Genomic DNA, 139,870 nt, shown 5'->3' on the forward strand with positions numbered 1-139,870 from the left:
AAATGAAATAGCAAAGCATAAATAAGTTCAACACAAGAATCGAATACTCTCAATCACACCAATACCTTGACAATGCGTTTGTCAAATCCCTGAACTTCACATCATCAAGCTAACCTGTGCATACTGCTCCCCAATAATACAAGTGTAATAATTGGATCATCACAGGGTCATTGAAAGGCGAAGGCCATGACCAAAGGAAACACACACAAAAGCACGCAATCAGCAAAGCTGAGTACATACAAGCTACAACGTACAAAACCTAGCATGCTCAATTAATTAAAGTAAATAAACATACAACACGAATTCATTAATCAAGACTCCACACTTAGACAATTCTATTGACTCAATATACTTACTAATTAATTCCAAACACTTGACTCTATATTTAATCCAATTAATTTAATTTGGAGTAAGCAATAGACCAGGTTGTCCAATCCACCAAATCATTTTGGTCCCAAATGACCATTTGAAATAAAAGTTTAGCGCGATGCAAGAATGGGCGCGACTCCATTCTCACAAAGTTAGTCTAGGATCCCATCTAACTTTCATTATAAAATAAAATGTAAATACCAAAAGAGAAGAGGACATGTTGATCAAACAAGCCTCGAAAAGCCACGGGCTACCACCGTGTACCCCAACCCATAATTGTCAATACTCTAGAAGTGCACGCTTTCCAGAGTTTTATTCCTCATCCATGTTTCACTTTACGTGATTACAATTTTAATTAATAGCCGACTCAATCCAGAAGACCATACATAACAATCATACATCAATTCATTTTTAATCTTATTTAGGACAATGGTGATCACATCACAAATTGACCTTTAATTCCATTAAACTTCCAAATTATTCAAAATTGTTGAACATAGTCAACTCACCTAGCCATTTCGGCTTAATCCACCTTTACTCAACATACTAGAAAGTTATGATGAGTAATAAATAAATAATAATAAACTTGTGGAATAATTAATAAATTCATTCCACTTAAACCATTCAATTCCAATCCTTTAATAATCCAAATGTGGTTAACAAACCAATCCAATAAAATATGTTTGTATCAACATTCCATACAAACAATTAATCCAATATAATTCAACATGTTTGCATCCTTAATTCCATACAAACATAATCAATTCACCAAAACATATCTCATAAACATAAACGCATGAATTAAATCAATGTGAACCAAACAATTTCCATCCAAGTGTTCCCTAATCATGAAACTAAGTTCTTTCCTTTTGGTACCTAAACATGATACTACTTATAACGAAGTAGACATGTACGTACCTCGTACAAACAATCCTTTGAGCCACTTTTAATCACTTAAAATTCTCCTAGGGAATAATCACTTCCTAGAAAACAACTAACAATTAATATTACTAACCCAAGTAATTTCCAACAATATAATATGATGAAAAACTTATTAAAACAAAAATAAACATATTTATATGCTTAATTAACTTTAAACATAATTAATTTTATTAATCAAACTCAAGGATAAAATTTTAAGCATAAAAAAAACTTCGTTAAAAATGAAAAACTGCCCGAAAATCATATTCAGGGGAAAATTTGGCCACGAAAGGGTGGTGATCACTACCAAAGGTAGTGTGGCTTTCTTAAAACATCGTTTCCACATGGAAAACACTACTTTTTTGTCAAAATCGGATGAATTCAGAACCTAACCGGGATTAAAACGGGATTAATATTAACGAACCGAAATCTAAACATTAAAACACGAATTTACGTGTTCAAAATAATCTGGAAACTAATTAGTAATTATAATCACCAAAATTTCAAAACATCATTACTATAAAAGCCCTAAATCAATTGTTCATAAAAACCCTAAAATCATGATTTTCAATAATTAAAAACCCTAGGTTATTAAATTTACAAAATCTGAAAATTATAGCATTTATAAAATCTGAAATTATAAAGTTTAATCATCAAAATACAATTTGATATTAATTAAATTGATTTCAAACAATAAAATCAAAACCCATAATCTATAATTATAATTACACAAATTAATAAAACAAAAGAGAAAGAAAATAAGACTAACCTTTTGTGTGGGGAAATTTTGGGGATGTATGGGGTATTTATAGGAGAGAGAGTGGTGTAGAGTTAGTTTTAAGATTGAGCCTCATAAAATTAATGGGCCAATTAAGAAAGTAAAGTGGGTTTGGTTTGTTTGTTGGACATAAATTATTGAAGAAAGGTTCATAAAAAGTTCTTTGTAATAAAATCGTTCATCAAACCCAAAAATAATTTGAAACTTTTAAAATTAAATCCGAAAAAATACAAATAAATATTATGAATAAAATATAATTTCATTAAAAATATATTTTAAAATACGGGGGATTACAATAAGGGACCATGGTAAACGTCTCGACAACTTATATTTTCAGGCGAAATAAGGTCAAAAAATTACAAAATTGAAGGCTATAATCCACGCTTTTTGAGAAAAATTTTAGGTTTCGAGGCCAGGTGGTGATAGCCTTGAGACCCTAAGTGATACATCTCGAGGTCATATAACACTGTTTGAAACCACATATAATCATTATATGTTGTCATAAACGTCCGTGGTAGACTTGAGTTTACAAAATCACTACAAGTTGTGAACGGGTAAAATCACCGTTTAAGGGCATTGGATAGTTCCACCGACCCAATTGTACTCCTGGAGGGTATTAGGGACCATGGTTAACATCTCGGCAATTTTTATTTTCGGGTGAAAAAAGGTCAAAAAAATTTACAAAATTGAAGGCTATAATCCACGCTTTTTGAGGAAATTTTGAGGTTTCGGGGCCCTGTGGCGAAAATCTTTGAGACCCTAAGGAATGCATCTCGGGGTCATACAATACCGTTTGAAACCACATATGATCATTATACGTTGTCATAAACGTCCATGGTAGACTTGAGTTTACAAAATCAATACAAGTTGTGAACGGGTAAAATGATCGTTTAAGGGCATATTGGATGGTTCCACCGACCCGATGTACTCCTGGAGGGTATTAGGGACCATGGTTAACATCTCGGCAATTTTTATTTTCGGGCGAAAAAAGGTCAAAAAATTACAAAATTGAAGGCTTAATCCGCGCTTTTTTAGGAAATTTTGAGGTTTCGGGGCCCGGTGGCGAAAATCCTTGAGACCCTAAGGGATACATCTCTGGGTCATATAATGCTGTTTGAAACCACATATAATCATTATACGTTGTCATAAACGTCCGTCATAGGCTTGAGTTTACAAAATCATTATAAATTGTGAACGGGTAAAATGACCGTTTAAGGGCATATCGGATGGTTTTACTTACGAATTGGACTCCTTGAGGGTGTTAGGAATCATGGTAAACATCTCGGTAATTTTTATTTTCGGGCGAAAAAAAGTCAAAAAATTACAACATTAAAGGCTATAATCCACACTTTTTTTGGAAATTTTGAGATTTCGAGGTCTGGTAGCGAAAAGCCTTGATACCTTAAGGGATATATCTCGGGGTCATTTTATATCGTTTGAAACCACATATGATCATTGTGTGTTGTCATAAACGTCCGTGGTAGGCTTGAGTTTACAAAATCAGTACAAGTTGTGAACGGGTAAAATGATTGTTTAAGGGTATATTGGATGGTTCCATCGACTCAATTGTACTCCTGGAGGATATTAGGGACCATGGTTAACTTCTCGGCAATTTTTCTTTTTGGGCGAGTAAAGGTCAAAAAATTACAAAACTGAAGGCTATAATTCACGTTTTTTAAGGAAATTTTGAATTTTAGGGGTCCGGTAGCGAAAAGCCTTGATACCCTAGGGGATACATCTCCTGGTCATATAATTCCGTTTGAAACCATATATGATCATTATATGTTGTCATAAACGTACGTAGTAGTCTTGAATTTACGAAATCTCTGTAAGTTGTGAACGGGTAAAACTTCACATCTGAAAAGTGTAGATCAGTTACAAGCTGAAATAATATTGTTGTATCAAGAAATGTTAATGTATCTATACAAGATTATTTAGTTTCATAAGCAATTTTTCCCCCTTTTGCTCTAGAAATGGTGCATTGCTTTTCAACCATTACCTTATTGTAAACTTGTTTTTTTAATCATATTATGAAACAGCGATAACATTCCTTAGCTGTCTTATACACTTCCACCGTTTCTATTAACTTGACTAACATTCCCTAAATGGAAATGTCATATTACTTAACCCATACTATATGTGGTAAGCTTTTGGTGAATAAATTCTCTAAATTGCCCTCAAAAAGTGCACATGGGGGCAACTATCAGGGATAATAATGCAAAGTTATGTGCAACAAGGGCCACAAAACTACAATTTCTCTCCTCTCATTAGATAGTGTGCCAAGGTTATAGATTAAGTAAATAGAAACAGAGGAAGTATATGACTTATCTCTGTCATTCTCTTAACTCCTCATTGATATGTTTGATGCTTTTTTTTTTTTTTAGTGTGTTCAAATTACCAGATTGATGGTGATGTACTTTGCATTTACAAAGAGCGCTTTCAATGTTGAAGGGATGAATGTGTTTAACGTCATTGGCTGGATTACATAAATGTCAGGAAAATACTGTTTTGAACATAATTTTGAAGGAAAAGCTTACGGAACTTGGTTAAGGTCATAGATTGCCTACTTTTGGCTTGTACACATTAGTAGGTGTGACAGTGGGTTGGTCTGGAGATGTTCAGAGTATGTAGTTCATTTGTGAGTCTAAGCTGGGCTACATCACAGCAGATGATGATTAATCGGCTGACTTTTGTATAGTAGTATTACAGTGAGCCATTCTGTCTTGTTTATAGAAATAAAATTGTTGGTATTAATTCCTAAAACATTTCCTAGTCGTACCATAGGGCCATAGCAGCAGGGACTGGTGGATGACGTTTTGCCAAGAAAACAACCTAAGATGCTTCGTGAAAGTAATCTTTTATTCTAAAGCAAATAGTTATTCGAAAACAGCAGCAAATATCATAATATGTAAATTTCGCATAAACACAACCCCCCAACCCTACACTCTATCAAGAAAATTGCAAAAGATTAAAAAATACAAGGCAAATGCCTCAGGTATTGATCAGAGTTATCTGTTCCTGTCTGGATGCCAATAAGGACGTCAATCAGTTCCCAGCATCTAGCTCCTTTAGCTTTTGATGTAGTAAAGATTAAACGACTGTCAGCAAGCAATACAGTTGAAAAAAGGGTGACAAAACTCCAATGACAGCGAGCATATCTCCAGCCATTAATAAAAATGGGAAGAGAACCTGAGTTGGTATCCAACAATCAACTTTGTACTTCAAGTTGAAACTTCAGCTCCATGTAAGACTCGCTTATCTACACAAAAATGCCGGAATAGTACAGGAGCAGCAATGGAGGCTTACTGTATCTTAAACAGATTCTTCAATTTAACAAGCAATCTCCAATTCTCATTAGGCATAGACTCATCTTTCTGCAAAAGATGATTTCAGTTAGCATCAGCATGCATGTTGGTACCGATGAATGCGTAACAAATGAAGATATTTACTCGCCTTATAATTAGCTTTGAGCACATCAATAGATTTTCTGGAAATATGGCTAACAAGCTCATCATCAATATCAAAGTGTCTTCCAAACATCTTTTGCTGTTCTTCAGGATTGGTACCCACAATCTGTAGATCACAAAGCATATAATCTTAAGAAACCATAACATAGAAACAACTACCATTTACTTAAGTTCCACCTCTTCTGGCATTCCTTATGCCATTGTTTTTTCAATCATCAAGTTAGCCAAAACCATTTCTGGAGCAGAGTTCTCATGCTAACAATTGTTATTCTGTCCTTTCAAACATCCTGCTTTGAAATCATATTTTGTTTTTTCTTTCCAAGAATCCAAACTTCTACGCCTCTCAATGAGGCAAACCAGAAGAAAAAAAACCTACCTTCACGAGAATCAATATTAAGTAACAAGACAAATCCTCCGTCCCCCCACCACCCCCGCCCCCACCCCCACCCCATCCCCCAAAAAAAAAGAATAAAAAAGTCTTAAATAAATAAACAGTAAAAGGTAAAGGGAAAACAAAAACAGACCTTAATGGCAACTTGTTGGCCTTTCTTCGCTGACTCAATTGGTTTTTTATTAATTTCAATGGAAGCAATACGCCCAATGTCTATAAAGTCCTTTGAAGGAACACAGATCGGAGTTCCCATCTGCAATCCAAACCCACAATCAGTACAAGAGCCTGATAAAAGATTGAAACAACTAGAAGACAAAAACTTACATGGCATGATGTGTAATTTAATGAATAAAATAAACGAGCTCCCTTCAATATAATGATAAAACAACTCAATAATTAAGATCATTCTCAATAATAATGACAAAATCATTCTCCCTTCAATATACAGCCCTAGCCTATATTTACTTATTTAAAACTAACATTGCCTTCTCCCTAGTCCAAGATGAAAATGAAGCTAAGAAACTATAATAACCTATTAAAAAAAATATCATGCTAAAAAATTTGGTAATGAGCTAAAATAACCCAAGTTTGGAACCTACTTATAAGCCCAAAACACCTAAAATAAGTCCAATAAAGCTACAAAGATAAGAGTCTAATTCACATTATGATGTGACACTGTTTTTGATATAATTTACCTATACAATAAATCTAACAGAAAAAAAAAAAAACCAACTCCTAATTGATATGTGTGAAGATAAATGAAAGACAGGCTGTTCAGGCTCAAGTTATGCAAAGTTATTGAACGAATAATTCGACAACGATCTACAACTAATGCTCCAGGTAGAGAATTTACCTCTAAAATCAATTTTAAAACCTCTTCCAATTGTAATCAAAAAGCTAAATCACACCTTAATTCACAGTCATAAATTTCACTATAATATTTAGCAGCCACAACTTGGAACATTGATCACAAGAAACTAATCATATCTCTGAAGAACAATATAATTCAAGCGGCAGCACATATAGAAGAAAAAAAGTATCCTAACAGCAGGATTCCAACTCAAAAAGGACAAAATCGAGATTCATAGTGTACAAAGCTTAAGTATCAAAAACCAAACGAAGGCAGTTTTACCAAGAAAACATAGCTTTATAATGAAGTTTCTGATAAATCCTACAGAAACCTGATTACCTTATGCACAAAAAATGCTTAACACTCAAAATACAACATGTTCAATAACCTTAGCTTGACACAAGATAAAAAAAGAGCGATAAATTTTACTTTTGCCATGTTCAACATTCTCAGCTTCTGAAAATCTTATTGAAACCTACACTACCAAATGCACCAATATCGCTTTACACTAAAAATAAAACATGTACAATGACCTAAGCTCAACACAAAATAAAATGACAAAACTAGAAATCCCAGAAGTATGAGTTTTTTCTTCCTATAATTCTTAAAAGAAATCGGCAATAAAACATACCTTTAGAACCCCTTCAATAACATCCACCCCCAAGACAATAGGATCTTTTTTGTTGAATACGCAATCACGCATAATCTTGAGTACGCAAGGAAAGACTGCCTCCTCAGCAGCTTCCTTTTTCTTCTCCTCCTTGATACCATCAATGTATGCTTTGAATTGATCAAACAAATGATATATGATATCAGCCTTAAAAATCTTAACACCAGTATCTTCTGCAAATTCCTCTACCTCGGTTGTGACCTTTACATCAAATGCCAAAATTGTCGCATACTCTTTCTTCTTCTCAAGCATGACACTTGCCCTCATAACATCCTTCTTGTGCACAGGGCCTATACTTATGCCACTAACAGGAATGCTTACAGCTGGTGATTTCAAAAATTCCAACAATGCTTCTAGTGATCCGAGGGTAGATGCTTGCACACAGACCCCCTCTCCAGTCTTCTCTATCCGGTTCAATACAGACTCCATGTCTTCCATGGCTGATCTTTTTATCTCCTCAAGGTCATCATCAGGTCCCACAACATACAAGCCAGTCCCAGCAATAGCATGCTCAAGACCCTGTGTGGAGGAGTACCAAATGAAAAGTTCATAATTTGACATGCTAATGACATTCACAATGTAGCTTATGCCTTGAAGCAATTCAAGTTGCGTTTCAATTCCAAAAAACTAACAAAAATCACCTGTGCAGAAATTTTGATCCCCTGTGCCGCCTTGATTTGTTTATGATGCAGATATGTTCCCTGTGTCATACAAGCAGCAGAAGGATTGAGTAAAATAACTCATCCAACCATCCAAAAAGAAAACGGAAAGCATGAAACCATATGCTGTAAGATCCAAACAGAAGGGGATTTAGTTGCCCTTGTCTCATTGATACAGATTGCAAACTGGACGATTAAACATATATATTCAATCAATATCCTGGGAAAGGAAGAGAGAGTGGGCTACATGGCCTACACCATGAATTTAATCTACCAGATTTATGACAGAGTTACCTAGCTAATATTGAACTTGAACAACCCTAAATGAATTTCTGTAGTTGTAGCCTTCATCTCCTAGTTAGAAATTGATTTTTACCTTATTGTTGGGTTCCAGGAGAATATCGAAGTTACAATAGTCATTGCATGATTAAAAAAGTCATCAATCACATAAAAGTTTTTCTGCGACGGTCTAAAATTTGCTATTCTGTGATTTATGTTAAATCATATCACGATATTAGTTGTAGACCAAAAATAATCTTTATTATATAGCACTAGCTGAGAGCGGTGAGTTACCATATGAAGGTCAACAGTCAAGAAGCGGCAACTGATGAGAAGGGGACAGCAAAAGCAAAGAAAAGGAAAGCTTGAGTCAACAAGCAACAAAGAGCAAAGTGACAAAACTCATTAAGGAGAAGTTAGGGAAAGCAAGCAACAAGCAGTAGCAATGTCTTAGGTTGGTTTAGCTATTTTGGTTAAGTAGTCACATGAAGGCTAATTGTTCCTTAGAAGCTTGAGTATAAATGCAGTAGAAGCTTAGTAGTTGTTTTATCCAGAAATTAAGTGAGTTCAGTGAGTTCTTCATGAGAGTAGTAGCCTCAAGCTACCTTGAGATTTATAGCCTAAAGCTATAAATCCTTCTTAGTTTGTATTCCAAAATAATTAGCGATTAATTACTCAAGCTTTTAGCCTTAAATTACTGTTTTTGTGTTAATCTTGGAGTCAGAAATCTGGTCTATTAGTGTCCAATGAAAAGTCCATTTTGCCAACAGATAAGAAAAATTACACCAAAAACTTTTTAAACCTACTCTCAACAGATAATTGTAACACTCGCAAGAATCTGCATCCTAACTTCACAATACCAACTGCTAGCAACCGTGATTATTTTTATACTATGTAAACATGGATTTTAGCTCTTCCAACTCTCATAAGAAACATCCACATCCTGAAAGTGCTTATGACTAATGTATCATAAGTTCTACAAGCCTATGCTAGCACAACAGTGGCTCAATTAGCGGCTTAGCACCGTAGCACAAAGAAAAACCAACTTTAATAAGTAGGACCTCTCTAAAATGGTCCCACTTTTTAAGGTGTGTAGAAGGACTCAGAGCAACAGATGTGAGGAACTCAATACTTAAAATTATTATGGAAAAAAATCTCAAATGTTTGACACTGAAAGACCACCTAACCCCCAGTCAATGCATTTTCTATCCCTTCTTATTGACTAATAGAGCAACATTCGATAAATAGTAAATCTGTCAAAAATAAGACATACCTTGACTCTAAGCTCCTTCATTGGATGAGGTGTCAGCAGAGCACGGATGGTTGTAACAATAGGGCCCTGCAAAACAGGCAAAAGTCACATATAATGGTTGCAGGAATTACAAGAATGTAAGCTCAAATCGAATGCAACAACAGTCTACCTGCATGCCACAAACAACAATTTGGTCTCCTTCATGAAGTACACCATTGACCAATACAACATCAATGGTTGTTCCGTGACCTTCAACAACCTTAACCTCCAGCACAGTACACTGCAAAATTTCATGCTCAACAATTCAACTCAATGTCCAAGTCAACTATATATATATATCCAAAAACAAAACCTCAACATATATAAACCAAAAAGAATACCTCAAGTTCATTTTTGAAGGTAAGCTTCTCAATCATAGTCTTTTGTGACCGTTGTACTAATAGCAATAGCAAATCAGGAACACCTTCCCCACTGTTATGCATCAAAAAGAAGACCATCACAATAGTAATTTTAAAGGAAAATAGGCATGTTAGTATTATCATTTCTCAAAAATAGCCCATGATTGTGGAACAGCGTGAAGTTAAATCAAGAACACATCCAACCTTATTGCGCTGGTTGGAACAATGTTGAATGTTTCACCCATATCTTTGTTTTTATAGTACAGTTCAGTATTTAAACCCTGTTCCTTAAACTGGGTAATTACCTGCAGAGTATCCACAGAAAAGCAGTCACAACAAAAGAATTTAGCTATATATCAGCAAAATGTATAGAAGTTTGATTACCGATGTGACCCTCATATTAAACTCATTTAGCACATCTTTGGTTTGTTGTTTCAGAGCCTTCCCAATAGGTGCATTGCGCAATGTTTTCCACCCATAAAGCCGGTCCACCTGCAAATTGGAAGAGAAAGCAAACCATCTTCAATTAAATAGATAACGGAAATGACGAGTGTCTATGAAAAAAGGGCTGTGTAAATCAGCTAACCTTGTTCAAGGCCACAATAAACTCTGTATTTCTCATCCTCAAAAGGTTAAGTGACTCAATTGTCTGCGGTTCCAAGCCATGCATGATGTCCACAACCAAGACAGCAATATCACACATCCCAGAACCCCGTGACCGCAAGTTGGTGAAAGATTCATGTCCTGGGGTGTCAATAACAAGAAGACCTGGGACGTTCAGCTTTGCATCAGCCTTCAGTTCCCTGGTCCTTTCTCGAATGTTTTCAGCAGGGAAGTATGTTGCTCCAATTTGTTGTGTGATACCACCAGCTTCACCTTCCTGAACATTAGTATGTCTGATACAATCAAGCAACTTGGTTTTACCAGTGTCAACATGACCCATTATACAACATATTGGAGACCTAAGATTTCCTTCACCGTTATTAGCCTGAGTATCTGAACTTGATTTCTTTCCTGCAGAGTCAGTATGTTTCTGCTTAATGTGAGCAGTCTGGCCTTTAGTTGGCTGAGATGATATAACCTCACTAGCTGCTACAGCAGGTTTAGAAGTATCACAAACAGATTTGGCGGCTGCCTGTTTAACTTCCTTTTTGACTACTGAATGAGCTGCTGAATCAGCTTCCTCATCTTCAAATGCCCTCTTAACAGGTAAAGAAAGGTTATTGTCATCCCAACTTTTTGCATCCCAGTCCTCATCATCATCTTCTTCTTCTTCCTCCTCTTCAGCCACAACATCTGCTTCTACATCATTAGCAACTTCAGCCTTCTCCTCTACATCCATTGTGCAAACCTCATCCAGCTTCTCTGTTTCAACAGATTCAATATCGCCAACAGCTTCCTGTTTAATCTCTGTATCATCAATAGTTTGAGTCTTCACACCATTAGTTTGTCGGTTTGACTTTGACTTCTTTGTTGTGTAAATAGGACGCTTTGTTGGAGCGCCATTGTCAGAGGCAGGTAGCTTGATTCCAGCAGAAGCAAGAAACTGACTTCTCATTGCATCTCTCCGACGTTGTTCTTCCTTTTGCTTTGCAGTAAGCAGCAGACCAGCCTCCTTCTTCAATCGAAGCTTTTCCCTATCCTTCTCCTTTTTCCTAAGTCTGGCTTCCTCAGCCTGCCTTAACAGCTCCTCTTGCTTGAGGCGTTCCTCTTCTTCCTTCCTTATCCTTTCCTCCTCTTCTTTCTTTTGCCTTTCTTCGGCCTCCTGACGCCTAGCTAGCTTCTCTTGCATTTCCCTGACATGCTTGGGAACTTTCTTGTCCACTGCTTTACTTTTTGTTTCTTTCTCTTGCTCCTCTGCAGCAGCAGCAGCTGCTGCTTTTTTCTCCTTCTCCTTCTCTTTCTTCTTTTTCTTCTTCTTTGCTGCCGCTGATGACTCTGCGATTCCTTCATCTTCACCCTCTTTTTCACCTGTTGCCTCAGTCGACTCAACAGGTTCCAATTGTGTATCAACTTTCTCGGCTTGAGATGATTGCGCTGGAGCTGGGGATGGCTCTGGCATTGAACCCGAAGGCCCTTCACCTAGCTCTGCCAAAATCTTATCCAAATCTTCCTGTTCTTCAGTTGTCCTTCCACCCTTTTTTTTCTTTTTCTTATTCTTTGAAGTTTCAGGCATCGCCACACTGACCTTTTCTTGAGACACGGAATCATCCACTTCTGCATTATTATTATTATTGGAGGTATCATCTCCTAAAGCAGCCAATGCATTGCTACCTTTCTTTTTGGATGACTTCTTTTTACCAGTAAATGCAACAACGTCAGCTTCTTCGTCAATTACTCCATCTTCTTCACCATCTTCTTCCAACAACGCAGCACTGAACAAACTCCCACCCTTCTTAGAACTTTTAGATGATTTCTTCTTCCCTACAAAGCTCACTGCCGGAGCTTCATCCTCCTCACTCAGCACACTCTCATCTTTAGCATTCTCCTCATCATCCAACATTGCAAAACTTGGCTTCAAACCACCTTTCTTCGAACCTTTTGATGGCTTCTTCTTCCCTGTAAAGCTCACAGAAGGTACATCCTCCTCATCCTCACTCTGACTCTTCCCCATACTACCATCATCATCATCATTCTCATCCCCTAATAGCTCAAAACTAGACATACCGCCACCCTTCTTTGAACCCTTCGACGACTTTTTCTTCCCCGCAAAGCTCACAATAGAAACATCCTCAACATCACTCTCATCCTTCCCCTGATCATCATTATCCTCATCCCCTAACAACTCAAAACTCACCTTACCACCACCTTTCTTCGACGACTTCTTCTTCCCAACAAACACTACTTCCGGAACTTCCTCATCTTCCTCATCTCTATTCTGTACCCCCTTAGAATTTCCCTTCTTTCCCTTCTTCTTCTTCCCACCAGCAGTAGGCACTACCTTCTCCTCCGTAACCTGGGACTCCTCAGACACCTCAGTCCCAAGTGAATACTCATCATCATCTATCACTATATTCTTTTTCTTCCCCATTTATAATCCTTCCAATTAAAACAACTCTGCAAAAAATCCACATAAACCCTAGAAATCAAATCTTTAATCAAACAAAACCCCTTAAATTGATTCTATCCACAACAATCACAATCCAAAAACAAAAAATAAACAACAATATCAACAAAACACGAACTAAAATTCAAACAATCAATCAAGAATCATAGAAACCACAATGTAAAATATACTGCTACGAAATCAAACACTTGCGAATTCAAAGAAGTGGAGTAAAAACTTACGATTGAAAAATTTTCCAAAAGTGTGCCCTAAATTGCGAAAATTCTCTCTGATTTTGGCTTCTCCCTTCGATTTTTACAATCGTGTAAAACGTCAAAATTAGGTTTGAGAAATTGAGGTTTGCAACAATGGCTGCTGAAGAGAGAGAATCTGGAAAATATTAAGGAGTTATTTCTGGTTTCTACCGGAGGCGCTGAAATATGAGAAAATAAGGTCGGTTTTTTTCTCAACATGCCTTTATATAATTATATCAAGGGATGCTCTTAATAATACGAGTAATAATCAAGAAAAAGATAGAATTTGATCTCGGAGAATTCTAAACAACTACGATAATTGACATCTATTATAACTCTTTTATAGCGGTATTGTTTAGGCCGTGTGAGGTGGTAGTTATCGCTTTTTAATAGGTCAAAACCCTAATTGGAAAAAATAGGAGTATTTGGTTGTATGACAGTTTTAGAGGTTATTACCATAATTGGAAAAATATAGGAGTGCTCGGCAAGGTTTCATTAAAAAAGAAAGAAAGAGTGGTCGGCAAGGTTTCTTTAAAGAAATGAAAAAAAGGAGTGATCGGCAAGATAATCGTTGTAAATTCTCTCAAAATAAAAAGATAACAGTTTTAAATAGGTCAAAAGCTCAAAACCCTAATTGAAAAAAAAAAAAAAAAAAAAAAGAGTATTTGGTTGTATGACGGTTATGTTAGAGGTAGTGTTATTGTGTTAGGGTTGCAAACATGTAAACATCCAAAATTCAATCCTCAACCCTAACACAATGACACAAGTAACTACCCGAAACCCAACATTTCTCCAACAGCTATCAAACATATATACTCCATACATTTTTTTTTTTCGTGCATTAATACGATTATATAATATTAGTAATTAGAAAATAGATGTCCATTTGTGAAATTATAATTACCTTTTGAAATATATGTCTCTTGGCGAAACCAACCCCTACTTTATAACCGGTTCATCAATTAAAAGTTACGGACTAGATTGTCATTGCTACTTTTGCCGAACAAGGCCTAATCACTCTTGGTGTGGATAATGTATAACCAAAGTGCAACATCAATTACTAGCTTAAGTCAAAACAAACGAAGTTGACCTATCACAAATTCACTATTTATTTGTAGTAAAAAATTGCATATTGTATTGTATTGTATTATACGGAGTATTTTCCTAAAAAAAGGTGCAGCATTTATGTGTAGTACTTATAATCTATTGAAATCTACTCCATATGCATTCAATGACAAATTTAACATCCTAAGATACATCCAACTTGAGCTTGATAAATAAAGTTAAAGAAAAATATGAAAGCAACAATCCAGCCAACCACTATATTGAGTAATTGAACTATAGACCACTTCAAATTTTTGCCCTAGATGTCCAGCAATTACTGAGTCCTCGTTTTCTGGGCTACTATAATCAAGCCCAAACTACAAAGTGAAACACTTTGAACCAAAAATGACAAGAATCCAAGTTGGAGTACAAATATGACCTGAGTTTTCCAAATTCTTCAGTCACTTTACATAAAACTTAGATCCATAGTTAACTATCTCATTTATATCGAAATTCAAAATTTGCTATAAATATAACAAAGTATGATCGAATCAAAACTATGACCAATGTGCTAGTCTATATCTATTCTATTTACAGATAACAACTACAAACCCTTGAGACTTTCTACCTGAAGCGTCAGATCCTTAACCCCAGCATCCTGAAGTGTGTGCGTGACATGAGCTTTTGTTGCGGTTTTGTCAATTTCTGATGAAACACGAAGATGTAAAGTGCCAATGACATCTGTGTTCGTCAAACTCCAGACATGCAGGTTTTGGATGCCTGAAACCCCCTTAATCTTCATAACATCATTTACAGCAGCTCTAATATCCTGTTCATGAGCTCGAGGGACCCTCTGCAACAAAATTTCAGCAGAGTTCCTCAATAATGGTATCACAGATGATACAATTAAGACGGATATGAATATGGAGCAAGCTGGATCTGCAACAAGCCATCCCTTGTATTTGATTAACAGGGTTGAGATCACAACTCCAACACTCCCCAGAGTGTCAGCTAGAACATGTAGGAAGATGCCTTCCATGTTGTGGTCAATATGTTGGTGATGGTGCTTCTTATTTTGGGAGGATTCAGTCTTTAAGTCTAGATGGTGATTATGACTGCATGAGTCCGCTCCAGGAAGATTGGTGCTGCTCTTGCATACATCACTATCATCGTGATGATGGTGAATATGATGACCCTGTTCGTGATGTTGATCATGGTGTCCACAAGAATGATCATGGTCATGACTATGACTGTGGCCGTGGTGTGCATGACTATGATCATGATCGTGGTGTGCATGACTGTGATCATGGTCGTGGTGTGCATGACTATGATCATGGTCATGGTGTGCATGACCATGACTATGATCATGGTTATGGTGCGCATGACCATGAGAATGAGTATGATCATTGTGTCCATGAGAGTGAATATGGAGCCCATGACTATGACTGTGATCATGATCTTCATGAGAGTGAACATGGTCATGCTGATGCTTAACCTCAGTAACAAGATCATGGTGGGTATGACTCGTATGAGAGTGGGAGTGAGAATGTGAATGAGAGCAAGACCCTCCTCCATGAGCATGATGATGCTCCTCATGAAAGAAGATTAAACCCACAACATTAACAAGTAGCCCTCCAACAGAAACAACCAGTAAACTATTAGTTGAAATCTCTTGAGGATCCAGAATTCTTTCCAATGATTCTAACACAATGAGAGCTCCAACCAAAACCAAAAGAACTGCATTAACATACCCTGAAAGCACCTCAAACCTACCACGGCCATAGTTAAACTGGCTATTGGCTGGCAAACGAGAGATATAACTAGCATACAGTCCAATAGCCAGTGCAGCACAATCAAACAACATATGACAAGCATCAGATATCAATCCAAGACTATTGCTCATAAAACCAGCAACAAATTCTACCACCATATAGCCAGTGTTGATCATAAGGAAAAGTGCAATTTTGCGAGATTTACGTTCACTCAATACGTGGCGAATTGGCCTCATTACCATTGAAGAGAATGTTTCTGAAGATTCAGCCCCCAATTCCACATATCTAGCATGGTTCCAGTTCAACTGCTGAATGGCTACCCAAAGCAATGATCCACAGATCAACAATCCCCAAAGTGAGAGCTCTGGAAAGTAAACAAGCTCCAAAACAAGTGTACTCACAAAGGTGATGAAAAATTCCTTTTCAGAGTCTCTAGGATTCACCCACTTCTCATCATTATTCCACTCATTCAACAGGACACCAAACAAAACTGTGTTTGCCAGCAACCAACCCAGATTCACAACGGAAACACTTCCACCCTCTACTTCAAAAACAACCATATTAATGATAGCAGGAAAAAAAAGCATAGAAGTGGTGAAGAACAACGAAATCAATTGAACCCGCTTTCGACCCAACTGCCTAATAGTCCCTCGGTTCATCAAATCCTTTTCATAACACCCCAAAAACCCAGATAAGAAAGGGAGTAGCATAGGCACAATTCTCAGACAATTACCACCAACAACCACCATAAATGAACTTCGAATTTTATCAAGATTACTATAAGAAAGAGGGAAACAATCCATCCGATCCCAACTGACAGATAAAAGGAATAGACCAGTAAATAAGGCAAAGAATCCACGAACCCGTGAGTGTCTATCTCGATCCCAGTCCTGAACCTTCCAGAATCGGAAGGCAATATTTCCAGACAATTCAGCCAATATCAGGGCTGCAGTCCCACAATAACGGAGGGCTTGGAATCGGAGGAGGAAGACAATAGCCAAGATAAGGGACTTGAAGAGAAGATGCCTAACTTGGGATTGGGAAAGGGAGGAGAGAGAAAAAAGAGGAATGCGAGGGTGTTTGGAGTAGAGGGAGAAGATGAGAGTGAGGAGGAAGGAGAGCAGAGAGACAAGGAAGGAGAATGGGAATAGAGAGAAGGAAGGGGATGAGCGGAGGAAAGGAAGGAGGGGGTAGAGAGATCGTAGGGAGAAAAGGACCAGGAATAGGGATGAGATTGAAGATTTGTTGCTGATGCCACTGGTAGATTGAGACAGTCGGGTTTTAGATGGAGTGGGAGTCGGGGTTAAAGGATAGGGAGTAGGGTTGCGCACGCCTGTGAGCACAGCAGGACGTGACGGGACTGATAGGCGGTGTGGCCGGTGATGATGATGGTGGCTGTCTGCCATCTTTGTGATTTATAAGTAATCTTCAGGAGAAAAAAATAGAACAGCTATAAAGTGGTCAAAGGTCTTCCTGTCATTGGTACACCATTTTCAGAATGTACAACAGTACCTAGAAAGCAAAAAACATGCAATCATTATATGTATATTTTGTCTATAGATTGTCTACAAATTTACAAACTGTCAAATGTTTATCTATCTTGACAAAAACATCCATAATCCAAGTATATATTCATGTGAAAGATTTTATCCTGCATACTTCAATTAGTACTGATCCTATATTCCCTATTAAAAGTACTCTTTTCCCTCTTCCTCCACAAGCCCCCATTCTCCCACCATGGCTTGCAAGCTGCCTCCCCTAGTCCCCTATTTTTACCGCAACCCACCTCTAACCCATTCCGGCATTCACTATTCTTTCACTTGAAAATATTTAAGGTCAATCGAATTATCTTCAAAAGCCCATGTTTCATAATGCACATCTGAGAGAACGAGGGGGGGAAAAAAGAAAATAACTTTGTGTCTTAATAGAAAGGATGATCAGATATCATCCGGTTAGCTGATGCATATATACCACTACTATTTAGTGAGCCAAATTAAGTTCAAAGATCATTTTCCACTGACTTTTCTCTCATCCTATAAATTGAGATTCTCGCTGTAAATACCTACCAATCCACATGATAAAGAAACACAATGAATCTATTGCAATCATCAAAGAGCTGCAATATGTTCTACCACAAAATTTGCCAAGGACACTGATATCTCACACCTTAATACTCCGTATTTGTTTTAAATGTTGGAAGCCTTACTTTCAACACAACAGTGCCACATTCGCTTCCCTCTCTTCCCTTCCTCCCCGGCCCAAACCAAACCACCACATTCATCTATTTCCTGCTTATCCCTTCTTCTCCCGAACTTCAAACCACCTTATAGAAATTCAATTAGGCAATTGAAAAATTGACGGTGAAAAAAGGACAAACTTGCAAAGCAATTTGCTAGTGATGATCTTTAAGATTGAAGATGTGTCTATTATCTGTATAAGCTCATTCTCTCTGCCTAAACTCTAAAGCAAGTTCAAAGAAACCTCAATTGAATGTAAAAATCACAGCTTGGGTACAAACATGATCAAGATTAGTTCTACAAAAAGAAGAAAATCACAACCCTAATTAAATTAAGCTAAAAATTTCAACATCCATCAAAACAAAACCAAATTTTAATCAATTGAACAACATAGATTTTAAAACAGCAAATGAAAGCGCAATCCCAGAAAATTAATCATTTGCTCAATAATCAATAACATATAAAAGAACCCATAAAATTTACAATAAAAAAATAAAAAAAAAAATAAATAAAAAAAAAAAAGCCCAGATTTTGAAACATATTGCTAGTTTGGGTACAAATATGAACAAGATCGTCAAAATCCCAATTCAATACCCATTACCAATGCCCCATTAAATGAATTTTTTTTAAAGAAATTCATTGATTCAAACCTCAAATTATGCAAATGCGACGATAAATCGGTAATATACCTGAGATTTCGACGGTTTCTGAGCTGGTATTGGTGATTTGAAAGCTCAGGGAAATCTAGTGAGAAGCACAAAAGTTGGAACAAAAATGTTAGTATGTAGTTGTTGAATGTTGACTGACTTGAAATTAGAGATCAGGCAGCTTGGAGTAATTAGGGTGGGGAGGGATGAAAATTTGATTTACATTAATGCGCTAAAGCCGAAGTTGAACGGTTAATGGATCCTACTCGAATTATCTTATACAGAGTACATAAACTCGATCTGACTCAAGTTGAAATCAAATATTGCTAAAAGTGATTCCTTTTGTACAATAAGACGAATGACAATATATTAAACTACTCCGTATTTACTAATGTTTAGACTAATAATGATGTACAAAGTTAAAAAAAAATTTAAATCGTAGTGAGCATCTCATTTTATAAACCATAACATATTCTCATGATTATATATTGTTTACATGAGAATAGCTATTGATTAATCTCCGTGCATGTATGAGGTATCATCCTTTTTCATTAGATGTGTTTTTATTTATTATTGTTGATTAATCTAATCTCCGCGCATGTATGATGTATCATCCTTGATGAATTTAAGCTACTATTTCACTATAAGTGCATTGTATTAGTACAACTAAGCATGTTAGTGCAGAAATTCATAGATGAGCAGCAGTATGACATTGGCATGTTGCTCTTTTTCATTGAGGTATTGCTTCCCAAGGCCAAAGAGAAGAATCTCACTTGGCTTTCATAAGGATGTTTGAATTAAGTAGGAGTATTTACTTAGGAATCTAATAATTTGCATCAACAACCTCGCTCCTCTTTCTTGTTTGAAGAATTAGATGAGCCTTTTCACATTTGTACTTCTCTGAGCTTGATCACCTGATACGAGATTCAGGCATTGTGACTGCTCAGAGATTTCCAAAGGCAACACATCCAAAGGCATACGAGGTTCAGGCATGGTGACTCGTGTTTGATGAATATTGTTATTATCAAATGAATAATATTCCTGTAAAACAGGAAACTGATTCAAAACTGATATCCCTGAATCACGTCTAATCTTTAGTGGCAAGTTGTTTATGCTTGCGTCTGCGTTGTGCTTCTCAACTGTAAACTTGGAATAGGTAAGAAATAGTATTACCGTAAGCAGCTGAATTTGCAGACTACCACTAATTAAATAGAAAATTATGCAGCACTTTGGTAAATATAAGAAACCATACTGAACAGTTTAAGGTTTAACCTCCGTAGAGGTTATCAGCTAAAGAAATTGACGATAGTGTACAAGTAATCTACAATGCACTAAACCAGTAATTGACGATTGACACAAATTTGAGGTACATAAGAAAAAATTTCAGAGATTTCTCCCTGTCCTGTCATAGTTAATTTTGTATGAAACGGACTCCTGTAACAATGTAACAATCTAATCAGAGAAGGTGTATTTCCTTCATACATTACTTTCTTTATGACACCTCCTCTAGTAAGTCCCAATCATCGTCTGCTTTGTTTGATTGACGGGGTATATACTCGAAGTAAATTAATTGAGACTGCCCCAGTGGATTCAGATGCTTCACCGGACGAATCTTTTCCTACAGATCCTGTTCTGCTCCAAATGATTTGGTCTTACAGACCATACCTACAAATACAAGTTATCTCCTAAAATGGATTGAATATTTTGAACTTCAGATCAACTTAATCAAGAGAAAACGGAGATACAAGACTCTCCACATAATCAATAGCTGCAAATACTGATCCACGGCAAACCATGATACATGAAGGTGGATCGCAACTTGGATCAATGAGTTTCAGTCCATTTTTTTCTCGAATGCAAAAATTGCCATTGTAGGTGAAGCCTAAAAATCCGATGTAGTTCCTGGCAATATCCTTCTTCAAGTCAATTCTATACAACTTTTTCCAAGAATCCCATTTGTTATATTCCTCCAACATCCACAACTCGAACATCCACTCCTCTTGCTCAGAATGATGTACCAACATAGCACATAAACAATTTTTTTCTCCAATGACACCAAGCTTAATCTGATGGGGTTTCGGAAGATCAGGCTTGATCAACAAGGGCACCTTTTCAAAGGTTTCCGTAACCAAATCGAATTTATGTATACATTTCTGACCAAGACAATGCAAAGCTTCATTCAAGAAAACCGAGTTAGAAACTGATGCAAACGACGATCCTGCATCAGTAACATCCAATTCTCTCCATTTAGGATCACGTAACGAGTACATATACATCCTCTTCACAAAACCCGGCTTATCCCTAATACTTGTATTCACTAATATGATCTTATAGTCTTTTAAAGACGGTACATAACCGAACCAAGCAGATCCAACATGAAGGTAAGTTAAACCCTTAACCCCAAACAATGAAATTTGTTTGTCTTCATTAGTAACAGGGTTCCAAAGATGCAACAAATCTTCACCAAACTTAATCTTACTTTTAATGTAAAGACACAAAATTCCATCACATGATCCAACAATAAAACATCGACCCTCATCAAAAACATCAACAAATTGTCGGTCCACTGTAATATCAGTACAACTTTTATACTTAAACAAGGATATTACATTGTTTTCTTGTAAAGTAAGGATTAATGGTGGATTATTAGTAGGGGTAAGATTTGAAAATTGGAGATGTAATTTGGCAAATTCAGGGTTTGAAATTAGGGAAAACCATGATTTGCTAACTGATTTGAATCTTCCTAATGATTTTAAGGGCAGTCGGAGTAAGATTTCATGGATTAAATCATCGGATAACTCGATTGTCAATGGGGTTTTTACATATTTGGTGGGTTTCATCTCGATAACTGTTTCGGGATGTCAACGAGGCGAGGCGGATATACTACTACTAACAGATAGAATAGTTAAGTTTATGCCAGAAACATAAAATTACTAATGGGCAGTGAAATACCTGAAGAGCTAGCAGAAATTGAATTGTGGAATGTTGGGGCTTCTGAGATTGTGGCTGTGACTGGGTGAGCAGTTTGTGATTGTTGAATGTTGAGGAAGAGATCAAGAGATGTGGAAGAGAAAAATGGCGGCTCTTTTGTGGAGGTCCTCCAAGGCTCCAAGTATACATTCGGTATAAAATAATGAAGGTGGGCATGGGCCGTTCATATAGGCCCATTCGCTGTGTCAGCGTCCTTCGTATTTTTTAGTGAATTGTGATTCAAATGGGTTAAGAAATAGTGGTGTCAACCCTCAAAAAAAAGAAATAGTGGTGTCATGTTAGGCTTGTACCGATCTTACATAAATGGAGCTGGAGCTTAGGCGTGATAGTACGAAGTAATTTTCATTTTTTTTTGTTTGATTAGTCAAATAAGCGAGCTGAGAAGCAAGCTAACACATCCTTTTATATCTTTGATATCAAGTTATATTCATGTCATGCCTAATAAATCTCGTTTTGGCCTAGTCCAAAGAAACTTGTTATTTGATCTTAAGATCCCATAAAAAACATATACTTTGACCTTAAGTTTAGTGGAGCTTTCAAGGAGGGCCAATGGTTAACATTAATGGTAAATATTACTTCATGTATGTACGTATTTAAGATTTATGATTGTAGATATTAAATCAATCAATGTTATACTTATTATGTTGTAAACTTGTAATATATCCCTTGAAAGCGGAAGGAAAGCTCCAGCCAAGCTACCCCTCACTCTCAACTTATGTGATCTCTAATTGTTATAAAATTGTATTCATATCTTGGTCAATGCAAAGTGTAATGTAACAATTATGATCGTATGCAATTTTGAGATTGATGCTAGCTGTTTCTTTGTCAACGCAAAACGTAAAGTAACAGTGTTATGAAAATAATTGTGAGTACTTTTGTTTAAAAGGAAATTGTGATTACTAATTTAGGTTAAAGAAAGGGCTAAGAAGGTTGGGAGGGAAATGATTGCCTTTAAATCTATTACGAGTGTAAAAAGAGGAATAAAATTATACAAATATAAATTACAAATCAAATATAATTTCAATAAAATGGCAATTGCTACAATTCTGTCAGAAATTTATCCCTGCAAAATGCATATATAGATGTTCAGTGCAATACTGTTTTAATATCAAACATTGAAGCTCTACATTGTTGAATAACACTTGGATTAGTAACTGTTTCTTCCACAAAAAAGTAACTCTGTATAAGGGCTAATTTAACCCCTTTTACCTATATACTCCTATACTAAATAAATAATCACATTGCCTCGACTATTCATAATCTAAAACTCATTATGATTTCAAAACAACTCTAGATAATGACTCCATCCCAATTAGGCTTTGTTCTCTTCAAATCAGTAAAAAATTATCAATTGAAATCAGTTTTGATTCATACAAAAAACAATTTTAAATTAGCATTTCAAATCTAATCAGTAACTTTGTATATCTAAAAACATTAGTAAATTTTTCAAAATCGTGTAGTTTCAATAAAAAAAAAAATCAATTTTAATCAGAGAAAATACTTTCTTCAACAAAAATGAAGTGAAGAGAACAAGACCAACCCAGTCTCACTCTCAAGGAATGGAGAGAACCAAGAGAAACTTAAGGGGAACTTCAACTCTAAAGGCATGGAATAAGAGTAAAGAGACTTCTGAGCTGAGCAATCCTAGTTTCCAGGTACAGTGTTACTCATAGCTCCTCCACTATGAGCTCATGAACTTCTTCACCGTCTCCAGTTGGCTGCCATTGAAAGAATAAAAATCGTCAGGCATTCAACAGAATGTAACCATAATTATATAAAAAAATGTGCCTGTGCCATGACAAACACACACAAAAAAGATAAATTACTATAACTGAGACCTAAGTGAACCTTGCTAACACAGAAGCACCACTCACTCATCATAATAGTCTTCATAAATTGGGCTTTTTTGGAAGGTAAAAATAAGTCTTGTGTTTAAGTCTTGTTTTTCTAGGTTTTATAGGCCATGTTTAAGAAATTTGGCAAAAACCACTTTAAAAAAACCTCAAAAAAAAAGGCAATAATCTTGCAAAAATATATACTCTACTACAGACACAACTACAAAAATTATGTAGGCACCATTGGTAATTCAGACAAAAAATAGGCAGATGCGTAGAATCAGAAAGTAAAAATAGATGCCCTCTTTGTCTGGACTCTGGAATAAACTAGTATCATCATCCCATCTCCATCAAATAAAAGTTCACCAAGAATTCATTAAAATACTTTGTACCCTTTATAGTTGCCTGTTTGCCATCATCCCATCTGTTTCTTTTTTTAGAAAAATTGTGAACATATATCCAGAAATTACAGAATACTACACAGTATGCATGACTAAAATTCTTGTGGAATGAAATATAAGAACCCATTGTAAAAGCCCTAGAAGTGAACTGTACCTATTTGGAAATGAAGACATGACTTCACGAACTGCTTGAACAATGATTGAACTACTCCCATCACGGTCATTTGAGCCAACAGCTGGTTTTAGAAAACAAGAGCACAAGTCAACTAAAAAAAAACCGAGTGAATGTAATTTGAACATTTAAACATTAACAAGAAAGAAATTTGTATACATTATTTTACTTGCAAAGCTCTAAAACATAAAAAAGGAGGATGGTAGACAATTTCATTTACTACGCTCACAATCACATGGAAATACAATGACAGCAAAAGTTTTATAACATCAGAAATTGATACCAACTTGTATTATTAGAATAAGCCCAGTGAAATCAACTAGATGTCAATAAAAAAACAATCGCCATACAAGACTCTGCCTTTACAAATAATCAATCGTAACTTCCATTTTGATCAATCACAAAGAGCAAGTACAAAAGCAGATTCATTAGGTTCTGAGCTTCTAGCTACACCACTCTCAGCAGAAATAAGTGTAGAGATGCTATTGAGACTGGACAGCCCCTAACACTCAAATATTCACCGTGAACTATGTGACAGGAGTCCATTTCCTATGTTAAACTTTAGCCATCAATACTAATTCTAACTGGACGAAGAATATGTAATCAAGGTTATATATTATTCAACAGACTTTGCTTTACACATGCACAAAAACAAAGCAATCCCTAAACTCTGCAATCAGCACCATAATTTATCAATGCTTAAGCAAATTAAGTCTGTGGGACAACAATATTCCTTTTGCACTCCACAATCAAAAGTGTTGTCTTGCTCCAATGTCAACAATATGATAAAAGGAAGGAAAAGGCATTGCTGAAAGGAGAAGAAGCAGAAAAGCTGGTGGGGAGTTGGAGAAAAAACCTCATATATATGGAGACATGAACAAAAAAGGACTGCAGTAGCAGGAAAGCACAGCATATATGTTCATAGTTTTCTAGTTGTAGGCTTGTATATATTGTAAAAGAAATACCTTGACTTTGTTCTGACATTGTATACTCGCCTCTAAGATATGTTTCATCCTCCCAATTTAAACCCAATGCCTCCATCTGTCCAAAGTCTGCCAATATACGTCCAATAAGCTGGTATGCGACTAAACTTGCCTGGTCACAAACTTCTTGAATGGCTACATAACAGTTTATCTGGTCTTCAGGCACTGGATTTTTCTTTGAGCATTTACCAGCAAGATTTACAGAATCCACTGAAGCATAATGTGGAGGGTCCTTTTTCCCAGTAATATTACTTTTCCCATGTAAGGTAGGTGAAACAAGAGGGGATACAACATCACCACCAGCATTAGAGTGCATTTCACCTTCATTAATCTCTGTCTGATCCCAGCATTCATCTTTAACAGTAAAGCTTTCAGCCTTAAAACATGATCTGGAAGCAGAATTATCTTTGTATGTAGATGTTGCTGAACTAAAAGTGCAATGATATGCATCTCCGGTACTAGCAACCTCTTCACTGAAGTCATTAAACCTAATCTGAATTTCATCCAAGGAATTTGGATGCAGCTGCTGGTCATCATCATCAAAAATATCTCCATCGTCACTTTCTTCAAGTTCCTCCATGTATGCATCCGCAAAATCTTGGTCAAGTCTATCAACAGGAGCACAATTCCACAAAAGCTGCTTTATATGAGCACCCACATTCAATATACATTCCACCTCATCCTCAATAACCACCTTTGAAGAAAACCTACATGATTTACATGACTTCTTATTAATAAGAGACAGAGCATCTAATAAAGAGTTTGGAACTGCTTCCATATCACTGCATTCAAAGAGACAGTCAATCAACATGTTCCTAATTGCTTTTCTTAGGCCATTAACGTCCACATTAGATTCAGGGTCCAATAGAAGCTGCAATTTCTTCAATTCTTCTTTCTTGTATCTCTTATCAAGAGAACAAATAGCATTTACTATCTCATTCTGTAATGCTTCCATTTCTGGCGGCACATGTATAAATTTGACCATGGAAAAATCTTGATAGTCTGATGCAATTCTTGAATATAAACCAGGAACTGCCATTGCTTTGACTAAAGGGTCCTGTAGCTTATCTGTCTCATCAAGTTGATCAATCATCCTACGCCACAATTTCTCCATTTGCTCGATCAAACTTTTTCTGTTCCATCCAGACCAACGAGGGCGCAATTGCGGCATGACCCCTTGTGTCCCTTTCAACCTCCTATACATTGCAGACAGGATCCGTACAGGAATATTTTGAAGCCGAACCTTCTCAAAAGTACTAATAAGAGACTTCCTAGTCAATTTTATGTGTCTCCTACGATTCCGGCGAAAATTCTTTGGATTCTTCAGCAACTGAGATAGCTGATTCTGCATTTGGACTTGATTACAGCTATCTAACCGATTGCTATGTAATTCTTGTAAGCTGTATTTAATAACTCTTTCCATTTGCGGACGAGTTTTATTAAAAACAGCTGAACCTCTTGTCACTATCTTGGCTAGACGGCACAGCCCATTGTTTGACAAGTCATCAAGCATGGTCAAAATAAGTCTTGACATGTTGGGTGCCTCACAGAATTCCTCCTCATCAATTATACTCTGCCACTCTTCAGTATCAGATGTTTGAAGACAGCCCCTCTCAACAAAAATTTTGACATCTTCATAGAAGACCTGCAATTGTTAAACAATGAAACCCATTTAAATGAAATGCTACCATAATTAATCAAACCAAACACCCATGTGTGCCTCATAGTGGAATAATCAACCATATATCAGTCATTATAAAATTCATAATGTGTTCATTAAGTTTTAAAGGCTGGGCCTGTAATTGGCTTATCGCTACATACAAAGCATATATCTATCCACAACAGCAGCAACAACCAAATAAAACCCAAATGGTTTAATACTAAAATAATTTGGAGTACACTACATGTCTGCATATTGTAGTCAAAGACTCAAAGGTCAATTTCATAAAGTTTGAAGAGCTAGCAAACTTTAATAATGAAATCGACTCTACCACAATATTTCCACATAATAGAAAAATAATAATAACAACTATTATTATTATTATTATAAAATATAATTTTATATATAACCTGGCAATGGACAAAGCTTGTCTAGATGTCTAGCATACACAACCATCTGACTTGTCAGTTGTCACTTAAACAATTTAAGCAAAAGGAAGCCAAAAGACTTACATCGTCTTTCCTCAACAATGACTCTGGCAATACCAACCTGCATATGGAAAAAAAATGAAGAAGAGAGAAATAAGCCAAAGACATCTAAATCACAGCTGGGCAAAATCAAACTCCTCAGACATTTTACAGTTGTCAAGGTATAAATAGACTTTTTGGGTCTGGCCGTTTGGGTACTTGGGCAGTTAGAAAGCTTGTGTTGATATACTCCGTATAACACTTCAAGATAATAAGTAAAAAATGTACATTGTGGCAAAATCATAGTAAAATAGCTCCAGGGTTCAAACAATATAGTCATACTCACTGTTTTCCAGCATGTGAACTCCCATTCTGGTCATTATAGTCCATATCTGACAAGCCCATTAAGAACCTGCACAAGCCATAAGTAGGTCAAAGATCATTGCATTGCATAACAAATCAGGAAAACTAACTAATACCAATAGTAGCATTTTTTAATTATCCCTCTATCTAAGTTTGGATGGTAAGCCTTATTTCCTATCCCAGGGCAACAATAAAAATTTCTCTATAAACCTATTGTCAGGATATCTAACTCTTAATTCCCCGTAATGTATTCAGAATTAAAATAATACTGCTTTCTAGAACCAAAGTGAGTGAGTGCTCTATAGCAACATACAACAATCTTGAAATCAGTTTCTCTCTCTATCTTCTCTAACACTAATCATCAAAAAATTTCCCTTCAACTCATGCAATCTTTAGAAGCATGTAATTACCTGACTTTGAGAGAGTACTTGGGAGCAATTGGATGGTGGAGGCATGTGCATAGTGCTCAATGTGCATACGTTGAACATCAAGTCTAATTTCAAAGAACATAAAGACTAACTCCAATAAACATGAACACCAATAAACATCAACTCTAATGAACCTAAGATCATCTTATAGCTTTTATGTTCATTGGAGTTAGTCTTCGACGTATGCACAATGAGCTGAGTGCATACTGCATACCCCTCCACCATCATATTTGTAACGAAAGGACATAATGTAGGTCCAAACAACAACATCCCATATAACAATTAGTAGCTCTTCTAATTGTAACATATTCTGTTTTAGGAAAGTCGTAGTCTCTCCTCATCACATCGGTCCCTCTCTCCATCTCTCACTACCCTTCTCCTCTCTCTAAACGGGCGCATCCCCTTACAATGCGATTAAAAGAAAACGACGGAAAACATACAACTTCATCCCTACTCAATGGGCACCAACTATAAATTGCAATCATGCAAATTCAAAAGTATAACGCAATTATTTACAAACAAATTCATAATCATTCCCACAAATAGCATAGTAAAAGGAAGTAGGAGAGAAATTACTAACTTTCTCTTATGCCAAAGTTCTTGCTCATGTTTTTGCATATTCTTCCATATTGCCATTGCGTCAACACTAAAGGGCTCTCGCTCCATTACAATTTACAAACCCAATATTTCAACAATCAATCAACCATAGAAGAACCCTAAATTGAATTAAAATTGACGATTAACACTCGATTATAAATTAATTGTCAAGGATTAAAGATAAAAAGTAAAAATTATTACCTCAGAATCTGCGATTTTCTGAGGGTTCAGCTGCTCCGGTGATGATGGTGTTGCTTGCTAGATTTTTTTTTTCGTATGAAACTTACGAATTCCCTTGAATTAACTCTAGTGGAAGAAAATTTGTCGAAGAAATTCTGGAATTGTGTTAGAATTGAGCTCTCAAAGTGACGTTTAGCATGGTTATAAACGACGTTTATTGGGGTTGGAATCCTTTCACATAACGGCCGGCTGGTACATTTAGGTTATCGAGTCACGAGCAAATTTTCTCAATTACCCTGGCACGGCATGGATAGCTTAAGTGGTTCGAGTTTCCCTCCCGATTTTAAGAGATCCTAGAATCGTTTTTCTCCTCCTTTCTTGCGGTTATATAAATTGATAAATACCCTTGGAATATACTTCGGGAAAATACATCTTAAGAGGGTATAATGGGTTTTCCTCTCAATAAATTAGGGATATTTTTGTCAGTTCAAATGATAAATATCTCAGCTACTCTTGTGACTCCAAACGGCGTTAATTTTGCGGTGAACACTCTCCCTTCTCAACTATAGAAGTTGTGGTATCCTCAATTCTGCAACAATTGAGATAAAAAATCAATGGAGGATGAAAAACTCACAAAGGAATGATAAAATCCTCTCCTCTCCTTTAGGTTAACCCTGCTCTTAATTCGTATTTTTTTTTTTAGGGTTTTCATTGTTTCGTCGTCGGAATGGTGGTGATGCAACGAGGTTTGTTTTGATGTTGATGGTGTTTGATGTGGCACTAGGTCGTAATAGTCATTGTTATTGAGATATGAAGCGGGAGGAAGAAGGAACAAGGACAAAGAAAACGAAGAAATTGACGGCAAGAGGAGCGTTAAATGTCATTGAGTCAACAAACACAAAAAAAACATAAAATATTAATAGTTTTCCTACTATACAATTTTTGCCATTTGATTAACACCTCCTTCATATTGAGAAACCGAGGCTTCCTCGTATACTTCAAGACGTTCCCATGTTTATGGTTTATCAGGGTTATAAACTTGATTTTTTTTCTCGAATATTAATAACTTTTAGCGAAGGATGTCCAATTTGACAATGGCACTACACTTGTTGACTTGTCCAACCACGACAGTTTGATTTGCCTTAATATATGTTTCATAAGCTTGAATTAATATACTTTGTCACTTCAATTGCTCCAAGTAGGTCCTTAAATTGCGATTCTGCATGACACATAACTGTCAGATAGTATAATGTACAATAGAATGGAGCGGGTAATTGTAAAACAAATATAATACATTAATGTTCAAATCAAGAGCATATAAGAAATTCACTCAAAATAAAAACGATGTCAATAATCATTGATTGGAGCCACACTTTCCATCAAATTTGCTAGTAGCACCATTGTTCTCTGAAAACTTTAGCTTATCCAACAATTATTGTCCTTGTGCACAACAATTGTGAAACCCCACTATAAGCCTCTTCAATAAGATGCCTAGATAAATTGCCACTATCAAATGTATTTCCGTTAGACCATTAGTATTAGTGACATTATTTTAGCAGCCAATCAGCCATCACCCTTGCCACCGTAGGTTGACTTGCTACTTCCTACGGAGTATTATTCTACAAACCACTCGTTTAGAAACCTCAAAGGTTGGAAGCAATAGTGCATGAGTAAGTGTTGCAAGGCCTTCACTCACCTAGTCACCTTGTCACAATATCACGTGTAGAATAATTGTGAATACATGTCCCGTGTAGTGTTTTATAATTATACTATAAAATCAACTGCCTTCGCTTTCCTATATTCTTGTCTAACAATGAAGTGATATTTTACTTAACCAATACCTTATACTTCGTATTAGGTTTGTGACTTTGTGTTTAGTCACTTTAGTGGCTAGTTTTTATAACTAAGGCAACCTTTGAACCACAAATGCACCCACAAGTATTTCCTTATGCAACACAACTTTCTAATTCAGCCAAATTATCCTCATCCCTCTTTATCTTTTTAATTCACCATCTTTTTAATTCACCTTGAGCAACAGGTAGTAACTCTAAACATCATGGGACTCACACTCCCTACCCCATTCCTTTATCTTTATGGCTTCATATGCATGAAATTTTGGGTAAATACATATAGGAGTAATGTGATAAGCAAATTAAGACGGATGAAGTAATAATGATATTTAAAGATGATCAAAATATAAATTACAAATAATGTAAACTCAAAAAGTTATATGTCTGTTTTTTTCGAGCTCGTTTTGTATAGTTAGAGATTAGAGTGTAAATTATGTATTTGATCGGAAAGTATTCCACGATTATAAAAAATGACATAGCTGTTTTATTTTTATTTTTATTTTTATTTTTTAATTTTTTTTTTGCTTTTTGTGAAGGAGAGGGGCAAGCCCCTATGACATAAATGTAAAACAAAGGAAGTATTTGAATAAACTATGAATCTCAAACTAAATGCAACTAGCTTTAACGTCAAATAATACAACAAAGAATGTACATATCAGTATTTTACTTATTTTAAAATTTAAAAAAACTTATCATCAAACACACACGTACAATAATTGGAACCACAAGTTACTTTATAGTTAGTCATTCTCATAATCTTGATAATGCACTAAACAATTGAATAATGCTAATACATGTGTGCAACAACATCAACGTGGAAAATTGCATAAGGAAATATATGGGTGGATATATACTTTGGTTAAAGGTTCTTCCACCTTTTGCGCACCTTTTATTTTCTTTTCTCCTTTAATTCTTTTCTTTGCTGCTAAGCCAGAATTTGGTTAACACAATAATGGTACAATTCAAACATAGGGGATTATTGTGTGATTGGGAGTACATTTTAAATAAACTAAATATGGCTTAAAGAGTCAAGGCTTAACAACTTTTATAAGTTTACCAACCAAACAACTTTATCCTATTGCTTTCAATTATAAATTAATTTTTATTTATTTATGTATTACGTACTATGTATTTTTTTTTTAATGTCAACCAAATAAACATGATCTACGTTTTTTTTAACAGCAACAGAAAAGGGAATTAATCCCTAGAATTTTTGTAAGTTACAGAAACACAATGGAAATATGGTAGTAGATCATTGATTTTTTTCTTTTATCATTCTATCCCCTTGAATGCTGGTATGGTCATCTTGCATCCAAACACGATCTACGTTGAACTTGGTCTCTATTTGCTATTTTGGTATACTATTGAATGAACTAGCTCAAAGACAATCAAATTTAAACACAAATCTTTCTTAAGTAATGACACTTTTATGAAAATAAGTATTGCTCGTGTAAGTGAAAACTGGGTCATATCCAATCATGAAATATATCAGTTTTTTTCCATCTATGTAAACATTGCTCTATAAGTCAAATTAAATTTCCAAAGATGGACAAAATTGGTTTTTGAATGTAGACATAAATTATATATTATCAACCGAGTCATACTCTACATATCAACGCGACAATATCTTTAGAGATATTTTAGCTCAAAGTAGACCACAATCAATCATAAACCTAAATTAAAAAGAGCTTAAATAAAGTTAGCTCATCTTAATCCACTATTAACACTTTAACATACTAAAATGCAAAGTACTCCTACCATATTACTTGTGCACTAATTCTCACAAAGAACTTTTCCCTACCTTCCAAAAAACACAAAAAGCCTATTCTACACATATTAATAATGGAAGTGAAAAAAGCAAGATAATAAAGAAAAGTAAACAAACAGTCAAATGTGTTAGCCAGCTTTTGGTGGGCGAGTCCCTTTTCCCTTTCATTTCCATTCACCTATTGACCTAATTAATTATCAATACAAGTACAAACTTATATTGATTTAAATACCAATGATATATAAATTAAAAAATCCAATCCTTATGTTTGATTTGGTTTGTTCAATTTGACTTTTTACACCAGTTTCCATGCACATAATACCTTATACGAATAACAAAAATTACGTGTAATACTTAATAACCGAATCCAATAACATTTCAAATGGTCAAAATCTCTATAATACATAGTATTTAAAATGGGACAAATAAAAAGGAATGAAACGGGAGAAACAAGGGTGACATCAATTGTGACAAAATCATCTAATATTCTAATTACTGTATTTTTTTTTAAATAAAAACAATACAAAAATAATTAATTAAAGTTAAAAAAAGAAAGATAGAAAATACGGCACAACTCAATGACTAGTGACACCATTACACTTTCTCTCTCCAAATATCCCCAAAACCATTCTCTTTCTTCTCCTTCTATTCCACTCTTCAATTTTCTCTCTCCTCTTTTTCTTCTCTCACTCTTCAACCCTAAATCAATTCACTCTTTTTTCTTTTTTTCATTTTTAATCCTCCATTTTTCTACCACATTTATCATCGTTTGTTCAATTCAATTAATTTTTTTTTTGAATTTTTGTTCATCAGATTTCGATCAATTTTCTATTTTTATTTTTGGGAAATTACTGTTTGTGTTTTAGGTAGGCAGCTCAGAGGTGTGATCTAAGGGTATTTGAGGTAAGATCTTGATCAATTTTTTGTATTTTACTTTAATTTTGTTCATTTTTTTGAATTGTATGTTTTTTGTGTGCATTAATTCTGGTAATTGATGGAAATTTTGAAATTTGGGTTTTTTTTTTTCTTTCTGTTTTGTGTTTGGTGTTTGATTGATTTTGTAGGTTTTTTAGAATTTGGGGATTGTTATTTTAGTAAGTTGAATTTTGGTGGATTGCAGGTGATTAGTTTGTTTGGAAATAAGCTGTGTTTTATAGTGAATTGCAGGTGGGGAGGAGGTTTAGGTTTTATCTTAGTATTTACAGGATGTAGATGAGAAAAGTTCGGGTACCGGAACGATTATAGGTAGTCAAAAGATGTAGCGAGAGCTAAAGCTAATACCTATAGCAAGTATAAATGTAGGGAGAGCTAGAGATAGACTTTGGTTTGAGGGTTGAGGATTGAGTATTGCAGCGAGCTTAATCTATATCTACCTATCTTAATTTTGCAAAATTGGAGTCGCGAACTTGTTATTATGCTTAATTGATTTTGATTAATAGAGTTGATCAATGGACATTTCTGCCTTTTCCACTCTTTTTTCAAACTACCTTGAAAAAATGAGAAATGGTAAGCTGGTTTGAATGTGTCTTTGTTTACCCTGCCAGCCGTGCCAGAAACTAGAGTTTAACTATTTTTTAAAATAATGAATGTCACATGGTTAATTGCTGTAAAATTCCATAGAATTGGCGGAGTATGGATGTTAGCTAAATTAGTTGCTAAATTCTTCAGGGGGAGGGCTGTTGTCTGTCCCACCGTGATTATACTGCACTATGTGGTTCCTTTGTCCTCAAGAGGAGAAACTTGAAAATGCTGAGAGAGTTACTTGGTGAAAGTATCTATTGGTTTAGCAGGTAGCCAGTTTGCCAATATTTGAATTTCTATCTAGGCTAGTAGATGATTTACAAATCACAAGTATAATTTCTGTGAATTCTGTCCGTTTTGCAATTTTAAGTATTGTTTCTGTCCATCCAAGACTCTAGCCGATTCCTCATTTACATCTGCATTTGCTGAGCTGTCTGGTTTCAGCTCTTCATTTTCCTCTTCAGTTTTCATTAATCTCAAACACTCAATGTTAGGCCTCTTACTCGTGGGCTTCAAAATCCAACTCCTTGAAAGGGGGGTGGGTTAGTAAAGTTTCGCATATTTGTAGTAATTACGGAGAGTCTCATCGTTAGGAAGTTTATGGGCTGTTTGTAGCCGTTCATATTGTAGACACCAAATTGTGTCTACCCAAATAAAGCCCAATGCTTGAAATGTGCATCATCACCTAATATGGTCTAGGTTGCCTAATGGATCCAATGATTGTTTACTTTTCCAATTATCCTAGCCCAAAGACCCAATCACAAAGCCTTTTTTAATTTAACCTAAATCTCTTTGTTTAGCCCAAAATCCTTAAACCTTAGCGCAATTTCTTTTCTCATTACCTTAGCCCCAAACTGAGCTCACTTTATTTCCAGACCTCAGAATTTTTCTATATGAGCTCACTCATCGACGCCTACACATCAATTTATATATGAAGCTAGGATAGTTGCTCTTGTTCAAAAATAAAATCTAGTAGGATTTGTAGTTCTAGTAATTCTTGTTGCAAATGCTTTGTCTTTGGATTAGTTCGTACACATCTTTTTGAAGTGTGAGGAATCAGAGACTTTGAGTAAGATTACTGTGTTGATATCTTTCATGACACTAGTTTTCAAAATTGATGTATTTTTTTTGTGTAGCATGCTCTAGAACAACAGCGTTAGACTCTGGCCAATAGCCATATTAAGTCTTTCAATTTTCTGTAGAAATATGTGATTTGCCAGGCTGTGTCTCTGCCCTTATTTTGTCAGACTATTGAGATCTACTAGAGAGTGACATATTTAAGATGGATTTTGGGACATGCAACCTTATAAAATAAATTTAAGATGATTACCAAGATTACACATGCATGTTTGTCATGAAATATTAAGATTTAAGTTATGAAAAGAATTAGACACCAGTCAGCCATTTGAATTGCGAGTGTCAAGAAAGGAATTTGTATAGTGAACTGTGAACCCATGTATGACAAGTTAAGATGACGCGATACCATATAGGCTAAATGCTTATGTTAATGAAACTCAGAGCAGAAATATATCAGCCTCAGTGTGGTAGGCTGGTAGCATTATAGTGCATAAGTTTCATTCGCCTGTTTTGACGATCTATTGACCTAATTGATTGGAGATTTGATGTACATAAGGAACAAGCTGCAATAATGTTGTCTTTTGCAATTTATCCTATGGCGCTCCACCTCTTTTCTTCCCTTTTTTCTTGTTAATGCAATTATGATTGGTTTTTAATTTTACATTCTAATTACTGCTTCTTGTACATTGCTTTTACTTTGTGGTCATGTCCAAATCTGTGTTTTGTGACATATGTATACACCTGGACTCAATTCTTGCTTAGTTCTCTCATTTTAACCCTTTCCTTACAGTGTTTACCAGCGATTTTGAGCTGATGTACACGGGTTTTCTGCTTGATGCGAATGTATGTGGTGAGGGTCTGATATTGGTATCTGATTACTCAAATTGAAGGTCACTGCAGCCTTCTATGTGAGGGGATATTTTCTTCCCATAAAAAAATGCAGAATACTGGAGTTATTCCAAAGAATCCGTTAAGAGTGACAACCCAGCAGTCTGGTCGTCGCTTGAGCTTCTGTTCAAATATAGCCACTGGACAGCACTGCTCTCCAGTTGTGTTTCCTGAAAAACGCAGCAAAGGAAAGGCTTCACGTCGAAATGACGTCCTTGCTACTAGCAATGATCCACAAACAGCAAAGAGGGATGAGCACAGAATTGACATTGGGGATGAACAATCTGACTTGTTAGGATATGATGTATTTACTGGAAAGTTAATTTTGGATAAGAGGAAGACTAAGAAAAGTACTGATGCACAGACTTCAACAGAATCAATAAAGCAGGATGCTATTGATGCCAAGCTTACTAGCAAGGCACTAGTTTGGGGATCAAATACATTGTACTTGGAAGATGTGATTTCGGTGAGCTAATTTTAATATGTTCTTTAGTAAATCTTGTAGTAGATTGGAGCTACATAATCCCTATTGATATTTTTTTCTTCCTTTTTGTTCACAGTTATCATATAATTCTGGACTAAGACATTTTACTGTGCACTCCTATCCGATAAAGAACCATGCACTTGTCCCATCTTGCTTTATGAAACCTAGAAGATGTCGGAAGGATTATCGTTTTTTGGCTTCGAACCCAGATGAGGCACTTCAATGGGTTAATGCCTTTGCAGATCAACAATGTTATATTAATTGTTTGCCGCATCCACTTGTATCCTCAAAGAAACAATCTTCAGAGTCTGGTGATTTATTTTTTGAACCATTTGAACCATATATCAAATGTAAGAGTCCGCCTAGAATGCTTGTAATTTTGAACCCACGGTCTGGACGTGGCCGGTCAAGTAAAGTTTTTCACCGAATGGTTGAACCGATATTTAAGGTATGCTAATATTCCATTGACACATTTATGAGCACCAGGGCATTGATTATCAAACGTTCTTGCATCAAATTCTATGAAACGACTACAATTGAAAAATATATGGAAAGGGCTGTTAGGATTTAGGAGTACATTAATTGCAGATGGTATGGTAATTAAATTTACCTTCTGTATATGAATTTTATGGTGACTATCATTTGGTTTTGTGTCTATCTTTTTTCATCTGGAATATATATGGATTGAGTAATGTGTCATTGGGTTTTAATCCCTTGCAATAAAATAATGCGATGCTTTAAAGTTTCTTCCAAATGAAATTGTTGATAACCATGGATTAGTATATTTGATATCATTGTTTGGATGTGTATGCAGAGTACTTGATCTGCTCATGGCTGTCATTATTTCAGCTTGCAGGTTTTAAGTTGGAGGTTGTTAAAACAACTTGTGCTGGACATGCTAAGAAACTTGCCTCCACTGTTGACTTTAGCACATGTCCTGATGGTATTTGTTAAAATTTGGACATTTTGTTTACATTTCACATCTTTTATTTCTTTTATTTCATTATCCTTCTTTCTGTTGATAGGGATCGTTTGTGTTGGAGGTGATGGAATTGTTAACGAGGTATACCTTCAATCTTCTTCTCTTTGGTGTCCTGACTATCACTTATCAATTATCACACGGCCTATATGATGCTACTTTAGCTTATGTTTGAGGCTTTTTTTTTTTTTTGGATAAAGTTCCATTTGGTCATGATTTTAATGCACAATATTAGCTCAATAACACATATTTTGTATGCTTTCAAGATATTTTGATGATTCATATGGGTGCATGGGAATTTTGAATCCTTATTGACTGTGCAGGTTTTAAATGGTTTACTCAGTAGGAATGATCAAAAAGAGGCCATTTCGATCCCAATTGGAATAATACCGGCTGGTTCTGATAATTCTCTTGTTTGGACTGTTTTGGGGGTTAGAGATCCTGTTTCTGCTGCAATATCAATCGTGAAGGTTGGTTGTAACTTCATATTAAGCTTCATTAGCTTCTTAAGGGTTTTGCTACTTCTTTGCCTCCTGATGTGAAAAAATTTGCACGTGTTTTTGTATTAACCTTGATTGTTATTATCTTTTTCTTTCTTTCTTTTTAAAGTTCTTTTTTCTTTGGGGTGGTTGTGATTTCAGATTTAACAAATTTTTTTTTTTTTTTTATTTATGTCTCTTAATTCCTGTAAGTTAAGGTCACTGTATAGATTCTGCCTTTCATTTCTTCTATGCTATATATTGAGACATGTTATGCTGTGTCACTAAAGTAAGAAGCTGGCATGAGTTCATTTTTGTGATTCGGATTATTCTTTTCATCATTCTTTTCTTTTGACAAGATTCTGGGGTTTTGTTGCTTCCTATAGATTAGACACACTTTTTTGAGATTCGAGAGGCTCTCTTTTCACCTGCACTTTATGTTGGTTGTTGAACCAAAGGTATAAGTTGGCTGTTTGGATGTCTCTTGAAAGGGCTGAGGTTAACGTTGCTTAGCTTTGGTAAACGAGTGAGTCACTGAATTACTGTCACATTCTAGTAGTTAGCCTTCTATATGCCATATCACCAAAGGTCATCATGAATTCGTGATACCTCTCGAGGCATGACAAAAGTAATGAACGTTGTACATTTGAAGTTTGAACTGTATAATTTAAACTTGCGTGTTTGTATTGAAACATATGGTCTGAGAGATGTTGATTATTAGCAAATTGAAGATATCTTCCCAATTATAACATTGCAACTGCAGTCTTAAAATACAACCAGAATAGCTGTGCAAGACAGTGCCATATATTATCTCACCTGGTTATTTTTTTGTTTTATATTTTCTGAGTAAATAATTTCTTGGAAGTCCTGCTTTCATTTTTGTTTTTAGCTGTGAAATTGAGGGGAGTTAGCATGAAGGCCATGTACAGCATTCCACTGTCATTATGAGTGTCAGCTTTCCCCTCCCCCCCTTCTTGTTGAGCAACTGACTTACTGTAATCAACATGGGTGCTACTTTAGACCTGCTACAGTTACTAATATAAGGCCCAAATCTGTCTTGTTCTTGTCAAATAGGTTTGCTGAACTATTAATGTAGAGCTTTGTCATTTATTTATATTTATGTTTCTTCCCCATTTTGCTTGTCTACAGGGAGGCCTTACCGCGACAGATGTGTTTGCCGTTGAATGGATACAGACTGGATTAATTCACTTTGGGTCAACTGTCACATATTTCGGGTTTGTCAGTGATGGTAATTAATTATATGTGCAAGTTCTGTGTTTTCAATTTTATTGTTGAACCAGTGAAGCGGCTCTTTCTCCCCCTCTCTCTGAAATCCTTATTTAGAAAAAGTGACTGTAATCTGTATTTTTTCACAATTTAAGTGGATGAGGTATTTATTTAGGTATATATCTTGGAAAGCTATTGTCTGCACGTTTTTGTTCTTTCACTGTAAGCTAAAGAATTATTTTGGGATGTGGTCTTTCTGAATGATGTACTTATTTTGATTAAATGTATGCCATCATGTTGTCACAGGATAGTAATTATAGTATGCAAATTAATCCTTATTGTAACCCCAAAAGAAGAGCTAGGGTGTTTATATACTTCATAGATTGTATTGTTTGTAAATTGCTCTGCATGTGATCAGTGATTCCCTTATTTGCTTCTGTGCCATGTCACCCATGAACCTGCCTTTCCTTCAGAAGAGGATGTTATATACTTCATAAAATCCTGCCTTTTGTGCTAATATTATTCTTCAAGTGTTGGCCCAATTTATGTTGCTCATTTTGATATCTATGCCTAATAGGGAGTAGTTGGCAAACTGCATAACCCCATTTGTCTTTGGCAAGTGCCAATATGTTTACATGCAAATTGTCCTTGCTGCTTCAAATTGCTCTTATTCTCATAAAATATTTTTTGTTATACTTTATATGTAGGCGGATAATTGCTGGTATAGTGATATCTTTCAATGTGTGTTAGATTGAATGTTCATATTAAACGGGAAGATGCAGCTTGAAGCATAAAGCACAAATCCTCTCTTCTTTACAGTTATCTGGTATCATATGTTGTGCTTTAATTGAAAGATTTTCATATCTTAATTTTATCTTGTTTCAGTGCTGGAGCTCTCTGAGAAATACCAAAAGCGATTTGGTCCATTGCGTTACTTTGTAGCCGGTTTTCTAAAGTTTTTATGCTTACCGAAATACAACTTCGAAGTAGAATACCTTCCAGCATCAACTGGGACACCTGAGGATGGAAAATTTCTAGCTGATCAAGAGGTAGTTGATATGTCTGATCTGTACACTGACATTATGAGAAAATCTAATACAGATCGTCTTCCCAGAGCTTCCAGTTTATCAAGTATTGATTCAATAATGAGCCCTAGTAGGATGTCAGGTGTGGATATGGACACAACTGGCAGTAGCACACGTGCCAGCACTGAGCCATCTGATTATGTGCGTGGCTTAGATCCTAAAACAAAACGTCTCTCTTCCGGGAGGAGGAATGAAATGGCGGAACCTGAAGTTATCCACCCCCAACTTCCACTTTCAACTACTCCGAATTGGCCAAGGACTAGGTCTAAGTCACGGGCAGATAAAGGATGGACTGGAATGACCACCACACATGATGCAACTAGAAGCTCCTGGGGAAATACCGGACCAGATAAGGAGGATATTTCTTCCACAATGTCTGACCCAGGTCCAATCTGGGATTCTGAACCTAAGTGGGACTCTGAGCCGAATTGGAATGAAGAAAATCGCATTGAATTGCCTGGACCACCACCGGAAGAAGATGAAGAGGAAAGAAGGATTGAAGTAACTCCTAGGTTTGAAGATAAATGGGTGGTTAAGAAGGGACAATTTCTTGGTGTTCTAGTATGCAACCATTCATGCAAAACTGTTCAAGGTTTAAGTACTCAGGTGGTGGCACCGAATGCTGAACCTGATGACAATGCCTTAGATCTATTACTGGTACATGGAAGTGGTAGGCTAAGGCTGTTGAGGTTTTTCTTACGTCTACAATTTGGTCAACATTTGTCCCTGCCGTATGTTGAGTATGTGAAGGTATGTTGGAAGTCCCTTCCTTATCAAGGTCTTTACTTTTTGAAGCTTTTGGTAAATGATATGTCCATCCATCAAGTAATAACAAAAAAAAATAAAATACATATGTACATATAGAAGGATGATGTTTAATTTATATATTTCTAAAAAAATGCACAAAGGCTGTTTAACTAATGTTTTCTTAAAGTCATTGATGAAATATGTTTCTTACTCCTTTTTAATGTTTATGTCAGTTATGTAATGTTTTCTTTAAGTTATCCATGGAAGTTGTCTTTTACTCCAATCTGGTGGAGGACAGGATTTGTTGGAGGGGCATCTTGACATTATAAGTTCATAAATTATATGCCTGTTATGGCTTAGTAGTTGAGACTATTTGACGTGAGGGTTAAAACTCTTCTATGATGAAATGGATGTCATTTCTCAAGATGCTGTATCTTTGAATCAACATATCTCACATGTTAACAAAAATATAAGCTTATGGCCTTACAGTTGTGATTCCCTCATAAAAAATATATGCTCTAGTTAGCAATGATTGTGCCTGCAGTTTGGTGGTTCTAAAACGCCCTGTTGGAATGCAGGTCAAATCTGCCAGGATCAAACCAGGAAAGCATTCTCATAATGGATGTGGGATTGACGGGGAGCTTTTTCCAGTCCATGAACAAGTCATAACTTCATTGCTCCCTGAACAATGTCGGCTTATTGGTCGACCTCCAAGCCGACAGATATGAAGCCATTGACAAGTGTAGATCATTTTTCTTCATTTTGCAGTTGGGGTGCATGGATTCTCCCTCAGCTTCTGTGTGGTAATAGAATGTGCAGAACATAGATAACATATAAACCTTTTAGTTTTTTATTATATTTTTATTTTTTTTTTCTTGTGATCCCACCTCCTGCTGTTTTGTCTTTGCAATGTAAGAGCTGCTTGTAAATTTTGTCAGATAATGCCCTGCTGGCTGCTGTTGCTTCCATTCTTTTTTTGATCTGCTCCTTGTCGACACTTTGTTCATTGCTGCGTGCAGGCTGTAATATTTATCGGGAATTCTGTATTCACCTTGTTCCCTGAGATATATATATATGTACTATAAGTCTATAACCATTTCTTCTATATTTACTGATCACTATACATTATCTGATTTCAGCTTTTGTTGTATGTTTCATCACGTAGCATTATTGGTTCTGGGCATGAAAGTGAAATTATCTTTTCTTCGTTGTTCCTCTGCAGTAATGATCATTGGAAGGTTTATTTGATGTTTGAGGTTCTCGCAGTCTTCCAACCATGTACCAGCCTTAACTATCATTTTAATTGTAACAGCTTTCTTTTATCAGCATCTGCCTGAGTTTTGGCTGTTTACACTAGGAAAGTAACTTATACTTCGTTAAATTAGTTTTCTAACTAACCTTTTGGTGAGTGGAAGCATTCAAATTGGAATGTGTAGATATTTTTTTAATGATTCCAGTGCATTATCTAATACTTGAAATGGAACTCAGCCTTGAATTCACAAGTAAAAATCATGGATTACCTGCATTGTGCTAGAGCATGAGTTATACCCACCTGTAGGATTAGACACCAAGGGCCACTACCGACAGGAGACAGCGTACCGTCAGATGGCATAACAGTGAAAATGGGTAGTTGGGTATCATACCTCCCTTATGCTATGGGAAGAATAAAATTTATATGGGGCTTTAATTAGGCTACATATTTTAGGAAACCCTCCTTACGAGGGAATTCCAAATGTGATAGGGCTACATAATCGCCAGAGCATTGGCTACGAGTGAAGGATTTACAATAGGAAGGGGAAGGGAAGTGAAAGTTCATGCCACAAGACCCACCTGTTTATTCCAAGCTAGACCTCGGGTTTGTCGAGGTCTAGCTTGGAAAGGAGATGTCATTCTTGCAAATGAAGATGCTGGTGCAGGTATCTAGGGAAGGTATCGGGTTGTTCCAATGATGGAAGCCGGTTTTGAGCCGGTTAATGTCTTCGATCTCACTGAGAAGATGCAGGGTGGTTAACCAGTGAGGATTGAAGAAAGGTGATGTGCTTGTGAGGCTCTATTAATAAAATGGTGATGCTTAAGAATCCTTAATTTGTAACACAGCAGGAATGATAACATATCCCAGAATTGCATAACATATACCAAGTATTTTGCAACACAGCATAATAAACAGGTGAGAGCGAGGCAAAAATGACATTGTTGCATGAGTTACAAAATATATCCAGGCAAGAGTGATAAATGTAATGCTTGAGAAGGCGCAACACCTAGAAATGAATGCCAAGCTTTTCAATAAGATGACCATCCCCCTTTAACTACTTCAGCTTCAATCACAGACATACTACCAGAAGAAGAAGAATCAAACACTTCAAAATTCTTAAGAAGCATGTTTGCTAGATCCCCTGCTATATATCCAGGTCCAGCAACCATGATACCAAGACTGATGTAGGACAAAACGGTCTTCATATACGCCTTTGGAGGCCTTTGGACATATGCCTTTCCTGTGGACAGCAGTGTGATGCAGACGAGAGAAACAGCTGCAAGTGCTGCGAGCTTGAGGTACTTGTTATCGCTTTTGTAGAAAGAAAACCCGTAAATGATTGGAGACATTAGGCCAAACACAAGATAAGACATGATGGCAATTGTTGCATGGAGCAGAAAGTGCCCTGGTCTCCCAAGTTGTTGTTCATAATGTTCCGTGTTTTGCTCCTGTTTTAGAGCTCTAAGCTGCAAGATCAGATGCAAACATCAATTATGTCGAATGTTTCTGTAGAATTACTATATAATTACAGGTTTCAAATTCAATCCAGGTTCAAGCATTAGTGGCCCGATTTATGCATTTTTTAGTACATGTTATTGATCAGAAGTCGGAAAACTACTAATGTCAGATGCTGTTTTAAAAAGAAGTAACTTACATTATGAGCTAGAACAATAAGTCCTCCAAACACGTTTGCGAGTGCCAAAGCTACTATGTTCACTGCAACACAACATCATAATAATATAAAACCCTGAATGTAAGTGGCTTCTAATCTAGTTTAACACAATAACAAGTATGCAGAGTTTTTGGCAAAATTGATGAGAAAACTCACATGTATAAGTATAGTATAAAACCGAAAACATCACAGAAGCCAATCTAAGTAAAACTGACTAATACATAGCAGGAGTTTAGGCAGAATTGATGAGAAAACTCACATGTGGAAGCATCTCCACCTGCTGCAGAAACTACAACACTTAAGCTAGTTATGGATTCTACGAGGCCACCATACACAACGGCTTTGATTATGTCCAACCGAGACACTTCAGGGGTAGAGGCTTCAAGTGAATTATGCTCTATAACATCAGGCATTTGCACAATCATTTGTCCTGCATTATTGTAGAAATTTGGGTCAAAGATCTTAAATTAAAAAGGTTGTTTACTTTTGTAGGTGTTATTTCACTGTCAAATATTCTATTCTTTTTATGTGTTTCTTGATTGGAAAAAAATTACTTTACAAAAGGAGAAATAATTAAATATCAAACAATTATTAAGGGAAAATTGTATTTAATTTTCAAAAAGATTTATATGTGACAGCTTCTTTATATTTACTGTTGATTGTTCATATCAATTATATATCAACGTCTTATGACCAAATCTTCCATTTTATAAGATTTCTGAAAAGCTAGTTTCTAAGTGCTGGACATGTCCTAGTTTGTCATTGGAACAGAACAATGGCTTCGACGTTTTATTTCACTAGCAAAGACTGAGTCAGGGTTAAAATGAACCTCTTAACAGTTCTTGATTACTGTTCTGAAAACTACTTTAGAAATGATAGTCATGTAGATATCCGAAAAAATTGTCATATTTCCTAAAATAATATAGATTATGCTTTCGAACACACACTTACATAAGGAAGGGAAAGAACATGGTAAGGAAACATTTTAGCAATATCAAAGGTGAAACATGTAGCCATTAATTTCGGACAGAGGGAGTTAAAAGAAAATTTAGCTGCAGCAAAAACCTCAGAGGAAGTGAATGCATTATACCTAGTCTTACAAACTTTATCAACATAAATACTAGTAAAAACATTTCAATGATGTATAAGTTACCTGGTTGTGGACTGATAGCCTTTTCATCAGGAACTATAACTCTTCTGTGCAAGATGATTTTCTTAGCAATATATGAATTACAACTAGAACAGCACAAATCATGAATTTCCTCCTCATTTATCACCTTCTTCTCATAAAATCGCGCTACTTCTGGTTCTTTGGAAATTACTCTTCCATGTGAAGGGACCCTTTTCGTAATATATGAGTTACATGTTGCACAGCTCATACAGTCATGTATCTTCTGTTTCTTTATCACCCCATTTACGTCGAATTTTGTTGCTAACACATTATTCTGATTCTGATTTGAGAATTCTCTGATATCTGCCAGTCCAAAAAAAAAAAAAAAAAAATCAAAAAATATTTTTTCTAATCTGTTTTCCTGAAACAAAATGTAAAAGCTACATATGATATGTTAACTTTAATATTTAACATTTGGTAATATGATCATGTTACAGTTTTAAATCAGTAATGTTACATTCATTTGTGTAAGGCAGTCCATTCTAATTTCTTCTTTTTATTGACGTAACCAGATGGTCTAGTAACCGGAGAGAATCCTCACGTGTATATCACACATGCTTTTTATAGCCTTGATACACACAACATAATGTATGAAACATTGAATGAACTAGAGTTAGAATTTAGAAGGAAATGTGAGTCTACCTGTATTTTGAGCTGCATTTGTGTATGTTTCTTCCATCTTGTGTTCCTTAAAGCTTCCTCCTTTAACATTAGGAGGGATGATAGATTCTTCATTAGCTAACCCACCCTCGAAAATTCGAGATTTTTCACCATTACTAATAATATTGGTTTTGGTATTCATGCTTGCAACAAACTCACTTGATTGACATTTGTGATACTTATTAATAATGGAATTTGAGTTCTGTATTGTTAGACCAATTAAATCACCTTTTTTTTTTTTTTTTTTCTTTTTTTAAATGAGAAAGTCCTCTCCCTTCTACCTAATATAAGTTCGATTTTCTTAGATAGTCAAACGTATTATAATACCATGGTAAGTAAATGTCAATTAGTTTAGTTGGTTAAATATCCTGGTCAGGAAGTGATATCCATAGGAATATAGGATCGAATCCAAATACTATCCATATCAACAATATCTCTACCCTTTGTGCCTCTCTCTACACACTGCACGAAGAAAAAAAAATGATATAACATCCTGCATTAATTAATTTACTCGAATATATTGTAAGCAACAACCAATATACTTCTCTTTTTCTAACTCAATGCATGTCAAACCAGTAACAATGTTTTTTTTTTTTTTTTTTTTTTTTTTTTTTTTTTTTTTGGGTGCACGATTTTTTATTCCAAGAAATATATAGAATATTATCATAATGATGCAATTAGCTGGCATAATGTGGATTGATAGATGGTTGCTAATGCGTTGGCTAACTCAAAAAACATATTCTTTTGTCATTGCTGCCTTTACTTGGACTATTTCTCAATGATGTATTCAAATTCTATTTCTCACAAGTTGTATACCATAGAAATTGGACCACATATGATCTTTGTACAGATAATATTACTGTCCTAAATTGTTAATGTCTTAGGTAGGTATATAAAAGGTTGATGATAGTGATATATCTTAGAAAATGTATGTAGATATGTACTACGTATATTGTACTCCCTTTGGCGCTATTCCTTTTTATTGTTACTATTTCACAAAAAGGTTTGGATCGCGTATAATTTTGACAATTAATGAGAGAAGTAACGGTAATCACATTCCATCAAAACTTTATTATATTACGTCTGTCCCATTGGAATCGCTCCATATTACTATTTTAGATGTATCATTAAGTTTTTCACCATACTAATGCATGCGGAGAGCCACATTACTTTGCTCTCACATACACTACTTTGGTTTTGCCAATTTTCTCTTTCGTCAACTTTACCTTACCAAAACTTAAAAAAGTATCAATTCTCCTATGGGACGACTCTAGTGGAACTAGAGAGTACTTTACAATCTCTTTGACAGGAATACTAGATGCAGCATTTCAAAAATCATTTAAAAAGAAGTACAAAGTATAACCCACAGAAGCTCAAGAAAAGAAAGACTATTTATTACCATTATTATGCTCTCTACAAGGGTAGAAGCCTAGGCGTTACAAAGAATATAGAATTACAAATGCAGAGATCAAGCATCATCCCTCAGTCACCCACTTTTGATTTCTAGTAAATCAACAAATAAGAAATACTCGGATACGAATAGTGATCAATAAGATGACCATGCCCCCTTCATAGCTCCTGCTTCAAACACAGACATTGCAACAGGAGCCCTAGGGTCAAAAATACCGAGCTTCTTCAGCAGTTCGTTTATGAGATGACCAGAAGCATATCCAGCCCCAGAGACCGAAAATCCAACACCAATGTAATAGAAGATAGTTTGCATGTATGCCTTTGGAGGACTTCGGGCATATGCTTTTGCTATAGAAAGAATGGCGATGCAAACAAGTGCAGCAGCTGCAAGTGAAGCGAGTTTGTAGTCCCTGTTGTCACTCAAGCGGAAGGCAAATCCATAGATGATAGGAGACAGAAGGCCAAAAACAAGGTAAGATAATACAGCAATAACTGCATGCACCTTAAAGTGCCCTGGTGACCCCAATTGATCTATATAGCGTTCCGTTGCATGCTCATGTCTCAGCACTCTTAGCTGCATAGTGAAGTCACAAAGGAGGAATTATGTTATCATAGTGTCATCAATAGAGGAGGATCATTATATATTTTCTACAATGAAAACCTTTTTATTATTTACTTCAGCTAATATACTACCGTGTTTTATTTTACTTAAAGATTCACCCCTGCATTATGATGATTAATTCTCTGGCTTTGATTAATTTTTCTTTTAGCAAATCCGTACTAACAATTTCTTTGGCATATTCAGCCTAAAGCATCTTTTGGCCAGCATACAAGACACACTAGTATAGACAAGAAAATGGTAAATGATAAAAAAATATGGTAAAGGATTTACTAAGGATTCGGGATCAAATGAGAATTTACAACTACCTGAAAAGCCAAACTTTTGGCGTAAAGTGGTGGCCAGAATAATATATGTTGATTTAGTTGTATATTAAAAGTCGAAATACCATTGATAATAGACTGGCATTAAGCTGAAATGGCACTTACATTATGAAGAAGAAGAACAAGTCCTCCAAAGACGTTTGCGAGTCCCAAAGCTACAATATTCACTGCAAACATATAGGGCAAGGTCATAAATTCATGATGATGAAGCAGCATCTGACTCTAAATATATGTCCGGGTTGAATAAATGGATGAAATAAACAGAAAATATGATACTTTCAAGTTTGAACTGAAAAGGAGCCAAGGTAGCATCACTTTAGAATATACTTTAAAAAACAGTGAATATGTCAATTTTGAAAGGAAATTTATAACGGAATATACAATAAAAGGCTTTTGAGCTTCTGATTAGGGGGGGGGGGGGTGAGAGGGGTATAGTTTGTCTAAGATCAGAATATATGGTGCATGATATCATAAAACTATTAACTAACGATATCTACTTTGCTTTATTTAAATATAATTAAAGGCACGATGTGAATATGTGATGTGAAATACCAAATAATTGCATATAGCTTCTACACTCTACACATGTAGATCGCATGCAACCACTGTATTTCTGAAGCTGTTTTATGCATATGAGAATAAAATGGAATAGTAAGCAGCTTTGAGGCAGAAGACTCACATGTGGTGGCATCACCACCTGCGGCAGAACTTACGACACTTAGGCTAGTGATGCATTCCAAGAGACCACCATAGACAATGGCTTTAATTATATCTATCCCAGAAAATCCAGGTCTAGGATGTTCAGGTTGACGTATAACGAGAGGTTCCTCGATGCATACTATAGGCCTTGTTCCAGATTCATCGACCGGTGAGGGTTGAGGAACAATTGGCACGATCACATACTCTGCGTTATTGTGAATTTGAGTCTATGATATTAGGAATAGTCTTTCAACCAGAGTTGTGAAGGTAAAGACAAAATATGGCACATTAAACATATTCAAGTAATACTTATTAAAATTCTCCACAATAGTGGAATGATACAGCATGGTACTAGGATTCCTGGGATACGATCACATAAGCAGAATCATGGTAAAACAGGAGCTTTCTTTCATACCTTAGCTTTAAGAAAAGAAACACATGTAACACGTGCTGAGAGTGAGATAGAGAGAGAAGTACCTTGCTTTGAAGTATCAGGGTCCTCTAGATCTGGTGGTGACAGGAGACCTGCATCATCACAGAAGGAATATAACAATAAGCTTCACAAAAGTTTAAAGAAGAAATTGAATATTTACATTTATTGACTAGAGAGAAGAGATGTACCATCATCGGGTTGTATGTGAGGTACAGGCTTAGCTACTATTGGTAACCCTTCATCTATACAAGCGAAAATCACAATAAGTGAGTAGTGTGATTTATAATTTGTAACTCGAAACTAAGTTACACTATTAACTAATTGGAGACACAAGACAGGGAGAATAAGGCCCTTTACCGGGTTTTGGTTTGAGAGGCACTGGTGTATCTACATTATCACAAGAAGTACCTGCTTCAGGTGCTACAATAGGTTGTCTGACAGCTATTACAGGGGTTCCTGCACAGCAAAGAAATCACAATAAGCCTGTTATGTTAAATATTGAAGATATGGATAAAACTACTGATTGGATAGAGAGGGGCTAGATGAGTTCCGGTGACAGGTGTTAATTGTTAAGAGAGTCAAGGGTTTAGATGATAATACTGTTTCTGCTTTATCATATAAAAGATATCAATAAGCCTCCTAGTAACTTGTAACTCGATATTACATCATGCTACTAATTGATGATAGAGAAGGGGATGGGAAAAGGGTGTATCATGATCGGGTATTGTATAAGGTTGAGTTGAGGCTTAAGCATCAATGGTGCGGTTGATATTATGTAATTGATCACCATACAGCCCAACCTATCTAAGCGTACACCCGTAGGCCCAAGGTTGAGAAACCGTAGGTCAACAGTCAAGAAGAGGCAACCGATGAAGGGACGGCAAAAGCAAAGAAAAAGGAAAACAAGCAACAATCCTTAACAATTTCTAATTATGGTTTTGCCATTTTAGCTAAGGAGTCACATGTATCCATCCTTAGTCTTAGATGTCTTGAGTATAAATAGGGTAGTAAACTTAGTAGTTAGGATATGCAGAAATTAAGTGAGGAAACTCTAGAGAGTTGCAACCTCAAGTTGCTAAGGAGATTTGTAGCCTCAAGCTACTAGCTTTGTAACCCTTCTATCGTTAGTAATTAAAATACTCAAGCTTTTGACCTTAATTTATTATCGAATTGTGCTTAATTTTAGTGAGGGAACCTGGTCCATAACATATTATAGTTTCAGATGTAAGCTTCTTACTTTTTTTTTTTAAGCCTGTAAAAGTTTACTGCTGGTAATTACGCATGCTACAGGGATAAGGGAGTTACCATCATCAGGGTGTATAGGAGTGAGGGGCTTAAACACCAATGGAGTGTCTGCATCATCATAAAAACAAATGGCAGTCAGCTTTGTAGAGCTTATAGTCTGAAATTCGACTGGGGAAGCTAGACTTGACAAAATTAATAAATAGTCCACTATGGTTTTTAAAAAAAACTGGAAACCTATTAAGTGAGTAGGATTAGGAAGAAGAGGAAACTCTCTCAAACAAATCAATGGGAAGAAATTTACCATCAGCTGGAGCAGGAGAATTACTCTCGTGTAGTGGAACTTTTGTATCTGCACAGTTGAAACATTCAACAATCAGGCTAGGAAGGATTTATTTCTGCAATCTACTCAACATGGCTATGCTTAATTAGAAATGAAAAGGGCATGATTTCAGCCAAAGTATACTGTACTAAAAGATTATTGACAATGAGCATCTTTTCAAATTCACTTTTAAATTGTTAGCCATATACGCTACCCACATATTAAAATAATACTGGCATAATGTACTTGTATATCTCTTTTTTGATGAAATAAAAGGATTGAAGTATATGATGTACCTGGAATTGCTGCATGGTCTGGCTTTGAACCATCAGTGGAAGGTTGACAACAGGTCATAAACCAGAGTGAAAAGTCTTTACCTGCAAAGAAAGATCAAAATTTGATACAGTCAACAACATTACACCTTCAACTTCAAAAGATGCAAAACAGAAGGCGAGCAAGTGAGTGAGTGTGAAAGACGGAGAGTGAGAGCCACCTCTGCCAGATGTTACTGGAGATTCAGGTGCGGGTAGTGGCTGGGTTTCTGCACGGAAAAGAAATAATGCTTTACATCCTATCAATTATAGCTGGTAATTAGTTGCGGAACTAACTGACAAGAGAAAGTTACCTTCAGGTACTTCACCAGGTTTGTTAGAAACTGGTAATTCTGCAGTATTACAGAATGAAAAATCTATAAGTCTCAGCTTATTCCACAAAATATGAAACAAGATCATGATACAGAATAACTGAAGAAAGAGGATGAGAGGAAGAATGTATCTAGCATGTACTGATGTATCTGCACAGCATCATCTGAGAGAGACTCGTTTACTAGTCTAACTGTGGAATGGAAATTACGTACTGCTAATTGGGAATTTGACTGTCACAACTTGAGGACCAAAACAAATTTTGTCTGTACAGAGCAATGAGATTTCTGTCGTTAAGAGAGATGGAGTTTACCTTGAGATGGCTGTGGTGATGGAAGTTCGCTTGGAACTTTTTTACCTGAACAGAAAAAACATGTCACAATCAACACTAGTTATTAAGAACTGGTAATTAACTGAGTATGGAGAAGAAATGTACCATTTTCTGAAGTTGGTGAAGGTTTTGGTTCAGGCTTCCCTATTGTCACGAATGCATCAGATAGAAATGTCAGAAAAGAAAAGAGAAATAGAAAGTCCTTACAACTATGAACCGAACTATAAGCTTGATATTAAATTCTTCGCGTCGAAGAATGCAACACTAAGCTTAGGAGGTATCAATCATGCATGTGCCTCTAATAGCTAAAGGTTGTAAATTCAAACCTGTCCTCTCTGAGTGAGATGGTTGACAACAAGTCAGGATCCACATAGGAAATACTCTTCCTGCCATTAGAAAGGGATGATTAGAAGTTAGAGCACAATATTTGAAGTTGTTCAAGAAAAGAGTGATATAATAAGTTTGGACTGAAAGCAGAAAATTTGATCTAGAAGAAGAAAAGAACACATTTCTTTGATTTCATCTATCATTTATACCTGTCTCATCCTCTTCTAGTTGAGCTGCTGAATCCATGGAGCCGGCTGATAGGTCAACAGATTGGCCTGTAATCCCATTGAACAATATGATACTCAGTTCATCAATTATTATAGTATCTAATTGCCACTTCTATCCCAATTTCCTAGTCTTTAGTCTAGATGTTTTGTTTTCCTGAAGGTATGGCTTCATTAAGGTATAGTGTCAAGTGATATCGTCAGGATACCAGACTCTTCTTCAGCTCACATTGCAGAAATGCAGATTGTATTGTTTTTCCTTGATAGATTTCTCAAAATATAGGGAATTCAACCCAAAAAGTACTTTATTAGTGAAAAGATTCCATGGGGAACTTGCATGCCTTAAACTTGGACTTGGGCATTAATTTGTTAAGACAACAAACAGCGTGATTGTGTAAGAAGGTAATAGTGATTCAAGGAAAATGGTAAACAATTAAGGCAATGATCAACTCCCACTTAATTCGCCAAGGAATTTGAGAAAAAGTGTACCTGGCTGCAGAGTAACAGTTGGCTTAGGCTTGAATCTCCAGCATAGAAATCCATCTCCTGTTAAGTTAAAGGCAGTGGTTAGAATTGAGTCAGTTTGACAGTGAGAACAAATGAATTTCTTAGTTAAAAGTTGTGGGTTACATGTCTGATAATGGTGGTCAGATAGAGTTGAGACTAGAATATGGACCCTACTTCACAAAAGGCCAATGTGTACTTGGAAATTAAAGGGGAAATATCTCACTAATTGATGTCTCAACTTTAGTCCACAATTAGCTTATTAATTCATTCAGTTACTATAAGACAGGAACTTCAATCAACAGAAATAGAAGCAGAACAAAGAAATGCTGCCAGAAGCATCAAAGTAGCTAAAAAAAGAGTTTCTGTTAGGAGAGTAAGAAATTCTACCTTTCGGAACAAAAATGCTGAAGCATGAAAAGCACGAAACAGCATCAATACTGTCACTAGCCTGTCCACCAGAAGGAAGTTTATTTTCTGGCTTTCCTGTGTCTGTATCAGGATCTATAGAAGGGGGAATTCGGCCAAGATTTGGCTCATCTTCGGAAATTTTATCGTATGTACGTTTCCTCCTTTTAAGAATGACTCTTTTGGTTATACATTCGCTACAATTAGGACAAATCAAGTCATGTGTTTCCTGCTTTCTGATCACCCTCTCAACTTCATATTCATCTATCTCTGGCTCAACTTCTTGAGATTGACCTGTTTCAACAATTTCATTCTGATCACTTATAACTTGAGTTTTGTTCACCATATTTTCACCATTATAAAACTCAGACGACTCGACTTTGTCCCCATTTGAACTATCATCCAACACAAATTTGAGGCCAGCAGAAATTTCCGGGTTCTTAGAGACACTAGAAGTATCTGATTCGATATCGGTTTCCCTATCTCCTCCATTGCTCTCTGGAAGAGAGAATGTATCAACATGACCCCCATTTTGATGTACAGTGAATCCATTGGTGTCTGCAGACAATAAGCAAGCAAAATCTTTTCAAAACAGAACCCTAATTCAAGATTTAGCCAATTTTAGATATAAACAACATATTAATTCATCTAAACTACAAATTTCTTGAGAAAAATATATTGGGTTTCTGTAATCTTCAACAGATTCTGATTTCTTTCCTTAAAAAAAAAAAAAAAAAAAAAAAAACCATTCAAGAAATAATATGAATCTAACAGATACTTCAAACTAGTTACAAACATTTATCAACAAATCCATCAAAAAATGTAAAAAATAAATTCAGTACCCAATGCATGTATTTAAGTATTTACATTTGACATTTCTTTCCTCAAAAAAAAAAAAAAAAAAAAGTATTTACATTTGACAGTCAGCACAACTTCACTCACAAAACCAATTGTCAAATTTCTTACTCTAAAATTCCAGAGGTAAAAAGAAATTCATAAAAAGATTAAATTTTTGGAACTGGGTAATGCTGAAAAAATATGAATAAATCCAAAATTGAGCTAAATTTCCAAAATTCTGAAGCATTTTCCTCAGAAACCATAAAAAAAATATTAAAATAATGTATATATATAAGCTGACTAGCAAAATTAATACAAGTAGAAAGAAAAAAAAGTGGGTCTACCTTCATTTTGAGCTACATTATGCTCATCAAAGTTGGCCAATTTCTCTTCACCAGCAGATCTACCCTCAATAATTTTGGGGTTTTCACCATTTGTAATTTTAGTAGTACCATTTTTATTATTACTAGTAATACTATAAGTATTTTCCATACTTACAGAATACTCAAAATTACTAGTGTCACTTAATTCACTAGTGATAATGTTGGCTTTGTTTGGATGGTGAGAGTTTGATGTTCTTCTTCTTGTCTGTAAATCTACACCATTAACTTCTTCTGCTTCTCTCTCATACTGGACCTCCATTATCTTTATTGTTTGTTGTATTTTTCAAAGCTACTACTAGAACTATCATACGATGTGTATGGTATTTCCATTTCAATACTGGGTCTCATTTATATCCAACATGTTAAATGCGTTTGTTGAGACTTTGGCAAGCATAATAGTTACAAAGGACAGTGATGTAGTCGGGATTTGATCGAATTCATATAAAATGAAATTATTAATTAATTTCGTGTTTTAATTAACACGACCAAAAGAATATGAAATTAGATCTGTACTAGTGGAAATGGGGAGTGTTATATTGAATGTTTTGGTCATTATCATTAATGATAATTGTATAGCTGGCATGAGGTTAGGTTTGTTTAAGGGTAAAGTATTGATTTAGGTGATGGGCTAGTTGACTAAACATTAATAAACTGTTTTAAGCAATGTGTTTTTATAGATTTTGATTGAATAATATTTGCTGATGTGAATGGATTTTTTGGTTGATCTAATTTATATCACTTATGCCCTACATTAAATCATTTGCATTGTTGCACAAGGACAGCGGTGTAACTTATACTCAGCTTACTCAAAGCTGAGTTGTCAGCCTGTCACTTATGAGTACGCCGTCTACTTTTAAGTGTTACAGAGTATGTTTGATTATTTTGCATTACGTATACTATATTAGTGATGTTCATTACAAAAAAATATGATCATGTGAGCATTTGTTAGAGTCATTTTATTACTTTAAAATATCAATTTTTATATTTATATTTATTAATACTCCATAGTAGATAAATAAATAAAAACATTAATTGTCAAGTTTAACATTAACCTACTTGCCCAATCAAAGTGATACACATCTAAAAAAAAATATTTGACAAAATCTTTTAATAGAATTGCTCCCCCCACTTGCCCAATCAAAGTGATACACATCTAAAAAAAAAAATATTTGACAAAATCTTTAAATAGAATTACTCCATTCTATGTTATTAATACCTGCATGTGAATGTAAGAAGTACAAGAAGATGTGATATGATAAATTAATTCTCAGCTTAAATGGTCCATATAATATGATTAATTCAACTCCATTTCATTTTTATAATCTCTTTCAAGATGATAAGAGAGAAGATTATCATTTATGCCAGCCAATTTTGACATAGACGTGCTCTAGCATCATCGTGCGTGAGGATTCATGCATAGATACATGGGGTCCCTCGGATTGCAACTTTAGCGATTCCAAATTCACATTACATGCCTTTCAAAAACAAAAAATCACATTTACATGGATTACACACTTATTATAGAAAGTCAACATCTACCAAGCACTTCTATGATATCTAATAGTTATTTCTATTTTTGACTTTTTCGTGTGACAATGAAGTAGTAAATTATTCGATGAACTATAGACTATAGAGTATATTGGAAGAAGATATAGATCTTGATTTGTTTGATGGTTCAAAACATGAATTTGATCTTGTCATTGGTATTGATTCGCGGTCATTTGATTGTATCATATACTCTGTATTTAAGTTGAACTTAATATCTAACCCTAGCTGCCCACCCCCAAAAAAATCAAAATTTTGGGGGCTGCCATGGATGAAAAATTCCATGGTAAGCCCCAAATCTCCTTGTTAGTTTATTATTTATGTAATTTTTTAGTAGTATGTTGGTCAATTGTTCTCTTTTTGAGGTAATGAGTCCTTTTCGAGGATTTGTTGTGTTTAGTCTTTATGGCAGTTTTGTGGTACTGTTTCTTTTTGTAGAGTTAAAATAGTAGGGAAGATGATGATGGCTCAAGAAGGTATAATTTATGGTACAATCTCTCCGTTCAAGACAATTATAGCATAGGTTGTGATGATCTCCGCCCGTAAAGATGCATAGACAGCGATGTTAACGAGGATTTTCATCTTTGATTCCATTCTCCAGGAGTTGCGCTCGAGTATGCTTTCATTTAGTTGTTTTGGATGTGAATCTTGTTTCAGTATTTTAGATCTTATTGATTTATGTACTCATATCTAATGTAGATGTCGTATGGCTATTTATTAATGAAATTCATCTTTCCTTGTCAAAAAAAAAAGTTGTACTTATATGAGTATCAATGATCAATTATTAGGATTTGTAATAATACAAATGTTTTTAAAAAACCGGGTGTACTGTGGACATTAATTTACTGTGTGGCGGGAATGAAAAGGAAAATAAAATATGGGTAACTTTTGATAACTTAGGGGTAATTTTGTTATTTTTTTTTTTTTTTGAAAACAGGGGTAATTTTGTTAGAATAAAAGTAATTTAGTAATATGAGTTTTTTGATATTTTAAGGTAATTTTATGAGAAAAAAAGTAATTGAGTACTTTTTGATAATGTAAGGCTAAGAATAAAAGTAAATGGTTAATAAGGGTAGCTTTTATGAGACTAAAGGTAAATTTTTAAGTCTTTACCCTAGCCAGACGTATAATAAATTTTCAGTACACCAATGCGGCAGTGCATGCAATAACTTTTGTAATGATAATTTGTCCAACATATTACTCACAAACAAGCTTGAATAAGACTGGAAAATAATGATGTTTTTATTGTATATAAAAAAAAAAGTAAAAAAAAAAAGACAAAACCGAAATAATAAATTGAATGAATTCATGATAATTAAAGGAAATTTCCATAAATTCTATGATATACATTATTAGTAGAATACAAAAAATCTAAATTGAACCTTAAAAATAGAAATTTAAAACAATGAATAATGGTCCAGAATCCAGATGCATGGGCCATGGATCGGGTATGTAATCAGACAAATCGACAAAAGACTTCTTTGCCACTCTGGTGGATTTAAGTACAAATCGTGGATCACATGTTCCTCTTTATCTCATCATTATATGTGAACTAAAACTACAATATAATTTAGACACCAACGTATGGCATCGTAATCAATTTGTTCATTTGCATATCATATATGACCTTCTAGGAATCAACAATCATCCATTATTGTAAATTTATGGAATCCGAGGTCTTATGTTGAAACAAGTGTCATAGCCATGATTTAGAATACAGGGTGTTGATATTATGTTCATGGGTTGTGCCAAGAGGCTAGATAATTTGTATTTCTAGCGAGGTGTTGACCGACAACTAACCCATGTGTCTTACTAGCTTATCCAACACATGATGACGATGTTGCAATACTATAGGAACTGAACAAGTATTATTGAGCAAAAATTCGAGAATAACAATAAACCACCTTTGAAGTACTTGCATTAAATTTATATATGTAGTGTAATCAAAAATCATATATGTAGTATTGTACTGTAATAAAAAATCTAGATCTATACTTTATTAGTATTTAAAAAAGCAAACTAAAAAAAACATATGACATCATTCTATTACACTTCCCTATCATCTTCTTCAACTCAATGTGCCACATGTCGTTTTATATATTTTATTTTTAATTATACAATTCTTCTTAACTCTTTCATTAAATACTTTATCTTCATCTCCCCTCTTTAATTCAACCTTTTTATTTTCTCTCTTTGATTTTAGTCCTTCCATCTTCTTTCTGTTAAGTCTCATTTCAAATTAAAGTCCCAAATTTTTTATTTATTTATTTATTTAATTATATTTTCAGTTACATATTAAACTCTAATCATTTATTGGTATTTCAATCACTCATCTCTCAATGCAATTTTCTATGAACAAGCCATGCATTGCACGGGCCAGAAGGCTAGTTAAGTTTGATTTATCAACAAATCAATCTACACTATTTAGTTTTGAAACTAAGCTACAAGAAGAACTAATAAGCATGAAATTTTTTTGACAAAAAGGTTTAGTATCATAAGACCACTTTCGAGAGTTATTGCAACTTTGCAAGCTTGTGTACCCTACTCCACTTTCTCTCGCCTCTTGGCACAACCCATCTACAAGTTGGTCTTATAATAGTAAGATGGTCTTATTTAAAATTTTGTAATTTCTTGATATTACATATCAGTAATATAGTCATTGGACTCTTTTACCGTTGGCAATACTCTTAGGGTGGCGAAGTGTCCCAAATAACCAATCCATTATAATGGTATAATTACCATAATTGTGATGGCCTGATGTATGGTGAATGGTATGATAATTAGAACTCATAATAGGCCAAACTTTTGAGTCGCTTCCGTCATGTATGATAACACCCCAAACTGCTTCGACAAGAAATAGCACTAATAATGTAGTGAAATGAATAGGCATAAACATTAATATTAAACCATAAGGAGTTTCTAGTATTGCTCCATCCAACGGGTGACCAGACCAACCTGATACATATAAGCATCACATTATTATTATTATTATACTATTTTAATCGTCGTAATTTAATTTAATTTATTATTTGACAGGATTGAAGTTTGCATGGAATTGGAATTAATTTGAAATGAATAACTTACCTGCAAAAGGAGAAAGCGTGATTTCCTTACTATAACGATGATGAGGTGCATGAATATACTTGTAAATTGGCTTGATCTCATGTAATAATCTATGAGCCCAATAAATCCCAAATTCCACAGCAAAGAGATATGTAAGTGTATGCAACACATAACATTGCCAACCCACATCACTAATCCGAGGGTAACATCTTGTCCAGCCATTTTCAATCATCCACTCAAACACCGTCGAAATCAATGTGTTAACTGGAATTGATACTAGAGCTCCAATTGATTGTGATATCATAGCTCTTTTTGAAGGCATTGTGTCTACATAACCATCCAAAAGAGTTAGTACTCACCATGTGTAGCATGCAACATGTTTAGTTATTATAAGATAAAAATCACCACTTTACAAAGCTAAAATTTACATAATTTAGAATGAGTACACATAATTGAATTCAAAGAAGCATATGATTGAATACACAAATGGAATATACATATTTTTACAATACACTCGTTACATATAAGTTTTTGACATTCATAAAGTCGCTAGTCTATAGCCTTGTAGCTTTACCTTTAGAGGAAGAAACATAGCGTTTCCAAAAGTCGAGGCAGAAAAATGCAGCTATAGGATAGATTATAAATGCACAAAGTGTTGTTCGAAGCCAAGAGCTCAAGAAGTGTGGTAATAAAGAAAAAAGCTTCTTAGGTAACACTATCTCATTATAAAAATTTGTCTTCTCTAAGAACATTTTCATATATTCCTCCATTTTTATTTTTTTTTTGCTTGTTTTCATGAAGTATAGCATAGGGGTATATAACTATATATATTCCTTTTTTTTCATCTAATTATTTTTTGGTGCGTAGGTTGAGTAACGTATTTAAGTAGCTAGTCTTGATCATCATACAAAAATATTACGATGTTACTATACAATAAAATTAATCTTGGTGTATGTATTTCATATCGAAGACATTATTAGTATGATTTAGAAGGCAAGGGATTGTTTAATTCGGCACTCTACTTGTAACTTACATGATGAAACAAATTTTATAATATTAAATAAACCCAAGTGTTGCAAATTGTAATGTTTTAAGTTGAATATATATTTAAAGTGTATGTTTGGGATTAATTGACACACTCATTTAAGACTTTAATGTTGAGTGAGAACCATAAAGTAATGAGTTGTTTTACTTCCTCCACCCACAATTATGTGCAACAAAGGGTTATTATAATATCATTTGTTGCACAAAATTGTGAGCAGAGGAAGCTAAGTATATAAAGTAAAGTAATTAATTAAAGATATCTATACTAATATACTCCCTCCGTCCCAAAAAGAACGACCCACTTGGGTTGATTACGCGGGTATTAAGGAAGTTAAGTAAAAAGAAGTAAAAGTTTATTGGAAAGATAAATTTACATGGGGTTTGTAAAAAAAATAGAGAGAGAAAGTAATAAAATAATATGGAAAATCAAATTTTTATGTGGGGAAGCTAATTTTGCACAAATATTGTAGCAAATTGGTGGGTGTTTTAATGCAAATGGGTCATTCTTTTTGGGACGGAGGGAGTAGTAAAAGACATTCTTAACAAAGTGTATGTGACACTAGATCCCTTCATTCCGCCACATCATCCACTCAACTTCTTATTACGCCATGTTACCCACTCATTAAAGTCACGTGGCTCTCCTTTCCATATATTTTTCATGCATATCATGCACTTATATTATTAAATTAAAAAAAAATACTCCACAAGATTTGAACACACAACCTCTAATTCTAGAACTAAGTGTCTTACCACCAAGCTATTTGATATTTTGTGTTATCTTTTAATGCATAATATTAATATGTATAATATATTTAATTACAAGAAAAAAAGGAAATGACTCGGGGCATCGCCCGGGCCCAAATACACTAGTTGTGAGAGAACAGGTAAGTGATACACCAGTTTAATTTAAAGATTTAATGTATAATATATACTAACAAGGTTGGGATGGGTAATCTCTTAAGAAGTTTCTCGAGGTTGCATATGAGCGAGACAATGTTTCCTAACATATTGAACTTTTGGTGTTCGAGGTCAATCACCAAACAAATTAAAGGAGGATATTGTGGTTTTTATCCTTTGTTCTTTGTGTGTAACAACCTAAATAGGTGAAATAATCAAAAGCATGTCTTGAACTAATGTGATCAAGAAACGGAGGTGTGTTAATTATTCTGAAATAAGAGTACAATCAAACTTTAAGCCGCATAGACCTAAAGAGTAGGAATTACGACTTCAAAATTGTACACAGATTTTCCAAGTCATGTTTCTTGTTTATGTTTCCGTTCTTAAATGAAATTTGGTTGTCAAAGAAAATAAATCTTTGTACAATATGATTGCTTTATCAAATTTGTATTCATATGAAGAATAAGCTATGAAAGAAAGCTTCTTTCAAAAAAAAAAAAAAAAAAAAAAAAGCTATGAAAGAAAGCTTCTTATATAAACATGTTTCCTCAATTCCTGATTTCTTGCTGCCTGTTTTCATGGAATAGCAAGGCTGTATATATTCTTTTGTTTGCCGGCCCATATTTTTTTTTTTGTTTGCCAGCCCATATTTGACCATGCTCGTTAGACAAATCTTGAATGAAGTATTGGAATGAACAACTGATTAATGTATTTGTTGACTACTCATAAATTATCACAATGAATAACTTCATATGACTGTTCTTCCTAACAAAATATTATCAAAAATAAAACTCGACAAATAAATATAAATAGCGTAAATTTAACATGATTAAACTTAAAAAGCGGAAGGATATCAATTCAAGTTGTGTTATCACATGCTTTTCAAACATTTGGTTGTATCACCGTCATGAATATACAACAAATCATAGCAAGCAAAGACTTGACAAAGATCGAACCTTCAAAAGATTAGGTTGGAGTACATTACAAGATACACAAAAAAAACATTTCAACCCTATGGCTGATCGAGGCCTTGCCTTGTTTAAATTTTTATGACTAATTTAATTAAACTTAATCAACCCTATTATACTTTTCAAATATTGTGAAATAGTGGTTAGTTTTGAGGGGGGTTTGAGGTTCAAATCTTAGTCCCCCTACTTTATTTCCGGCCAAGATACATGTAGTAATTTTTTTTTTTTTTTTTTGGACGAATACATATGTAGTAATTTACTCACCTACGACGAGCACAGGCTTTGTGGGTCTTTCTTCGAGGTAGATTTTTTCCCCTAATCCAAGATGTGTCATCAATAACCAAACCACAGAAATAAGCTCTCCGCCTTTACTTACCTGCTGAACATGGTTGGTTGGCCTACACTGGGAAGCAGCATGGCAAAGCAATTCCACCCAAACCCTACTCATCAACTCCCACTTAACCTGTTCGGGCAATGCCATTAGCTTCTTGGCCAATCGACATGCCTCAAACAACACCGACTTACTCCTCCCCTTCACATCCCTTGATTTGACATGATCAACTACCGGTATACTCATCATGCTTCGGCACAACAAGTCCAGTGGGGGGAGCATGCTACTGACCTCGTTCTGATCATTCATGTATGGGAGGATGTCCAGAATGTACCTTAAAGCCTCAGCCTGTGTGTCTTGAAGCCTGAGGTCACTAATCCCTGCCACATTGGACATCATCATCGGCTTCATCACCAGCAGGTACACCATGTAATCCGAAAGTACCTTGCTCATGACACGGTCTGCACTGTGCCGAAACCTGTCCATATTGTAGCAGATCTCAGTAGCTATATGCCATAAGAGCAAACTTTCACCATAATCAACCTCCTTAATCCAATTGTTGAGTTGCAACACCTCTTTTCTATCGACTGACGTATCTGTAGCTAGAACAAATGATATACATACATGTTAATTATCCTCGGTCAAAATTCAATTATAGCTCAAATTAACTGAAAAGTCACTCTTTTACTTTCATAGCTTCCACCCTCATGCAGCTGGGAAGCAATTCTAGAAATATGGAAACTCAGCTAACATGATTGCAAGCTAAGCTAAGCTAAGCTTTGAGCTGAGATAAGTTTGGAATTAAGATTATAGAACTATAAACAAATTCAACATTCTATAATTAGAAGATTATCTTACCATAAGAATCGAGAACCCAGTCCCCACGAACACGGCAGAGGTACTTGGCTATCTTCGGTAGGGCTGGCAAACGGATCAGGTCGGGTCGGGTTCGTGTTCGGGTCACTTGATTTCGGGTCAGCTACCCCCCAACCCGAACCTGATCCATTTAACTTTTCGGGTTGAAAACCCCAACCTGAACCTGATATTTTCAGGTTCGGGTCAACCCGAAATTGACCTTATTTGACCTGATTTTTTATTTGGGTTAAAATCAGGTTTCTTTGACCTGAAATTAACCCGACCCAAATCTGATATATTCAGATTCGGGTTAACCCAAAATTGACCTGAATACTTTTGTTTTCATTTTTAAACACTAGTTGTTCAGGGGTTAAGCGTTTTAAATCAAACCAAAATTAAATGGCGTAGTTTAACAAAGTAACAATCCTAATTAACTATTACAAACAAAGTTTTTTTATAACACAAATTACAGTCCTCAAACAATAATAGAAAATGCAATAGATTTTTCATTTGGATTAAGATCGAGCGATGTTGTGCCTGACATCCTTGTTCACCACGGACACCACCTCAAGCTTCAAAATTGTTCACACAACATTTCCAATTGAATATGGGATTATGGGTGGCTACTTCTTGCTGCCAAACCTATAAAGAAAAACAACATTAATAAACAACAAATATTGCACTTCCGAAAAATAGAATAGTTATATATGCAGGCACTAACATTAAAACATGCATATGATCTAAATCAGACTAGATCTAACTAGTAAGCCAAGATCTAAATTAAAACATGCATGCTCATGAAAAACAGAAATAAACAACAAATATTAGCAAGAATTACCATAACATAAACAACATTTAACAATAAAAATTAGCATTAACATTCGAAAATTAGCAAAAACAGAATTATAATAACATAAACAACAACATTTAACATCAAAAATTAGTAATAACATACGAAAATTAGCGTGTAAAAACCAAAATAAACGAAATCAGGTAAATATAAAATTAACATCAGAAAAATTAGAAAAAAAAAGAAAATAAATTATGAAGCAAGATACCTTGATGGATGATTGAAGGAGAGGAATTGAGGAACGCGTCTCGTGGAAGAGTGAAGGAGTCAAGCCGTGAAGGAGATGATGAAATACTCGAATTCAACAATGGTAAAGCACGGCGAATGGATTTAGGGAATTAGGGGTTTTGAGGAGAGAGAAAACTAAAGAGAGAGAAGTGTTTGGGAAAACGGCTGAAGAAATGAGGGGAAATAGAAGATGAATTTAGGGTTTTGAATAAGGAAGCCTAACCTCTTTATGAATTTGGGCCTGGGCTAATAGGCTTTTTACGGTTTTTTTTTTTTTTTTTTTTATACTTAAAGAGTTCGGGTTATCAGGTCGGGTTCGGGTTGACCCGACCTGATTTTGGGCTGAAATTTATTTCGGGTTAAGTGGGTCGTTTTCGGGTTGAGATTTTCAACCTTAACCTAACCCATTTAATTTCGGGTTCGGGTTCGTGTCGACCCATTTAACTTTTCGGGTCGAAAATCTCAACCCTAACCCGCTTTTTTCGGGTCGGGTTCGGGTCGGGTTTTCGGGTCGGGTCACTTTTTGCCAGCCCTAATCTTCGGATCATCAATGTTTTCGGACTTCTTTTTGAGTTCCTGGAAGATTAGTTTCTTCATGTTCTGCTTGAGCGTATACGTATCTACATACTTATAATCATCAAATATCATCCTAAGGCCCAAAATATCAAGGAGCTGGTTGGTCTTCGGACCCCGAATGTTGAGATAGTATTCCAATAGGCTGAACCTACAGATAGAGTTGGACCATGGACGGAAAATGAACTGTGAAACTTGAGGCGCCTCAGGGAAGGCAGACAAGTATCTACTCCTGAAAGTGAGCACTTTGTCTGTGATAGCGTGGGAAAAACTAATTCTCTTGGTTTTTTTTGTAATCCTTTACCAGGTATGCAACAGTCCAATTAGAGAAGATTAGTACCAGAATCGAAATGAGGTCCAAGGCAACTGCACCACCAAGTAAAGTGTAGGTAATGTTGACATCTCGAGGTTTAATGTGCGATTTTTTTGACCTGTCGCGATCATTATCCCAAAAGAAGAAGACTCCAAAAGATATTAAACCAAAACTGAGGCAGCAGCAACGTAAACAATATGCAATACGTTGATGTAAAATGCTCGCCTTGGTATAAAAGGCATCGTAGAGGAAGTTGAGCTCTATCTCTACTACCCTGAAGGCATCATCTTCTTCCAAGCTGAAGACAAGTAAATAAATAAAGATCAACAAAAATAATATACGAGAAAATACATAAAGATAAGTGTGTATTTCATTCAGCTAAAAAATGAGCTCAATCATACACACACAACATTGAACAAGCTCTGGACTGGAAGCACAATTCTAACTTCTAAAAACACACACAAGCACAATATAATTTGTGGACATACATGTGTAATCAAGCTTAGCTTAATATAAATTGTTATTGGGAAAAAAAATATAAGATCAAGCCCTAAACCAATTGAAACAATTAACATGTTTAAATGAACTTATTCTCACAAACAAAATTCATGCATGTGCAGCAAAAATCATTTAAACAAATAGGGCACTATACACTGAAATCGACAAACATGTGTATGCATAAAAGAATTCAGAGCCATGCCTGAGAAAATATTGTAAGCTCTTTTGGCGCTCCCGGAAGCTGTATTCAAAATCAACAATCAAACCTTTGAACCTCTGGTAGAGACGGTAGGCTTTTTTCACCACCTGAACACCTTGGAGTCCACTCTTTTGCCTAAGCCTAACCTCAGAATTACACTGGTCATGCTTCAATTTAGGCTCTGCAACAGTCTCTATCCTTGGGTTGAAGCCATCTTTTTCCTTCAGGCCATACTTCTCCATGAACATGACGTAATTGGGCCCTGGATCTGGATCCCTGAGGATGGAACGACGAAACGTGTCAAGACTAGCCTGGTAAAGAGCCCAAATGCGCTCTGCATACTTGACCAAACCACACACGAAAAATAAGAGCTGTTGGCAGCCACAACAGAGGATCAGGTGGGGGGTTGCGGTACAATATATTACAGGTAGCAACAGACTGAGCAATAAATATCAGGAGGTGACGACGCCACAGCTCGTTGTCCTCCATGGTTAAGGCAGTAATCGTGTCAGGCCCACCAAGGTGCACGACTAAGAACAGGGCCCAGAATGAGAACAATGTGTCCTTGGTAACTTTCTCACCATCATTGCAGCCTTTATACTGGATGAGCCCGATGGTGAAGGCAGCCGCCCAATCAGCCAACAAGTAAGCTAGCCAAATAAGTGAATGCAGGATTTGTTGGGACACTCTCTTTCTTAAAGGAGCAAACGAGATTAAGATTAACTGCAGGAAAAGGCTGAACATAACAAACATCTGAATGTCCCAGGTTTTCCATAGTCCCTTCAAAAATTGAACTACAGTCAATTTCATAACCACCCCTCACCGCGACATTCACAGTAGTGTCTCAGACTCTCATGTGGAAAAGCAAAGACTTGTTCAGAAAAGTAAGTATATTGTTTACAAGGGAATGTAAAAGGTTGGGCAAAGAATAGATTATCTAATCCGCAATTTATTAATCAAGGCATATAAAGTAAGGAGTATTTTACTTACCAGGGAGGTAGAGAATTTATTTCGAATACTTTCCTAAAGAGTTACTTCCCCAATGTGCAACATCCTACACATTTCTTTGCCTTTTTTGGGTCAGACAAAGTTCCAGCATTACTTGTATTTCACAGAATAATATTATGTCCCACCTCCCACCTCACAGGATAACCAAGATTGTGCATATAAGCATGGCGGTGGGCTGTGCCAGCAAGCTTCAGCCTTCGGGTGGCACAGCCAACGGCAGTAGCACCAGCCGATTAGCCCATCAGCTGGGTTATGTTGGCCCATGAACCACCTCAAAAATTTCTTAATTTTTCATATTACCATGAATTCATGACTGCCCAGTTCCCCAGAAGGAACCTCAAGTTTTCCTAATTTTTTGTAGGAAATCTTATGTAGTTCTCAATAACTTTTTGTTTGCCCTATTTGGGTTTTGAAACTTTTTATTTGTTGATTGAATGGGTGAGAAAACTGGAGGGTTCAAAGGTAGGGAATGTGAGGGTACAATGGTGGTCCTTCCATGGACTTTTATAGTATGAGGCAAACTCAAAAGACACATAAAAAAGCCTAAAATACAAAATAAATGAAAAAATGAGGCAAACAAAAAGGGATGAAGAAAGTATGACACAACTGCATGCTGGTTCATGTCGCTAAGCCACCTCAGGCTCTTCCTAGTTTATAATATAAAATGGTCTAACCTTGCTGGTGCAGGAACCACAGTCTGTACCTGTTCCATAGAACACAGCGGAGCCTCATGCCAGGATGAACCCCTGTCAGTCTGTCACCCTTTTTTTTTGACTCAAATCTGCTGTTACTTTGTTTCATTCATTGTTGACATACCATATACAGTATAAAAGACATAACATCAGCTCGCTGGAACTTCCTGCCGCCATTTTTTTTCTTCCCAGCAACTCTTGAATCACTGCCATTCAATCATCATATGATAGATCCCACCAGCAATCATCCACTATATTCCCGATTATGTTACAGCACCTCAATTCAGTCATCACCCTCAAAATGAAGTTGCATGCCCTGGGAGGGACTTTTTGCTTTCATATTTGCTTCCAAAGTTGTGAGTTCAGCTTAGTACATGATGACAATCTTGCAGCATCTAGGCTAGTTTAACATGTTGCTCAGACAAAGATAAAGGCCCTGTTTGGGAGAAAGCTGAAGCTGATTGAGTTAGCTGATTTTGACTAGCTGATTTTATTAACTGATTTGACTAACTTATTGTATTAACTGATTATATAAAAGTGTTTGGTAAATAGCTGATAGCTTAAAGGTTATTGAATATGTTAAATGAACAATAAGCTAATTGTGGGGTAGGTAGTTTAGATAGGATTTTTAATTAAATGAGGTTATAAGTGTCATTTCACAATAATTAATGAATAAGCTAATTGAAAAAGCTCCTAAATTGAGCTTTTTCAAAAAGAGCTTATTTAGTGGAATAAACTCTTTCAATAAGCTTACTACCAAACACTTGTATTAGCTTGTTTGACTAGTCAATTAGCTAAAGTTAGTCAAATAAGCTAATATACCCCCAATAAGCTTACTACCAAACAGGGCCAAAGGAATTTTTAAGATATCTATTCTCTGAGCTTCACTAACCAGCTTGTCCAGCATTTGTAGAGAGTCCAAATTTGAGTGTCCTGTGACAAATGAGATTAATTTCAGCTGACATTTGCCATGTTTACACAATAATTGTTTGTTATTTCACTGTAAATAAATGGAGCAAGCAGTTTGATAAGCTACTCAGTTTTAGTACAACCTAAAAGCCAAGGAAACCCAGTTTATTATTAATTCTTTAAACTAAAGAGAGTACTATGATACATTGTACCTATTCCTCTGCCTAAACACCCCTCACACCCTCTCAGTCGCCCCCAACAGAGTAGGAAAATAAAATCAGTGGCCAACTATGTAGAATCCCATAGCATTGTGCTAAAGAATATGGATGGATCTCCTATGGGAGTTTTTGCCAAAAGCCCTCAATATTACACGGGATGGAAGTAAGTTTATCACATTTAACTTGTTCCAAGTACCTAAGCTTTGGAAAACAGCTCTGTAGTGCAGTCCATTCCATGCTCAGTCCGGGCAAGTGCAACAATTGCAATGTTTCTACTTCCCAACCTGGATGCTTACCCAATTTTTCTAGTCTACCTCCTTTAATGTACAGTTTTTTCAGATTTTTTAACTTATCAGGTGCTAGCCATGCTGGTGCACGTTTGTAAGGGATATGTTGGAGGTCAAGTTTCTCCAGACCCCCCAAGCAATTGCCAAGATCTTTATCAAGAGCTAGTAGGGGCATGGTAGTTCCTCCACTGAACAACCCTTGCCATTCGATTGTCAGTTTGCGAAGCTCAGTCATCTCATCAAGAGCTTTAAGGTGTTTATCTTCTGGGAAACTCTGAAGGCTTCTGGTGATGTTCAATTTCCTCAACTTCTTCAGCCTCGTAAGATCTTGAAAAGAGCATAAACTTCTCTTATCTTGGTGCTTCTCTCTGAAAAAAAACCCTTTCAAGACTTGAAGCTCGACGAGGGAGGATATTCCTTTGGGCAAGCAAGCAAGAGATTAACAGCCTGTCAAGTCCAGGTGTGTTAGTTTCCCAAGCGACTTGATAGAATCAGGCAGTTCCTCCATGTTATTGCAGTCTCTAAGATCCAAAATTCTTAGACTTTTAACTTTACCAACTGAATCTGGGAGTTTTACGATCTTTGACACCCCCTGAAGACTCAGAAGCCTCAACCCCTGCATATGCTTTAGTCCTGCAAGGAACTTATAGGACTTCACTCCAATGTATTGGGTTGACTTTGAATCGCACCTCCCCAGATAGAGAGCTTTCATATTTTTCATCCTCCAGAACCAGTGGAGCTTTATATCCATGTAGCACTTGTTTACATTAAACAATGTTTCTATGCACTTAAGATCTTTGGTCCGGCTACTTTTTAGATACTTCAAGCAGGAAGAGGAGATTAAATTTGATGTTTCTACCAAACATACCCTACGCTTGTTTCCATAGCTCAGATTATCATCATTATATTCCCTGTCATCGGGATGATAAAAAAAACTAGCAGCCTGAGCAAGGTAAATTAATACCGGATAAATAGAAGGACGAAGCCTGCATCTACTTGTCACCCTACCCTTTATAATAACTTCCTCAAGAAAACCATGCTCAACTAGCATTCTCAATATTTCATGCCCCTTCTTCTCACCATCATCACCGGTCGGTGGATCAACCAGCTGCTCTCCAATCCACCAATAGATGACAGTCCTCTTATTGATCTCAGCACCCTCTGGGAAAGCTGAGAAACACAGTAAGCATTTCTTAAGTAAAGGATCAAGCAGTTCATAACTTTGAGTTAGCCGCCTAAAAACAGCAGGTTTCTCAAAAAAGGGGTTCAGGCCAGAGGGATAACTTGCCAATTTTATGTGCTCCTCTTCATGTTCATGACCCCAAGGCTTATGATCTTTGAATCCAGTGGAAGGCACATACCTCTTGATCGTTCTAAGGTTTTCTTCAAGCTGCCAGTAACTGGAATCATCAATAAATAGTCTAGATACATCAGCTTTCGAATCGGCTACCTGTCGCAAGAGCGCTTTAAAATCCTCGTCAGCATGCTGTTCCAAAGCCTTGAAACGGTCATTAATGTGCTCCAAATCCATCCTGAATTTATTTACCCGCCTCAATTGCATCTCACTGTATTTAAAGTGTGTGGAAGCAGTGATATCGAGTAAGTTAGGTATCACTAAGTCCATGATGTCAGAGATGGTTAGGGGCCTATCCAAGCGAGCAAGCTCGGACAAGCCCGACAGGCTAACTTGAGATTGAGAATTTGATTGATTTAACATGGCTAGTTAAGTTATCAAAGAACAGAACCAAAATCTAAGAAAACTGAAGGGGGAAATAAAAAAGTTCAATAGCAAAGAAAATGGGCTAATAATCAACAAATGGATTTGACATAGATAGTTAAGTTATAAAAGAACAGAACCAAAATCTAAGAAGAATGAGGGGTAGAATGTCCAATGGCAAAGAAAATGGACTAATAATCAACAATCATTGGGAGGCGTACTTTTATTGATGAGTATAGGTTATTTGAGCCTATACAAAATAATGATGTAAAGGACGATGGAAACGTAAAGAAAAGATCTTTAAATAGCAAAACTTGTGCCCAGTTCATTACCTTTGCTTTAATAATTGGTTTTCTACTTCTCTTACTAAAAAGGATGTTACCCATAGCTAGAGTTGTTCATCGGTCCAAGACCGGACAGGATCGATCCGGATTGGATCGAACACTGAAAATTAGAATTTTAAGAATCGAAAACTGGACCAATTAAGTTAGGTCCGAACCTACACCGGATCGAAAGAATCGGTCCAAAACCCGGACCGGACCGCTTTGGAACGATTTAAGAATTTTTTTTAAAAAAGAATACTAAATTTTAATAAACTTATGGAAAACACAAAAAAAATAAATGAAAAACTATATTTTAACGTCATTTTTACGTTTTTTTTTTGTATGTTTAGTAAAAAAAAAAACTTATAAAGTTCAAGTTTTCTAAGCTTATTAAGGATAATTTAAACCGTTATTTAAGGTTTCACGCATTTTTTTAATAAAAAAAATCGGTCCGGTCCAAGACCGGTTTTATACAGTTTTGAACCGAATCGAAGACCGAAAAAATGAATTTCAAGACCTGAAGACCGGACTCAGTCCGGTCCGGGTGGTCCGGTCCATTTTTTCGGTCCGGACCAATTTAGAACCTGAAAAGTTTGGGTCGTTAGATAATAGAAGAAAACATTATACATTTCGTCTATTTCGTTGTCACATGATGTTGGTGCAATTGGTTTCTATAACAGATATTTTCTTTCTTTTTTCATTAAAAAACCTAAAAAGAGAAAACTTCAAGGGTTGGACAATTACTTAACTTATAATATTCCAGGTACACAAACGGACAACTTTTCTCTCTTTTTTTTTGAAAGACAAACGGACAACTTTTCTATTTACTCCAATAAACAACCAAAGAACACTTTTGTACTCTTGATGCCAATAAAAAACTTTATTTCTAGGTCTATTTTTCTCAATTTATTTGATCACAAATAATTTCACACAAGCTAAAGTGAAATAAGTTCTGACATACTCACATTATTCTGCTACATGAAAAATAACGTCTATTACATTGAATAAAGTCTGATAATATAATATAAATTCATTCAAAATAAGTTGAGTTGAACAGTCTAAAAAAGAAGCAAAAACATATCCATATAGTGTCTAAAAAGCAAGTCATACATAGTTATCAATTCTTCTATCATAAGGAAATTTATGACTTTATGCCTTCCCTTTGCTTTTGGCTTTTCCTATTCAGACAGTACATGTCTAAAGTATCAATGCAAAGTAAGGAATTAAAGATAGCATATTGCAAAGCAGAGGATACTTACTTACCTTTGCTTGAGACGTAGGACAAAGAGTGTACCAGATATTCCTTCTTCCTGGGCTTGTGACAGCCATAGATGGGGAACAAAAACTTTAGATCCAAATAGAACTTCTGCAATCAAAATAGAGAGGTGGAGAGAATCCAAATGTCAGAGCCCACTGTTACAGTTGTTGTTAGGCGCATTCAAACATTACTTAATCAGAAATCAGAAATATCAGAGTCTGTTAAGAATAAGTTTGAAGAGTTGCTGTCATCAATCGATAATCTTACATGCTACCTTGACCATGCAGATGAAAACAGACTACTCACAGAAACAGCTACCCGATTTGAGACCAAAGTTGAAAAATTCGTGACATCTGAAAGCAGAGTAGGTTGTAGCTTCCTCAGAAGGTATGTCTACAAAAACTGAGCTTGAAATAACACTTATCAGAGTCTAGAAATTGTAATATCTAAATGTGTTTACATACACAGGTTTCTGGTGCAAATGGCTCATGAATCTGAAGATGTGATTGATGATATTGTCAACAAGGTTGAATATGAACGTAGTGAAAGATATGGCTTTTTAAAAAAGTATGTCTGCCGACCATCCTGTCAAATTGCCCTTCAACAAATCCAGAAAATAGAAGGCATAACAAAGAAATTGCACAGGGCAGAAGAAGATATAGAGAAATTCCATGTTTCAGAACCAAAAGAGAAACCAACCGACCAAAGGTTGAGAAAGATTCCATCAACTACCAGCTATCCCCACAAGATAGTTGGCTTACAGAAAGTGATCAATTCTCTGGTAGAGAAAATAATTCGGAGCAGAGACACAGAAAACATCCTCTACATTGTGGGTAAAGTAGGTTCTGGAAAAACCACCCTAGCCACAGAGCTCAGCAACCATCGACAAATCAAAGAATACTTCAAATCTGTGGTGTGGGCATCAGTATCAGAAAAGAAGGATGCTAAAAGTATCTTTCTCGAACTCTTGAGAAAAATTCAAGAGAAGGATGAAGATGCAAAAAGCAACATGATCGCAGAGGAGTTGGTGAATAAGATATGTAATACCCTAAAAGAGAGGCCATATCTTATCATTCTAGATGATGTGGAAGATCCAGATAATCTCTCCACCCATTTGTTTCCCATGATCCAAGGCTTGCATGGTGAAAGCAAATTAGTAGTTACAACTCGAGCTACTCTCAGTAATCCCTACAAGAATAAGGAGTATACTGTTAGATCATCTGAGAATGCAGATTCTCTGGCTCAAAAGCTAACCGCCAAAATGGTCCATGAATCAAGTATCTTTTACATGCTTGCAAATCATGCCACCGTTTTGGTCCTTGAAGCTATTTATGCTGATTGGAGAGTAAAACTACACTTCAATGCTAGGAAATGGGTAACTATAGAGGAGGATAGATTGGATGACAGAAGCATTCTTCTTGATATCTTAAAAGAAGTCGATACCTTCCCCCCAGAATTTAACGAAAATCTAAACTTAGACAAATTGACTGAAAGGCTTAAGGAGTTCCTAGCAAAACCGCCTAATCTAATTGTACTTGACCAAGTGCAAAAGGCAGAAAGTTTAGCGCATCGCTTGCATTCTATACTTGATGAAACAAAACATAGAAACAAGATAATAATCATCACCAACAACCTTCCAACAGAGCTTCAACAGAATGAAGACCTTATAACTAGTGAGGACTTCCTAGATGATGATCATCTAATAAGGAGATTAACAGGGGAAGGGGAACCACCAACGCTGTTTTCCATCAGAGATTTGGATGGTTCTGGTAGCAACAAAGACCTAGCTAGACAACTGTATAATCATGCAATTGTCAAACAACATTTTGAGCACAAGAATTGGATCACTATACCCAAAAAGCAGGATGCTGAAGATGCATTGCGTCTGATCATTACACAAACCACTGGAAACACTCCCAGCATACAAGAATCCAAGAAGAAATTGGTAGATGTATTACTCGGTGCGCTAGAGGAAAAAAATCATCTGCTTGTTCTAGATGGCATGGGCGAAGACTTGGTATGTGACTTGCTTGCAGCTCAGAGTACCAAAGCTCACATAAAGAAAATCTTCCTCCCAAGTAAGATAATAATCACTGTTGGTAATCCTCGAACCTTTAAGCACTCAAATTTAAAATACGCCTTGTATGAGATGCAACCTCTACCTGAAAAGGAAAGTTGGGATTTACTTTGCAGCATAGCTTTAAATCATGCAAAATGTAGACCAAGCATAGATCAGATAATTGATCAATTCAATAGAAAATCAAATGGAGAAATGATCAAAAGAGAAATGCTAGGTCATTGTAAAGGCATACCTTTGGCTATAGTTATGTTGGGAGGGCTTTTAAGCACCAAAGAAACTGTTGAAGAATGGGATACGGTGAGTTGTTCCTTATATTTAGAAGAAAGATGGTCAGATCAGGCGCTAGAGAACATACTACTGATCAGTTATCATGATCTTCCTAATGACATAAAGCCATGCTTCCTTTACTTCAGCCTCTTTCCACCATACTCTGAGATTTCAACTGGACTGCTGATTAGGATGAAGCTATCTGAAGGTCTAGTAACATTAAATTCTCCATCTGGTACACAGCAGACTTTGGAAAATGTGGCAGCACGGTACCTAGAGGAATTAGCTTGCAGGTGCCTCATTCAAGTTGTGAGGAGAAATCATGTTGGAGTAATGAAAACCATCCATTTGCACGACAAGATTCATCAAGTATCCATCACAAGATCAGCAGAGTTAGGATTTCTTTATAATTATCACCACACACAGGATAAGCCTTTGCTTCAGCCTGCAACCCATTCCAGAGATGATGTTCCTCAAACCAGAGAAATGCTTCTACGACGGACCGCAATACATCCCGGGTATGAATTGCTTCTTTTTACACAAATTTACAAGTTAAGCCCTAAATGTATGAGTTTATACAATCCAGACCTCAAAGCACTCTCACTATTACTTGTACAGTTTTAACATAACTTTTTTTTTTCCCTACTTATCCACCAAATAAAAGAAAACTAAAATCTCAATAGGCCAGTATGACTGTCCTACATTCCACATTTGGACATCCAATTTGACTATTCAGAGCAAGACTTTACATAAGACTATCTTTACTTGTGAAAGGCAAAATTAGAAACTCCTAATTATATTTACAAGTCAACGTATACAATCTAATGGGATGGTACATATGGATAGAGTACTCTAAATTCTAATAATATTTCTAGAGTGTTTCCAAAACAGCATCTTTCAATACCTGGACAGCCTATTTGTTTTCTAGAAGTTTCCAACTTTGCATTATGTACTTTCAGATGTTTCAGTGCAATTTCTTTCTATATTCCCATTATTTATCTTTTCATCTAACATTAAATATAAGCTATTCCACATTCCCAAACAAACACAGGGAGGACTAGTTCCAGTGTTTTTCACAAACATTCAGATTCATTGAGTCATAGAATTCAACATCTTAGGAAGTTGAACTATCTATGTACTTCTATATTGTTAATCAAATGAACACTAAAGAAGGATCATTTTGTCAATTCACCCATGTTCGTTCATCACCCAATTATTTGTGTAAACCTAATTTAGCCATTCTTGAAATGATGGAGGCGAGAGGGAGTACTATTCCTGTAACTTATTGATATTGCTAAGTAGATGAATAAAAATTATTAAATGTTAGCCACTCATATAGAGCACAAAACACTTAATAAAAGATTTGCTCTGTGTATAGTATTCCTGCAACTAATTGATATTCCAAGTAGGTGAATAAGATCCTTCACAGCTAGCAACTCACATACAGCACAAAACATTTAAGAAAAGGTTTTTCTCTCTATTCTCCAAATTCTGTTGCTCTGGACATTTTATTTTCTTTTGAACCTAAACTGACAAGAGCTAATTAAAGATGCAATAGCCATTTATCATTGACATACAGCATGCTATGCTCCTCCTAAAACTTCCAATAATACTTTGATCTTCCCCCTACATGTTTAAACAACACCAATCACATGTCATTTCATATTCTTCTGGGTAAAAGGACTCAGCATGACCACTTATCAGTCATAAATCATCTAAGATATCTTTTTATTACATTGATAACATCATGAGAGCAAATTATCAGTCAACAACTTATTATTTTGCAGGAAATTCAATACATATCCAACACAGAGTTTGAAACTTAGAACTTTAGTTCAATTTGGGAAACATGGATTATCAGTAAAGCATTATTATTTTCAGCATGATACCTTGTTGACTAGCTTGGAGCCAATACACAAGCATTTCAAGCTACTCAGAGTACTTATTCTTTGTGGGATCAGAACAAGAACTCTTCCAGAACAAGTTGGAGAACTGACATTCCTGACCTACCTGGGATTAAGGGCCACTGGGGTATTAGAACTTCCTAAGACCATTGGGAACTTACGACAATTGATAACCCTGGATTATGTTGGCACTTTAAAGCCTAGTTTTTGTAAACAACTGCCCAATGTTCTGTGTCATATGACAAGACTTCGACATGTATATCTACCAGCGTATGCAATTTCATCTATGAGGAAACTAGATCTCAGCACTCTACAGGACTTGCAGATACTATGGGGTGTCAGTGGCGGTGATTGGCTAACAGATGATTTGGGTAAAATAAATGCGTCTCTCTTAAAGCTGGGGATAGTAAACATTTCATGCACTAAAGAGTTAGAGGCAGTGGTGAATTGGCTAAACCAAGAGCCCAAACAGCTTCAGGTACTGAAATTGGATTGGCATGGGGCAAGACAATGTGAGCTGCTTTTTCCAGAAAACCTCAAAACCTGTCAAAACCTACACAAACTTGCATTTATTGGAAGACTGAAAGAGGAATACAACTTCAAACTCTTACCATCACTAGTCAAGTTGGAACTTTATTTCTCCCATCTAGAAAAATATGATTCAACAGAAAAGCTGGGGCACCTTCTTCTCTTAAAAATTCTTCATCTGTGGAATTCCTACAAGGGGACTCAATGGAATTGCAGTTCAAATATGTTCCTGAAACTCGAGGAGCTTCAAATCTCACACCTGCCAAACTTGGTGGAATGGAGAATCGAAGCCGGTGCAATGCCACATTTGAAGAGACTGTCAATATTTAGTTGTCGGAAGTTGTCAGAGCTTCCAAAAGGGTTAAGGTACATCAACCTGCAAGAACTGGAGGTTCTGGATATGCCAGAGTCATTTAGCAGCAGGCTACATGAAATCAAAGATGAAAATACAGCAGAAGCAAAGGACATCGACATCATTCGAAACATTCCTTGCATCAGAATTGAGGCTTGTTAGGGACTTCAGAGTAAGTGACAAACTCTAGCAAATCAACAGTTTGCTTTCATCCTGAAGCTATGCATTAAAGAATGCACGCTGTTCACCATAAGACCCTTCTTAGCACAACAGCAACAAATTATACTGTTTCCATAATATTTGATTAACTCTTTCCCAGTTTGGATTATATACTTTATAAGAAAAATATGTGTGTATAAAATTTGTTTAGCAAGCTTTATTCTGCAGCTGAAATGCAATACATGGTAAAATTGTAATCAGTTATGTGGCTTCCTTACACACACACACACACACACACACAAGAAAGAAAGAAAGAAAAGCATGTCAATCAAGCTGTCCATGCTGAAAGACAACAGATGCCACAACACAGAAAGAAGCAAAGACTCCACAGTAAACGTTAACTCTTAGGCCCCATTAAATTTATTATGGAAGATAAGTTCAATAGCCCTGTTGACATTATAATACAGATGAGAGAGGGGAGAGAATAATATAAACTTGTATTCAATCCATTGAAAATGAACTACATAGCAACACATACATAGCGCAAAACTAAGCTAAAAGGAAGGAGCATAATCCATGATCATGCCTAAAATTAACCCACTAGCCTTTGGCTCCACAAACACAAACTAATCACTGAGGATAGCATGTTCCTATACATACATTTTTGGAGCAAATATTTCAACACACCCCCTTGCTTCAAATTAAGTTACAATGATTGATTGATCTCGAGGGAAATTGATATTGTTGTGACAACACCACAATTTTCTTTCTTTCAATATTTTGACATATTTCTTGTCAATTTTTACATCATTTTGTGATGCACATCTCATCACCCACACAATTTTGCTGGTGCACATCACCAATGTCATACTTTCGGAAAACTTCTCTCTGCACATATCTACAACACTTTTTTTTTGGAAATTTTGAGGTACTTCTCTTCACCATAATTATCATAATCATCACGTCCTTTTTTTTTCAACCACTATTGCTATGATGGCTTTTCTTTCATGTTTTTCACTCATAAAATAGAAGATGGCTTGCCTTGGCTTATTTCCTATCCTATCTCTCTTGATCTAACCCAACGCTGATACCATAAATCCAAGCCCCAATAACAGCCATAAATCCACACCTCCAATGCAACTTTATTGCATTCTCCTCTTGAACTAATCCAACTTACCAGTATATAACCCATCAAATAAGCACAGCACAAAAACCAGGTTGTCTACACCGTAAAGCAGAAGCTACTCCATAATAGAGAATGAGAACAGGATAAGACAATACACCTTTCTAACACATGATACAAACATTAGGAGACAAGGCCACTGCACTCAATCTTATCAAAATCTTCATTGCCTTTGAATAAGCTTTTGAACTGAACAAGTACTGATAAATCACTTGAAAGCTTTTAAGATGCGCAGAAAAGATAAGTTATTTTATCAGCAATCCCAATTGCTGAAAGGCCCTCAAGCCTTTGTAGGAACTAAATCCAGCTGCATGAGTGCAAGGGGAAGAAAGCATGTTGACAGCATATGAAGTCAGAGAGGAAGGGGGGACAAGGCAGAAACCTGTAAGAGGCACACAGATCATGATTCCATCTAGCATTCAATCAGAACACTAGTCAAATTCTTCAGCTGATCAATCTCCTCCGCCCGTGCAATTCCAGGATCAACATAGCACAGCTAGAGAAATAAAAATTACATCAGAAGATAGATCAAATCATCAAATGGATAACTCAAACAAAGCAGCACTTGATTTGCTTATACCTGATACTGAGGCTTCCTCAAAGTATGAAGACCTCTTTTCAGAAATTTTTGCCATCCACAATTTTCTTTCAGCGACCTCTCCAGAGCTTCTGTTTCCTGCAAAAAAAATAGTGCATTTTGTTACAATAAACATCGCAAGGCAAATAATGTCCTTGATAGTCATCAGAATTAGTATAAATAGAGAGAGAGAGAGATGTCATCTATTCACATGAGACAAAAGCCCAGTCTAGTATCATCCTAGAGATCGAAACCATGTACATAATTAGAGAGAGTTAATAAAGGATTAAGCAAGTAATAGGGATGAGAACTTTAGGAGACTTGTGACCTAAAGTCACTACCTTGGAGAGTGGTAGCCTCAAGCTACAGATCACTAACTTGAAGAGTGGTAGCCTAAAGCTACAAGACTATAAAAAAACTATAATCTTTGCAATCAAAGAATCAATCTTTTCTCTGGATTTTCCTGTTGTTTTGTGTGAGCAAATTAGTACTTCCTCCATTTCTTTTTAGTTGACACGTTTCTTTAGTCACGTTTGCCAATGCACTTATTCAATCATTAATATCTTTAATTATCAATAAACAAAAATTATGAAAATTTGATATTTTGAAAGTATATAACGTGACGAATCTAACAAGATCCCACATGACTATATTTTTCATTACGTATAAAGCACAAAACACGGTCAAAGAGAGGTGTGTGAATAGTGCTAAAGTCAAAACGTGTCAACTAAATAAAAACAGAGGTAGTAGTAATCAGAATCCATTACATTTGTATAAGCACATTAGTAGTGATCTGAATCCATAACAGCACTTGGATTAGTGGAGATGAAACCTTCAAGATAAGGATGAAGAGATATTTTAGATATTAATCTATTAAACCACCACCAAGTCAAATAAGCAATGGAAAAGACCAGTTGTGCAGTTATGCATATGCCATGAAATATGCGAAAAATGAAGATAGCGGAAGACAAAAATCTCGCAAGGTGAGGAAACGAAAAGGCAAAGATTAAGTCTAGAAAGTAACAGATTGAACTTCTACAACTAGAGAGACTTATAATCCCAAACATACTAGGAAGTGGGCCATAGGCCCACAGCCAATCCCCAACCAGCACATGCATGAAGTAACCCTCATCTAGTCCAATCCATAAGAAAACTCGGTTAAAAGGATTGGGATCTTGAGTTTTGGTCAAGAAACACTAAGCAACACAAGCTTAATCCTTGACAACTCCAAAAATACACAAGCACAAGCCTACATAACACTTCATAAATTTCAAAGCAACAAAATTGATTCTTATCAACTCATAAGAATGTTTTATAAGCTAAATAATTAGCCTAAAATCATGTAGATCAAAACATAGTACAACTAGGAAAACTAATCCTAGCTTGTAAAGATATGATTTTGCAAATATGATTTTAATGCTACTCTACCTTTAATAACCAAATTAGACATAAAGATCAGAATGGACAGAAATGAAAAGTGTGAAAATTACTTTAAGAGGGAGGGAGTAACAATTTTATCAAAGCCTTCATATTATAGTATAAAATTTTCAGCATTACTCTTCCGCAGGATATCAAATTTGAAATTCAAAATTTTTGCTGATTGATCATTTCAACCTTATAGAAATTGAAGACGGAGAGATTGGAGGCTTTGTGCATTGAGACTTGGAATAAGATAGTTTATTGGCAACCAGTGCAGCAAGTTTATGTCTACTTCTCAAAAGTAGAGTGGTGATCTTCATGTCTCTGAAAGTAACACACTTAAATCTTAATTGGACGAATTATTTCAAATTTCATGTCATGGAGATGAAAACATAACAGTAAACCATATGACAAATTTTATGTTCACTAGATTGTTGTGCACGAAACTATTATGATATTAAAAACAGTGGTATGCTGGTTTTAATTTTTAAATGAGTGTGTATTTCTTGGTGACTAAAATTCAGAATCTTGGTGTAAAGCACAATAATTTGTTTTTTTCAGGTAGCGTGGATTCTATTTTTAGAGGTGTTGAGCTTGCGACGAAGGGTGTGAGAGTTGGGCCCATTGATGAAGTAGTAGGAATTTCCAGCTATGGAATAAAGTTCTTGTGATAGTGCTTGATGTTATGGATGCAACAGCCTACCAAGAGTTGAGGCAAATTTTTACTTTCATTTTGGTTTACAGGGATGTTTTGGAATGGAGTTTGGTGTTCAGAGTGCGCAGACTTAAGCATGCTGATTCACAAATTCTGAGTTCCATTGATTACCCATTGTGCTTTAGAATTATGTTAAAAATATTGAGTATGAGATAAAGTCCATGTTCAGGGCTTGTGAAGAGGAAAGAGAGTGCAATCACACCATCTAAACAGTTATGGGTTTTTAATATGGCCACCAAATGCAGACAAAAAGAAAACTAAGGAACATACTTACATGAGCAGGGTCTAATACCAATAAGTTGTACTGTTGCTGCCCATTGTTTTGATGCTTGGCTTGAATCCCAATAATGGTCCTTGAATGGCCCTGATGCTGAAAATATAACGGCCTATTCAAATAGCACACGAATTAATCAAAGACATGAATAATGAAGGGAAAAAAAAAAAGCATAAAATGAAGACTTGATAGTTCCATAACTTATCAGAATAGTCAAACTAGAAACTTACATTTTATTTGTAACAACAACCCCACGTCTTCGCGATTCCTTTGGCTTTTGTTCAGAAAAGTAACTCCAAACCCAATCAATCAAAGCTTGATAGCCCTTACTATTCTGTGTAGAGCCATCACCAAACTTAGCAGGACCTTCCTTAGCGTCAATGTCCCTTCTGACAACAAATCTATCCATAGGTCCATGAACTCGCCCTACATCCCTCTTATTACCCTTGCCATCAAAATCAATTATCTTCGCACGAAGACCAAAAAAACATAAGAGTGCCGCACACTCTGTTGTCCCAATCCATTTCTTTGATCCATAAATTTCCCCCTTGAAAAATTTTGAGCCAACAATGTCAAAACCCCTCTGCCAGGCAACTTCAAGCCATTTTTGAAGTGAACCGATTTCTGGCACATATTCTGAACCTCCAAATAAAACCTTTTTTGCTTCTGGTCTTTCCATAAGTAAGTGCGAGCTAACCATTTGTATATTGCGCCATCCACAACCCCATCCCATATCCTCTGATCTTGTACTTTGAAAATGATCAACATAACCTGAGAGTACACTTGTAGAGTTTTCAAGTTCCAAGCAATTTTTTAGTAAGGTCATTAGTCCTGATTCAACCTTATAAAAGATTGCCTTACTCTGTAAGCTTATAATACAGCAAATCTGTACATCAATATCTGTTGGCTCGTTCTTTCTACTTCCACTCCTTAGATCCCTGGATGTACTACTCTCTGGAACCTCTTCAAATACTGACTCGGGATCAAAATCCAAACAGAAGCTTCTATCCTGCAAATCCATCTAAAATAATTATCGTCTTGCAGACATGTATTATGCACACGTAATAAGTATTAACACAATTAAGACAGCACATTCAGAAGGAATCTTATATAAGTTTGTGAGATTAATACCTGCCACCTTTTCTTCTTTTTCTTTGAGGGGCGGGAAAGGTGACAATGGAAAATTTAAGCTTCGACAGCTTAGGGAATCACGATAATCATAAGAGTTCATCCAATATTCAAAATAACAACATTAAATAAGTCCACGCAAGCATATCCCCGTTATTTTTAAACCATAACTCTAATTTACTCCATCTTTTACTCCTACAGTCCTGTGCATTTATCGAGTCACTTAGTGTGTTCCAATTCAAGTCAGGCTATAGCAAGAAAAATGAAATTTTATAAGAGGGTATGTGATATTATTGTAGGTGCATAAAACAATCGACATTTTCAGCCCAACTAAAGAGAAAACCCGACCTAAGAGGCTTGTATCACTAAGAATTCTGATAATAATTTAAGCTACAATGTTCTGGCACAATATATCTATATATGCACACCCCCTCCTAACATATCATAAAAACCAGGCTCATAAAAGCAATCATGCCTGTCAAATCCATGCATTACCCAACAAAATCAACTCCATTTTCGGCAGCTCTAATAAATTTCATGAATCAAACAACATAAATAGCAAATAAAACAACCCAATTGATTCAAAAGTATAGAAATACCCACAATTTGAGGTGGGCTTGGAGGAGCAAGTGCAATTTGCTGAGCTAATTCCATATCCTTGGCAAATTCATCATCCTCCAAGTGATTGTTCACATGCCTGCACCATATTCATTCTCTTCAAATTTCACTAAATTTCTAACACCCACAAATTCATAGTCTACCTAACAATATTCGAAATGCGGAAGAAATATACTCCCTTCATCCCAAATTAATAGTCACGTTAATAGTGTAATTTAAACTAACAATAAGACAGCTAAATCCAGAAATAAAGATTATTATACAAATAAAATCAATAAATCATACCATTCAATTTCGTTAATGGGTATCGGGTTTTCACAAATGGGGCAGCAAGAATAATTCATTTTCGCTGAAAAAAAGGAAATTAGTAGATAATGAAGCATATAAAAACTATAAAATAACATGAATATGTAAATTCACGATAAAGTATGATTCTGAAAAATGGGAGAAAATTAAGTTTTGGGATGAAGGGTACCTTGAATTTGAAGAGTAAAAATTGCTGCAAACTGCGACGGTGGAATTGTAGAAAGCCTGAACGACAAAAGAGGGTTTTATATTTGAATTTGAATGTGCTTGTTTTGTGTGTGTTCACAAAAGACCCTCTTTCTTTTTCTTTTTCTTTTTTTTTTTTTTTGTTTTTGTTTTTTTTTTTTTAGGAAAACCCTTTTTCTACTTGTATTTTGTACAAGTATGACAAATTACAAAATTATAATTAACTAGAAATTTTAATAGTTTTTTTAAAAAAAAAATTAAAAATTTGGGATAAGTAATAGGGATTCATGATGATGTATATTATAAATAATAACTTTATGAAGTGGTGGATCACGTGTAGACATGGTTAAGCAAGTGTTGTGTTATTTTGTTGAAATAAAACAATTATAAAAAAGTGTGTGTACAATGATGCTTAGGATGTTCACTACTCCGTATTTAGTCTTGTCCATGTAGGGTCAACAATAATGTAGAGTATAATTTTGTACGTTATTCATCTTTTTGAGCCCTTTTTTACAATTATTAACTATTTTCTACAGTAATTTATTTCTTTTGTTAAGTTGTATTGTCATTTCAAGATCACAAATATTGGGTGAGCCTGTTGAGTCTCCCTGATATATAGATTGTTTTTGGACTTGCTATTAATTTTTTTTATTTTTTATTTTTTTGCTTCCCCAAACAAAGCTAAATAAGGAATTTACTTCCCTTTTCCTTTTCTTGATTTCTCTAGTTTTGAGGTAAAGATAGATTAACCATCTCTTTTTTTTTCAGTCATGTTTTTCCCAAACTTAAGAAATGAATTTCCCTAACCAAAAAAAAAAAAAAGGAAAAGAGGATGGTTAACCAGATGGAATTGATGACAATAAGACAATCGCACCACTTTCCACTTCTTATAAAACCTTTATGTAATTTAGGAAAAAATAAAAGATAAATTACATTGTTTTGTAAGCATGCAAGCTCCCCATTTCAAAAACATTTTTTTTACATGGAAATCTAATGATAATAATTTTAGCAAGTTTTTAAGGAAATTACCTTGATGATAATCCAAAGATTGTTCTTGTAAAAAAAACCTACATTTTCTAAGACTTGTTTACTTACAACAAGGATAATAAAGCATAAGATTGTGTTCAAAGTCCGATATGATTTATATAAATTTCTTAATTTGATTAAACTTTGAACCTATATGTACAATAGATCTTATTTAAGGAAAAAAAAAACACATGAAATATCATTAAATTCATATTAGGTGTACCGTGTGAATATGAAATTGATAAATAAAATAGTTACTTGTATTATAGTAATATACTGTTGTTGTTTTGACGAAAAATAAAAAACTGTATTAGCATAAGAAAATTCAAATAAAAATTATGATCGGATATAATTTGATCATTTCTAAAATAAGTTATAATCATATAATTCAAATCGAATATAGCTTGAATTGGAGCAAATAATATGTCAAAATTAACTACATTAAATCTAAAGTCAATTCAAATTCGATTCACAATTATATATACTATGATGGTAGTAATTACTTCGTAGCACTTACGGGGTAAATTCAAATGAATAGAATATACCCTATCGCCTATGGAGTAATTGTTCAAGACTATACACAGGCGCTACTTTGGTTTTTGAAACACATTATTATTACGTCAAAAATAATTGCTTCCAATCCAAACCCTCCAATCATACATCGTTTACTCTTTTATTCTCAAACCTCATTTCATAGATCAAACTCTTCTTCTATGACTTCCACTCATCTCTACATACTTGTGCAATTTGCCAACAACCCATTTTCTTGATTTCCCAGAATTTCACTTCCCATTTTTTAGATTCTCAAATAATTATTAATTTCCCTTTTTTTAAAAAAAAAAATTACACACTTCACGCAATCATTTCTATTAATTCACGTCTTCTTTCTGACTAATTCCCCCAAAATTCAAGTAAGTTCTTTCTTAATCGCTTGTTAATTTGTTGTTTTCTTGAGTTGATTTTATGTTGTTGAATTGAATTGAATTGAAACTGAGCTTGCCCATGTTCTTGTTAATTTGGAATTCATGATTTTTTTTGTTGATTTATGGTTGATCAGGGTTTTTGATGCATTTAGTCAACTTGTTATGTGATTTCTGCTGAAGATTGTTTATGCCCTTCTCAAAAATTTCATGAAATTTCTTAATCAAGTTCACTAATTATTCTGGGGTTTTTTGGGTAGCAATTGATTTTGCTATTTGATGTTAACACTACTGGTAAAATTGTTCTATGGAGTGATTTAGTAATGCCCAATTGATTTTTGGGGCGAAAAATTTGATTTCGGATGTGTTTTGGTCTTCACTTTCGTGGGAAAACTGGGGTTCTAATTGCATTTTGGTCTGAGCTTGATGATCAGAATCTCGAAATTTTCTGGATTCGTATTGAAGGATTCGATTGCTTAGGTTACAGTATATGGTGCTTTGTATTTGTGGTTGAGCTAATTGAGCTGAAGGGCGGTATATTGCATTGTGTTACACCCAAAATAACCCTTGCAAATTCTGAAAATCATGGATTTCCAAGTGAGTTCTTCGTCCGAGCATGGAAGACTGGAGCAGATAATCTCCCAGTTTCTTCTGAAGGCCTTGCAAATTATTCTAGAATCCAGGATTCCGTCGCTGAAACCCCAAGATCATAGTGGGGATTTGTCTAATTCGAAGCCAAAAAAGACTGATAAATGGTTCAATTTAGCATTAGGGGACCGCCCTGCAGCTCTGGAAAAGTTGCAGTCTTGGCATAGGAATCTGATGGATCCAATGGTAATTGATGTTATTGTTATTCGTCGAGGACTGGATGGTTCTTCTGGTAATGATTATAACTATGAACAAGTATTTGAAGAGGGAGCAGTTGAGACAGTTATTGAGAGATGGGTAGTTCAGTATGAAAATCATAAGACAATGCCTGTACAGACTAGAGATGTTACATCGTTGTATAAGAAAATGTACCAGAAATCAATCATACTTTTCCGCTCTCTCTGCTCAATGATGAGGCATTTGCCTGCTTATAGGATATTTAGGAACCTTTGTTCCTCGAGCCAACTTTCTGATATTGACGTTATATATAAGGTATCATCTTTCAGCGACCCCTTCTCTAGGGAAGAAGAGCAAATGATGAAGCAATATAGTTTCAACCCAGTGGAGGCTGTAAATGGTAGGCTCAGTGTTTCTGTAAATTATAGATCAGATTTGTCAGAATTTAGTCTTGAAACTTCAACATCATTTCCGCCTGTAATTATTTCTGATTATGTTGGTAGTCCTGCCATGGATCCCATGAGGGCCTTTCCATCCATAGAGAAAGTTTCTCATCCTATCTCATTCTCTTTAAAGGGAGCTAGAAATGCATGTCCAATGCCAAGTCAACGTCCTCATAGTTGGTCTAGCGGCATCCATTCAAATGCGGTTCACATACAAAACTACCCCCATAGTGGATCTCCACCTGCTCATCGTTTCTCAAATGATGATCCATCTTTGCCAACATATATGCAAGGCCAAAGAGTGCAGAATTATAGGATGCTTGGAGGACATCAGAAAACTAACAGTTATGATGAATCTCTTTCACCTCCATTCTCTCCATCTTCATCTCCATCTCCCCCAGCATACCTCTTTAGATATAGTCCTACCCAGTCCCGGCTAAGGCCGGAGTCAGCACCTGTAACTATTCCGCATCCTATGCTGAACAGAAGTCCTGCATACCTTTCTCCTAATTTGTCGGATCCAAGTAGAATGAACCTCCCTCCTTTCTCTCCAAGGAGTACAAAAGCGGAACCTTCACCACATGGGTCTCCATCTCCATCAGGAAACAGGTTGTCCAAAAAATTAGATGCGTTACAGCCTGGAGAGCTGTATTCTGGGACTGGGAATTTCTCTTTTGGATCAAAGGTACTCTTTCAGATTTTTGCTGGAAACAAGGATTTTCAAATTTTACAAAATTTTAGATGGGTAATTTTTAAATGTCCTTTGACATCGAATGCATTTGTTTTCAGTTAACTAGAGATAGCAAAGATGAATCTGGGCGGTTCTCTGGATTGCATTCTTCTAGCAGCTCACCACGTAAGGCATATTCAAGAAGCTCAAGTAAATCTTTCCAGGATGAGTGGGGTGTATATGACTTACCATTTGATGTTGATGATGTAGATACATCAGATTCCCAAGCTAGGTACTTCCCTCTTTTACTTGCATTCCAATTGAAGTGTTGCTTGGATCTTTTTGCATTGTTGTTTCATTTTACACTATTTGACCAAGGATAAGGTTGTGTATATCTATACTTCCACAAACTGTACCTCTATAGTATTACATTTGAGTTGTAGTCATCATTGCCGTCGCTGGATGTTATAATATTCAATTCATATGAGTGAATTGCTCACATTGTTTGCTTATAGGTATGAATGTAAAAGTGAAATCATTTTTTGCTTTATGTTATAGAAAATTGACCCGTGATACCGCTACAACTCTACAAGGTTTTCAGCTTTTCTATCTTACTATAATTGTTGAACAATTCCTCATCAAAACATAAATAAGTTCCCTTCTCAAAATGTATTATTTGAGTCTTCCTTGCCCCTTGTAGTGTGTTTAAAACTTTAAACAATTTAATCCTTCTTAATAAATTTGAGGAAAGCCATAGGGGTAAGTGATTGTATGCATGTACCACATCCCTTAACTAGACTTGATATTGCAAGTACCATAAACATTTTAAAAAAATAATTGTTACTAAACATATTTGAGTCTTCCTTGCCCCTTGTAGTGTGTTTTTTACAATCCAAGTGTTTTAGCACTAGCATTGCAGAGCACTCTTGCATATCTATCGGCAAGGATGTCACTCTTGTTGGGAAAAGGGGCTTGTGTTCACATAGTGACACAAGCAAGCTGTAGGGACATTGAATACTATCCCACTGAACAATGTATTGAAAGTATCATCATAATTAGATCTTAAGCCTCAAAAGCCTTAAGAAAAGTCCTAGGAAATAGGAATCATTAAATAAAGGATACACATGGACGTGAAGGCTGGATTCTAACAATTTGGCTGGATTTGTGTTGCTATTTGTTTCTTATTCTAATATATATCATGTCACATAGTTATTTTATATTGTTATCACTCTCGTGTTAAACCCCCTATTAGTCTTGTGGAATACCATATTTGATGCATCATGGATTCATGGTAGAGTTCGTATTAAGATCATTCAAGAAACTACAAGTGTTGGAAGTTGGTTTAGCTTGAGGCGTAAAATCTTTTTCGTGTAATACTGGTCATACTGCATGATTTTTCTCAAAAGAATACATATTAGCGTGTAACATGTACAACAATGGCTTCAGGATGACATTATATGCTTATTTTTTGTAATAGCAACATAGATTCGTTTCAGTATATATATTCTTAATTTCCTGAAACCTTATGCTTCTTATGTTTGTTGCTGCAGTCTGAGTGTTGCACCAAAGAAAGGATCGGAATTCAATTCTGCATTGTCATTTGGTCGTAAGTCACAAGATGCTGCGGTGGGTGCTCTTGTTCACATGTTTAGGACAGCCCCGCCACTACGTCAAGATTCAAGTAGCTATTCAGCCAGCTCCCAGAGCACCCAACAAGGGGGCAGCTTTGGAACTGCTTCTGGATTTTTCATGGCACGCGATGCCCTAGAAGAGCTTAAGAGTTACAGGGAAATGAAAGATCTGCTCCTCTCTAAGAGTGGAAACCGAGTGGTTAATAGAGAAGACCTTCAGGCTCCGCCCTTGGATATTAAAGGGAGGAAACTTTAGATTTATCATCAACGTCTTTGATACATATATGGTTATTGATCATATACACTGCAATAGAAATTTAACAAGAATGAAGATGTTGGAAAATCTAACATTACTTGTACATAGTTGGAAACTTAATTGTGACTTCATCATTGTTGAGTTTAGTTACTTACAAATCAGGTGTATTTGCATAATGTATCTAAACCTATTTGGCTGACTTTTTTTTGCCAAATTTCTTGTTATCATATGTTCAATGCTGATACATATACTTTTTTTTATTTCTTTTTTTGACGGGTGCTATACTTTTTTAGTAAGATATTTTGCTTGGGGAAAGTAATGATTTTTTTGGGCATGCAATAGCATAGATTAGTAAGATATTATGCTCACTATTTACCAGAGTAGAGTTGTCGCCCAACATTTTAGGCAACTAGCATTACATGAAACGTGAAAATACCTTTAAAATGTATGAGTAAGGGCCTGTTATCATTGACTGAACTCAGCTGAACTGAGCTGAACTGAACTCAGCTGAACTGAACTCAGCTGAACTGAACTGAACTGAACTGAACTCAGCTGAACTGAACTGAACTGAACTGAAATGAATATTCTATAAGAGAAGGAAATTAGGAGCTGAACTGAACTGAACTGAACTGAACTGAACTGAACTCAGCTGAACTGAACTGAACTGAACTGAACTCAGCTGAACTGAACTGAACTGAACTGAACTGAATTTCAACGTAAGAGAACAGGCCCTAACTATCAACTCGTACTATACAGGGTACTTCATTAGTTTTTGTCATCGAAGTGAAACAACTGCATCTCTATTAAAGTCCCAAGTACGGAGTATGTATTATTCATATTTCATAATTTAATACTTCGTATCAATTCAACAAAAATAATAATATAACTCCGTAATATCAAGTTATCAACTCAATACAATTCAAAAAAAAAAAAAAAAAAAGAGCTTATCAACTCAATAAGCAAAAACCATATAATAATTATACTAAACAAAAATAATAATATTGGCAAAGGGACTGTTTTAGATCATCATCTATCTTTTCAGTTGTGGATGTCCCGTAATAAACGTGCATCATGTCACTGCCATTAAGAAGAAGCGTGAAAGGCTGAAAAGTTAATGTCAAATAAAGTTTTGTAAGATTAAACAGTTTTTATACCAAAGGTATAGATTGGATCAGATTCGACTCTTTGCTGTTGATAATTACTCCGTAATAGAGAAGGAGGGTTGGAGGCTAGAGCCATTGGTCACCCTCACTGCTAGGCTAAAGGCACGGGTCGACTCTCATTAGACACACTTTTAGATTATGTCTAACTGTCTAAGACGATATGAAAAAAACATTGAGTTATTTCTAAGGAAAAATTGCCCAGAATAATCCGACCTTTGGGCCGTCCGCTGAAAATAATTCCACCTTTGGATTATTTTTAAATAATCCGACCTTTATACCTCTTCCGCTTTAAACGGTCCTAACCGGTCATCCAACTTGTTATTACAAGTTACTTGACAAGTGTCAGCCAATAATTGGTAAAAAAAAAATAGAAATAAAATAGGAAAAAAAATAACATTAAAAAAATAAAAAACAGAAAAATAAAAATAAAACCCCAGCCCAGATTCCGGCAACCGCCCCTGCCACCGACGTCCCTCCTACGCGTCCCCCTTCCCGATTCCGGCCATCAACTCCCTTCCTCTTCCCAATTCCGGCCATCCCCTACATTCCCCTCCTCGTTCCCGGCGGTCAACCCATCAATTCTATCTTCCCCGATTTCGACCACCCCCCTTCCCTAGCCCACCACCGAAACGACGAAACCAGATCTCCTACATAGCTCAATCGCACCGAAGCCCGCCTACTCCCCTTCCTAAGTCCCGAAGTCCCACCACCTCCCCTTTTCTAGGCCCGTAACCTCAAGCTAAGGGAGGTGGTATTTCGGCGACCTTCGATTCTCTTGATGGCCATGATTGTTCGTTGCTAGAAATGGGTAAGGATGGGGTTTCAGGTGGTGGGCTAGGGAAGGGGGCTAGGACGATTTTGGTGGGTAGGATGGGTGGGGAGGTGGTTTCGGTGGGTGGATGTGTGGGGAGGTGGTTCCGGTGGTAGGTCTGCCGGAGAGGGTAGCCTGTTTTTTTTTTTTTTTTTTTAATTTCAATTATTTTTATTTTGTTATTATTTTTTAATTTTTGACTAATCACGTAGTGACACGTGTATAAACAATCCCAAGTGACAAGTGGTAACCTGTTTAACCGGTTTTAAGTTACTTGGGACCGTTGAGAGCGGATTAGGTATAAAGGTCGGATTATTTAAAAATAATCCAAAGGTGGGATTATTTTTAACGGACGGCTCAAAGGTCGGATTATTTCGGGCAATTTTTCCTATTTCTAAAGAACTATCAAATTTTGTGTATTATTTTTTATTTTTCTTATTGAATAATCAAACATTGGGTTATTTTCTGAGATGATAAAAAATTTTGTGTAAATTATATTCAATGGATTTTTTTTACGGAATAATAAAATGCAAGTAAATATATACGGAGTACGATTTTTTCGGTTGAGTTTAGTTGTCTAGAATTACTAAATTGAGCTATGATGGAATTAATAGTAGAATTTTATTGTGTTCTTATAATATGGTGCTAATTCTAATTGTAAAGAGCAAATCTGAGGATTAGAAATCAATAATTAATTCATTCATCGAAGGTTTCCAAATACTCCGTATATATTACCATTATTCATTCATGTGTTTTGTTTTAATTGCTTAGTATTAGATGGAGACACATGGACAAAATTCACGTGGTTACTTGCAAGCAATCAATAAAAGGACTATGAAGGACGTCCAACTTGCACAATCTATATTTTAATAAGCGTATAGATTAAAAAATATCAATCACCAATACTCCGTAAAATCAATTGGACGCTGGTGTATTGGTAATTAGGAGTACACTTGGTACTTGGTAGGGAGAATCCGTCTTCAATCCTCCGCAATAACAATTAGAAGGGGACTGAAACCTAACCATCCAAACCTAATCCCGAATGTGAATTAATCTAAAGGGTGAATTGGATGGAGCATCCAAATAAAAAACCAATAATTTGAAATAATTTTTTTTTTTTTTTGACAAATAACCCGTAATAATTTTAGTTGTTTATATCAAACGTAAAAATCAAATTGGTGCGCCTTAAAAGAGACCGACGAAATAGTTAGTATAACATTAAAAGAAGGATTTTGTAAGTATATTAATAAATTTGTAAATTACGTACGGAGTACATTTCATTGAATAAAATACTACCCGAATTCTCTCCATCCACAAAAATATACCGCCTTTTTAAAATATTTTTTTATTATATAGAAGTAAAAAATAACCATTCTCAAACATTGTCTTTTTTATACGTTTCTGGAACATTAAATCGTTGAAATATTACAATTTAATATTTTAAATTTCAACAATTTGACATTTGAGGCCAAATATAACTTAATATGACCTTAGAAAAATAGCAAAGCTTATAAATAGTTGACAAAAAGGGTAAGCACTAAGCAACTACGTCAACAATTTCTCACAAAAAAATTGTTAGATACATTGAACCTAGACATACAAAAATCTCTTCTATAAATAGAGAATGACCCCTTGTATTATTTCCTTGTGCCAAAAAATTGTACACTCAATTGCACCTTTTACCTCTATCCAAATTTCAACCAAATTTTGCCATATTTTTCTCCTACAAAAAATTAACCAACTTGTTATAATATATTCTTAGCAAGTTAAGTTAATTAATACAATATTATGGCGACTAATTACGAAGAAATTTATGATCTTAAGAAGCGTAACGAAGAATTAGAGAGAAAATTAAGAGAAAGTTTATTAAGAGAAAAAAAGACTAAGGAAGAATTGTATAAAGCATTAGAACGGGTTAGAGTGGCTGAAGATGGAGAAGAAATGCTTTGTTCTCAATTAGGAGATCTTGAAGCTGAATCTGTCGATCAAGCGCGTGATTTTCAAGCTCGAATGTTAGCTTTGATGGATCAACTTTCTCAAGCTCAACAACTTCTTCAACTTCATTCTATTTCCATGCATTAAAAGAGGATCATATGTTTAATATGTACGTGTGTCGGCCTGTCGGGCTTGTCGTCGGGTTGTTTTACTTCCGATGTTTAAAAACACGACAGCTGGCTGTATGGTTGTGTAATTTGAACTAGTAACGTGAAAGTTGAATATGGAGGGGAAGTAGTGGTATGAATGTATGTTTTATTTTTTTGGGCATCATCTTGAAAGTTTTAGGGGTGTTTTTTTTATCCACTATGTGGGTTGTGTATTATTGTATATACATAAATGGAGTATATAATAACTCATAAATTTTGGTGGTGATGGATCGTCTTTCTATCATATTTTTTTTGGTTTAGGTAATTAGTGTAACTCCTTGCATTGTTTAAGATTATGAAATATTTTGTCTAATTTTATTTGTTGTTGTGAACACGTACGTATAATTTTGGTTTTCTTCGAATCGTGAGATCAATTGGGTTAAAAATCAAAATGAAAAAAACGATCAATTTTATATTTTAATTACAGTAAGTAAAAATTATATGAAAAATAACAACTTGATATGGCTATTTATTCTTTCTTGAAATTTGAGTATACATCATAAAAAAAAAAAAATTGTGAAATTGTATATGTGAAAAATAAACGTTAAAAAGTCAAAACACATATAGTTGATTTTTGTAAGTCATGTTCTTAATTGAATTCATAATCTGCAACTTGTAATATAGAAGGCAAATTTTCAACTCTGTCTTTTGAGAATGAAGGCATTTACGACTAAATCAACAATTTATCGCAATTTGAGGATAGTTCTTTATCTTAATTGTTTGTTTTAGGTGAACCAACTATGAAGGGAAACACTCAATTCTTTATATTGAAAAGAGTTTTTATTGGCCAAGTATCATGCATTAAGCCATGCTGCCCTTGACAATGACTTTTGGTTTAAAATACATGTGTATGTTCATGTTAAAAAGTAGCATCCACATGTAAGTAAGTGCCTATAAGTCTATAACTAATTAAAATGTTTATTTTCCTCATTTGGAGTGTTTAGAAAGAACATAACGCCTCAATCTTTCGAACTGAAATATTGATGTTTATTCAATCTTGCACAGGTCACATTTCACCTTGAATGAGTGCTAACACATGAGCATTTCCCCATTTTATAGGGTTTGTTGTTCTTGTCAAAGAGCCTTTAGATTATCAATCACTTATGGTGTTCACATGAGGCACCACCAATTAATTTCTTCAAACACAATTTCAACGGTTTGGTTGTGCTAGAGTTGATGTCACGAAAGAAAAGGTAATCATTGAAGACGACAACCTACTTGTTAGTCAGTTGTAATCAAAGTGGTCCAAAAAGTTAGGCAAATTGAAGGAAAAATTATACGTTGCGTAATAGCTAGACTAATGATATTTCTACATATAGGATTTGGAGATCAAATAAGGAAGAAGAATAGTGTTACTTTAAAAACTTGAGCTAAGATAAGTGAGACAAATTTTTCAAAAGGGAAAAAGATTCACATTAGAACAACCTTTTGAATAAAAAGAATGCAAATAAAAAAAATACATCACCAATATTAATTGAATATTTTTACTAGTATTTAACTAGAGTAAACCAAATACAAATAATTACAAATTTACAATATTTTACTATAGTATAAAAATAAGTTTAGACATTGAATCAAATCATGTGAATCAAATTGGAGATAAAACTCAATAATGTGATTCAATAATAATATAAATCATATTGGACTTGGTTTGAAAGAAATGACTCAACATAGGATCGTTTCAAGAAAATATAAATCTTCTTTCAAAAAAAAGAAAATATAAATCTTGGTGTTGAAAATTATAAATTAATTAATGAGATATGAAGTGCTTAGAAACAACTTTAGTAATGTGTTGTAGCAAATCAAGAAACAAGCAAGCTGTCCGAATCAACTGATAGAAAATCATTTGAGAATTCATTCAAATCAGTAAAGTATGATTGTTTATTTTGATGTGCAATTTTTAGCCATCATAAAAGGGACACCCCACACACCATCACTATATTCACTATATATACATAAAGTTGATTTAAAAACTGTTAATACAACTTTGGTATAGTAATAAGATATTTGTATAACAATCAACTTCATTCAAAGAAAAATCTCAAGAAAGAAGTAGTGACATTAGTGAGTTGATTGGTATTGGACCATTGCTACATCCATCACAAAACCTAATAATATTAAAATCATGAAAAAATTACTCATAAATAGTTCAAACTATTAGGAGTATTTATAAATACCACTCTTATATACATGGTATTAAAGAATCCTTAGATGAGCCCCCCTATAATGATTTGTGTATTAAATTCTATAATTAATTTTACGTTAGTGGAAAACTCATTTTGTGAATTGAGTTTACGAATTTGAGCTTCACCAACTGCATTTGTTTGGGAGTAGTGTGATTCTTTTATTACCTTACCCCCTCCTCTGCTTTCAAGTATTGACTTACGGAGCTACATTGACTTAACCTATAAGAGATGATGGTTTAGATGAATAAAACTGATAAAAAAGTCGATCTAATAATTTATGTCTCGATGAATCGAGTTCAACTCCCAATCCCAATCACATAAATCCACATCAATTTCTCTCCATTACTTATCCATTACAATACATCTTTGTTACTTTCATGAACAAACATTAATCACCTCTCAATTTGGCTGTTCCTGTTGAGGTATTGATCATGAAGCACGCATAATTTGTCCTATCTCTTGTATTTTAATATCAGAAGTCTAGCTTTATATGATTGGACCCCGGCACCCGCCGGTAATATTGTTATTATGATCTTCTCGTTTTAAACTATTGAGTGGTTACTGATTTTTCCTTTTACTTATTGGGATAATATTTTACTGTATACCATGCTTGTATGACAAAGCATAGATATTATTAACACTCTAATTAATAACCTTATCTAAAGGATGAGAGGCTAAAGAAATCAATTAATTATATTATATGCATTATTATTACTAATTTCATTCTAGTAATGAGCTTGGGCCATATTTATAAAGTACAAGTAGTGTAGCCTTTTATTTAAGCTTGTAAATTACTCCATAGCTATCTTTCTTTCTTTTATTAATGTGGGACATGGCGATATAGAAAAAAATAACAGTGTTACTAATTAAAATTTATTTGTCGTTCACTATGATTTGCCGTGCATTAGAATTGAGTAGAGAAAATGTTTTATTTAAAAAAATATATATATCAACAATAATCTTGTTCAACTTACAACCTTTTATGAAGATAATACTCATGATTATTTTTATAACTTCTTGTAGACTTTGTCAAAAAATATCAACAATAATCATGCAAGCATGAACAGTGAAACGCAAGAGTATAAACGAATATACTATTTCTTTATCCCACTTAAACTTTAATTAATTTTTGAACAACTTACAAAACCTTTTGCAACTTGTACACCGTAGTAAAAAAAAAAAAAAAAAAAATGACACCCTCACTTAAAAAATTTATGATTTTTCAATTTAAACTTAATTAGCTAAAAATTATCAAACCCTATTCCCTCTCATCATGCACTTCTGATCCTTTATCAATAACAACTATGAGTTCGTTTTGTACAATATACATAATAATACATTAATTATGAATTAAAGATTAGGTATACCTATTACCTATAACATCCATGATGTTGATTACTTGATTTTAGTTTAATTGACAACAATTATAAAAATTTAGAATAAAAAAGCGGAAAAAAAAATGATAACTTAAGGAAAAATTGAAAGAATTTGACTCTTTTACTTGTTCGACTATCCAGCCAAGATTAGGATCACCTTCAATAAATTAATACTCCCTCCGTCCCCTATTGATGGTCACTTTTGCTAAAAACTCACGGGAATTAAGGAGAAATAAAGAAAGTATATTGAAAAAGTAAATTTACATTGGGTATGCAAAAAAGTAGAGAGAGAAAGTAATTAAAGTACATGGGAAAGTTAAATTTGCACAAATATTTTTGCAAATGTTAGAGAATTTTGGTAAAAAAAATAATATTAATGATACTTGAAAAAAGCAAATGTGACTAACATTTTGAGTCACCAAAAATGGCAAAAGTAACCATCAATAGGGGACGGAGGGAGTAATATAAAAAGCATATAACGTCGATATTATTGGAGTTATACTTCTATAATCCTATTATTATATTATTAGAGTACTAAAGTTTTGGCATAAACGATCATTCACAAATACCACAACCAATCGAGATTTGAGAGCGACTTTAGATTGAGTAGTATACTCGAATTTCTCGTAATAACTACAAGCTAAGTATGACTTCAATAATTAATCAAATGAGATTTATGACATATAGGCTTGATTCATGCGGATTGTAGTTTAGTAGGTGGATTATACCTAGCATTAGCAACGTCATCTTTGAAAAAATTTACCTGCTATATGAAATACATCAATTTTTGATATTGATATATATATTGTCATTTTTAATCTCCACCATATAATAATATCTCATCATAATGCTTTTTTTTTGAAAGATAATATCTCATAATGCTTGTTACACCCTTTGTATTATTATTATTGGTAGGCCATAATGTTTAGTGTGGGTGTAAATTGAACAATAAAAACTTGTATAGTGGGATAGATATAATTCACTAAAGAGAAAGAATGAATCCAATCAATGGGTTAATTGAGGGTTTGAGGCTCCCACCACATTTTTATTTTTTAAAAGTATGAGTACATACCATATTAAGATAAATCTAACAAGACTTAGGGCTTATTCACATTTACTTAATTTTAGTTCAGTTCAGTTCAACTCCAATCTGTTCAGTTCGGTTCAGTTTCAATCAGTTCAATTCAGCTCCTAATTTCCTTTTCTCATAAAATATTTATTTCAGTTCAGTTTAGTTCAGTAAATGTGAACAGATTCTTAATCACTTTTCAAAAATTAAAATAGTACTTCCTCTATTTCTAAATAATTAATTCATTTGACTTTTTTTTTTTTTTCCTAACATTCATAAATCAACTTTAACCATTGTATTATAGTAACATATATTGATGTACAAAGTATTTGAGTGATTATAGTTTCATTCCCTCCCGATCTCAAGTGATCTCGATTCTCATCACTCGTGCTTGTGGCTCTTTAAACACAAAACTCTCTCCACACCAAAAAAATGAAAATGAAGCTTCCATAGTTCTACCCTACTACGCTGCTATCAATGGTCAAGTTTTGGCCCCGTGAAAAAAGACCAAAAATTATCAGCTTAAAGAGGTTACAGCCCAACATATGATTCCACTAGCATACACGTCAATGCTGATCACGAAAACAACGAATATGACAAAAAAAGAAACAAAAAATAACAGATAAACCAACATCATGAAAGATAAAAGATGCTAAAACTAGATACATTGAACCTAGACATCCTAAATATGTCCTATAAAAATATGGTTCCATTTCATTTTACACCAATAACACAACACATCAAACCTTCTAAACTTCTTTCTCTCCAATCAATAACCACCTACATTATTAGTTTATAACCAGTTTACCACCACTCTCCTTTTCTCTTAAGTCCACACCACGCACCCCCAAATAAAAAAAGTCGAGTAAAATTTTGTGCTGTTTTTGTCATTCCGTGTTATATTATTGTTATATTTGTTACAACGATGGCACCTACTATTGCCGTTTATTCATCACAATATAATGGTAAATCCTCAGATAAAAAGAAAAATGTCGATGATAACGACATGGAGGCTATGAGAAAGAGGAATGCGGAATTGGAGAGAGAGCTAAGGGAGAGTTTAGAGAGAGAAGAGAAAATGAGGAGAGAGTTACAAAGAGCTTGGGAGAGAGTTAGGGTGGCGGAAGAGGCCGAGGAGAGACTTTGTTCACAATTAGGAGAACTTGAAGTTGAAGCTGTTGAACAAGCGCGTGAGTATAACGCGCGTATTGCTGCGTTGATGGATCAACTCTCACGTGCTCACGTGCTCCTACAATCTTCTTCCATTTCTTCTCCCTCACAATAATATTTAAAAAAATTTATAGTTTTGTAATTTTTTTTTGTTTTTGTAGTATTATTGTAGTGGGAGAGTTTTGTAATTTTAAAATTGAGGAAGTGTGGCTGATTTTGTGAGATATGTTGTCAATGAATGAACATGATTTTTGTATAAGTTGTTCCCATGTAAGACTGTGTCATTATATAATTTCTAATTACTTTATGTGTAATGTATGTTTAGGACTTTAGGGGGTTTGAGTTTAAATGCCATCATCTAAAATGGAAAAAAAAAAAAAAAAAAATTACTATTGATTCATAAATTCAACCATGTCTTATCTTATTATACAAAATACCTTATGTTACAGAACATAATACGAAGTATTCTAATTTAATAATGATGAGTCTAGTTGCTTTTCAAAAGTCATTTAAGACGCCTTCATTACATTTTTTTTTTTTAAAAAAAAAAGTATATTAAAATTAATTTTAAATATTCACCTTTATATTGTAAATGATGTATGGTTGGAAGTCTTGGAACGTGGGAAAGATTTGAATGGCCCAATGCTCTAACATGAATAGTTTTTGACAAGAAGAGAATTGGAAAAATAAGAATGTAATTTTAATAAAGCAAGGAGGAGAAGCTTAGCAATGTACTCCGTATTTGCGATATAGGGAGTAATTAAGTATTACTAATTTAAAATTCCCTTAAAATTTGGTCAAATTTAATATCCTTTGATAAAATTGGTATATTAAATTCCGCTAATATTATACTCGTATAACTCTATACGTGTTTAAATAAATGAATCGTTTTCTTTGTTCATGTATGTCAATGCAACACTTTGATTGGTACAGTAATATCTTTAATTATAAAAATATAAAAACTATAACAATTGAATATTAAAAAATTATTCATTAAGACGATTCCAACAAATAACAGGGTATTTATACGCCCATTATTTGGTGGAGTGGCATTTGTACTGTTATGTGTATATTCTAGTATCTTCCAATTTATTTATTTTTTTTAATTTTTTTTTTTTTTTTTTTTTTTTTTTTTTTTTTTTTTTTTTTTTAACCACTAGTTTTTAGAAGTCAAGTTTGTACTTGCTCATATTTTCTATTGAATTATCTACTAAAACGTTCTAGATAATTCTTAACATTGAACGATTGGAATCAAAGAATATTATAACTACAAGGATGATGAAGGAACTTCTGGAATCTTTCGACCATTTTTTTTCAATCTCCATTTTCAACTATAAATATAGGTTATGGACATTCAATCGATTCACACACAAGAGAAGCTACTTATTACTAACCTTCTTATATAAACAATATTGTACAATGGATGAATAGATGGTAATTAGTTTTTGAAATAGTGTTTTGCAAAAGTTTTAATTTATATATCTCATTTTCATTTTATAAATTATTTTTACTCTATTTTTCTTTAACTAGTGCTAAATTACTTCTATTCATCAAGTGTGAATTTACTTGCTACCAATGAAAGAAACATAATAATTGAAATTCAAAGTATAATTTCACCAAAATCTGGAGAAACTTGCAAACTTAAATAATGATACTAAGAAATCTAATCAATTTACAATTAAAAATCAAGAAAAAAGAGCATCAATCATAATACAGGATTATTTGTTACAAGTAACTGTTTTGCATCTTTTATTTTAAAAAATAAAAATAAAGTAAAAAAATCAAACTGAATTTCTCGTTTATTTAAAACAACAGTGATTTATTTCTATAAATAGGACGTATGATCACATAACATCATTAAGCTGCGAGCCTGCGACGGTTGGTATGGGTGGGCTCTGGACTGAAACCCGATGTGGTATAGCGTGTTGAACTTCGTTTTCACAAAAACACTAATATGTAAATGTTGGAATTTGGGAAAGATTTTAATGTTACTAATTTTGATAAAGTAGGATGGAGAAGGTTAGCAATGTATTTGTGAAATAATTAAGTATACTTATTTAAAATTTGTTCAAATTCACCATTTTTTGATAAAAATTGGTCAATTAAATTTCGCTAATAATATATACCTCTCTTGTTAAAAAAAAAAAAAAAAAAATTTCCTTTGTCAAAGAAACAATTTAACTGATAATATATCTAATTATCAATAATAAACATTATAACAATTGAATATTAATAAATTATTCATTGAGATGATTCAAACAAGTAACCATAAAATTATATGTTTTCTTATGTATAAATCACAATCATTAGCCAAAGTAAATTAGATAAATAAATCAGAAAGTCAAAACGTTTTATTTATTTAAACATAGAGAAATTATATGTAATTCGTATACGGGTATAAAAATTTACAAAAAGATTTCCTGGTTTCATTGAGAAATTTCCTAAAAGTGTTATTAATCCACATTGCATTAATTTGTGCATAAAACAGTTTCCTCATACTTGTAATTTTTTTTTAATCACTTTTAATGGTAACAAAAATATCACGATTTAGCTTTAAATCTCACATTTTTTTAGTTTGATATTTAGTTATTATGGTTCATATACTTGAAAGTAGGTGAGAATATAAGGAAACTCTACTCCAAGCACCCTCATTCGAAATTTCAAATGGTTAAGTCTGGTTAAAAGTGAAGGGATAACTTCAACAAGACAATGGCCACATAGCCCACATTACAATCAGTTACCTTTCAAAAATCCAAATTTGGTTAAAATTATGGAGTACTTCGTATCATAGACCTGAAAAATGTCAATTTTGATCCAAATAGATAATGAACATATACTTTATACTTTAAAATATTTGAAACTTCGATATTAGTATAGTTTAAAAGTCTAAAATAGAACAAAGGAAGTACTTCGCAGAATCACGGAGTAGATATTTAAACCACTCTTTAAATTCAAAAGTGGCAAACTCCTTGATACATGAAAAAAATAAAGCATAAAAAAACCGAGAAGAGTGAAAAAGACTCCACACAATGAGCTAATTAGAAGCCTTGACGTATAAAATAGAGGCTCAAAACTCAAGTTGAAAGAGTAGAAGAGACGTAATAGCAATCAATTAGAGCAAAATCTAGCAAGTCTAAAAAATTTATCAGCAACAGTTGGACAATCAATGTTGGAAACTTAAACAGGACAAAGTTTAATGGCCATGTTTCTATCACAAATAAGTGTCATCTAAACCTCTATGCACACTCGGGTGGTATGTAACGTGTGTAGGGGTACCAGAAATGTAATTATATGTGCCTAAGAAACAAAATTAGAGATATTCTCTCCAACATTTTTTTATTCAGGCTTCAGTTAGACGAACCAATATATGGCAACTGTGAAGTACAAGAAAACCTTGGCAGATTAACAATTTTTCGCAGACTTTGAAGTGTTTAGATTCAGCTAATGCTGCACTAAATTAGATGAAACTCCTTGAATGCCAAGGTTTTCATGTAGCATGATATTGGTAGAATGGTAGCTAGGAAGCTGCACAAGATTGTTACCGCCATGTAAAAGTATTTAAACCTAGCTACTACATCCGCAAAATTTCGCCTCTTATTGTTATTAATTGGAATAATACTGTCAAAAACCTAATTGTTCACATAAATAAATAAGAATTCAAAGTAACTACAACATACTCGTAGATAAAAATTTAACAACAACAATCTACCTTTGAAATGAAATTCCACCTACAGTACAGGACTCAACTCCCCTCTACCGATAAAATATGTTTTGCTGTCCTGTAAGCTTGCTTGACAACAGTGTAAGCACTCTACTTTTTTCGCCTCTCTTTAAGCTCTGGATCCCTGATCAAGTTATACCCAAAAATAACAAATATACAAAAATTAGATCGGATTCATACTAAATGCCATTCATGAAATGGAGCACAAGATCAAACCTTTCAATTTGGTCAAGAATGAGAAGCCTTGGGCCAGGAGGAATCTTTACATCTCTAAGAGCACTGAAAATACATGCAAATCATTCAAAGACGTTAGCATTCGTGAAAATGCAAATGTGCATATAAGCAATAACAGGTGCTACAGTTGGACTAATTCGGAAGTTTCTATCAAATCTATTTCACTTTTACTATTTTAGTTCTGTGATTAAACAAAACTGGGGAAGAAACACGAAAATCAAGGTTATAAATCACATTAGAAAGTTAGAAAAACGCGTATCTAAAGAGCAGAGAGTCCAGATCTATCAGTGATTTATGTCTGCCTGATCCTTCTTCTCTCCTTACCTCTCCTGCTTCCCTATCTATCATCTAATCTCATGGAGATCTCATGATTGGACACGAAGGAGATGCTGTTAAGAGTTAGTTTACAAGATTGCAGACTTTGGAAAGACCAAAAACTTCAAGCAGTGCTTAAGAGAAGAGAATAGAAATCAACACTCCCAATAGTTCAATTTTTATTTTCCAAATATCCACAATTATATCTAGATTACTCAGATAGTCAGACCTGGAGAGTTGGATATGGGTACATACCAGGCGTAAAACAACATTAGGGAAATTTTGAAATTGTTTAGCTCCAAGTGACCAAGGGTTAATTTTATGTTGGAATATGTGGTATGAAGGGTACTTGAGGTGAATTGGAAAGGCCAAGTAATACAGAGTTACAGATTATAATACTAATGAACAAATTTAACCCATTTTCAGCACCACCAGATCTATCAGTCTACAATCTACTGCCGATACAAAAAATAAAATGAGAGACGACAAGAAAGATGACCACAGATACTTACCTATCATTGAGCAATGGCAATGTACGATCATTCAGCAGGCCTTTCTTAAAGTTCTTTTCATAGCTCTGGAGGCCAAGGCTAAACAACAAACTTCTTGTTTTAGCGTAGAACGGATCATCTTCCACCACTGGTTTAGAGAACTTTTCTCCCAGCTGCATAAATAAAAGGCTAATTACCTCAATAGATTTAAAAGATAAAATCTTTATACTAAACCTATGAAGCACAATAGCAGTGTCAGTGAGAAACAGTTGTTGAACTGATCAGTTATCACTTCAAATCTTAAACACCGCAACATTATAGGCAAGGGGGCCAGGAAGATGGCAAAAACCCAGGTGCTGAAAGTCTCAACATGCACTAACACGACACCAGTCTACACTATTAATATGTCTTCTCAGCTCATCCAGTACAAGAATTATCTCTCATCAAGAATCAAGGTTTGCTTATCAGGACTCAAAAGTCCATATTCTCAGTTGATCAAGCTCATCAGTATGGATACTGCTATACTGGAATGTGAAAAGAATAAGGTATAAAGAAGTAAAATTAATAAGACTAGAGAAAAGACATTACAAACCTTGTAAATTCCTCCTTGAGCAAGGGCAAAAAAGGCTCCTGATGAGACCGCACTGGAAACTTGGTTTGGCCCACCCATACCACTGACCAAAGAAAACATGGCTCCAGAACCAAATGCTGCTGCCATGCTGCAATTTATCAAGTTAATACATATATAAACATGTATGACAAAGAGATTATAAACACACAAACAATAGAAATAAAGTGACACAAGGGAGGTGTCTCCTAAACCAGGAATTTCTAGTAAAAAAAATAAATTAAAAAATTAACCCAATACTTCAACAATTGATGGCCTAGCTAACAATTATATTGTTTGACTTAATCAATTTGTTCATATTTCCCAGGTCAAGAATTAGAGCTGAAATATAGAGGCAAGAGCACCATTGCCAACAACCAACAAAAACAAAATCAATACTTGCACAGTGAAGCAAAACAAAAGGGTAGATAAAAATAAAAGTCACGCTGCGAGAACTACAAAATGGTTTTATAGCAAGAATGAACAGCAAGCCTCTGAAAATTATCGACAAATGAGAAATTAGGAAAGCTTACCTGGACCATACATCCTCCTTCCCTTTGATTCTCCTCAAAACAGTGGAGATGCCAACATTGACACCTGTCATGACAGCAAAGTTGCGAGCTTGAACCAATGGACCCCCAGAGAGAGCCTATAAACAAGAAAAGACTTTATCAAGACTAACACCAAGCACAAGCTGATATACTTCCCCAATTTTTTAGTAAATGTCTTTGAAAGTTACGCTCACATATCAAGGAAATGTTAGTTACTTAGTTATTGCATTGATATTCAGGACACACAGATAAAATAACAGAGATTGTAGGACATCAATACATAAACTAGATATTGATACAGCAGCTTTGAATTATATCAACTCCTTCCATGAAGGGAGCCTGCATCCGCCATGAAAGTAACTAGTTTTCTTCAAATGTAGCGAAAAGTAGGACTAAAACCCATATTTTGTGCTTACAAAAATAAAAATCAAACTCTCTGTTTTCTATATAATTTTAAAATGAAAATCTGATGTGTCTACAATCTATGAAGCCACCCCCATCCCAAAGGTGTAAGCTCCCCAACAAGGAGCTCAATATTTTACTCATAGGTCAGTACCAAAATGAAAGTATAGGGACTTTTTCTACAAATGTATTGGTGAGAAGTAGCACTAGAGATCCCAACCTTAACACACAAACGAAAATCAAAAGTAGTTAATTTCTTATGGAAACCCATAGTGTCTACAATCTATAAAGCGAAAAACTAAGCAAGATATAACAATTTGAGCTCCCCAACACGGAGCTCACATTTGGCCAGTTCTAAAACGTGATTATAGGGACTCAATGAGCACAACTCAACCCTCTTTATAACCAAAATTCATTTTCAGGTAATTGAACAATAATCCTAAAATCAACAAACAGAATATGCGCCCCATGGTTCCGAACTTCCAATCCTATGTGGAAGATATCAGGGGATTCATTCTCAAAATCAATGAAAAATGGAATGATATATAACCATCTAATATACAAGAACACTCGACCCACATTAAACATATACCCAAAAACAATTAAATTATGCACTACCCACAAAATAACAGTCATACACTCATACCCACATTAAACATATAACCAAACACAATCGAATTATTCACTATCCCACATAATAACACTCAAATTAACATAAAAAACATCAAATTTCATCCAAAAAGAATACAATAGAATGAAAAATGAAGAAAACTCGAAATTAAACCTGGGCTTGTTTTAAACTAGCCATAGCATTAGGGTCAAGGCTACCAGGAGGAGGCTGCATAGGCATGGAGGAGGATAAATCCTGTGTAAAGGTACCCATTAGACCACCAATAAGGGCACCTTGAATGGCCCCACCAGCAGTAACAACAGCAGCTTCAACAGGAATAGATTGTTTAGAAAGCCAAGATTTAACGTTAACTTCCAATTTCTTGATTTCAGATTGAATTTGGGTAATTGGGTTTTGTTGAATTAAACCCTTTGGTGAATTAACCGCCATTACATCTTGCTTTCCATCTCCCATGGTGGATTGTTTTTCTGGGGTTTTAGGGGTTTTTGGGGAGAAGATGAGAAGAGGGGTTTTCAGAGTTGTGTGGATGGATAGATAAAATGGGAATTTTGAGTGGCAAAAGACAAGTTTTTGCTGTCACTCGACCCAATTCCCTAACCTGGCAAATAGGTGTGGGAGTTTATTGGCTTACCTATATTTGGAAAGGGGATTTTAATTGTGTAATGGTTTATTAATTAAAACGCAAAATTAATCTAAAATATAGATTATACGAGTAGCATGAGTGTGCAGATCAACACAATTTTAAACGAGTGAGCGCACTCTAAATAAAAATAAAAAATTATATCAGATGCACGAAATAACATACTTTGCATCTTAAATTTTTACATCGTAACTATATCATGTTTACCCTCCATTTTAGGTAGTTTGTTATGTAGACTTTGTTGCTATGAAGTTTAGGAAATGTTCCTTAAGACCAGGGAACTTAGTGCATGAATTTCAATCTCAAGCATACATTGATATACATTCTAATTCATTTGACAAGTACTTTAAGGCTTGTTTAATTAAATTAAATAATTAAATAGGGTTTAAATTAAGTAAATCATCAAATTTATATTAAAATGTAAATGTCAAGTTTTATATTGAAATTTCTTTTCACTTGAATCGAAAGATTTCCCATACAACGGTTGCACCACATGACAATACAACCCTCTCATATTCTCAACAAACTTCAATGTTACATACTTATCCAATTAATTGGGGACATGCGTCACGCACTCACATCCAGCACCACCGCCATCTCGTCCGTTGTCCCAAACACCATCCTTGCGCCACCACCACCAGCTCTTAAGTTGTTTTAAATTTACACCCTCAAGGGGCCCCAATTCCAACCCTAAGTACTGTTTATAATTCAAAACCTCAACTAGTCGGCTCCTAACCAACTCAACACTCTCACTAGTGCACTTCTTTCACTTCCTCAGACAGCCAGACCACCCTGCCGCGACTCCCACCACCGCCTCCTCCGCCACAACCACCATCTATTAAACACTTCTTTCTCTTGTTATGGAGAATATACTCAAGAAATATCAACAAAAATTTAAGAAAGTTCGAGAAGAACTGGATTATTGGGAAGACCTTCAATCCCGCTTACTCTCTCAGTTTTCTAATGCTTCTTCAATTATTGGAAGAATTGAGGTCTCTAATTTTTTAAAATTCACTCTTTTTTTATATCTGATTTTGTGGTAGATTAAAGTTTCAATCTTGGTGCATTAATTATTTGAATATAATTTTGGTAAAATTTTGTTCAGGTGATTGGAGATAAGAAGAATTATGGTGGTTTGAAGGGTGTTGATGGGATTGAAGATGCAGTTTTGCAGAAGCAAATGGAGTCTTTGGAGACAATTTTGCTCTCAATTAAGAAGACTATGTTAGTTCAATTTGTTTATCACAGCATTTAATTTTGTTCTTGTTGCTTTGTTGTTTGCAATTGAACATCTTTTTTCTTGAGAGTTCTTCATTTCACCTCAAGCACCCATATGGCCATATACTTCTGTTTGTAACATAAGTTGGTCAATTTCATACATGGCCGTGTCTGGCCCTTCTAGACTAAAGACCCTAAATTGTGTCAGTAGTTTTGTGGTAAGAAGATTATGTGACTTGTGTGTTCACAAATTGAAGTTTAATTAGGCTAAGTGTAGTCAATTGGCAAAACATTATAGTTGACAATTGATTGATATTTAGGTTTGAAAAAATACAATCATTGCTCATCATGGTTCATGAAAATAATTATGTCTTTTCTGCTGTATGAGATTAATGGCTAAATTTGCTTCTAACTGACAAGAATTGGCATATAAGCATGTAACCTTACTGATGATATGGCGATTGGATATAGTCATTAGAGTTGGTATAGCTAAAAAGAAAAAAAAAAAAGAGATCAATGTGACATTAAAGATTGTAGTACAACATTAGAGTTATGATAAGGGTTTTGTCTAGTGTATGAAAGTTTTAAGTTTCACTTCAATTTATGCTGCAAAGTTGGTAATGTGCAAAGTCTTTTTGAATAAAATTTTGTGTGGATTTATGAGGTGGATGAGCTTAGTTCTGCATAATTTACTGAACTTCTTTTGGCACATATATTCTATCTCTGGATTTTAATTGTAAATGACAGAAACTATGATAGTGATTATATCTTGACCTTTAGCTTCTTTGGATGTTTTTGGTTTGGTGGATGTTTCCCCTCGTATTTAAAGAGGAATTAAATTGTATGATAGCATGATATTGAATACTTCAGACTTTAAAGTAATTGGGAGCTGTGTGTAGGGAGGATTTCCACAGTATTGTACTGTCTCTGGAAAAGATGGTCAGAGACAGTAGGCAGCTTGTTGGAAGAGGATCTCATGTGCTTTCCACTAAACAACTGCAGCAAAGGGTGGGAATTAAACCAAGTCTTTCAGATTGCTTAGATGGGCTTGCTATTTTGCAGGAGATGCACAGCTCTGAGTACGTTCAACTTGGCTTCTTTGTTTTTGCTTGTTCTTATTCATAAGAATTGGTTTTATGACTTATGATCACCAAGGTATAAATTGTAAGGGTGGACTGATACATTTAAGGATTATCTTTCCTCATTGTTTACGATTAGTCGCTTGTTTCCAACCATCAGGGGGATTTGAGGGATTAGGTTTTTTGCTATCTCTCTGTAATGAAGCCTTAATTATCTTTTTTCTCAAATGTCAAGACTGTCAAAGCATATTAAACCTTACATTATCTTCCGTTTTCTATGTAGGTACCGTCTTAAATCTTCAGTGGTTTCTGCACTCTTGAGTATTGCTTTAAAGCCCAGGTACAATAAGATAAGAAATGGGTTTAATGCAATATTCCGTAATCACTAACGGCTGTGAGTTCTTAGAATTAAGAATTAGAATAAGAAGAAAAAAGGGCTTGTCGTTGTTAATGTTTTGCATTATTGAAAATTATCTACTATACAGTTCAGAAATTGGAGAATTTCTGATGTTCCTATCAATTCCTAAGGGATGTTATTACATTGCTGTGACATGTGGCTATTTTTGTCATATGGTCTGCTATTGTTTATAGATATATGTTATCTATGTTGTGGAACCATAAGATCTTAGAAGTTTCATAAGCATTGCTTGGGTTTGAAAATCTTGTGTTACAAATGCACTTGTTGGCCATTATTGTCTTGATATTTGTGATTCTAACTAAGGCTCAATTCCATTCAGTTCCAAAGATTTGGGAGCATTGCGTCAGCTTTTGTTCGATCAGCCAAATATTCCGAGAGATGAAGGTATGTATGCTGTCATTGGCATAAATGCTGCAGCTTAAATATCCTCCTTGAACAAGGCCTTTTGATTTACGTGTACTAGTATCTGCAATTCTATGTGACAACTTACTCAAATATTCCAATGTCTCCGTACTCACTCCCATCTGTATTTTATCTGCCTTGTAATTTAATTTTGGATTTTGACTGGATCAATGGGATGGCCAAGTATTGCTTTTGCATATGACAAAACATAGGCTTGTTACACTTCCCTCTCAGACTCAGCATTGACCTTTTAAATCCCATCCTTCTTCACGTTTAGTTTGTACTTTTTCCTTCTGACTTTATCTACTTTTTGCACACTTAGTAAACTTTATTTTTGTCAACTTTGCCTGAAAGTGGTAGTTGATCTGGTTGACATAAGAGAGGTTTGATCTAGAAAAATGTCTGCAGCTTGTAAAAAATTTGGACTAAGCAGATAAAGTAGTGATTGTTGTTTTCCATGTTATCTTAGCATCTCTTTTCTATTCTGTTGCGGGGCTTGCAGTAAGCCGAGAAGCTTTCGTATAACTGTGACTTTGATGAGCTGCCTGTAGAAATAGAAGTTCTTATGTCATCTCATGTTGTGGATTGCAGTACAGTTAATCTATGATATCATATTTGCCGAAGACATTTCTTGAGTTAGATATTGGTCATCTGTCATTTGAAGCTGGACTTTTGTAAAAGTACTGTTCAGCCTTGATCAACTGGACTTCAGTCATTTAAAGCTTGATCTCTGTGACATGGTTGGCGGGGTTATGGCATCACAGTACTCCCTCACTGAAGTACATCTAATGAGGATGCATCTCAGTATTACATGTAGCTGCAGGTTTCCTGTGCAGATGATATTCAAGATAATACTGAAGCCCTTGAGCCTCTCTGGTGTTCTTTTATTTATATAATTATTTATATATATTATTCTGGGAAAAATCCCAGGTGAACAGAAAAACTTAGCTTGTATAACATATATATTGTGTGCCAATATCTCTATGATCAGTCACATCAATTAATTTTTTTGGTAATTATCAGCATGTTCTTCCTCTTTGTTGCATAGAAGTCTTGCTTGTTATGCCTAATACCTATAAATGACCAGCACTCTTTAGACCAGTAAATTATTGGCTAAATTTCCATTCTTAATTTGAAACAAATACATAGAAATCAAGTGAAATACAATGAACAATATCAAGCTTATGCATCATAGGGACACAGCGTATACTACAGTTACAGTGATTAAGCAAACATCATTCAGAAACCATTCACAATAACATCTTCATTCCTCAGCATCATAGCAATTATCCTTAACTGGCAGCAGGAGACTTCAGAAGACTGAGGAGCATGACTATTCCACAGTCTGACCTCTGAAACATGGCAATCACCAAGAGTCACTTTGATAAACAGTCTGAAAGAATGCTTGGCCATCTTTTCCTTCATATGGATCGGTTAAGCGTTGCCTCTCAGTAGGGCAGATAGCAGAGACGATAGTTGATATAGTCATCAAACTCATGCTTATCAAGACTACTGTTCCGGTAGCTAACAAAATGAATGAAACCATTTTCAGTAAAGGTTTTGTTCCTCTTTTTTTTTTTTTTTTTTTTTTTTTTTTTTTTTTTTTTTTTTTGGTTTTTTGAATGTTTTTAGCTGTTAGTCTGAAAACTTTTTTGCTCATTTAATCATAATTATTTTGTCTTCCTCATCTCCTTTTATATTGTTCTTTAACCCTTTCTAATTCTGTAAAGACATTTTGGTTCTTTTTACCATTTCCAAGGTTAATGCTTTGATAATTTCTATTTGGCCTAAGCTATTTTCATAGTGTCCTTTTTCCTTTCCTTAACGAATATCTCAAACTATAAAAATTTGTTTTATTATAAGAAATAACTTTGAAATGTACATTTGAAAGTTACAAATATATTCTGTAATGCAATTTCAACTAATAGAAAATTAAAGTTTGCAACCCCTTCTATACTTTTTCAACAGCATTGTTGATTTGATCCATCTTTTTTCATTCCACCTGATTTCTTAAGTAAACTAGCTTTCCTTTTTTTTTTTTTTTTTTTTTTTTTATTATTTTTTTTTATTCTACATTAGAGTTTTACATGTTCGTGTGACGAGGTTTTACGGACTAGTATTATTTTGAAATTTATGTTTTTTTTTTTTTTTACAAGTTCGAATTTTATGTTTAGAAGTTACAGAGTATTTAGGTTTTTGGTGAACATTCTTCTTTACCTACTACTCGTAATTTGATATATTGGGAAGATATATTGGGTGTTTTAGGATCACCATGTGATCTAAATTCCCTATAATTTACTAATTAACACAAATGTACTACTCCATATATAAAAGCTATACTATACAAGTAACAATAATATTTAAAAAAAAAAAAAAAAAAAGCCTTTTAATATCTTTTTAATGTGTGATAAGTTGAAATTATAATTATTTATACGGTAAATAAATAAAAAAAAATAAAAATCATACATTAAAGTTCATTTGAAAAAAAAAACATTAATAATAAAAAAAAAAATCATAATTTCCCTCCAATTAATTTGTCTAAACCGTCCTCCCGCCAGTCGCCGCCCTCCACCACTTTGAACAACCACTTTACCCCCTTTTTCTTCCAATCCTAAAACCCTAATTTATATCACTGAAAATATTCGCACAATTTTGATTTAATTGTCACTCGAATTATAATCTGGTAAAACCCTCTAGTTCGATTTTCCCAATACTTGCTACTTGGATCCAATCACTACAACAATTCTACAGTATCAGTTTTGGTCGAAACGTTTCTATCTTAGTGTTTTTTCTTAGTTGCAGAAACGCTGGAAATTTCGAATCTTGAAGATGGGAGATTCTAGGGAGGCATCTCCTGATTGGTTGCGTTCTTTTCAGGTATTTTTTTATGCTTAAATTCAGTTTCTAAGTTATGGGTTGCTGAATTTTTACTTGAAATATGTTAAGAGTTTTGGTTGATGGATTAGGGTATTTGAAGAACTGTGTAATGTTCATGATTATATTAGCTTATGGTTGATTTTATGTAGCAATAAGCTCATTTATCAGTTCAGTCTTCAGTGTGTACTAATGTATAATTTTTGGAGAAGTGATGTTTGAAGTAGTTCAGTGACATAGTTGAAGCGTTCAAGATGTGTTACGATAATGATGTTGAAGGGAGTGGTGTTAATTGATTGTCTTTCTGGTTGAAGTGTGCTTAGTTAAGGGTAGCTTGTTGAGTTGCTGGTATGGTGCTCTTGTTGTGGCAAATTTGCCGGAAAAAGGATGTATCTTGAGCTTGTTCGAAAGGTTTATCGGTTTCGGTTTCTGTGCAGATTGTTAGGGTAAGATTGCTTGCGTGCTGTATCCTGAGCTTACCAAAACCTACACCTACTATGATGGGATTCTAGATCTTGTTATATTTTTGTGGTAGTATCGGATTGAATAACAGGATAGGGCACATTTGGGGGTTTAGCTCTCTGATATTATGACTACAAATTTGATCAAGCAACTGTATGAGATCAGTTTTTTTTTTATTGAATGCGAGATTCAGGAGGTCTAAGGACCAAATGACCAATGTGGCTTTTATTTACATAATAGTTGTCTTAAATTGGCAGAGAATTTGACCTTTTTATCTGTTCTTTAAGGGTAGTAAGCTGTAAATATATCTATTTACATTGAGAAAATGTCTGGCTTGCATGTTCTTGTGTTCTTGAAAATCTAAATATTGTGGAACAGGCTCCTACTCAATCTATCACAACATTGTCTTCTGATTCTGAGCCTTCTAGTGACAAAAGCCCTGCAAGAGACGATAATGATATAAAGCATAGAACATCAAACTTATTAGAGGAAGACGGGGAAGAGGATGAAAAAAATTGCAAGATTTCCTTGAAGACTCATACAAAGAAGTCATCTAACAAGAAGTCACCTGACAAGAAGACAACTAAGAAACGATTGAAAGCTGGTGATGAAACAACTGCCAAAAGGATAAAAACAGAAAAAAGAGGTCTGTAAAACACTATTACCTATTGTCTTGAAACGATCTCATATGAACAAATAAAAGTGCTATTGGTTCTAATCTTTGAAGTTCTAGGTTGAAACTTGACATATCCATGCTCAATAGTTTTCTGATGTTTACCATTCAACAAATTCTTCTCCTAAAAAAAATCCTGATATCTCTATAGTGTAGTATGTTCTTGATGTGATCTCTTTATGAAACAGGGAGTGAAGATGATGAAAATGTTAAGAGAGAAGAAATATCTGATAAATCGGCAGAAACTCCTGCAACTGTAAGTTTCATGCTAAGCCTTCAATAGTTCAATGAGTTCAATCTGTATTAAAATACTCCCTAATTTAAATCCACTCGGATTAAGCTTGAAAAGACAATAATCTATTGCTGGCTTGAGACTTGAGAGTCATGTGGGTGCACCCATTATTGCTTTGCATTGAGATGCAGTAATGGCTCTCTTATGCTTCTTCATCTTCAGGCAGGCTCTGTGAAGTTTGCTTATTTGCTTGCCGCTGATACAAATTTGTGTGTTATTATTTAACAGGCACCAATTCATTCAGTTTGTGATCTGTCATCAGATTCTGAATCCAATTTAGATGCAACTATGAGGGAAAAGAAAGAGATAGATGAGGATGATGATGATGACGACACTGCACTCATAAGTACAGTCATAGGAAAATCTACAAAGAAACAGATGAAACAGGAAGATGTTCAACCGACAGAGAAGAAAACTCATGAGCCTGTGAAAATGGAAGGTAGATTAGTTTAATTTTTAATATGGCTTGTAAAAAATCAAAATTTTAGTTTCATGGTTGTTTAGAGCCAGAGGTACTTCTGTTAAATTTATTTTAAATAAGTCATTTCTGGTAAATAATGTTTTGTGTATATGTGTGTGATAGGAGAGGTTGGCAATATGGATATCGCAGAGGAAAACAAACTTGAGAAGCAAACTGAAGCTGCAGTGAGAGACATTAATATCTTGATATTGCATGTGTCTAATCTTTGGTTTGCTGATTCACCTTTTTATGCTGATTGTAGGCTAGCTCCTCTACTTTGCCTTTGATACTGCCTGATAAAGTACATCGCTCTAAGGTAAGAACTTTTATGTTTTTAATTTTTTTGCCCTTTTTAAGCTCAAATTTGTTATCTTACTTAACATGTTGTTTGAGATAATCGTGTCACCTCCATCTCTTCCTTCTCTCCCTTCCTTACTTTCTTGTAGTTAATCCTATATTTGCAGCAAAATGATTTTTTGAGTTTCATAACTTCACCTTATCTGCAACAAATGAATATTTTATGCCTCACAAATACTACCTCCGTTACATATTATTTGCAACGACTAGACATTTTCCCTCTTTACTTTATGTCAAATCATTGCAAATAATATGTAACGGAGGCAGTAATACCATTTTGTTGCATATAATAAAAAACAAAGGTAGTAAATGATATATAATTATTTCTTTTAGTAATATGAAGTATATGGTTTTTCAGGCACTTGTTGAGTGTGAAGGTGAATCAATTGATTTGAGTGGTGATATGGGTGCTGTTGGACGAGTAATTATTTCAGAGACTCCTTCAAAAGAGTCTGAAATGTTTCTAGATCTAAAAGGTTTGTGTTTTGAGCAATTGTAGCCTTCGATAGATAGCTAATGTACATATAAGTATTTTTTTTGGCTAACAAATCTTGCCCTTTAAATTAAAAAATAAAAAAATTAAACTGCTATTAACAACTTTTAGGGACATTCTTTTATATATATAAATGTTGCTGATGTTCTGTCTTTTGATGCAGTGGTAACTGTTGATCCTCTATTCGACTATTCCTTTAGGCATCTCATCTTATGTCCAGTCACTTTTTATTTTTTCCAAGTCAGTATCTTAGTGAAGCAAATGTCATTAGCCTAAGATTAGAGTTTCAATGCTGTTGAGGTGGCATATTCAATATACTAATATAGGATGGGACACACAGTACTACTGTAGGTCTTTCCTGATATGCATATACATCCTGTTTACTCAATTCCTTGTTAAAATTTTCTATTTTGGTGGTAATGCAGGAACCATATACAAGACTGTAATAGTTCCTTCAAGGACTTTCTGTGTGGTACGTTGTACGTTACCATATCCTTCTATATTTTCGACATTAAATGTCTTTACCTTTTGCTGTGGCTAAATTTTTTCATTCGCTATGTGAAAGTGATACCTTATGTAGAAGAACCTTAATCTGTGTAATTTTTCTTCAGGTTAGCATTGGTCAGTCTGAGGCCAAGGTATGTCTGTATGATACCTACACCTTTATCATTTACATTTTCTCTTTTTTTATTTTTTTTATTTTTCATTTTTCATTAATTCAAAGATGTCCTATATTCTTCTCCAAATCAAGTGTCTGAAATTGTACTTTGCTCATTACATTTCGGTTAAGACACCAAAATTCTATGTCCCATATTAGGTGAATGTGCTCTTCTCGTCCACAATGATGAATTAGGTTGGCTTCCTATAGAGGTTTAATCTAGAATTTTTCATCTAATCAAGAAGGATATAATAAGATTGTGTGAATCACTTAGTGATGAAAATTCATTTGTTCTAGTATCTCTTGTGCAGATAGAGGCCATCATGAATGATTTTATTCAGCTTAAACCACAATCAAATGTTTATGATGCTGAGACTATGGTTGAAGGTTAGTTTTTTAACCTTTGAAGTCCTTTTGTAGCCTCATTCTACTCAGATTCATCGTGCAGCTCCTGTGTTGCTATGAGGCTTTATCTGATGCTAAAATTTCTGTGAGTAGGAACACTGGAAGGGTTCAACTTTGACTCAGATGATGAAACTGATAAGATGACCAAGGATGGTAAAGGTGATCAGAATGAGGGTGAAGAGAAACCTAACAAGAAAACTAAAGGAAAAGCAGACAAAAAACCGGTATGTACTAAACAATTCACAGTAGTTATGATGTAATATAATACTAGTATGTTCCTTGAGATAATTTTTTCCTTATCTATGCATGGTTACTAAACCATGAAGGCTGCGACTAAAAAGAAGGGGAAAGATGTAGGAGGGAAACAGCCGAAGAAAAGGAAACCTCAGGCACCAAAGAAAGGCAAGGCTAAGAAGTAAATTATGAGATTTGTTTTACTGTTAATAGGTTGTACACCAGTTAGGATATATTCTTGTAGCTGCCAAGATAAACCAAGATAGTCCAATTTTCGATTAGTTTGATCAAAGTTATAGGATATTTATCCTGTGTTCCCTTGTTTTTATTTATTGAATGTGATAACAATTTTCATAATGATAGAGAACATTTATACATATTACATTATAGAATATTTCTTCTATCTTCTATGTGCAAGATGTTAGTAATAATTGAGATCTGTCTATGGACTGTCTAGTAATTTAATTTACAGCTGATCTTCCTTGTGTCATTTGAGTTTTAAAGGAACCGGGTTCCATCTTCTGCATTGATTCTACATTCTCAGAGATTTCCTTTTGTGCTCTCATTTTTCCACGTATAACACCTTCAACCTCTTGTCCTGCCTCTTATCTCCAGCTGAGCTTGTTAATTCTGAATTTCTTTCGCCTAGGGTGCTGAAAGTTTGATCCTGTTCAAGGAACATTTTATCTCAACAACAGCAAACTAATGATCAAAAGTATATGCACATAATTTGGTAGGGCGGTGTATGAGGAGGACATTTCCCCCTCAGATGCCCCGTAACTGTGCTTTTCGAATGGTGAATTGCCCGTGAAGCTTGGCGGTGTATCTTGGCCAATTGGTGCTGGATTGTTGGTGAGGCTTGGAGGTGGCGTATATGAGATACTTGGCGGTGACATAGTTGTGCCACCACTTGGTTGTGAACTGTATGTTGGTGGCGATTCATATGGGATGCTTGGTGGTGACATAGCTGTGCCACCTATTGGTGGTGGACTGTAGGTGGAACTTGGTGGTGAATTATATGGGACATTTGGAGGTGATGTAGCTGGGCCACCAATTGGATTATTTGTCCTGCGCCAGATCAGAAGAAAAGAAAGATCAATTAGAGAAGAGAATACAACATTAATGGTGATGTATAGGATTCAGGGTATAAAGACAGTTAGAAATGGGCATTACATAGCAGCAGATTTGGGGCAGAACAGTATGGCATAATTATTAGCCTTGCATGTGAATGTGCTTGTGCCATCATCAAAGGCATAACTATATGCCCTCGGACAGGCTCTCTTGAAGATTCGTGAATAATATGATGGTTGACATGTTGTCGGGTTAGCAAACTGTCCGCTACAGCAGTATTGGGCTAGTCCAAATGCCTCACAGGCACTTTTGCATGCGATCACTCCCTCTGCTCCATCTTCACCCATCACTTGCAGCTCTTTCGGGCAGCCTGTTTGAGAGAAAATTTCATAGAAAACCATCAGCTAATCTATATAATTCTTACCTGGCAACAAGAAAATCTTATGATCATACATAAAATAAAGAGTAGCGAGTGCTGAGATGCATTATATCATACGACTTGTCATATCCATGATAGGAGCTGTTAGCATAAAAAGATACTAAGATATGCATGCAGGCTCTGTTATCCTTGGCAGCTTCAATTATGCTCTGCTTTACTTTGGTATATACGGCTCGAGATTGGTTCAATTGAACCCATACTGGCTAGGATCGAACCATAGTATCCACACTGAATCTGCCCTCAGCCACCCCTTATCATGTGCATGACAAGTCATATGAGATTGTCATAGCATTAAGGATAAGCAACTTGAAATTTACCCATGTTAAGATCAGAAATACATCCAGTCGCGTTGCAAGCAGCACCATTAGTCCCAGTAGGCCAGGCGACAAGAGGTAGATTATAACCATCCACCATACTAACATCATAGAAATCTTTGTTACCCCCTTGGCCAAATGTGATCTCAAACAGCGAAGCAGGCGGTGTTGCTCCACTCCCACCACATTGCAACTTCCCTCCACAATCACCTGTAAGACACTTCCCTGCACCCGTCTGATCAAACTTGCAGCCTGTCCTAGCCCATATCCTGCCTGACCAACCTGGAACCGTCTCAAGCCTTGCAGTCTTCCCGGAATCTAGCTGAAACCCGGTGGATGAAAGTGGGGGCGTTCCCGACCCAGATAACGTCCCGGGCCATATCGTAAACGGGCAGTTATTGGTTATTGTGAATGTAGAAGAAACTGTGAAAGGAAAGAACAATAATAAGAGATATAAGTTGAAATTTGTGAGCTTAAACAAGAACTTTTTTAGCATTATAAGAGTTGTTATGTGTTGTGCAATAGAAAAGGGAAGGAATTAAGAGAGGGAGGGGTCTATTCTAAGCTATGGTGGTCTTGAGGGTTTAAGGAATTATAGAGGATTTTGGATTTGAAAAATCCGACAATGGAAATACTAAGGTCTACGTTACTTTACTTCATGTATTAGCCGCAATATTAAGTTTTATCTATTTATGTATGTATGTACATTTCTTAGATAGCCTCAACAAAAAGAAATTCCTTTCTTTCAATTATTTTAACAAAGAAGGATTAAAATAGATTGATAAATTGGGAGAGAAGGGTTGATAAGTTGACTTTGCTTGTGTGACAAATTAGGGGCAGTCCAATTTTATTATTGGAAAAGAATCTTAAACATAGGATTTTGATATAAATGGAGGAGTCATAAATGGTGAGTACTAGAAGTTTACTTTGCAGCAAAGAATGAATATTTTGCTTTGATGATACACCAAATAATTCCTATGAGATATTTTGATTACTAGTATTATTATAAGTAGATTCAGAAAAGTATCCTTTGACCTTAGGTTGCCCTAAGTGAAGGTGTATCTTTTGCATAGTGTGAAAAGGTGGGGTGCTATCCCAAATGGTACTACTAGAAATGTAATGTTTCCGTTTTCATGGTGTGGTTCATCTCCCACACCTTTGGGTGCATCAAGGTGGGTCGATGAGCACGGTAGCAACAACATGGTCCATCCATGAAGGAGCAACACTTTCCCTGAAAAGCTCTACTTCTAACAGAGTGGCAACACAGCACAGATTTTTCATTTGCCTGGAATTCTGGTGACAAGAACTGTATTGAAACCAATGCATTGTCATAAATGATCAAAGAGATATAGATTCGATAATCACTGATTAAATTAAATCATTTATTAATACACAATGCTAAAATTCGATTATCACTAATTAAACTACATCAAATGTAATGCTCATACCCTGATCTCACTACTCAGCCATCTCTTACAACTAGACTTTTAAATCATCTTGCAAAACTTATCAGAAATGCTTTCAGACTGCTCTTCATCCAACATAACAATCAAGCCTTCAGAGAATATGACTGTTTCCCATAAAGGACTTCAGGAAATTCAGAGACAGTAGTTCTGTGAAAAAGACCGCAAATTGAAGCATGTCAACTATGGTTCATCACAAATTCATGCCTTCTGAGAATTCTGCCTCCAACAAAAAACTACAGGGATCAGGGACTCGAATACAGTAGCTGCATGAAGCAGCTTGTGAAGCATTCAAACTACTGGTTTGTCATATAGGGCAGGAGTATATAATCTCAAATCAAATGAGCCAAATAATCATTGATACTCCAAAAACAAAGGCTGATATTGTAACCTTATCTGAAATCAGCATCAACTTCCGGAGAAGCACTGGAGAATAATGTCATGATATTCAATAGAGAAGCAGAGATCCTCTCAAAACCTATACACCAGGACAGATCTGAATCACCAGAGATGTATTCTGAAATTCATCTTGTTGATTCAATTCTCGAATCATAATGGCCTATCAGCTGAAACTTGCAGATCGTCCAGTTGATTAGTGTTCAAGATACCTTCATGAAACACCACAAATAGCCATATTTCTGCATTCCTGGAAAGGCAATGAAGGAAAGTTTATTAGTAACTTCCTTATATAGAAATTATACTCGAGAAATCATATAGTACACATAAGCAGATTATAACTCCCTGACTAGAAAAAGTTTGTAACCTGCAAAATAACACCAAAAGAGCACACATGTCAAATCAACAAACAATAAGTTATAACAGAAGTCAGATACATCTATGTTGCTCCTTCTCCCTTTGTTCCCCAATTCTTGATCTTATTTTTTGGTTTGGGGTTGGGACAGGGAGGGAAGCAGGGATCAAGAGAGGAAAATACTCGGTCCAGTAACAACTTACAACTAAAAAAAAGAAGGAAGTGACTACAAGCTGCAAGCAATAGCATTATTACAATCGTTACAAACAAAGATGTCTGAGACATTCCCAACCAAGTAGGCAAGAGATAAAAAGAAAAGTCTGGATCATAGCAAAAGCTGCAACAAGGTACACCGGATATCAGAGAGATACTATTCATATTATAGCTAATTAAATTTGGAGCAAACATGGCAAATTGACAACATAGGAGCACCAAAGTAGAGGAAGTCTCATATTATTCTACATAACCACTAAATTTAGAAATAAAAATTTTTCTGCCACACATAAGGGGCGCACAGGGTTCCGCAATTAAGATTCTCACATAGTTCACCATAATGTAAAAGTTAAATGAACTAGGAAAAAAAAAGTTAGAAAAAAAGGCGCATTAAGCTTATTGAGTTAACTAGTTCAAGTCCATGCCATCTCCAATTTGACTGCAGATTGGGCTGACAGCAGAAAATGATCTCTCGAAAGGTGAAGGATGTAAGTTTGAATCCCGACGACGCTTGAAAGAGCAGCTCTCAGAAGGACAAGCCTCAGCTTCGAACTTCCTGCGGACACCTCTAGCTGCTTGCTGCTCCGTAGGTGTAAGTGGGAAGACCTGTCCACTGACTCTGCACAGCGAGTTGTGATTACCATATAGAATTCGCTGGTTACAATTTTTGTCACAAATATGAGTCTGCCCAGTAAGTCTGCATCGGTACATGTTTCCACAGACATGCTCGTTTTGACATTTCCAATCACACTTGTGTCCTGGGTTTGGTCCATCCTGACCCAGAATAGTCGACATAAATATAACATTTGAGGAGCCAGTCATCATTGCTGCTGTGTGTGCCTCCATTGAAAGTCTGTGGAACCCCATCAGAGGAAAGGAGCAATGTCAATGAAACGACGAAGAGGGTCTTAACCTAAACCCGAACAACTTCTACTAAAAATATACATGGTTTCAAAGAATTGTCCGAAGAACCTAACACTACTATCTAAAAAAAATGTACAACATACCCATACTTAAGATCATTCTAATTCTAATATCTCTAGCCTATTGCTCGCTAAATCTGACCGTGATTTCTGATTGTTTTTACTAAGCAAATCTCGAATTACAAAGATCAAACCATGTTGATATCTTGTAGAGTTGTGGACTTGTGGGTCATTCATAAACTCTTGTCAGCTAGAGAAAGTACGTTCTTAAAGCAGAGTGACCATTCTAAAATCACTTCATACTATAATTTTACTAATAACCAAATACAAGTTGGTAGATTGAGAGTGACAACGGGCAGTGATGGAGACGAGATTTGATCGATCGATCCAGGTCTTACTAGTACAGTAGCACCCCCAACTCCCCAAGGGCCATAACATAACCAACTAATCTAACTCGCATCCATGAAACCATGTACGGACATGATCAGCCTATATAATCTGTAATCATCTTAATGAACCATCTATCAAATTGCATTATTTTTTATTTTAGAAATTGACCTAAAAGAGGAAATTAAACTATAATAAACAGTAGATCTAGAAATAAAACTATTATAAACAACAGAATTTAACCAAGCAGTAACTATCTAGATAGCTAAAATAATTATAACAATCAAAACGAAGTACTATATCACAATTAATTTTACCAAAAAATAAAAATGTAAACTTTAATCTAATGGAATTATTTTTCACAAAATCCCAAATATGGGTAAAAATAAATTCACGAACCATTTTCACTAATTAAGACAAATTCATTAATAAATAAATAAATAATTATAAAAATGTGAACTTTAATCTTATGAGATATTTTTAACAAAAACCCCATAAATTGGTACAGTAAAAAGAAAATCACAAACCCATTTCAGTAATTAAAATTAAAAAAAAAAATGAATTTAATAATTAAAAATAAAAAAACACTTACTTGTTAGCTGAATTAAGAAAAACCCAAATGAAGAACCTGCAAAAAAAACCTAGCAACACCAAAAACAAAACAAAATTCCACTCTCTCTCTCCTTTCTCTCTCTAAGAATTTCTTGAAATTTGTGTAAAAACTGGGAAATGTTAGGTTAGATGAAGGTAAGTATTTATAGAGTGAGATGGGATAAAGAAACAAGATAAGGGGTATTATTGGAAATTAAATGAAATTCAATTGAAATTTCCTCAAATTTCACTTAAATTTGAATTTCGCAATAAAAATAGTTCACATTTTTTGTCCTTTATTTGTGAATTTTGTCATTAAGACCATAAAATTAGGAAGAAGTCAAAGTCTTCGCTTTTATTTTTATTTTTGTAGAGAGAGAAAAAAGAGAGAGAAAGTGTGAGTGAAGAAGAAGTTGGCGAGTGAGACGGAGGTGCATTAACAGTCACGTGTGAGTGGGGTGACTTTGAGTTGAGGTACTGAGATGGTGACACGTGGTGGAATCAGATTCATCTTGGCCGGTGTTTGTAGCGTTCTCTCTCCTATTTCCTGCATGTTTGGATGTAGCCGTTACATTGTGGTGGGCCGTACAATTTTTTTAATCTAATGCCCTCGTCACTTAAAGAGTGCTTTCGCAATTAAGAATCGATCTTATGATGCCTATAATTCGATAAAGTAAACTCTTAACTAAAGTTATTTCTCACTCTCGCCTTGATTTTCTAATTAATATGCCTTCTTTTAAGTTTACGGATTAATTTGATAACAAAGTACTGTATTGTTTAGGGAAAAAGCTACACATACATTTATTGTATGTGGGAGCCACATACATTGTGACATGGCAGCATGTCATATGTTCTTTGTTTGGGGCCCAAGATCCACTTATTTTCAAATTTCATTCAAATTTAAATGAAAATTCAAAGGTTTGAATTTCAAATTAATTGTCATTTCCAATGCAATTAGTTTATTATTTTTTTTTACAAAAAAACTAAAAAAATATTTCAACATTGATGAACATCGCAGAGAGAAGGAACGAAATGAGCGACGAAGGAAGATAAACAAAAAAAACCTTGAAGCTGCTTCATTATATTTGCAGACGCTTAAATTTACATCAACCGCAAATATTATTCGGTTTAATTGAACAAAATAATTGTTGTTTACATGAGAATATTGAGAATTTTGAGTTAATTAGGTTTCGGAATTTTCGATTTGGGGGTTTACGAACTGGATTGATTCTAGTTAATTATGTAAATGTATATTATTATTTGCAGAGTTATTGTGTAATTGACTTGTTCTTCCTCCATTAATCATATCCAATTCATAAATGGGTATGTTTGCAGAATATACCCATTTTCAATTGATTAGTGAAATGAGTCTTCTCTTCCTATCGATTTCAAATGGATTTGGATTTTTTGTTGGAATACTATAATTGTTAAAGGCACATAAGTAACCGATTGCATATTGAATATTAGCTAATTAAGAGATTTGAAGTCCGACAACAGCAATGGTTGAAACAGGGCTTAGGCCGTCGACAATGATGGCGGAAAACCCCCCAAAATATTCAAACAATTTTATTAGATATTTTTTTAGTAACTCAGGAAACTATATTTGGTACGAAAAAAATCTGAAAACATTATAACAATTCATACTATGATTTTTAGTAACATAGGAAAGTATATTTGGTAAGAACATATCGATTCTGAGTGACTTGATTATTTGAAAGCTTTGTCTCTCCCTTTTTTTTTTTTTTTTTTTTTTGTTGTTACCTTTATAGTGATCTTGTGTAATTATTGTTTTGGTAATTATAACTACCAAAGGTTACAAAAAAAGTATTTATAATTTTAAAGTGGCGTTGATCATGTATAACTGTATTTCTTTAATATAAATTCACATTTAGAGGAAAAAAGGTCACTCTATCAAGTAAAGAATATGGATAATTTAGCAATGATGTTTTTTTAGCAATTCAAATAATCCACTACTTTTAATTTTTAGTTTAAATTTGAATGTATGTGGCTCCCATATACATTATGACATGGCAGCATTTTATTAGTTGTTTTGATGGGGCCCAAAATTCACTACTTTTAATTTTTAGTTTAAATTTGAATGAAATTTCAAATTGGGCTAAGGTTTAAATTTCTAATAAGTTGTTATTTTCAATGTAATTAATTTAATATTTTTTTAAAAAATTTTTTTTTAAAAGAAAATCATTTTTGCAACTCAGGGCCTGTTCACATTTACTTAATTTCAGTTCAGTTCAGTTCAGTTCAGTTCCAATCAGTTCAGTTCAGTTCCAATCAGTTTAGTTCAGTTCAGTTCAGCTCTTAATTTCCCTCTCACATAAAATATTTATTTTAGCTCAATTCAGTTCAGTTCAGTTCCAATCAGTTCAGTTCAGTTCCAATCAGTTCAGTTAAGTTCAGTTCAGCTCAGTTCAGTAAATATGAACAGGCCCTCAGTTAACAATGTTTAAGAGAAAGGACGACTTTGGCAAACATAGAAGATGAAAAAACATTGTCATCAAATGAGAAGGTGAATGCGTTGGATTCTTTGGCAGTGATGGTGGTGGGGTTTGCGGCGGTGGTGGGTTGTTAGCTAGGATGGCAGCTTGGTTCTTGATAGAATGCAGCGTCTTGTGACAGACCACGCGCGATATAAAGAGAAAATCTATGGAGGATATAAAGTAAATTGTGATGCATTTGTAAATGAAGGAAGCTGGGTGGGTCTCGCGACGGTGGCTAGAAATGCAAAGGGAGAGGTCCTATATATTTGGGGTTAGATTGGCAAAGAAGTATGAATGCACTAATCGATTTTCCTAAAAAAAAAAAGAAGGATAAATTCTAATTAACAATGTAAACGTTTATATATTATTTGCAGAATATATTGTGTTATATATTTTGTGTTTCAATTGAGTTATTAATCCTCCCCAATTATAAAATGGGTATGTTTGCAAAATATACTCATTTTCAATTGAAGTAGTGAAATGGGTTTTCGCTTCCTATCAATTTCAAATGGATTTGGATTTTTGTTTGGAATACAATAATTGTTAAAGGCACACAAGTAACTGAAGTCATATTGATAAATAAATAAATTGGAGATTTGAAGGTTGACAATAGTAATAGTTGAAAATGGTCTTAGGTCGACAAGGTCGTCGACAATGGCGAAAACCCCCAAAATATTCAAACAATGCTGTTTATAATATCTTTAGTAACACAGGAACTATATCTGGTAAGCACATATCTGAAAAGGACACAACTATTCTGTAATTTTTAGTAACATAGGAAACTACATTTGGTAAGCACATATTGTTTCCGAATTACATAATTCCTTAAAAGCGCATAATTTTTCCATTTGGATTTTTTTTATTGTTACCTTTATAGCGATATTGTGTAATTTTATTTTTTTTGGTAATTATAACTTCCAAAGGTTACAAAAAAGGAATTTATAATATTAGAGTGGCGTCGACCTTATATAATTGTATTTGCTTAAAATAAATTCATGTTTTGAGGAAAAAGGTCCACCTATCAAGTCTTTTGAGAATTAGATAATGTGACACCATCAATGAAAAGTAATAAGAAACCATGGTGAAAAAGTAAAGGTAATCAAGTAAATATTATTTTTCTTAATTTGTTCAATAGGTTAGTACATTAATTAGTAACCGTATATATGTTAGAGGAAAAATGTAATATATATAACTTGTTTTTCTAGTAATAGGGGATGCTAATTCATGAAATTAGTTGTAAACAATATGGATTATTTAGCAATGATAAGTTTTTGTCAATTGAAATAATTATTTAATGTAAGATGTCATACATGATCAAAATAATGAAATTAAATAAACACTATAAATTTTGTTAGACGATCACCTTAAACACTTAAAAACTGTTTACTTGTCAAAGGACCTTTCTATATTACAGAGTATAAAAAATGTAATAAATGTAATATTTCTTTTCAAATCCTTACTAGCATCACAGTATGATAAGTTCATTTAAAAAGATAATCGGTGGCTTCTATTTCATTCTATATAAAAGATTTAACTGAAAAGTCTTCATTTGTATATAGTCCTTATTGATATATGACATATCTTATACTTCCTATGTTACTATTTACTTGACTAACATTTCTAAAATGAAAATGTCACATTACTTGACCCATACTATATTTGGTATGCTTTTGGTAGATAAATTATCTAAATTATCCTTATAAAGTGCAATTAATGGTAAATACGTAAATAAACATGTTAGAGGATATACTCTCATCTATTAATAAGAGTTTAATCATTAAATCACACAAGGGAAAAGTTTAGATGCAATTAACATCATATCAAGAGGAGCTTAATTATAGGTAAACTAACATTATTAGAATATAAATGTCCTCACACTATTCATAAGTGTTTTATCATACTTAAAAGGTAGGGACATATATTCCCACATTATTAAATAGATTTTTCCCTTTTATTTAGTATCTTAATTTGTAGTCGTGTATGTGTTATAGGTTTTAAAAAAGATATAAACCATTTTTTTTTAGTAACAACACTATGAAAAATCAAATAATTTTAAACAATACATAAAATAATCCTTAAATGTCGTTTAATTAAATACTATAATTTGTACAATGTGATATGTTTGTATGTTTTTAATAAATTTAATAAATAGCATGAATAATGGGTTCTTCGCTTCTTCCTTTATTGATTATACTAACCAATAGGTATTAAAACATGTGGTTTGTTACTAAAAAAATGTCGTTGTTACTAAAATAATAGTACTATAAAACTTTGCAAATAAAAAAGATAAGTTATAAACACACGAGAGTATTTAGCAATAAGCGATAAAAATTTGTGTGTAACCTTAACTTTTGTGATTTCATGTTAACTTTCAATTATTTGATAAAAAACCTTCAAGAAATGAATAAAACCCTCCAATATAATATATGAATTAATCCGTACAACACGTACTTGATCATTGTATAATTGTAGCTAACACCTATTTAATTTTATATAGTTCCTTATACGTAATAAATATATGATATGAACTTTTTTTGGTATGTTTGAAATTTTTGTAGTAACAATAATGACAAATTACTAACCCTTCTTTAAAAAAGTTAACAAACATAGTAAGGTTAAAATTGTCCAACTTCATAAATTTTTTGAAAATATATCGATATGAATGTCTATAAAAAGATCTTTAAAAAATAGTTCCATTGGTTTTTTTATAATAATTTTTTGATTTGTAGTTTGTAAAATATCGTTAAATGAAGTATTATTCGATTCTTATAATAAACATCTCTCTTCATTAATGACGTTGACTAGGATGCTATTTTCTCAGTAACAAAATTGTATATTTTAGTAACCTAAAATATTTATTTAGTAACAAGAAAGATTTTTTGGCGCCAATGAAATTTGTCCCACCTTGTTATGGTAAATGGCGCCAAAAACAAAAAACTTTTCCCTCTCATTTTTTTAGCTAATGATGAGTTGTCAATTTTTAATTGGTAATGTATGTTGGGACCACATACATTCAATGTATGTGTATCATTTCCCTATTGTTTAGACCTTATCAAATTATATGGGTACTTGTTAATATTAAGAAAAATCGACTATAGTTAGGATAATCTTTGAGGGACGTAAGGAAAAGAGTAATTAAGTAATGTTTGGTGAATAGTAGATTAGTAGTAGTGAGTGGTTTTGTTTGTTTGTGATTAAGTAAATAATGATGATGGGGTTAGTGATCTTTGCTTTGGATTTGGACGTTTAGTAGGTGGGGGCCGTGGGCCCATTTTTTGTTCCTTTTGGTCTTTTGTATCTTGATATTTTATTTTGTTACTTTTGGTGGTGTGAATAGTACTAATAATGTTTTTGTGATTTTGTGATGCCATTAGATAAATTGAATTTAGCATTTCAAGTATTCAACATCTAGGTAATGGATCTATTGTCTTTGTACTTGATTGTGTTGTTCCTAACACATTTCAATATAATAATGAATTAATGAGAGAGGAATCAAGAATAAAGATGGAGTAGTAGTGAAGGAATAACAATTTGTGAATCGTTTTAAACTAATTAATTAATTTATCATATATTAATGGGCTCATGCTGTCATGCATGAACCTTAATTATCTTAAATTATATTCATCATTGTACCAAGTATTTAATTAACATTATTGTTATTTATAGTACTCTACTTATGGAGACACAATTCATAGTGTAGATTCTCTACCTATGAGTTAATGTCAAAATTAGCTTAAGTTTGGAGGAAGAGATGAAGGGAAAAACATTTACCAGATAAGAAATAAAGCAAAGTAGGGAGAAATATATGAAATTGCGTAAAACAAATAGCGGACATTAACTATTCATTGTTTGATTTGAAGGATAACATAGAGAATTAGTAGCTGGGATGATCCTATAATGATAGAAAAAATGACCTTCCATAATTGTCAATAGTTGAAAATAAGATTGTAATAACTAGAGTTATAGTGGATTAGGTTAAGGTTGGTGCAGCTCAATATAAAGTCGAGTCAAAAGAAGGTAAAATTTTACCGACACAAGCGCCGAAAGCGGTTTGGATAGTTTGGGTTCGTGTAGGTTACCGGTTACGAGTCATTGAGCCAATATTGGACATTCGAGCAAGGGAAAAGAATGAAGGAGAGACAAAAAAAGGTGAATACGTGTAAATGCCGAATTGTACAATCCAATGCTATCAAAATCACAATCCAGATTGTAAGATCTTACAAATATCATTCAAGAAATTTGAATTGTGCTTAAAATCGAATCTGCACGAAATCAAGCATAGGATCATTTGAATCATATAGGATCAATAGAATCATAGAATCGCAATTCTATTCCAGTTCTAACAATTATATATATATATATATATATATATATATATATATATATATATATATATATATATATATATATATATATATATATATATTGGTGCTTGGTGCTCTCTATCAAAGTATCAATCATATATTAAAGGCTTAAAGCTTAAGTATATACAAGTATATATTGCTTATATCATTACCTTAAGGGCGCTACATATATCATTAGATTCATTACCCAAATATTTTATGAGTCGATGAACATTTTAACCCCTATTGTCTTACTGTTATTTTATTGGCCCATGAACATTTTAACCACAAATTATGAAGATGAAAAAATTTACTCCCTCTGTGTTTTTTTAAGTGATACACTTTGACCCGCACATAGTTTTAGGCAATTTAATTGGCTTAAATAAAATGAGAGTGAAGGATAACTCAAGTGGTTAGAGCTTACCTCCCGATTCCAAGAGATCTTGGGATCGATTCTCATCACCCGCCCTTTGTGGCTCTCTAAACACCAAAAAAAAAAAAAAAAATTTGCCTTATAATATTTTAATGTATTTTTTTGACAAAAAAGAAAGTGTATCACTTAAAAAAACACTGTCGGAAATAAAAAGTGTATCACTTAAAAAAAAAAAAAAAACACAGAGAGTATTGGCTTTTTCATATTCTCTTCACCAACATTGAACTCCAACTCTTTCCTTAAAAAAAATAAAAATTTCAACTGCAACTTTTCAATTCTCCATTGCTATTTTCAAGAAATTCAAGCTACTACTCCATACTTTCTGTTGCGAGCTTGCATTTAATCAACGGTGTAAGTAACAGGTATGTAATTATATATCTAAATTAGGGGTTTTTCAATCATTTTTTCCTTGGTTTGCTAAGCAAAATTAAAATTAAGTCTTTTTTTTTTTTTTTTTTTTGTTGGCAAATTTGCAGGTTTGATTAGCTAGTATAGCTGCTAATTCAATTTAGGGTTTGTTTCACTTTTCTGTTTTTTGAATTTAATTTAATTTTTAGGAATTTTGTTAGGATTATGTAAATTATTAATTTTGAAATTGAATGTTGAAGATTGAACCGTTGAAGTGCTGAATTTTCTTTCCTCAATTCGAACTAAGAAGGTAAGATGCAAGTATTGTGGTGTGGTGTGTGCTGGTGCTGTTTATAGGTTGGGTTATACTGTTGATTATTTTGCATAATTAGTTCAAATAATTGGGTAAATTAGTAAATTAAAGTGTTGATTTTAAGTCCAATTTCACGGTGTTTCGCTATAGTTATAATCATAATAGTGTTGATTTTTTTTTTTTTTTTTTTTTTTTTTTTTTGACAGCTAGTGTTGATTAATTGTAGTACAAGTTCCTCAAAAAAAAAAAAAATGTAGTAGAAGTTGTTGTGGATTTTTCAGTGCAGTTATGGATTAGTGTGAAGTTGGAGTTATGTTTGTTGTTACAGGCTTACAGCTGGTCCAATGTGGAGTTGTGGTGGTTGGATGGTGGTGATAATTTTCATTATATACTTCATAGTTGCTTATGAACTTGGGTATTCTTTTGAAAAACTTATCATCAATTAATTGGGAAATGATGAAATTCACCTAATATGACGAAAGCGATGTCAATCTGATCTTTGACTAGTTTCTCTATATGTCTTAATGATGTCTCAAGGCACTTGTTATGGACATTTTCTGGTTATATAACTTGAAGGTACTAAATCATAATTTAATTACATTTAGTACAAAAAAATGAGATCCTTGTTGGGTTGAGTTCAATGAAATGTACTGATTTTTGCATTTTTAATATGATTGAATATAAGCTCAACATTTGGGATTATTTTAGATACAATATTTGGTAGGTCTTCGGGAGTGTTTTGGCAATTTTTTAGTAGCTCGCTCCTGATCAATCTATGTCCATTGTTTTTTCATGTTTAGTGCAACAAGCCAACAACGTGAACTTGTTGTAGACAAATGTTTGCTTTTTTCCTTGGATGCAAAACCACTTATCTTCTTTGGCCCTCAAGGATTTCATTGGTTAATTTTGGTGGTATGTAGTGAATTTATTTGCTGTGGTTATTATTTGTTTTACTGTGTCATATTGCTGCTAGTTAAGGTCTTCTCTGAATCGGCATTTCAGCATGAATCTAATTGCGTATCGTTTACTGAAATTTGATTGATTATGAACTGATGTAGGATGGCATCTTCTGTTGTCATTTATATAGGTGAGAAGTCATGGTGGGATTTAAAAATAGGTACATGGTGTTGGAAATATTTCTGGATCCTAACAAGGATCTCATGGTGGATGATCCTGTTATTGTTACCCAGTTTAATGTGGCGAAAGCAATAAAAGACAGCATTCTTGTCAACTTTGGGGAGTGCGGTCTTGCTTCTTCCCTTGGTTCTTTCCAAGGTAAGAGACTATACATGGTTTGTGTATGACACAATTTGATTCAATGGCTGTACTTTACTTTTTTTTTTTTTTTTTTCCTTCTGATTTGCGGCATGAATATTTCGGCAGTCAAGTATGTGAATCCAATTACAAAGTTGTGTATGGTTCGAACATCAAGAGAGGACTACCAGAAAGTCTGGTGTGCAATTACCATGGTTTCACGCATTGGAAATTGCCCTGCTTTATTTAACCTGCTTGATCTAAGTGGTGAGTTGCACAACAACTATTAAAAACTAAAATTTCTAAATCAAGTTTTCCTGAATTCTGTAATCTGTATATAAGTTCTCTATTTTCTTGATTTGTCTGAGTAAGCAACTACTTTGCATTATTTCTCTAAGCATTGAGCTTTTGATCTGATCTGTGGGCAAATTGTTGAATTGTAACAACTTTATGTTAAGTGCTGTGGTCTTAGAGCTCAAATATTCAAAATCCTGTTAATTTTGTCTTGTTAATTTCTGGGCAAAATGGTACCAAATTTATTTAAAAATCCAATTCAGTTTGTTACAGATAAATGAAAGTTCGTGTTTGACATGCTTTCTAGTTAGTCATGAGGTTGAGGTGGTGGAATAGTGGCATTGTTCCCCACCTCAAAATTCTATGGTCTAGGTTCCATATCTCATATGACTCATATTATGGATTTAGACTCCATCACCCAAATAAGAAAAAAAGAATATAAAAAGAGGCTAATGGAGCACTAAGTTGATACTAGGCCTGTTATTCAACAATTTCAACCCAAAGAGAAGGAAATGAAGATTGATCGAATGAGGTTTTGATTCTAATTTTAGGTTGTTTGTTGGAAGGTCATTTGTATACAACTCTTGTCTGTTAAGATTTGTAAGCCCCATGTTGACTGCTAGAATAGTAACTTAGTTGATGATTACTTAGATTGACAACCTAAGATGACAGTTAAATACTTAGATTCACAATCCACACCTTTGCTATGCTTTTGATCTTTAATATCACTGATCAAGCTATAGTACATATATCAGTAAGCTTCTCCTGGAAGCTTGAAATTCACTTTATGCTTTTTATCTAGTGCAGCATTTATTTAATATTCACTTAAGTTGCTACCTTTGGCTGTTGCTTTTACTAACACATGGACCATACTCTCAGGGAGGTTAATTTACCTTAAAAGTCAACTAATCTACCTTGTGACGATTCACCATGATTATAAACTGAAAATAACACACCCCCTCCCAAGAAAAAAAGGCTCTTCCTGTTTGTTCCATGGCCTCATTTGAGGGGCTTTTTGTTCACCTGAGAATGTCATTTGCTGACACCCTTTGTTTTTATCTGAGACAGGGAGTATCAAAGCTTGCAGAAAAGCTGCATTGAATTGTGAAGAAGCAAAATTTGCGCAGTATAAGCTTTTAAAGGGAGGTCAAGTAACAAATGAGTTGAATCGCCAAATGCAGAACTGTTTCGAGAGGATTAAAGTACTGGAACATTAGTGAGTATTCCTGTATTTAACTCATTATTGTAGTTCTGGAATTGAAGATGCTTAGATAATCTTCCAATTTTGTATGATGCTCCATATGAATTATATGCTTAGTTGGCAGATAATTTAAGGTTCGCATAGAGTTCAGTGAGATAAACTCAGTTTTGCTAGTAAGTTCTTTCACAACTAAGTTTGAGCTATTTAAATGGCCTTGAAATTCTGGACCATTGTTTTGGGTTCCAGAATCAAGTTCTCTTGTTTCATATAGTCTACGATATGCCTTGAACCCAATTTTATATGTATAGTAGATGATGGCCCCGTGATCTGATTGTTATCAAACGCCATGACTTGCTGTCCCTAACACGTGATTTTAGGCTAGTTTCTGTATACTGTAGAAGTTTTCTGAGCATCTAAAGCTGTTTTTAGTTTCTTCTTACGTTTCTTTCTAGTGGATTATATACGGAGTTAGAAGTTAGAAGTTGAGGCAGCAAATTTCTTATATGATGCTACTACACACAATAATCCAGGTCCTTTTGGATCTTATCAGCATTTAGTCACAGTTTTTAAGTTTCTGCATTTTTTTTTGGGAAAGGTACATAACTACATACGAAGTTTATGATATATGTGGGTCCGGATTGGGTTGATGACTCTTAGGATAACAACCCCACACATCACACCTTTCTAGTTCCTCTCAAGCTTCCATGCGGCCATGCCCCCGGTATGAACGGAATCCTTGTCGCTTCGGTGGTAGGTACTGTTGGAGATGCTATCACCACAACCGACTCGAGTCGAGATTTTGTAAATATAAAGTCTGAATGGTGAGCAGATTATGTAGCTTTAAATTCTCTCCTCTTTTATGGGCATGCAGTGTGGATCATAAACTCGGTGTTCGAGTGTTGATCCCTCTTGTATAAAATAGGGTGTTTAGTACATACAGTAGTACATTAATATGGGCAGTTGTGTATGGACCGTACTGCCTTTATTTAATGCTTGCTATTGATTAAATACAGTCGATTTAAAGGTTGCTTTAAAATTGGGCTTGTGGATTTAGATTAACAATCAGTCTATTACCATTACTCTAATTCAGATTTGGGATTTGTTGCCATGAAAATTCTACTGCACACAAACAAATGCATTTACAGAGTTATCTGTTGTGCACATTATTCGTGTGCAGGGTCATGCTAAGTTGATTTGTTGTGTAAACGAGAGTTGATCTTAGATCTTGATTACCGGCCTCTATTTATCCTACTTTATAAGCAAAATTAGTAGACATCAGTCATAATCAAACACTCGTGCTCGTTAAATATACTAATTTCAGTATCACTAACTCACTATAGTGTGCGGAAATTGATTTTGGCACACCCTTAATTGATTTTGGCACACTCCTATGTGAGAAGAGCATAGAAAACTGTGCTCTCACATAGGGGTTTGCCAAAATCATTTCCGTGTGCTATGTGCTTGTGTAAATTGAGTAATTAAGTAGATTAAAGCACCTTGTTCGCCATTAATTAAGTTAGTCATGCATTTAAATATATATAATCTGTAAGTTAAAGTGAATGATCATTTGGTTGATAAATTATTATTCCCCTGTGATGTAACATAGCTAGAGATCAGAGAATATTCTGTATATAGCGCATGGCTTCAGCTTTGGTGAATTCTTATCAAGGGCTTTACATTGTGTCAGTAAACAAAACCATCACATGCTTGGATCAACTTGGTAAAAGAGTTGTGCTTTACGAATTAATTTAAAAATGTATGACAAAATCATGTGTCTATCGGCTTTATTAATGTGTGATAGGCTTCATGTATCTATTGTAAAAAAGTTTGATACCAGAATAAACTTTGCACCGGAAAGAGCATTATTTCAGAGTCAATATTGACAGGCCTCGTGGATTTTAAAACATAATGAAGAAGGTAGATTATAAGATTTCAACAACCCATTATATGAAGATTATTGTGTGCCAATTACCTAGCTAATCCCCTTTTATTTAACCACTTACAGTTGTCTATCATACCATTTTCATTAAGCAACCTTTACATAGTACTTTTGTGTGCCTATTTGATGCTGCATTTTAGGTTTATTGTCCTTAACAATGCTAACGATAGTCATGTACAAGAAACCCTTTTGTGGACAGACAATCTAAAATTGAAAGTTAGTAGTATAATTTACTCCGTAATATTCTTTGAAAATTACAAGTTTAAAGTACTTCTTTCATTATGTATAAACTACAGAGTAGTACAGTATTGTTTAATCTGAGCAAACATTTTACAAAGTACAAGTATCATGTTTAGGGGAGACTTAGGTTCTGTTCACTTCAGCTTAATTTCAGTTCAGTTCAGCTCCAATCAGTTCAGTTCAGCTCTTAATTTCCTTCTCTCATAAAATATCATTTCAGCCCACTTCAGTTCAATTCAGCCCTAATCAGTTCAGTCCAGTTCAGTTCAAATCAGTTCAGTTTTAGTTCAACTCAGTAAATGTGAACAATCTCTTATTATATTAATGTATATGTTTCCGCCAAAGTTATACGAAGTACTCCGTTGGCCACTAAAAAAAGAATGAGTTTGACCCTAATTTTAAAAAATGAACGGCTAAGATTTATTGATTTTGATTTTTTTTTTTTTTGACAAGAAATTATTTTTGTATGTTACTAATATTGATTAAAAATTAATTTAATTATTTCCTAACTTATACAATTGTTGAACCAAAATTGATCCATGAAAGTTAAAAAGTTAGCGGCGTTGGATTAAATTTATGAAGAAGGTTTGGTGGGCATCACAAGCAACGTAGCAGACTCCACACTTTCACACACAAAATACAGTCATACTCCAAATAAAAACTTAATTAAAGTCAAAAAGTAATTAATTTTTAACAAGTGTATCTCCTTATAAATACTTCCTAGTTAACACTATTTTTTTGTTGTCATAAAATTCCTCCTTATTTTCCTCCAAATCTTATGCATTTCGTTAAACATTTGAATTCCTCTGTTTTCTTCTTTCTACCACCTTTTTAAAATTTTATTTTCTCATTTTCTGTTCTTCTACATATAATAATAAGATTAACAAAAAGGGTTTAAATTGGGAATATCCTCCTTTTCTTGGGAGAGTACTAATTCTTTTGATATTTATTAGTAGATCATTCAAAAGATTTAAGATTTAGCTAAAAGGTTTTTTTTTTTTTTTTTTTTTTTTTTTTTTTTTTTTTTTTTTTTTACTTCTTCTATATACAAAAATACAAGTAAAATAAAAATGAAGGAGAAAGTATTGGATTATTTTTTTGTTCCATTGGGTTTATTGATAATGGTGGGATATCATGTTTGTCTTTTTTACAAAATCATGAAACAACCCACCAAAACTGTCGTTGGAATTCATGCTATTAATCGACGTTTATGGGTTGAAGCTATGATGGAGGTATGTATTTTCTCAATTTTTATATTTTCTGTTATTTTATTTTATGTAATTTTTTATGTTTCATTTTCATATTTATCAGCATTTTTTTAAGCATTTGGAGAAGAGTCAATCTTTTTGTTAATTTGGGATCAATATGATGTCAATACAAGTAATTTTAAAGTGTGTCATTTTAATCAACCTAATATCTATTTTCATTATGTTTATATCGAAGATTGATCGATCAATGTCACAGTGCCACACACTCACATAGTCTCATATACGTAAATTGACAAATTATTACGGTTAATTAAAATGTTAACACGTACAAAGTATATATATTACATTGAATTTCTCATACATGGTGTATGTACTTGTTAGAGTACGTACCTCCATATGATTTATTTTATATAATGAACGTTCCAAGAATTGTTAATACGTACTAGTTGTTATAGATGTATAGGAGCTAAATTTTACAAATTTTTGGGGTTTCTTTATTTTTCAATCATGAGTAAATCTGCTTGAATTGTGAATTTTGCATAAAATTGACACTAGCTTAGGTTAGAATTTCTAAGTAAATGTCATTCATATCACTCATTTGAAGTTGGTCTTGTGAAATTGTGATTAAGATTGAGATTACGTAAAGTGGTTGTTTGGTTGACATAAAAATATATATATACGAAGTTGAAATCATGAAGGGGTTTTTATGGTATTCCAAAGTTTTATTTTCTTGTTACTGTGAATGGCCATCAGAAAAAAGTTTACTAACAAAACCCAATGAATATGGCAGGACACAAAGAACGGAGTATTAGCAGTACAAACACTGAGGAACAACATAATGGCATCAACCCTGTTGGCATCAACAGCCATCATGCTCAGCTCAGTAATCGCGGTGCTTATGACAAGCCGAGGCAGTGGCAGTATGTTCGGTGTTGTTCTAGGGGATGCTAGCCAAATGGGATTCTCTGTTAAGTTTTTCAGCCTTGTGGTATGCTTCCTCTTGGCCTTCCTGCTAAATGTGCAATCGATACGGTATTATAGTCATGCTAGCATCCTCATCAATGTACCATTCAAGAAGGTTTCTTCTCCATACATGACTGCTGATTATGTAGGGAGGATTGTTAATAGAGGAGGCTACTTCTGGTCCCTCGGATTGCGTGCCTTCTACTTCTCGTTCCCATTGTTTCTTTGGATCTTTGGTCCTATACCAATGTTCTGCAGCTGCATTTCTTTGGTTATCTTGTTCTATTTCTTGGATTTTACAGTCGAATTTGGGGCTTTGAGTGATGGTGAATGTGTGTTGGATGGTCATGATGAAGAACAAGCTAGGTAGATGACTTTGTTGTGTTCATTGTGTTATGTATGGTGGGTTGTTTGTAGTTCAAGTATGTTGCTTTTAGGTAGGATCATCAACTGATATCCCATAGAAACAGTAGAAATAATTACAAAAGCAACTCAAATTCAATCAAAGTTGAATTAAGTTGCATTATATTACAACATATAAATTAAACTTCTTTGGTTTGTAGTATTTTTGTTGAATTTTTGTACTATGTATGTTACTTTAGTAAATTTGAATCTGCAAGAGCTAAACATCCATATCGCCTCTTGAGAATCTCTACCTAATGCATTTCTAGTTTATTTCTCTGTCAAATATCAACGTGACAACTAATTTCGAACAAAAAAATTACATCTATGTGCGTAACAATGTGACAATTAATTCTGGACAAAGGGAGTATATCTATATTTTTTTGGGGTGAAAAGGGAGTATATCTACTCGATTATCCATCTTGACAAAAGATGCAATTTTTACATGACTAGATATTTATGTATTCAGTGAACTCCTCTTTAAGTTGTTACAAAATTACTTCAATAGGAGTATTTACTTTTGAATGAACAAAGTTTGTTACCTTCCTACCTAGTAGCTAGGAAAATTAGAGAAGTACTTGGTAATGTTTATAGACTCAGCAAGCATTATAACAAACATAAATGGGCTTCCAACTTCCAAGTGGTGCCATTAAAACTACGATACATACAACTTGCATAGTTGCATGCCTTCCCATATAGGGTGAGTCGTACACTTCACACTTGTAAGAACAATTGCAACATGCATTGTAATTTATAAATGAAGTTGGTTGACATATATGATATATATCTATATATGGAAAATTGACTTCTTCCCTTACTTTTACTTGCGTCA

At 34.6% G+C, this 139,870-nt stretch overlaps 16 protein-coding genes, 1 long non-coding RNA gene and 1 pseudogene across 23 annotated transcripts; 6 read left to right on the top strand and 12 right to left on the bottom strand.

Moving 5' to 3' along the window:
- Window positions 1-4,906: 4,906 nt before the first annotated feature.
- Window positions 4,907-13,602, bottom strand: LOC145608569 (uncharacterized). The gene is made up of 12 exons (XM_081664183.1): window positions 13,323-13,602; window positions 10,621-13,091; window positions 10,419-10,526; window positions 10,239-10,339; window positions 10,017-10,107; window positions 9,806-9,916; window positions 9,658-9,723; window positions 8,088-8,147; window positions 7,408-7,965; window positions 6,060-6,179; window positions 5,522-5,641; window positions 4,907-5,442 (listed from the first exon to the last, which is right to left on the bottom strand). The coding sequence occupies exons 2-12, from the start codon at window positions 13,063-13,065 to the stop codon at window positions 5,371-5,373; spliced, it is 3,852 nt and encodes a 1,283-aa protein (XP_081520309.1). The 5' UTR covers window positions 13,066-13,091; window positions 13,323-13,602; the 3' UTR covers window positions 4,907-5,370.
- Window positions 13,603-14,642: 1,040 nt separating this feature from the next.
- On the bottom strand, window positions 14,643-19,360 carry LOC145608249 (uncharacterized). The gene is made up of 2 exons (XM_081663860.1): window positions 19,077-19,360; window positions 14,643-17,662 (listed from the first exon to the last, which is right to left on the bottom strand). Exon 2 carries the CDS (start codon window positions 17,554-17,556, stop codon window positions 14,983-14,985), a length of 2,574 nt encoding a protein of 857 aa, XP_081519986.1. The 5' UTR covers window positions 17,557-17,662; window positions 19,077-19,360; the 3' UTR covers window positions 14,643-14,982.
- Window positions 19,361-19,904: 544 nt separating this feature from the next.
- On the bottom strand, window positions 19,905-21,874 carry LOC145607433 (F-box/kelch-repeat protein At3g23880-like). Its single transcript, XM_081663084.1, has 2 exons — window positions 20,780-21,874; window positions 19,905-20,216 (listed from the first exon to the last, which is right to left on the bottom strand). The coding sequence occupies exons 1-2, from the start codon at window positions 21,872-21,874 to the stop codon at window positions 19,905-19,907; spliced, it is 1,407 nt and encodes a 468-aa protein (XP_081519210.1).
- A 1,222-nt stretch (window positions 21,875-23,096) lies between these two features.
- LOC145608946 (uncharacterized) lies at window positions 23,097-29,316 on the bottom strand. Its single transcript, XM_081664524.1, has 7 exons — window positions 29,133-29,316; window positions 28,915-29,050; window positions 27,890-27,955; window positions 27,589-27,625; window positions 25,399-27,061; window positions 24,416-24,497; window positions 23,097-23,743 (listed from the first exon to the last, which is right to left on the bottom strand). Exons 2-7 carry the CDS (start codon window positions 28,998-29,000, stop codon window positions 23,707-23,709), a joined length of 1,971 nt encoding a protein of 656 aa, XP_081520650.1. The 5' UTR covers window positions 29,001-29,050; window positions 29,133-29,316; the 3' UTR covers window positions 23,097-23,706.
- Window positions 29,317-33,316: 4,000 nt separating this feature from the next.
- Window positions 33,317-42,334, top strand: LOC145608071 (sphingoid long-chain bases kinase 1-like). 2 transcript variants are annotated; one of them, XM_081663674.1, is made up of 10 exons: window positions 33,317-33,632; window positions 34,398-34,519; window positions 36,118-36,681; window positions 36,776-37,147; window positions 37,549-37,642; window positions 37,725-37,762; window positions 38,002-38,148; window positions 39,307-39,406; window positions 40,270-41,219; window positions 41,795-42,334. In XM_081663674.1, the coding sequence occupies exons 3-10, from the start codon at window positions 36,265-36,267 to the stop codon at window positions 41,942-41,944; spliced, it is 2,268 nt and encodes a 755-aa protein (XP_081519800.1). In that variant the 5' UTR covers window positions 33,317-33,632; window positions 34,398-34,519; window positions 36,118-36,264; the 3' UTR covers window positions 41,945-42,334. The 2 variants fall into 2 exon arrangements, with proteins under 2 accessions (XP_081519800.1, XP_081519799.1); XM_081663673.1 differs by lacking the exon at window positions 34,398-34,519.
- A 1,063-nt stretch (window positions 42,335-43,397) lies between these two features.
- Window positions 43,398-54,941, bottom strand: LOC145607434 (membrane protein of ER body-like protein). Its single transcript, XM_081663085.1, has 9 exons — window positions 54,636-54,941; window positions 53,437-54,012; window positions 53,032-53,088; window positions 52,528-52,593; window positions 49,003-49,227; window positions 45,294-45,614; window positions 44,400-44,570; window positions 44,123-44,184; window positions 43,398-43,934 (listed from the first exon to the last, which is right to left on the bottom strand). The coding sequence occupies exons 1-9, from the start codon at window positions 54,931-54,933 to the stop codon at window positions 43,497-43,499; spliced, it is 2,214 nt and encodes a 737-aa protein (XP_081519211.1). The 5' UTR covers window positions 54,934-54,941; the 3' UTR covers window positions 43,398-43,496.
- LOC145607905 (uncharacterized) lies at window positions 47,656-48,490 on the bottom strand. The gene is made up of 3 exons (XR_014105659.1): window positions 48,429-48,490; window positions 47,884-47,955; window positions 47,656-47,765 (listed from the first exon to the last, which is right to left on the bottom strand). It is a non-coding gene; the product is annotated as an uncharacterized LOC145607905 (long non-coding RNA).
- Window positions 49,404-52,374, bottom strand: LOC145607903 (uncharacterized). 2 transcript variants are annotated; one of them, XM_081663502.1, is made up of 11 exons: window positions 52,318-52,374; window positions 52,097-52,135; window positions 51,974-52,018; window positions 51,645-51,683; window positions 51,513-51,560; window positions 51,316-51,396; window positions 51,002-51,049; window positions 50,761-50,808; window positions 49,864-49,911; window positions 49,644-49,697; window positions 49,404-49,547 (listed from the first exon to the last, which is right to left on the bottom strand). In XM_081663502.1, the coding sequence occupies exons 1-11, from the start codon at window positions 52,361-52,363 to the stop codon at window positions 49,432-49,434; spliced, it is 612 nt and encodes a 203-aa protein (XP_081519628.1). In that variant the 5' UTR covers window positions 52,364-52,374; the 3' UTR covers window positions 49,404-49,431. The 2 variants fall into 2 exon arrangements, with proteins under 2 accessions (XP_081519628.1, XP_081519627.1); XM_081663501.1 differs by having other exon boundaries at window positions 49,813-49,911.
- A 3,934-nt stretch (window positions 54,942-58,875) lies between the features above and the next one.
- On the bottom strand, window positions 58,876-60,052 carry LOC145607436 (delta(7)-sterol-C5(6)-desaturase-like). Its single transcript, XM_081663086.1, has 3 exons — window positions 59,857-60,052; window positions 59,304-59,609; window positions 58,876-59,174 (listed from the first exon to the last, which is right to left on the bottom strand). The coding sequence occupies exons 1-3, from the start codon at window positions 60,050-60,052 to the stop codon at window positions 58,876-58,878; spliced, it is 801 nt and encodes a 266-aa protein (XP_081519212.1).
- Window positions 60,053-62,447: 2,395 nt separating this feature from the next.
- On the bottom strand, window positions 62,448-63,008 carry LOC145607437 (uncharacterized). The gene has a single exon (XM_081663087.1). The coding sequence runs from the start codon at window positions 63,006-63,008 to the stop codon at window positions 62,448-62,450; it is 561 nt and encodes a 186-aa protein (XP_081519213.1).
- A 15,079-nt stretch (window positions 63,009-78,087) lies between these two features.
- Window positions 78,088-84,203, bottom strand: LOC145608009 (ubiquitin carboxyl-terminal hydrolase mug105-like). The gene is made up of 7 exons (XM_081663609.1): window positions 84,130-84,203; window positions 83,940-84,003; window positions 83,640-83,733; window positions 82,139-82,917; window positions 81,909-82,020; window positions 79,504-79,599; window positions 78,088-79,419 (listed from the first exon to the last, which is right to left on the bottom strand). The coding sequence occupies exons 2-7, from the start codon at window positions 83,996-83,998 to the stop codon at window positions 79,336-79,338; spliced, it is 1,224 nt and encodes a 407-aa protein (XP_081519735.1). The 5' UTR covers window positions 83,999-84,003; window positions 84,130-84,203; the 3' UTR covers window positions 78,088-79,335.
- A 1,623-nt stretch (window positions 84,204-85,826) lies between these two features.
- Window positions 85,827-90,177, top strand: LOC145607921 (autophagy-related protein 13a-like). 2 transcript variants are annotated; one of them, XM_081663517.1, is made up of 4 exons: window positions 85,827-86,083; window positions 86,230-88,045; window positions 88,150-88,322; window positions 89,581-90,177. In XM_081663517.1, exons 2-4 carry the CDS (start codon window positions 86,678-86,680, stop codon window positions 89,915-89,917), a joined length of 1,878 nt encoding a protein of 625 aa, XP_081519643.1. In that variant the 5' UTR covers window positions 85,827-86,083; window positions 86,230-86,677; the 3' UTR covers window positions 89,918-90,177. The 2 variants fall into 2 exon arrangements, with proteins under 2 accessions (XP_081519643.1, XP_081519642.1); XM_081663516.1 differs by having other exon boundaries at window positions 85,827-88,045.
- Window positions 90,178-103,455: 13,278 nt separating this feature from the next.
- Window positions 103,456-107,372, bottom strand: LOC145607806 (chloroplastic import inner membrane translocase subunit HP30-2-like). The gene is made up of 6 exons (XM_081663402.1): window positions 106,942-107,372; window positions 105,738-105,853; window positions 105,190-105,316; window positions 104,619-104,770; window positions 103,774-103,836; window positions 103,456-103,681 (listed from the first exon to the last, which is right to left on the bottom strand). Exons 1-6 carry the CDS (start codon window positions 107,239-107,241, stop codon window positions 103,648-103,650), a joined length of 792 nt encoding a protein of 263 aa, XP_081519528.1. The 5' UTR covers window positions 107,242-107,372; the 3' UTR covers window positions 103,456-103,647.
- Window positions 107,373-108,173: 801 nt separating this feature from the next.
- LOC145607811 (uncharacterized protein At5g43822-like) lies at window positions 108,174-111,551 on the top strand. 2 transcript variants are annotated; one of them, XM_081663408.1, is made up of 6 exons: window positions 108,174-108,420; window positions 108,534-108,652; window positions 109,546-109,725; window positions 110,009-110,065; window positions 110,463-110,527; window positions 111,137-111,551. In XM_081663408.1, exons 1-6 carry the CDS (start codon window positions 108,289-108,291, stop codon window positions 111,178-111,180), a joined length of 597 nt encoding a protein of 198 aa, XP_081519534.1. In that variant the 5' UTR covers window positions 108,174-108,288; the 3' UTR covers window positions 111,181-111,551. The 2 variants fall into 2 exon arrangements, with proteins under 2 accessions (XP_081519534.1, XP_081519533.1); XM_081663407.1 differs by having other exon boundaries at window positions 108,182-108,420; window positions 108,534-108,656; window positions 109,550-109,725; window positions 111,137-111,538.
- A 1,558-nt stretch (window positions 111,552-113,109) lies between these two features.
- On the top strand, window positions 113,110-117,816 carry LOC145607809 (uncharacterized). The gene is made up of 12 exons (XM_081663406.1): window positions 113,110-113,422; window positions 114,260-114,527; window positions 114,743-114,810; window positions 115,075-115,285; window positions 115,430-115,491; window positions 115,569-115,622; window positions 116,022-116,139; window positions 116,582-116,628; window positions 116,768-116,794; window positions 117,126-117,201; window positions 117,313-117,443; window positions 117,546-117,816. The coding sequence occupies exons 1-12, from the start codon at window positions 113,375-113,377 to the stop codon at window positions 117,636-117,638; spliced, it is 1,203 nt and encodes a 400-aa protein (XP_081519532.1). The 5' UTR covers window positions 113,110-113,374; the 3' UTR covers window positions 117,639-117,816.
- LOC145607438 (pathogenesis-related thaumatin-like protein 3.5 pseudogene) lies at window positions 117,782-119,773 on the bottom strand (annotated as a pseudogene). The gene is made up of 3 exons (XR_014105562.1): window positions 119,281-119,773; window positions 118,627-118,894; window positions 117,782-118,521 (listed from the first exon to the last, which is right to left on the bottom strand). The product of XR_014105562.1 is annotated as a pathogenesis-related thaumatin-like protein 3.5 pseudogene (transcript).
- Window positions 119,774-131,099: 11,326 nt separating this feature from the next.
- On the top strand, window positions 131,100-134,581 carry LOC145608906 (putative ribonuclease P/MRP protein subunit POP5). Of its 2 annotated transcripts, none has more exons than XM_081664494.1 (4): window positions 131,100-131,238; window positions 132,625-132,812; window positions 132,921-133,058; window positions 134,154-134,581. In XM_081664494.1, the coding sequence occupies exons 2-4, from the start codon at window positions 132,635-132,637 to the stop codon at window positions 134,300-134,302; spliced, it is 465 nt and encodes a 154-aa protein (XP_081520620.1). In that variant the 5' UTR covers window positions 131,100-131,238; window positions 132,625-132,634; the 3' UTR covers window positions 134,303-134,581. The 2 variants fall into 2 exon arrangements, with proteins under 2 accessions (XP_081520620.1, XP_081520619.1); XM_081664493.1 differs by lacking the exon at window positions 131,100-131,238 and adding an exon at window positions 131,886-131,952.
- A 2,882-nt stretch (window positions 134,582-137,463) lies between these two features.
- On the top strand, window positions 137,464-139,006 carry LOC145607439 (uncharacterized). The gene is made up of 2 exons (XM_081663088.1): window positions 137,464-137,697; window positions 138,464-139,006. Exons 1-2 carry the CDS (start codon window positions 137,536-137,538, stop codon window positions 139,004-139,006), a joined length of 705 nt encoding a protein of 234 aa, XP_081519214.1. The 5' UTR covers window positions 137,464-137,535.
- The last annotated feature ends 864 nt before the right edge of the window (window positions 139,007-139,870 follow it).

This window comes from Chenopodium album, chromosome 23, assembly GCF_948465745.1.
Source record: "Chenopodium album chromosome 23, dcCheAlbu1.1, whole genome shotgun sequence".
Lineage (NCBI taxonomy): Eukaryota > Viridiplantae > Streptophyta > Magnoliopsida > Caryophyllales > Amaranthaceae > Chenopodium > Chenopodium album.

Excerpts from the sequence above, each read along its gene's own strand:
- LOC145608569 (XM_081664183.1), bottom strand. The coding sequence starts at position 13,065 with ATGGGGAAGAAAAAGAATATAGTGATAGATGATGATGAGTATTCACTT. Across the intron at positions 10,527-10,620 it reads TTATTGTGGCCTTGAACAAG|GTGGACCGGCTTTATGGGTG; the intron begins GTTAGCTGATTT and ends TCCAATTTGCAG. Across the intron at positions 5,443-5,521 it reads TGCTCAAAGCTAATTATAAG|AAAGATGAGTCTATGCCTAA; the intron begins GCGAGTAAATAT and ends CATCTTTTGCAG.
- LOC145608249 (XM_081663860.1), bottom strand. The coding sequence starts at position 17,556 with ATGGCAGACAGCCACCATCATCATCACCGGCCACACCGCCTATCAGTC.
- LOC145607433 (XM_081663084.1), bottom strand. The coding sequence starts at position 21,874 with ATGAAACCCACCAAATATGTAAAAACCCCATTGACAATCGAGTTATCC. Across the intron at positions 20,217-20,779 it reads TTGATTATGTGGAGAGTCTT|CTGCTTACGGTAATACTATT; the intron begins GTATCTCCGTTT and ends CTGCAAATTCAG.
- LOC145608946 (XM_081664524.1), bottom strand. The coding sequence starts at position 29,000 with ATGGAGCGAGAGCCCTTTAGTGTTGACGCAATGGCAATATGGAAGAAT. Across the intron at positions 27,626-27,889 it reads AGTTCACATGCTGGAAAACA|GTTGGTATTGCCAGAGTCAT; the intron begins GTGAGTATGACT and ends TTCCATATGCAG. Across the intron at positions 24,498-25,398 it reads AATGTCAGAACAAAGTCAAG|CTGTTGGCTCAAATGACCGT; the intron begins GTATTTCTTTTA and ends TTCTAAAACCAG.
- LOC145608071 (XM_081663674.1), top strand. The coding sequence starts at position 36,265 with ATGCAGAATACTGGAGTTATTCCAAAGAATCCGTTAAGAGTGACAACC. Across the intron at positions 37,763-38,001 it reads GTGATGGAATTGTTAACGAG|GTTTTAAATGGTTTACTCAG; the intron begins GTATACCTTCAA and ends TTGACTGTGCAG. Across the intron at positions 41,220-41,794 it reads CGTATGTTGAGTATGTGAAG|GTCAAATCTGCCAGGATCAA; the intron begins GTATGTTGGAAG and ends GTTGGAATGCAG.
- LOC145607903 (XM_081663501.1), bottom strand. The coding sequence starts at position 52,363 with ATGTGGATCCTGACTTGTTGTCAACCATCTCACTCAGAGAGGACAG. Across the intron at positions 51,561-51,644 it reads ACCTGGTGAAGTACCTGAAG|AAACCCAGCCACTACCCGCA; the intron begins GTAACTTTCTCT and ends TTTTCCGTGCAG. Across the intron at positions 51,050-51,315 it reads AGACCATGCAGCAATTCCAG|ATACAAAAGTTCCACTACAC; the intron begins GTACATCATATA and ends TCAACTGTGCAG.
- LOC145607434 (XM_081663085.1), bottom strand. The coding sequence starts at position 54,933 with ATGGAGGTCCAGTATGAGAGAGAAGCAGAAGAAGTTAATGGTGTAGAT. Across the intron at positions 54,013-54,635 it reads TAATGTAGCTCAAAATGAAG|ACACCAATGGATTCACTGTA; the intron begins GTAGACCCACTT and ends TATTGTCTGCAG. Across the intron at positions 43,935-44,122 it reads TTATTGTTCTAGCTCATAAT|CTTAGAGCTCTAAAACAGGA; the intron begins GTAAGTTACTTC and ends CTGATCTTGCAG.
- LOC145607436 (XM_081663086.1), bottom strand. The coding sequence starts at position 60,052 with ATGGAGGAATATATGAAAATGTTCTTAGAGAAGACAAATTTTTATAAT. Across the intron at positions 59,610-59,856 it reads CTATGTTTCTTCCTCTAAAG|ACACAATGCCTTCAAAAAGA; the intron begins GTAAAGCTACAA and ends ATGGTTATGTAG. Across the intron at positions 59,175-59,303 it reads CACGCTTTCTCCTTTTGCAG|GTTGGTCTGGTCACCCGTTG; the intron begins GTAAGTTATTCA and ends TATATGTATCAG.
- LOC145607437 (XM_081663087.1), bottom strand. The coding sequence starts at position 63,008 with ATGGACAGGTTTCGGCACAGTGCAGACCGTGTCATGAGCAAGGTACTT.
- LOC145608009 (XM_081663609.1), bottom strand. The coding sequence starts at position 83,998 with ATGAATTATTCTTGCTGCCCCATTTGTGAAAACCCGATACCCATTAAC. Across the intron at positions 79,600-81,908 it reads TGGTATTAGACCCTGCTCAT|GAAACAGAAGCTCTGGAGAG; the intron begins GTAAGTATGTTC and ends TTTTTTTTGCAG. Across the intron at positions 79,420-79,503 it reads TGAGGAAGCCTCAGTATCAG|CTGTGCTATGTTGATCCTGG; the intron begins GTATAAGCAAAT and ends TTATTTCTCTAG.
- LOC145607921 (XM_081663516.1), top strand. The coding sequence starts at position 86,678 with ATGGATTTCCAAGTGAGTTCTTCGTCCGAGCATGGAAGACTGGAGCAG. Across the intron at positions 88,046-88,149 it reads ATTTCTCTTTTGGATCAAAG|TTAACTAGAGATAGCAAAGA; the intron begins GTACTCTTTCAG and ends ATTTGTTTTCAG. Across the intron at positions 88,323-89,580 it reads ACATCAGATTCCCAAGCTAG|TCTGAGTGTTGCACCAAAGA; the intron begins GTACTTCCCTCT and ends TTGTTGCTGCAG.
- LOC145607806 (XM_081663402.1), bottom strand. The coding sequence starts at position 107,241 with ATGGGAGATGGAAAGCAAGATGTAATGGCGGTTAATTCACCAAAGGGT. Across the intron at positions 105,854-106,941 it reads CTAGTTTAAAACAAGCCCAG|GCTCTCTCTGGGGGTCCATT; the intron begins GTTTAATTTCGA and ends TCTTGTTTATAG. Across the intron at positions 103,837-104,618 it reads TTGCCATTGCTCAATGATAG|TGCTCTTAGAGATGTAAAGA; the intron begins GTAAGTATCTGT and ends ATGTATTTTCAG.
- LOC145607811 (XM_081663408.1), top strand. The coding sequence starts at position 108,289 with ATGGAGAATATACTCAAGAAATATCAACAAAAATTTAAGAAAGTTCGA. Across the intron at positions 108,421-108,533 it reads CAATTATTGGAAGAATTGAG|GTGATTGGAGATAAGAAGAA; the intron begins GTCTCTAATTTT and ends AATTTTGTTCAG. Across the intron at positions 110,528-111,136 it reads AAATATTCCGAGAGATGAAG|TACAGTTAATCTATGATATC; the intron begins GTATGTATGCTG and ends TGTGGATTGCAG.
- LOC145607809 (XM_081663406.1), top strand. The coding sequence starts at position 113,375 with ATGGGAGATTCTAGGGAGGCATCTCCTGATTGGTTGCGTTCTTTTCAG. Across the intron at positions 114,811-115,074 it reads CGGCAGAAACTCCTGCAACT|GCACCAATTCATTCAGTTTG; the intron begins GTAAGTTTCATG and ends ATTATTTAACAG. Across the intron at positions 117,444-117,545 it reads GAAAAGCAGACAAAAAACCG|GCTGCGACTAAAAAGAAGGG; the intron begins GTATGTACTAAA and ends TAAACCATGAAG.
- LOC145608906 (XM_081664494.1), top strand. The coding sequence starts at position 132,635 with ATGGTGGGATTTAAAAATAGGTACATGGTGTTGGAAATATTTCTGGAT. Across the intron at positions 132,813-132,920 it reads TTCCCTTGGTTCTTTCCAAG|TCAAGTATGTGAATCCAATT; the intron begins GTAAGAGACTAT and ends ATATTTCGGCAG. Across the intron at positions 133,059-134,153 it reads TAACCTGCTTGATCTAAGTG|GGAGTATCAAAGCTTGCAGA; the intron begins GTGAGTTGCACA and ends TATCTGAGACAG.
- LOC145607439 (XM_081663088.1), top strand. The coding sequence starts at position 137,536 with ATGAAGGAGAAAGTATTGGATTATTTTTTTGTTCCATTGGGTTTATTG. Across the intron at positions 137,698-138,463 it reads GGGTTGAAGCTATGATGGAG|GACACAAAGAACGGAGTATT; the intron begins GTATGTATTTTC and ends TGAATATGGCAG.